A 144179-nucleotide genomic window follows, 5' to 3' on the forward strand; every position below is an offset into this window, starting at 1 on the left:
AGTTACGATCTACCACATTTATTAGTCATAAGTATTTCCACTTAATACAATTAATAAGTTGCTGTAGAGTACAGAATGTAAATGTTTTAGTATAACACAATATAGCAGATAGAATGTGTATGTTTTCAGCTGTCATATGTTTTTAATTACAATGTGCTGCACAAGTACAGTGTATTTGTACACATTAAATATGAATTTAATTAAGGCACACTACTGTAATCAATACAATTCCTAGCACCGTGTTTCCAGTTCCGCTGCAAAACAAGCATATTAATAGTTTCAGTACTTTAGTGTTTTAATGGTTATCTTGCCTGGTTATTGTTTAACTCCTGATAAAGTCAAATCTTCTACTGTTACTCATTTTACTCTGTCCTTTTGAAGCGATATTTAAAGGGTTTGTCTAGTACCTGTTCTGTACTAAAGTATGTCAACAATTATTATCTTCCAAAGATACTGTATATTTGTTTTTCCTAAAGGGGACCCAGTGTAAACTGGAAAATGTAGAGCTGCTATAATTTTAAATCCTCTGGGTTGATCTTCACTGTATACATTAACATTTTTCATTTCCTATAAGGCAACCTTATATTTTTTAATCAATCAATCTAAATACAGATTTGCAGTTTCTATGTCGATTATGTTTGCTAGAGGAAGGTTTTGGACAAACAAGACACTGCAAACCATTAACCATTTTTTTTGCCGAAAGTAAAGAATTAACCTTTCCTTGGATTACTGTAAGCCCCACAGAGAAAGTATGTTAATATTATATTTGATACCTTACTGTAAAGGATTCTTTACAGATATTATATTTCATTAGATAGATCCCCAGAAACTGTAATATAACAATAACTTCTAATGTTATTGGAATATATATATATATATATATATATATATATATATATATATATATATATATATATATATATATATATATATATATATACACACACACACACACACACACACACACACACACACACACACACACACACACACAGTGGCGTGTCCGAATCGCTTACCTCATAAAAGCACTGTAGGGCAGCCGGTCTTCGCTGGGGATTCCGTGCGGGTGCCACATTGGCTTCGTGCACCAGGGGTTGGGGGGTGGGTTCCGTCTTAGACCGCTTCTCTGCGGTGACCTCTACTGGCCAGGTGCAGAGTGTGCTTGGGGGAGGAGATTTGCTGGTCTTGTCTTTGTCCTCCAGAGGCCAGTAGCCTGCATTCAACTGTTCTCGAGTTCCTGGGTGTAAAAAAGACGCTGATTGGCCCGTGGGATCAGAGGACTCCCGCTGAGCCCCAGGTCTACAAGCTGTGTGGGGAATCGCCGCAGTGAAGGAGGACAAATAATAATAATAATTGGACATTCCGAATTGGAAGAAAATCTGGGGCAAAAAATGGGAGATTCTAAATTTATTAAAATTATATAAATATATATATATGAAATAACTTGTTAGTAATAGTAAGAAAAATATTATCTTTGTGTCACTTCCAGTAATATAGGTGCAGTTAGGAATAATAGCTAGGACTTATTGCACAACCAATTAACTAATATATCCAATTAAACTTTTTCTTTTTTTATTTGGCTTGCAAAAGATAGATTGCTGTGTTGTATATATGGAGATATTGACAGTGGAGGTATTGTATTGTTGGCTGGATGACAAACACTAAAGGTAATACAGTGATACGTTTTGATAACCCCTATCCACCAAACCCTATTCGTCAATTGTCGAACTAGCATTGACTGAATAAGTCATGTTCTGGACAGTAATTTAGGTTACCAGAGGCTGAACCCGAATACCTATTCAGCTCCGTTACAATTGTAGCCTTTCAAAAACATTCAGGTGGAACCTGAATGTCAACCACAGTTAAATTAGGGAGGTTTGCGATTATACATGAAGAACTCACCTGGTAAAGGCACAACTGCATAGTGTGCTGGTCCTACAGTCATGGGAAGGGAAGGTTAGTGTCCTGGCTGAGCCAAGATGCAGATCTCCACAGGGATTGTTGCATTGACTCTGGTGGACTATATGAGGAAGAAACTGGCAAGGATACCTGCAGGGCTGACTGGCCTTTGTTCTCCTGGGGCTGGGAGCTGATGAACAGCTCTTGTAGAGCTGGACTTAAACAGTCAATCAGCTCAGTCATGTGAGGGCAGGACACCCTGTGACTTGTAGTTCTCCGGAGATGTTGTGAGGAGTTGCTGTAGTGAGAGTACTTAATTGGACATAATAAATGAAGGTAATGGGGGTAAAATCTTAATTTAAAATACATACAGAAAAAATAAATACAGCTGCCATCAAGATTTGCTTCTCCCCAGAATATTATTTGTTTTTCTCCTGGTCTTCCACTATTACTACATTACAACTATGAAAATAAACTTCACAACTTAATACTCCAGCACCACAAAGCAGATATTTGACACAAAAACAGATATTCTTATTTCAATTAAAAAAAAAAAAAAAAAAAAAACAGAACTGGAATGCAATGCAAACAACTAATATTCAGCCTCAAATCTGGCTGTTGGAAGCTCTGCACACACCTAGGTACCCTATAGGTGGCTATAGCTTTGCTGATGAAGCACCAAAGTGCTTAAGAATGGTGGTTTCCATGCAATGAAAGATGCAAACTCCCAGTTACACTAAGCCAGTAATTTGCTGTTAGTGAATACGTACTGTGGCAAAGTGGGGTTTATTTTTGGCACTTTCAGGACCTTTTCACGGTCTGATTGTGCATAAAAGAAATACTTCCAGAACCAAGAAAATTGGATAAAGAGGATGGTGTCAGTATGTATATTTGTTTTCACAAACACTAAAGAAATCAAAACAAAACAGCCTCATTACTGAATGTTTTAAATTGTTTTATTTGAATAATAATTAAAAAAAACAAAAAAACAAAAAAACTAACATAACAATTAAAGAGTAGGGGCTTCCTATATTTTTATTTATTTACTTACCTTATGTTATTTGAGACTACTTACTTTTCATAATCACTTTTGTTTAGGGCTTCAACATTCAAACTAGTTTTGCCATACTGACAGTTTTTATTCCGTGGGTGCAAAAACTTTGAAAGTGCATCAGTTTCTTGTACTGAGCGTGTAGAATTAACACTCTGAGTTACAACTGTGGCTTTTTCTATAGCAATTTAAAGTTTTCACTTAGAGTACAGATAATCTTCATCCAACTTTAGTATGTCTTGTGGTCCTCAAAGACTTTTCCCACATTCCATTGGAATTCTTCTGATTAAAATGTCTTTAACCTAAGGCTTTGAAAGTGCATGTGCCAGAACACCCCTTCTCCGTTTTTATAACTAATACATTCCTGTTTATAGCAGTGTTTTTTCAGAAATGACAGAAGCATACATAAGCACTCCCATGTTGTTCCTGGTTCCCGAGGTGTTTTTTATTTATTTATTTATTAAGTAATGTAATATGGATTTGTTAAATTCTCAAAAGTTGCATAATTGTGGGGGCACAAAGAAAAGATGAAAATGTCAGTATGAATAGCTCAGTTCTATTAGAGAATAAGAGTCCTTACAGTACATTATAACTCAAGCAGAGTTTATGTTTTTTCATCAAAACAGTAAAACACAGCTGCACTGGATATAGGACGTCGGGTCAGGTTGGGTTTAGCCTGCTATTAGCACTAGTAGTATTCTCACTGGCTTCCTCTTTTTCTTGTGGTTCTTCCCTTGCATTTTTGTTTTGAAAAAGACTAAAAATGTAAACGGTGATGCTGATTCCTGGTATGAAATCAGTTTTCATGCCAACGGTCTAGCCGTCCTCAGTTTGATTAGTGTCGACATATGATGCGGTAAAATCTGTTAAAACTATGATTGGGAAAGTTTAAATTTGTTTGCATAAATATGTTAGGAACAAAATGTATGTTTCATTATAAAAGTCCAATTTACACCAGACTTCCAGAGTGAATAAGGTGGCATTGTCTGATATTCTAATAGAAGTGGATTAATAAAATGGTAGTTAGGCAGCATAACAATACCATAACTTAATACTATTACAGAATTCTCTCTTTAGCTTTGTAGAAGAAATGTACTACTAGTAGCTGCTTACAAGCCATTAAACATAGAGTATCATTACTTTACTGCAGTCAAAATAGTCAAACCCGGTAATGTGTTTGTCTTAACCCACAGACTTCCCTGCAGTGACTGTGGCACTTTGCCTCAGTATTCATATGTAAGACAGTGGTCAAAATAGGTTGGCAAACCTGCCTTTTACAAGTCTCTCTATATACCACATTAAAGCATAAAAACAAGCAAATAAACAAAAGATCTTCAACACAAGAAAAAAAGGAGCCAGTGATACTGCTGGTAATGCTGAAAGACGTAGGAATAATGGATTTGAAAGCATTGGTTAACCTAGCCATAGCAATTAATGGACAGAGGAAACAAAGTGTTGCTATCAAACTCTTGAGGCCTTTGCAGCCTTTAATGGGCCTTTAAATTCATCTAAAGGCCCACCCAACAGTGAAACAATAATGCGTTGGTTATATATCACTGAAGAGATCTAGGTGAATCCTTTCAATTAATGGAAATATAGTGACATCTACTGGTTATAATAAATATTTCTTTGTCCATTTGGAAGACTTGTAAGCAAAACAGCCATTGCTATTTTGTGTGCATTATTGGTTGGTCTTTTTTAGAAGTTTAACCCTGTAAAACAACAGATAATAGAAATCCTATTTTTTGTCGGACTACGGACAGGGTGAGCCGTCTCCTTTGCACAGCAGTATCGGTGCTGTGCTTTAGTGCGAGAGGTCACGGGTTTGAGCCCGCCCTCCCTCAGTGTGTGGATTGCCTCGCCCTGTGAAATGCGCCTGTCTGAGTTAACCTATTTCGCTACATTATATTGCCATTTTAGTCTTAAGGTTTTTATTATTCTTGAATGTTTATTTGTTTCTTTTGCATTTCTATAACTACTAACTACTTTAAAAGTATTCATATGTCAAAAAAAAACAAACAAAAAAAAGAACAATTGGAGTATGATTTATATATTGAAATATATGAAAAAATATTGGCATATATTCTATAATACATTTATAATACATTTTGTAATCTTCAATTGAAATATATTAATCAATATATTACATTATATTTCTCAATATATTAAAATATATTTTCATTCTTAATAGCTACCTCGCTCAAAGTTGTAAGTCTTATATTATTGTTACATCACTTTCCATCTGGTCCCCCTAAAACCTGTCCGGAGGCGCCCAGGAACCTGGGAACCCCTTAGACACCCAGGGAAGCCTGGAGACACTCAAGTTAAGAGACGGTATGATGACAGATTCAATACTAACCCATCATTTTCTTTTTGTGGCACCCTAAGCACAATTACTATTTGAAAGGGTTATACCAGGAATCTGGGGAACCATTCTCTGGTACGTAAAATCTTCATTTGTTTTCTGCTTTTGAATATAGGTAGGGGAATAACACATTGTATTGCCTACATACTCATTCAAATCACACAGTATTACAGCAGCTGCAGCAGCCTTTCTTCGCTTTGACAGAGTAAACCTTATTCACATGAAGAGGCCAATGGCAACTTTGCAAGAGCTACAGGCTTTTATGGGCAAGACCGGTCAAAGTGTACATGTGACAACAATAGACCAAGCACTCCACAAATCTGGACTGTATGGTAGAGTGGCAAGAAGGAAGCCATTACTCAAGAAAGCCCACCTTGAATTCCATTTGAAGTATGCAAAAAACACTCAGGCAATTCTGTGGCCATGTGGAAAAAAGTTTTGTGGTCTGACGAACCTAAAATTGAACTTTTTGGCCTAAATGCAAAGCGCTATGTTTGGCGCAAACCCAGCACAGCGCATCACCCAAAGAACACCATCCCTACTGTGAAGCATGGTGGTGGCAGCATCATGTTATGGGGATGTTTCTCATCGGCAGGGACTGGGGCACTTGTCAGGATAGAAGGGAAAATGAATGGAGCAAAGTACAGAGAAGTCCTTGAGGAAAACCTGCTGCCCTCTGCAAGAAAGCTAAAACTGGAACAGAAGTTCACCTTTTAGCATGACAACGACCCAAAGCACACAGCCAAAGCTACACTAGAGTGGCTAAGGAACAAAAAGGTAAATGTCCTTGAGTGGCCCAGTCAGAGCCCCGACCTAAATCCAATTTAAAATTTGTGGCATGACTTGAAGATTGCTGTCCATCAATGCTCCGCAAGGAACTTGACAGAGCTTGAACGGTTTTGTAAAGAAGAATGGTCAAATATTGCCAAATCTAGGTGTGCAAAGTTGGTAGAGACCTATCCCAACAGACTCACAGCTGGAATTGCTGCCAAGTATTACCTCAGGGGGGTAAAAAAAATAAATAAATTCCCCTTAACAGTGTGAGGTATGGTGTGTAGATAAGTGGGAAAAAAAATCCTCATTTAAATGCATGAAACTGAGGCACTGACACAACAAAATGTGAAAAAAGTTCAAGGGGGTGTAGACTTTCTATAGGCACTATATATATATATATATATATATATATATATATATATATATATATATATATATATATATATATATATATATAAATGTCTCCGCTCAGTTAGGGGTCAATACCATTCACGTGCCGTCGATATGGCTAAGACTAGACAATTTTTCAAAGCAAAATATTTTTAATTCAAATAAAAATTAATATAAATTAGCTGAAACAATATTCACATAAGTGATGATTGTAACTAACAGCATAACATCCAACTAATGACATTTGAAAAACAATTTGGTCAAGAGCAGTAAAACACATTATTAAACAACCAGGCATGAGGTATTTGCTTTATTACAGCAGCTTAGATTCACTCGTGTTCCAGTTCTCTGTGCATGGAAACCACATTTTCACAAAATTTCACCAGTAATCTTAAAAAACAGCACGTGTACTTTATGCACAGCTAATTTACATATCAACCCCCTCCTTTCCCATTCATTTGCATGACGCCAGGTGAAAAGCCTGGTTTACTCGAGTAAAATAAACTGAGCAAACGGAAAACACAAAAAACATTTTACACAAGACATTTTTCTCCTGGAAATGTAACAAGTTAAAAAAAGTAATAACTTGCACATAAACCTCATGAATGTTGGCACCTTGTCGACAGAAAGCTTGTCTCTTGTGTGACCACAGTATTTACAAGGTAACATGTGGGCACCAAAAGTCTCCATCTTGTGGCTATCAGTAAAAGCTGGTTGTGTGACCAGGCCTTAAAGTATGGTTCGGTATATAAGAAACAAAAACAACACAACATTAATAACAGCGTGATCATTCTATAAAACCTGTAAAGACACAGTCCCCTTGCAGGTGCTGAAAGGGTTAGTATATTTTCTAAATGTTTAAATTACATTAGTTGTATTTTACAAGTCACTAAACTGTAAACAAGGCTATGTTATGAAGGTTTGTGAGGCTTGTGATTAATACTATAAGTACCCAAAGCATAAAGCGAGGACTGGACAGGTCAAACTGGTCATTTAGGTCACCGAGAATAAAATAAAGATAAATATATCTGTAACTGACCATTAATTTATAACAATAAGAGAAAATAAACACAAAAAAACAACAACATAGCAAATAATGTAAATGTGCAGCAGATTAACCCTTTGTGTGAAATGCATATTACTTGTACAACTGGAGTGCAGCAGCTGAATTTGTCATCTAATACAACCTAATGTACATAGCTCAGCAAGTACTGTACCTGGTAATTAAGTCTCCCATTGGGCCTGTTTTAAACAACCTTAATTATGTTCATGCCATTAGCTTTTTAGTCTTTATCAACAAGGTGCATCATTAAATAATACTTGTCCTCATTAGTTTAGTTGTAGTTCCCCACCAGTTGTGAACAGTGCCTCTTTTGTTTGACATGTAAAACCAAGCTCATGAATAAAAATAATCTTAAAAAATGCACTAAAGCACTTACTGTGTGTAAAGTACATTCCAGTGTATAACAGTTGGAGAATAATATACAAATGCTGACTAGAGATAAGGCTTATGGTGGAAAAACTGTTTTCCCGAGGGCTGAAAAGTGACCGACAGTAGGCAATAATGTTTTAAAGGGAACAGTTTTCCACTATAAGTTGAAATCTGGAGTCAACATCTGTTTTATTGAACTCTAATTTAGTAAGGGGAAATTAGACCAGTTTCTTATGCACATGGAAACATGTTTTATGTTTCAAGGTAATGGATGGACATGTAAAACTCTGTGTGTGTTCTGATTTCTATGGGTACAGGGCTATGAAATGGTAGTTGGCTGCAGCACAGTGCACAAATAGGATTATAAATACAGATCCGAGTAATGGACAATAAAGTAATTTATTTTCTGTTGGATACAGGAGAGGTGGGTAATTAAAATGAGCATGTCCTTGAACAAGGGCACTGGAACTAGGGGTGCTGGGGGTGTGGCAGCACCACCTGGCTTTGCATGGCTTCCACCATATACAGGGGTTACAGTTTTGTTCAGTGGTTCAGTGGTTTTACCACTGTTCCCCAAAGACTGAGCAACAATGGTGAATCTCATTATACATTAGCTAATACTCAGTTAAGGTTAAGCTTGAAACATTTATGTTTTTCCTTCAATGCAAAGTGGTTTGAGGGTTGATTATATGAACTATACTGTGGTTTGCATCTGTAGATATATTTTATAGACTCTAAATTATTTAATAACTTAGTTGTCCAGCAGTACCACTCATAACCACCCCTAACTACCAGCTCTTCATGTAGCAAAATACAAATAGACACATGTTTAAGCTGTGAGTTGTTTGTTACTTTATGATTAACAGATTTCTGTACCCTTACAATTGTCTGCCTGTATTTTCATGCATGTTACCAGCTACACAATTGTTTGGCAATGAGTCAAAGTACAACTTGCATCATATTTTGTGTGAAAAAAAAAAAAAAAAAAACTATTTAAAAACGAGTTATAACTAACATGCTTTTGCCAGTAATTATGATCAAAATGTAATAACAAATAACCCGAGATGCTTTAATCGTTTTATTATCAGAATAGAGTTCAAATCGCACATTAATACACCTCTTTCCTATGTGTGTTTAAAAAAAAAATGCAACAGAATTGTACCGAGTTGACAGCCATTTTAAGTAGGCGCAACAGCAAGAAGACTGTAATGTTATAATGTGAAGCGGTCCCTGCAGACCGGGGGTCTACTTTTGCCCGGCAGTGTCACCACTGGCAGTATAGTAAGCACGAGTTCGTATCCAGGCTGGCTGCGCTTTAAATCCAGTCCAGCACCCAGTTCGTCACATGACGCTACTCATCATTAGTTTATTTCCGCGTTCACTGGGATCTTGCAGGACTCAATGAATCCGTAATCGCCGTGCCCTATCTGTTCATTGGCTTTTACGCACATTCCGGAACTGGGGGTAAATTGGGGTAGAGGCAGCATCAGTGCATTTTTTCTAAGTTCTAGATCCACGGTGCATTAGTAATATGCTCACAAGGGTGAAGTGTGCTGTTGCCAATTTTATGGGAGGCATCATGGCTGGCAGCGCCAGTGGTGATCATCTCAGCGGCTCCGAGCTGCCTCTGAAATACCCCTACACGAGACCCGATTTCCTTGGGCTGTGTCAGGACGAGATAGAGTGCTCCGCAGATCACATCGCCCGACCAATACTGATTCCGAAAGACACCGGGACACTGCCATGGGCCACGGGCTATGCAGAGTAAGTATTGCGTCCATGTTACTGCATCTCCTACTGTAACTGTATGTACCAAACGATTACTTGGCTCAACACCCGTGCAATAGGTAAACGTATGAAAGACTCGCTCATTTTAAAAAGGCCAGCCTCAGATATTAAATGAAACCCGTGTTATCAAACTAAGCAAATATTTGCAGGTGCAAAATGAAGATTAGCCTGTCATTGCGGCAAAGCTTCCATTAAAAAAAACAAACAAAAAACAATTTGCACTTCAGGCGAATGACATTCTAGATGTTTGATGAAATGACCATCAGAACCTTAGTGACAATGAGATGTCACCCATTTGTAATGTAGAATTGTCTCATTTACTGTAGTTAAAAAAACAAAACAAAAAACAAAAACTTAACAATTCAAACTGCCTTATTTTACTAGTGGGACCTTACAACAATGTATTTGGACGTTTGAGAGGTACCTTATGCCAGCGAGGGACCTCGCAACAGTGGTAAATGGGTTACATTTGAAATTGAATACAGGACCGGTGATTATTATTTTTGCAATGTTCACTCATAAATGAATGGCAGAACCGAGGGAATATTCTGATGAGGAATATGGTGTCATCCTGTACGTGTTTTAGCAGTAATCTGTTATGACATTTGAGTTGGATTAAGAGCCATCGTCATTCGTTTTTTTTTTTTTTTTTTTTTTTTTTTCACTGCAATGTCAGTTTAAGTATGTCATCACTTTTAAGTTCACTTCAGTTTTGCCAACCTGTAACCCATATTTCAATTTAAAATCCACACATGACTTAAACTGCGTGCATTCGTCGCTTTAATTTAATCTGGCTAAATATACTCTCCACTTGCAGGAGACTAGTACTGGTGATGTACATTATGAGGTGTATTTTCTCCGAAGTAGAGTGTGCTAGATAGATCGTGGTAAACCAAACGTAATCAGCTTTCCTGATTACAATATATAAAATAAGTACTGCAATACTGAGGCAATACGTCATTGTAGCTTTTGGTCAGATCTGAATAGTGCTACATTGTAAATGGCTAAAAAGAGAATATATATGGATTTGCACTGCAGACCCGTTTCAGATCATTGAGTAATCAAATTACAAGGGTTTTCTCTCCTTCCTGATCAAGAACAGCTCCCTCTAACATAATTGAGTGTTTTGATTGACTGATTTTGTTAATGCTCCCAACACCACTCCTGCTATTGACCCACAGGCATTAAGCTTTTTCTAAGCCTAAAACGTGCTTTTATCTAAATTACAGTGCATCTTTAAGAAAAAAAAGGGGCTATTCTGTACACAAAATGCACATGCCTATGCTAGACAGTGTTTTTTTTAGTCATATAGCCACCCAGAGAAAGTATGTTTGAGGCCTCTTTGTTTTCTGTGGAATATTGTCATTGTCAGGACAACTCTTTAAAACAATCTGTTAGAATTATATTTTAATTAGAATATGAAAACAGTTGATACACGGTAAGCATGCGTCACAGCATTTTGACTTGCTTGGTTTTGGTACTTGGCCTCCCCTTTCAGGGCCCTTGGTGCTGCCGTCAAATTATGATTGTTTGAGGTACTGCAGGTAGGGAGACAATTTGACAGTGAGGCAAAAATAGAGAAGAATTCAACTGAGAACATGTCACAGACTGTAAAGAGAGGTAGGGCTCCATTTCCTGGTACTGATTTAAAGTGGGGAATGTCTGCTTGACTTTTGGTGATGGTTGCAAAGATTGGAAATTTTATTTTCCAGCTATCTTAACAGTACAGAACACGACAAACGGATTAGCTACCTCATTTAGTAAACAACTGTCAACTCACTTGTTTTTTTTTTTTTGTTTCTACTTTGTTTTGAAATGCAGTTTGAAACAAATGCAGAAATACGTATTTTATATTATATATATATATTATATATATATATATATATATATATATATATATATATATATATATACAGGGAATTGTATTGAATATTTTCATTCTTCCCTTCATTTTTGATTGGAGATCATTTTCATCATTCATTTGTTTTACCAAGATTTAATGGGGGAAACAAAGAAGGCTGTTAGCTGTTATTGTCCCCACCCATTCTTAACGGGGGCTTTTACTTGAGCTTCAACTGAATCTGTCCTTTGCTGGATTGTGACAGCTCCTGGATCTTCATTCATCTTGAATGAAATGTCAGTAGTCTATGCCTAATGTTGAGTACTGTCAGTGCTCCTTATCCTAGATTACTAGTACTACTAAATGTTTAACAGTAATATACTAAACTGATGCATACACAGGGTTAAACATTGCTAATAGAAACCCAGCAAAGTTTTTATTTTTTTCTTCTATTTGGTGAACCACACAATTCCAGGAAATCAGCCCATTATGGTTAGTAATTGTTATGAGAGAGCTATGTTCTACTTAGCAATCAATAAAGAAAGAGCATCAGAACTTAATTTATTTAATTGGTCAACAAGGAAAAACACAATTGAGCAAAGTAACTTGTTTTCAGAGGTCTCTGTGGAAAACATGTTAACCCTTTAATCACCTTGCATGTAAAACTCTTTCATGTAGGGCTCTATCCACAAGTTTAGATGGTACATGGTACTGTATAGTTGTTCAACCATGTTTATTATAAAAAAACTGATTAAACATGGCACTTATATATTTTTTTATATACAGTATTTTAACATATGGGTCATTCCTTGTGAAATCAACAAAGAATTAGTCTTCAGAACTACCTTCACTTTTTTAATGATATTTGCTAAAAAGCAGCGGTATATTGATTATACGTGGTTTAGATCAATTGTATTCTACAGTGCTGCTGATACAGTAGCGAGGTATAGCATCAATCTATTATCCTTGTGTTTTGGTTCATACAATTGTGATGCTGTTCGCAAGTCAAAATATGTAAATCATCTACCATACAGCTTGCACACCTGCTGCCCCCGTGACACCTGCAGGGCTAGATTTTTTCGTCCAGAAGTTGGTAGCTGTCCTACATCCACTTTGATTGTAATGAAGCAATTGGCTTGGCTATGAGATCGGACGATGGCCACTTGCCATCTGGTTTCCTGAGCTGTTGTGGGAAATCGCAGTGGTCAGGGAACGTAACTGGACGTCGTAAACTGGGGAGAAAATAACTGGCCACTGTAAATAAAAGTATAGTTTAAATGTAGTAAATAGGATTGGGAGACGATGTTTATATTCCGAGTTAAAATATCCCAGTTAGCACTAATCATGGACTACTGAATGTGTGGCTGGTTTCAAAGTGCCCAGTTAGCACTAATCATGGACTACTGAATGTGTGGCTGGTTTCAAAGTGCCCAGTTAGCACTAATCATGGACTACTTGCCTAAGATAACATCCACGATTAGTGGTAATTGGGATCTATGAAATCAACCCCTAATGTTACCTAGGGCACACAGTAGGTTTGTCTCGCAATAAATAGGCTTTTAGAAAATTAAAAAAATAAATGAAGTTGAAACCCAGTAATATTATTTGTGTGCTTTTACATTGGGTAATAGAAAGTGGCAGCATTGTGAAAAGGCTTGGGGCTGAAGAAGTTAACACTCCTATACTGTACAACCTTTCTGTGTTTAAACAGATCTGCATTGGGTGTGGGTGCATGGAAATATCATCTTGTTGGTGTGTGTGGTATACAGAGTTGAGCGTTTTAACAAACTGATTTTAATTAGCTTGCAGTGTACTTCTAAGAGCATTTTTATGCAATGCTGAGTGTAGCAGGTTTTCCATTTGTGGCTTCATATTTGCAGAATATTGACATGCAGTAAATGGGTTAAATATCTTGTGAGATGGCACATAGAGTGAATCTACTTTGTTGTGATTCAGGGATGCTTTATTTTATACACTAGCACGCCCATGCTGAGAACCCCTTATATACACAGATTCTTATTTTCAGTTTTTCCTGAAAAATGTACTTATTTTACCAATAAAATCTGTTACTATTGGTAGATATATTTTTATAAATAATAATGACACATAGATTTTAGGGGCTGCCTGTTTAAATCCAAGCATTGTATTGGAATATACAATACACACAAGCATGCGCATGCCTGTGTATTTACTGTGGAATCATCATTCATAATACTGGTTAGCTTACACAATATTAGCAAATATTATTCAAATAGATTTGTATTATTATTATTATTATTAGTAGTAGTAGTAGTATTATTATTATTAGTATTATTATTATATTTTGTAATATTTAGTTGTATTCATACTAGCAAGTTAAATCTATTCTACACTAGCACATGCACTCTAGGTTCCTCTGGGTTAAATGGCCACACTAATATTAGTCAGGTCTGCATTTGGAGCATTAGAAGTAATTCCTTTTAAATGACTTTATACGGTGAGGCCATTTAATTCTCTATGATTGTCAGCTATGGGATGCGGAAGTGGGAGATATGCCTTTTCCTGCAGTATTGTACGTTTGGTGCATCGCCTTCAGTGAAAACTTGCAGTAATGATGTTTCTAACATATTTATGAATAAAATATCCTTCTTATCTAGCATCTTCACACTCCTGTTGCTGTTTAGCCTTGCTTTTACTAAGGTTTACTATGGAAAGCTTATGTATTCTTCAGTGTGATTTACTATACCTCTGTGCTTTACCATGCCTGTCTGTTTTCAGTAGGCTTTACTATTTGCTATTCTTACCATGGAAAAAGGGTAGCAACCAAGGCAGAGCTTCTTACACAGCTTCTAATGACACAGTAGTCTGAAGCCTTCATGAAGAGGGGCTCTTATTTCTGTTGCGCCTTCTAAGAGGGAAACCACACATTATCTGTTGTATAAAGGCCCACCTTATAATCAGGAGAACTGCGTAAAAAAAGACTTTGGCCTCAATGGCTGCTGTGCTGTTGAGCTGGCTTGACTATGTGTCATTATTTTCATACTTCCATATTGTATCTACTTATATCAAGACAATTGCTTATCCAACTTTTGATTTATTTTTATCCTTAAAAATAAATAATTCAATAAATAAATAAATAAATAATAAAAAGTCCTGTTTCAAGTGGTGAAACACCTCCATGCAGGATAGGGTTTCCTTATTCCTCAGCTATCATTTCCATTACCAAGCAAACACCTAAAAATTGAATGTTGCTATATTTATTCAGTCAGTTTACATTTCCAGCTGGTTATCGCACTGCATACAGCAGGATGCAGGTGGTCCGTGCACTTCATGCATACGCTGGAAATTGGTAACTGTTGCAGTATTTTCAGTGCTTGCATTTACTGTACTATACAGAAAGCCAAGAGAAAATGGGAGTTATCACATCACAAGGGGCTATCATGTACACACACTTTGAAATAAATAATTAAGAAGGTCCTCTGTTCTTGCATTTTCTTCGATGGGACATTAATTAATGAATATGTTGTGCTGCCTGTAGGGGAAGACCGGTGCAAGTTGTTAGCTGTTGGAACATTTTATTTAGATAAAAATGAATTTTTGTTCTTAGAGTACAACTCACAGAATGGGTTAAAGATTAAGTCAGATTCTGGTTAAATTCCTACTTAGACAGTAAGTTAATAAAGATCTTTCTGGTCACTTTGTCCTTGCTAAGACAAGGCTGACCTCCAAGATATTTGATATCCTTTGATATCCAGTTCTAACATGAAAGGCATTTGCCATTTAGGGTGGATCATTGTTTTTATGTCAAACATCTTTACAAACTAGAAATAAAACAGGTTTTCTTAGGAAATTACAGTTTATTTTATGAGGGTTATATAACTGGCTAATTCAAAGAGAAACTGGATTGAACAAGATGCTTTGAAGCTAGGGTTAAGACAAGTGGACAATCAACCAAGTGATGATCTGTGTCTTTTTTCTCTGATTGGTTTAAGGAAAAAACATGATGTCACTGAGAGACTGCATTTAAACTGAGAATACTGAAATGTTCTTTGTATTGCTCTGATCCGTGATTCAACCTGAATCTGCAAACAGACAGCGGGTTAACTGTCCCCAGAGCATCTAATAGGTGATTGTGATTCATGCAGGTTGCAGTCTGTTTGACTGGATTTGTACATAGTTCACATTTGAATGATGGCAATCTGTCCTCGGAGCTTTTAGAACTGCTTGGTCAGTCTTATGCAATAAGTCTCACCCCCACCCATGACTGATGTTCGGCAAAAGTGAAAGCTGCAAGAGAAACCAAGCTCTGTTATTAGATTTATCATTTCCCACTGCACTTAACACAGTACAAACCTGAAAGTGCAGCATCTGAAATATTCCTTCTTTTTAAAAGGGTAAAGGTAGACTCCTGCTAACTATAGTGTGGAAAACATCGATGCTTTCTTTAGTTAGTCCAAAGATGTGTCATCAACACAGAATAGTGGGAATGGTACAATATATTTACTATCTAGTGAACAAAGCAGTCATTTGTTAGAATGTATAGACTTTAGATTTTATAGACAAGTGTGTGTTAAGAATATTTAAACAGTGGTAGATCTATCACCATTTAGTCAAGTGAATTGCCCACCCCCAGGTCTTGTGTTGTCTCTCCGTCATTAGCAGTGTTTTGTTTGTTTGAACGAGTCCTGTTTTAATTAAACCCTGAGTAAGGATGTGTGTTTAAATAGCTTAATTTGTCTTGCAGAGTTATCAACGCAGGAAAAAGTTCACTGAATGAAGACCAGGCCTGCTGTGAAGTAGTCGTTTTGAAGAAGAACTCTGAGGTCCCGTCCACACCGAATAAGAATTCCAACGCAAAGCGAAGGTCTTCATTGCCGAATGGAGAAGGCTTGCAGCTGAAGGACAACGCAGTGAGTACAACCATAAAGTATCAATTCAGAGAGAGCAGGACAGTGAACTAGAAGCTGTCAACCCTGTTCCCCTGGTGAGCACCCTCTGAATTGGCACTTGGGCTACCTGTACTGGCCTAGTCAGTTGCAGAAATAACCTCGCCCTCAGGGTGGAGTTAGGTATTACACAGACAGTACAGCAGTCGGCTTTTGGAATTCATTTCACTGCCCTCCAGCACCCCCAAGTAGCTGTTTCTCTGTGAACTCAGGTGGACACATGCAGTGTTGGTCTTTGTCCAGTAGCCTGCCAAAATCAATGTCGAGCTCCTGGGGGTACACAGTTGGTTGCTTGGCAGTGGTGTTGGAGGACACCCACTGACCTTACAATCTCTTGAGCTGTTGGGGGGAGTTTGATTACAGCACGTAACTGGGCACTCTAAATTAGAGAGACAAACTTGTGTAAAAGAAGAATTGTGTCTTTTATACATATATATATATATATATATATATATATATATATATATTATATATATATATATATATATTTCCTATAGCATATTCTATGTTCAGCTTTCAAAAATGTTTCAAAATGTATGATTGCGTACAAATCGTAAAATGAGTTCCTATATTTAGAAATTACATAATGGAATGTTATTCAAAGACTGTAATATATAGAAATTGCAATGCTTCTGAGAGATGACACAGAAACATTTGTAGTTCATAAATAATGCATTTGCACAGTGACAGACTTTATCTGTTGCCACATCCCAACAGGGTAATCTCCAAGGTTGTCAGCAAATCTTTTAACAGGCTAGAATATTGTATATTAACAAAATATCGGATCACAATTACTGCTACAATGTATCTGAGGAAAATGTTTGAATGTTCAAAGTTCTGTGTGTTATAAATGCTTGAGTTCATTACAAACTATCTGAGGAAACTACAGCTGAGAAGTGAATAACAAGCCAAAAGAGCTGTCATATCCTTCCGAAGGAGACTTTGAAAGGGTCAACGTTCCTGCTCCTCTCCGAAATATTGGAAACATGCAGAAACTTTACAGATACTGTACCACAAACCCCCATTGATACCAAAGGCTAAAATCCAGTCCTATTTGAACATGACCTGTAAAACCTAGTTCATTCAATCTGAAGTGAAGACAAGACAGAAGGGGCCAGGTGGTTCTAGGCCTTTATGTCTGTCACCTCTGGAGGCCTGAGTTTGAAGGACCTGACAAGACAGGGTTGCGAGAGTAAGCTCTTCTGGTGCCTGACCGATCTGTGCCAAACTGCTAGCACAATTTCCCTTTCATGAATGTTAGATTTGCTTGTTATCACCTTATCCAAGATTCCAGTAGCATCTATATGTGAATTTAATCTTAACAGTACATCACATATTTACACCAAACCTTTAACCTTAACGTCACTATGTAGGATTGAAAAATTGCTATTGAGTCACCTGGCGGATATTACAGTATCTGTACCACAGATGCTATTCAAAGTGTGGATATTCCTGGAGCGTTTAGTCCCAGACCATTCGAGAACTTGCACTAAACTCAGAAGAACCATTCAAATAAATAAATAGAACAGAAAAGTGACCACAGAAACCGGATTTCCAACAAGTACCCAACATCTTATGTTTATTATGTGTGTACTTTACATTGGTAGGTTTGGGATCAATACAAAACCACAACACAACAAAAACAGACAGGCCTTTTTGTTGAAAACCATCTTAAGCAGCACTGTGGCTATTTGTATTGATGTACTGTTTCTACCCTCAGGATTTGGAAGGTCTTACTTTGCATTACTGGGCCCTCTTTGACGGGCACGCTGGATCAGGGGCGGCAGTGTTCGCCTCCAAAGTGTTACAGCAGAAGATAACGGAGCAGTTGCAGGACGTTCTGGATGTCCTTAAAAACACGGCTGTGCGTCCTCCCGCCTGCCACGGGGAGGACCCTGACACCACCACCCCGAACTCAAGGACTCTGACGAGGGCCGCCTCCCTGCGAGGAGCAGCTGGGGCTCCTGGTTCCCCCAGCACACCTCCAACCCGCTTCTTCACTGAGAAGAAAATCCAGCACGAGAGTCTTGTGGTTGGGGCAATCGAAAATGCTTTTAAAGAAATGGTAGGTACTCTTTCCTTTATAGGAAGTAATTGATCAACAGAGCTGTGGGTACAGACCTCTTAGTTTAGTTTATTCATTTTGTGGCTGCAGGGCCAGCACAGGTACATCTCAGTAGTGCAGGCATTAATACAAAGTGCTAATCAATAGTGTTTGGATGTGCAAGCAGCAGATTAAAAAGAACATTGCCCTCTGTTCAAAGTGCTCATTTATAGAGACAAACGGACCGTTCCCTGCTAAAAGGAAAGGATAAATAAAAGATTTGTGCCTGTCATGGAGCATGTCTTTCTTCCCAGAATTAATTAACTAAGATCCCATTATTGGAGTGGACTTAATTGTGATCTGAGGTACCAGCCTTCTTTAAACCACTTTTGAATAAAGTACTGCAAGCTTTTTCAAATGAAAAGTTGTTTTGAACAATTAATCGTACAGTACTTCAGACCTAAAATTAACACTCTATTTTACAGTTCTGGCTAATAACATTCAGTGTTGTTTTTAATAGGTTCCTAAAGGTTTGTTTCATATTTACGTCTCGTATTGCTGAATAAGTAATATTGTGTAAATGTTATCATTGAAATCAGTTGAAAAACAAGTGGGGTTAGATTTAGAGCATCAAGAATGAATTGTGTTAAAATGTTCTGCTCTGTACAACCACTAGATGGCGGGGCATCCCATAGTAATGTAGTGCTTGATTCCCTGGCCTCACACCGGAACTGCAATGGAATGGTGCTCTGCTGCATTCGGGAAATTATTTTAGACTGGAAAATCAGTGGCACAGAAATGTACTCTTAAGCATGCATGTATTTGGCTGGCAGGTTTACATTAAATGAAGACAAAGGATTTTAGTACACTCTGGTGAACTACCTCTTTTGAATAACTATACTATACTGTATAGTAGTGTATTCTTTTTAGTATCATTTATTGTGTGATTGGCTGTGCATTTTATGGTAAATATCCCAGAGTATGCCTTATTCTTATTTATCTGTCAGTTGTGTGTTTTCAATGTGTAGTTCTAGATGTTGTGTTTTTTTGTTTGTTTGTTTTTGTATGCAGGGTTGCTCATCAGTCAATGTTAAACAGATCCTCATGGTTTACTCTTTTAGGATTTACATTTTTTTTTTCACAGATTCCTTCTGCGACAATAAAGGGTAACCTCTACTGTGACTACAGTGGCTAAATGTATATGTTATATATACAGGAAGTATGTAATAGTATCACTACAACTACCTTTGGGGAGTATAAACAAAATAGTGAACAAGATGTTTTTTTTTTTTTTTTTTTTTTAATATAAAGGGCACAAGTGGCTAAAGTGCTGTGGAAGAGTGTTGTAAACACTAGAACCAGCCACACACTGGCAGTATTCAAACCAGTCCCTAAGGAAGAAAGTTATCTTCATTCTTTGGCAGTGCACCGCCAGTGCTTTGTTGTGATTTAAAATATCTCCCATCTGAACACTATGAATAAAATAAATAAATAAATAAAGGAAACCTATTTTGCTGTTGCGTAATCCTCCAATATAAATCTATATGTGCCTTTTGAAATAAAAACAATAAAAAGAAAACCCTTTGATTCAAGCAGAGTATTTTCTTTTTCAGTTTCAAGAGATTGATATTCTGTGAGCATTCCTCGCCTTATAAAAGATATATAATTACAGAAACACTGAAAGAGAAGCAGAACAGCCAACATGCTGTAGCCTCCTTGGAAAGTCCTGGGAGATTTCATCCCCAATTCAATTGCACGGTCACACTGGAGTTTACGGAACCACGTCTAACACTAGATCATTTCATCTGCTTCTCTCTGTCCTGACTGCTTGCTCATTTCTCTGTATCCCATTGAAATAAAGAGCTGAAATTGCCTTTTTAAACATGTTTTCTCGCACATGGAAATTAAACTCTGTGTCTGGCTATCACTAAAGAGCTGATTTTCTTTAACTCGTATATTTATTTATTTCTGCTTGTATTTCTTGTTCTTATAGGATGCCCAGATTGAACATGAAAAAAGCATATACTATATCTCTGGGGGCTGCACTGCGCTGGCTGTGGTCTTCCTACTGGGGAAACTTTACGTAGGAAATGCTGGTGACAGCAGGTGAGGGAGTGCTTGCATCTACAATGGGTAGCCCTGGTTCATGGGCGGCATGGTAACAGGTAATGAAGCTGGGATCGCTGTGTGCTGGGTGGATCTGCACGTGCGTTTTGTTAAGATCCTAATTTCATGCTGGACCCTGAGTCACAGCTTTAACTTAAGAAATGTTTCTTCAGAATAGGTATTGTTTTTAAATAATAAAATACTTCATCCATAAAGTCAAAACTGTTCATCACAAAAATAAACCTTGAAAAACACATTTGTTTACCTGGTCTGAAGTGTTGTGTTAAAAAGAAAAAACGCACCAATCAAGATATGTTTATGTTTCATTAAACTGTATTTTATAAAAAGTATAGGAACTTTTCACAAATACCATATAAAACAAATACAATAGAACCGTTTGCAGATTTTGAGACCATTATATAATTGTCTTTGATTGACACAGTATATTACTGTACTTAATCACGCATTAAATCTGTTTTTGTTGAAAGCCAATTTGGTGGTGGTGGGGGGGTCTGCTGAATGTTTAAAGTCACGTGCCAAAATACTTAAGTGATTCAGTATTCTCTCAATTAACTGTTCATGGAAATAATTGAATTTCCAGACATGGCTTTGTTACGCCATATGCAATTTTCCTAATCTTGTCCTGACAATGATGTGTTAAGCTTTTAGAGCAATAGCTGTGTTCTAGTATTAAATGTTTAAACTACATTTAATCGAATCACATTAGTTGTCGTACGGCTTGTTTTTCCCCTGTCACTTCAGCTTTCCCTGAGGGGACAGGGTGATCTGAATTGCAAATAAAGAGTAACACTTTCATTGTGTTTCCAGCAGATCCTATCCCCGTAACGTTGGTAACTATTGTGTACTCTACAGTCATCATCCCGCGACTATATTGAGAGCTTCTATAGGGTTAGTTTTTAAGGGTTGCTCCAGATCCCAGATCTAGTACCTTTTTGTGTGACAGGCGAGAATTGTACAGTTTGCAAAAGATGAACCAGGGGAAAAAAAAAAAAAACTATAAACATAACACTTCCATGAACTGAATGACAAAACATTACTAGTGTTCTTGAAACATATATGGGAGCTTCTGTAAATCAAGGTCAGTACGTTGGGTCTAGAAACGAACAAAAAAAGCCATCCATCTTCCTTAATTATAAGATCCAGTACACTCTTTGTTTACAGGTGAACCCCTGGTTATATTAAACATTCCCCATCTTGATGCAAAACATGCACAAGCTGGTTATTGGTGACCCCTAACTGCCTAATGACAAGTACAGTATTCTCGTTTGACTAAAACAGTTTTACAGAAGTGGTGTCTTGGTTTGGATTCGGTTGATTTAACAGTTCCTTGAAGAATAGTAGAATAGGTTTATTGTACTAGAATATTGAAGCAGTCATTTCAAAATGACTTCATCGTGTAATTGCAATTACAAAACCCAGCACATCATGTGATGTTTGTCTTTCTTTATCTTTAGGGCTATTATCATTCGAAATGGAGAAATAATCCCAATGTCATCAGAGTTTACCCCTGAGAGTGAAAGACAAAGGCTCCAGTTTTTGGTAAAATATTTTGGGTTCTATTTTCTAAGCATAATCTCCACTCTCTGTTTCTGTTTTTCATGAGGTGTGAAATTGATGTTACAAAATGAAAAACAAACCATGCATTGGATTGGATTGAATTTACTTTTGTTTTACTTTTTGTTGAATTAACAGGTTTTTCTTCTTTTAAAAGTTAGGAGTAAATGAATGCTCTAAACAGTTGCATTAAGCATAGGGTCTTTCAGAAGACTTCACAATGTGCTGTGTAAGGAACTGACCTATGTTAGCTGTTAATAACCCTAATGACCGGTGGATTTGTCACAAAGAGGGTGCATGTCTCATTTTACCATGTTGTTTTTTTTTTTTTTTTTTTTTTTTTTTTTACAGGATTCCAGGTATTTTACACCATATTTTGGATAACTGAAGAATTTCCCAGTAAATACATTTCCAGTATCCATAGCCACAAGTAGTAATATGAATGTGTGCATGTGAATTGAAGCATTTTGCATTGTATGTACGTCCGTATAGTATGTGACTGTAAGATAAATGGCTAAGAATACCTCACTTTAAGCAAATACTGTTTCAATCGAAATAATAATACATCATTTCAAACTACAGGTACTGGTACGGTAAGGTACCAGAGGTTTTGAATCTATCACTTAAGAAGTCTGCAAAAAAACAAATGCAGCCTTTTTTTATAGGAAAATGTCAATAAGTTAATCCGTGAGGTTGTGGTGGCGCTTCGAATGTGTAAAACATGAAATTAATTTTCCAGTTTCTCAATAAACCCTCAAATGCAATTTCAGCATTATTAGTTCATGTGCATCCACTTGTGGACCATCTGCTTAACCCTTATATACCCAGCAAATGCCGATTTTTTTTCTTAAGGCATGTCTCCATTTCCAGTGGGTTCAAGTTTTAGGGCTCAACTTTGATGACCGCTAATAAAAAGGAAGGCAATGTGCAAACTTGAGCATCTGCGTTGCGTCCTGCCATATCACCTGTGTTGTGAACCTGAAAAGAGCAAAAGCTGCACAAGAAACTGAATTCCCCTGTTAAAATGGAATACTTCTTACCTTTCAACGTTTCTTTGATTCTTTTGATAATAACATAAGAGTTATTTCTATTATAGTAAACATTGCTCCCTGTGGGGGCTTGTGTTGGGTACAGTGCAGAAACTGTTTCTGTACAATATGGAATTTTATGAATGTTGTTGTTGCAGTGAAAAATATAGATTTGCAGGAAACTTTCTTTTTTTTTTTTTTTTTTTTTAAGTGCACTTCATAATTAAGGCTATGATTTTGGCACGGTAATTTCTTAGTACATTTGACGGACGAGATGCGGCAAAAAAACAAGAATTCACGGAAAGGTCACCAAATAATGTAGTTTTAGCTATGTCAACATACACAAGCTTTTAAATAGTACACCAAAACCAATAATATAAAGACTATTGCTTTTGACTACTGACCAGTTTAAATGATACTTTAGAGTACAAAACTTACAGTACATACTTCAAACTCCGACATAATTTCTGGTCTAAGTCGGAATTGCGTCTTGTAGAATCTTGAGACGTCCGTCTTTTTTGGAAGGGTGTACAGCCTTAACCGATCATCAAACCTTTCGCCTGTCATTCTAAAATACCTCAAATACCTCCCACTGTCACATACCTGCATCTCTCAAAATAATGTTTGAAATACCTCCCACTGTCACATACCTGCATCTCTCAAAATAATGTTTGAAATACCTCCCACTGTCACATACCTGCATCTCTCAAAATAATGTTTGAAATTCTTCCTTTCAGGTTCTCTGTTGGTTGAGAGGACGGATGTACAAACGTCGCTTTTGATAATTTTTTTTAAACCTCTTGTATAAGAGATACAAACTAAAATGTAAATGCAGTCTGTATTTAAAGTATGAACAACAGCAGTGACCACTTTGCGCAGTAAAAAGGGCTGTGTCACGATACGTCCTTCGCACAGCAAATGGTGAAGCTGCACAGCTTAGCTGTCTGCGCCTGACGTATCGCATTCATCTGCAACAGAAGTGTGAACCAGGCTTTAGAGTTTTACAGGATTCTGAAACAAACGGCATTTTGTAAAGAAAGTTGGTAAACTTCTGTTATCGTATGCGTTTGTTCTGTCTACAGAAAACAGCTCTCTCACATGTGTTATGTGTTTTAGCTGTCACCCGGATATTTGGAACCTTCACGTCGAAAAAGGGGCAATAAAAGTGACCCAGAAGCAGTTAATTCCTGTAAATTTGCAGTTATTTCTTGTCTGTTCCAATTTTGTCCATACAAGGGTTGATTATAACAGTGTCCCTGGGTGTAAAGCCACCATCTACTGGCTTCATCTGTTTCTGTGTAAGTCTGCAAGGGGGTATATATGTGGTCATTCATCAGTGATTACTGCCTGTAGTTCTTTCAGGGAATTTGGGGGTGAAAAAGGGAGCGAGTGGGTTGTTTACAGCTATCCTCATGAGTGAAATAAACACAGCACGCCATGCTTGTTCATGGAGTATTCTGTTTATATAACAAGTTCAATCTATGGAAAGGAAAGTATGTTTAAACCTATTTTAAACAGCTGAATTCTGGGAATTACTTTCCTAACTGTAAATTAAACTCTACATCTGTTTAGCAACACAACATCATTTGAAATGGTTCAATTCAGGGGTGCCATTTTCTTAACAAATATATCGATCACAAGTGCTACGTATTGCAGGGGTTTTACTATTTGCCTACCCCTCCTGTGGGTTCAATGTATAATTGTGTATCCTTATGTTTCCACCAGGCATATATGCAACCTCACTTGTTAGGGAACGAGTTCACGCATTTAGAGTTCCCCAGAAGAGTCCAGAGGAAGGAGCTTGGGAAGAGGATGCTCTACAGGGCTTTCAACATGACAGGCTGGTGAGGACAAAACGGCTTTCCATTCCATAGCCAGGGGCTTCAAAAGGCCCATTTCAGTATTCTTCTTCTACCAAAAAAAGGCCAAGGAACGTATATATATATATATATATATATATATTTTTTTTTTTTTTTTTTTATTTTTTTTGCTTGCTGTTCTTTTGACATTCCCTTTGAAACTAGCCCACATGAAAAACAGAGCCGGCTTTTATATTTGATCTGGGCTTTGAACCTTTTATCCACTTTCTATAGTTTTGATAATTTGAAAACTTCTTAAACTTGTTTTTGTTCAACTTCTATCTATTTTTACTGTTTTACAGGCAGTCTTGTCAAATTGTCATCTTTTCAAGCTAGATTATCCTTTAAATTTCTGCTGCAGCGTTTTGATTAAATAGTTTCCTGTACTCCAATAAAGCCAGTTTATCCATCACTGTAAAACAGTAGTTTTAGGATATGCAGTAAAAGAAGCTAGTGAAATTCTTTGTCTAGAAGTAATTGGAATTGATACTAAGATTGCAAGTACACAACACAAACAACAATATACAAAACAATTAAAAACAAAGCATTGCTATCGTACTGTTGTCATATACACACATATTGCACAATAACACAAAGCAAATTAAATATCTACTTGCTGAAGCAGTTTTTATTTTAGTCAACTAGGTGTTCACCTGTGGCAGCAGTGCACTAGCAAAAGTCACAAGGCAGTGACATCAGCTCCCTAGCAACAAGCCTCCTATGTTGTTGTTGGGAATGGATTCTTTCAATGCAACGGGTTTGTGCATTCGAGAAAGAAGAGGAAGACTCGTTAAATTAATTGGAGACTGAAGTTGATGAGAAGCAATTGCCCTCCACTTTACGAATTAAAATGGTGTGCTGCTTTTTATACAAAAAATGAGAAAAAGCAGGTTGTGTAGAAGATTTATACTGGACCCTGACACCCGTGATAAAATGAGGGAATGGTTGTACAGTATTTATTTGTTAGCCTGTTTGTTTTTCTATGGGTCTCTCGCTATATCGTGGCCCTCGATATAGAAGAAAAAAAAAAACTTTTTAGTTTGAGAATCCTGTGGTTTTGTTTTATATCTAGGTCTGACACCATAACTTTTAAATCTCTTCCCCTCTTTCTGATCCTTGCGTGGGCATGGCAACAGCTAATTTTACAGATCAGTTGATTGGCAATTAATCGTTCCAGGGGCATAAGGGGATTCTTCCCGGGGAGATCTTTCTTAAAAAAAGATCATTATTAAGAAGAAAAAAAATGAAGGTCACAGTGACTTTCCCCTATAAAATGTTATTTTTATTCCTACTTTTGAAAATGTTAAAAATAAAAATTGTCGCTGTGTATTTTAACATGGGGGCAGGGAATTGAGAAAGAGAAAGGTCAAATGATTTTTTATATATCAACATATACTTTAATACCTGTGGTTGCAGTGCGATTAGGGCACGAGGCACAGCCACTGGCCTGTAATATATTTTAGTGTGATGAGGCTAATGAAATGCAGACCTGTGCAGCTGTATTAAGACAGTTGTGTAACTTGGAAACCTAGTTAGCTAATTGGAGAAAGCCAGATAAGTATAAATTGTATTTATTTATTTAGTTATTTTTTCCCCACTGTGAGTGTAAGGTGTCAGTGCCCTTGTAGTGCTCAGGTTTCTTTGCTTCATTGTGATGTATAGCCATGCATGTCAGACAATGAGCCTTCTGGACCACGGAAAGTTAAATCATCCAGAGGGGTTTTCTCCCACAATTGTTGCTCATTTATATTTACAAAATTATGAGCAGGTTCTGCCGGACAAATTGAAGCATAACCTTGTTTTTTTCGAATGAAATGTTGAAGAGTGTAAGATATTGTATTGGCAGCAGCTGTCTCGGTGCTTACCTATTCTCTCATTTGAACTGTTCCTTGCCTCCTGCCTGTGTAAATTGGATTGTGTTCAACTGCAGGGGAGTGGACAGGCACAGTGGGTGTAGTGCGGTCCTATGTTTTATTTGCATTGAAGAAAGCTTCAGTCCTGCGCTATAGATCAATAGAAATTAATTCATTGACTCAGAGGCAGGGCTTATTAGAGAGACCTCAGATATAATTCCTCAGAGACCCTCTTTAATAAACCAGTCCCATCTGATACTCTTCATTACCATTTACATTGATTCCTAAGGCATTAAAAAGAAAATGTTCCGGTCCCACTTTGTGCCAAAGAATTTTCCAGCCTGAGAAAATGCTGTCAAATTAAAAAAAAAAATTTAAAAAAATGCAGGTAAACAATTCAATTCAATAAATCTTTGTCTTTTTGTTTTGTTGTCGATTTGAATTACAAATAGCTCTGAAAGTAAGCCAGCTGTCCACAAATTATAGAAAAAAATAGATATTTTTGAAAACTGCCATTCATGCAATGTGACGTTTCACAAGGTTGATGTAATAATTTGTAGCACTGATAAATGAAATGGTGTGTTAACTTATAGAATATATTTTAGAAATATTTCATAATGCACTCAAATGGTGTAAAAAAATCAGCAGTGTGAGTAAGGTTATACTGAAATAATAATGTTGGTGCCATGGTAAATGCTGCAAATCTCTGGGGTCATTTGTGGGATAAAGAGTTGGTAGTGTTACAACAGACCATCAGCAGTTTTTTATTTTCATTTTCTGGTGACCTAATGACAGGGAGTTTCATTCATAAAAAGAAACTAGCTGAGCTGAAGACATTTCAATAGCCAAAATATGACATGCATATAGGCTAAAAAAAGAAATTGGGTGTTATATAGCTAATGCATTATAAGTATGTTTTTTTTTTTTTTTATATATATATAACTTGTTTGCTATTAATTTTTGCACCCGTCAAGCAAGTAGCTGCCTAAAACCAATACAGGCTTTGGCGCTTATATTTCGTTTTTCACTTTGGGGTATCCCAAAACATAATAAGATGATGCACAAAGTAGCCATAACAGACTTGTTGCTTGAACACTAATCTTGTGTTGATGCAAAATGGGCCTGTTGTGAAATTATGCCAGAGACTGGACTATGGTCAAACCAAGACTGCATAAAATACTGAGCAGGTTTGCCTCATATGAGAACTATTAAACAAATCTGCCAAGTGGATTTTCTTCTTCTATATTCTGTTTAGCTCAAGGCTTTACCATAATTTGTCGTCTCGATGATTAAGTGTGCTCGCTATTACAGAATGTCCGTGTACCGCAAAACCAGTTTAAAATTGTTTGGTTTAATTCTTTAACGTCGTGACCTAGTCAGTACCTGATTACTGCCTGTAATGTGTGTAAAGGTCTTCCAGTCCACAACAGCCATCTTCAATTCACCAGCTTGTTCGATACAGCAGTGGAATTTGGATGAGTCACCCATTTCATACAGTCTGTTTTGAAACCGTTTCTAAGCTGTGTTCTGTGTGACAGACTCCTGAGTTAGCACTGCCTGTTAGAGGCAATGCATTTCTGATTCAAGCTGGATATTTTCTCTAAAATGGAGGCTATACAGCAGGATTAGTGTTGTTAAATTGCGAGCTCTGTCTCGGGCCCTGTGATGGTGATAGATTGTTGTTTGCAATGTACAGGTTCTGCATGTTTTAAAGATTCCCAGCAAGCTGAAAAAACAGCAGGGGAGGAGTCCTGACCTGTACCGTACAGCACATCTCCTGACAGTGACGAATTACCCTGTCAGTGTGGAAAGCATACAAGGAGCTTATCCGGTACTGTAGAGTAACTCTGCTACAACCAGCACCAAAAGATTAGAGAGAAAGAGAATAATAAGATGATATTTGACCCCCAAGTTATTTTAATAAGTATACATGTACTGCTCAATTTGACAATACAGAGTATAAAAGAGCTTTTGAACAAAAATCACAGAAGGCTTAAGTATTTTATTTATTTACTGACTTTTATAAAGATAATCAGTAACCCAGTTTTTTTTTTGTTTGTTTGTTTAAATACTGTGTGTGCCAAAACCATTAAACCGAAACATTGTAATAGTTTACTAAGTTCACACAAGGAACGTTGCAACTGCTTTACATCAGGTTATCCCCAGCCTGCAACAGACAAAACACATGACCTTCCTAACAACAGCTGGCTGTTTCTGCTTGACGGTACATCTCAGTAAGCTCATTATACTGTACTTCACAGTCTACATGTGGGGTGACCTTGAGTTTCAACATCATCCAGAGACTACATCTGCCCCATGATCTTGGGTCAAGTTCTTAGAAATAACCTTTATAATTAAAAAATAAAAAAATAAATCAAAAACTGCCTTGCTGTTTTCTCTATTCATACCCATATACGTTTTTGTGCATCATATTGTAGTGTAGGAGCACCACAACACTATATTGAATATCTGGCTGAAGCTGGGAATGTGAAAAGCAATCGCATCAATCTAACAAGCTGCCTTTGCCTCTTCAGTTCTCTAGCCTAGTACATAAAGTGACGTGGACATAACAAATTTACCTTGAAAAGGCCAGACGTCGTTGAAACTAATCGTTCTGACAAAAGAAAACAGAAGATGAAAAGGATTTTCCAACCTGCTCCATATTATAAAGCAAACTTAGTTCTGGCAGTGCCCTTATTACACCTTCTGGAACGTTCCTGGGATCTTTGAATACCTGGTTTGTTCATTGTCTGCTATTTCATTTTCATGTTGGTTTGGCCCTTTCTTATTTCTCCCCACGGAAAACTGAATTTTACTGTTTTGGAATGATAGCTGTATCAAGTTGTAAAGATATAATTTAAAACCAGCCTCACTGTGTCCCGTGTTAGCTACTCTCAAAAGGTACCTGTCGGTGGTCATATTGATCCAGGATTGGTTTGTAAGATGACTCAGTTTGTTTGGTCAATGTCTATCTGTTTTTGCTTTCTCATTGCAAATCGCATGCTTGTGTTTTGTGCTCAGGTTTACTCTAACAGCTATTTCTTACTGTAGTCCAAAGTAAACATCTTGTGCAATGCAAGGATACTGTGAATAGGACACTGCAGTAAACATGTAGAATGAAATGACATGCGGCTGCCATGAATCAACCATGACCAAAAAAAAGAAAGAAGGTTGGCTCGCAATCATTCCATGTCAATTGAATCAGTGAAATTCAGTGTATTTGTCATGGCATTTACTAAGTCAGATATTTCAAATGTCACCTTCGACTAAGAAGCTATCGTCCTTTTTCTTTTCATACTGTTCATTGTTGGTAACAGCAATAATGTATGAATATTTAACACACTGTACACTTTTGTTGCGGTGCGTATAGCCGCCCTTGTAAAGAGGAGCATCTTAATCTGCTGTAAATGGTTTTTCAACAGCTCCTATTTTATAACCCATTACAGACTTCAGTGAATCAGCGCCTCATGTCCCAGAGATGATGGAGTGAATTTGCAGGGCAGTAAATACACTGCCCTTAACATTGACCTTTCATTGACCTCTCTTTTCTACAGGGCATATAAAACCATAGAGGAAGATGACCTGAAGTTTCCTTTAATTTATGGGGAGGGCAAGAAGGTGAGCTGTATCCACCTTGACAAAATGATTCCCATTGTGCCCCTCAGCCTGCCAGCTTGAAGGAAAAATGTGTCGCTCATATAACATATGTTGATCATTTGGGTGCGTCTTCAGGGATATCTGTTGTGGGTTAATATACTTTATATGGTGTGACTCCATCGGTAAACCCTCTCTCTACCTCGCACAAACACACATTGCCCAGAGTTCCAGCTTCACACACTGGTTGTAGAAAAGCTTGTTTTGCTTTCCATTAACAATGTTAATTGGGTCTTCAACATTAGTTTCCTGTCATTGAGATGAGGAATACAATTTGCAAAGGCTTTTAAAATGTGTGATACACATGCACATGATGATGATGTTATTATTATTATTATTATTATTATTATTATTATTATTATTATTATTATTATTATTAAATTATTTAGCAGAAGCTTTTATCCAGTTATTATCTGATTGATGCTTTAATGATATAACATGACCATATGTAAACCAGCTATCTGGGCTAATATTAAAATATGACTTTGGCTCATAATAAGCAGACTTGTGACCAATTTGGTCAAATTGCTTTTCCCTCACCTTTATGGTGTGACGGGTCTTTGGTAAGCTTCCCCTTGATAAAAAATGGATTAAAATGCACTATCTGCCACTATTAAGAGAAGATAGTGGTTTACTACGGTTGCAGAAGAATATAAGCCCAGTATATAAATAATGTCATGTTTTTTTTTATTTGCAGGCACGTGTCATGGCCACTATTGGTGTTACCAGAGGACTAGGGGACCATGATCTGAAGGTTCATGACTCTAACATCTACATCAAACCTTTCCTCTCCTGCTACCCCGAGGTATGTTTCTTTCTCATTTAAATGGTTCAGTGCATTGCTGAATGAATTATTCGTTATCAGTTCTGAGGAAAGCTGCAGGTGATGCTCAGAGTGATTGGCACCCACTTTGAAAAGTATAATTACACTAAGGTGCACTGTACAACTCTTCACTTAAACAGCAACATATTTCAGGGTTTTTTTTCTTTTTTTTTTTTATAAAAACTATACTTATAAATGACCAAACAGTCATTGGAGTTTCAAGAGTGAAACAGCCATTTCCAGTGAAATATAGTTGACGTGAACTGGAAAATCATGAGAGGGACACTCAAACAAACTTTTCATCTTAAGTCAGCTACTCACAGTAGAATGCTGTGCAACTCAATTGACCTACTTGTACCTCAGTCCTCCAAGCTATAAAAATGGGGCAGAAATAGGACTCTGATGAAAATTAAATGTTGCCTTGCTGTTTACTTATGCCTGGCCTATATAATTATTAATTCACTCAGGGCTAGATGGAGATGTATTTGACTTTCTGCTGTGCTTAAATATATCAAATGGACCTGATATTCTGTGAATGCCTTTATCTGGTTGTAGAGATATACAGTATATCATCACAGTCTGTGGCTAGGCCAAAGGTATCTCAAGTGAGATGGCCTAATCTCCTGTGAAGAGCTAAATGTGTTTGAAAGTAATTATGCGAGGCATAGTGGAAGAAACAGAGAATATAACACTAAACCCTTCTTGGTTTACTGTGCTATATCATGATAAAATAAAAGTAAACTGAGGCATAGCAATTCATATTGCATATTAACATAATTAAAACACACACACACACACACACACGGTAAAACCCTGTAACTGTGTTACTGCAAAATTACTTATTTTATGAAGATGTTTTAAATGGGCAAAAGGAATGTCCCCACTATAAATGTACCTATAGTGAAGGACAGATGCATGAAAGCCATACAGAGAATATTTAGATCAGATTTTAGATGGTTGACATTTTACAGTATGGGCTCATTCTGAAATCCAGCTGTCAGCATTCAGGGGATGTGCTTTTTCTGGGCTGTGCAAAAGGGGTGTAAAAGCAGTTACAAAGTAGCTGTCGGATCCTTGTTAATGTTGTTGCAAATAGCAGTAACAAGCAGAAATGGAATTGGCTGTTAAGGAGAATTTTCATGAAAATCATATTTGTTTCTTTTGTTTTAATTATTTATTTTTTGATTGGACCCTTCTTATACAACATTTATGAAGCATGGAGTTTAAATACAAATCCATCAGTGTGTCATGATATTTCACATTCCACATCCACATTCTGTTTTGATGTTCCGTGACACTGTGACACCAGTCAGTATGGATGTGGGATTATCTGAAAGTAAACTGGGTGGCAGAATACAGGACGTGAATAGTGTGTAATTCAATTACGGTAACTGCATGGAAAGGGCACAAAAGCCATTCACATCCAAAAACACTTATTTCACCAGAAGTAAGAGCAGGAATCTGTAGTTATGCAGTTATTACATTGTTATTAAATGGTTATATATGCATCATAATCTAAAGCGCTGCAGAAAACTGTATTGTTATGTACCATTGACTGCAAAGCTAACCTAAAGGTTCATAATTTGAAGTTGCATCTATAAATGTCTGCGTGAAATCAATCAAACAATCTATTTTATATAGCTCCTTTCATAGTGGACCACCAATAAGCACTTTACAAGATGCAGTAACAAGAAGAAAATCCATAATACTTTAAATACAGAGAAATGCATAATACATGAATCAATTTTACCATCTCTCTTTAGGTCAAAGTGTACAACCTTAAACAGCATGAGCATGGAGCAAATGATGTGCTGGTATTAGCCACAGATGGGCTATGGGACGTGTTGTCAAATGAAGAAGTGTCAGAAGCTGTTACAAATTTTCTGGCAAACTGTGACCCTGATGATCAACACAGGTACATGTGAGATTCTGCAATTCTGCATTAACACCAAAGGATTTTGCTCACACAATGTAAAATGTTTCCTAAGGTAGAGGTAACATTGTATACCTTCTCTTAGCTTTTGGCCCTGTGGCCAGTCATTTTCACAACAGCGACACCTGTTTTTTCTTTTTTTTTTGCTTGGTTTGATATGCACATTCATGGAGACAAGCAATCTTAATATTTTAAAATCTTGCTAAATTTAAAGTATTATTAAAATATACACTATTAAACTGGAACAGTATTTTTTACATTATATTTAAGAAGGATGTATTATAAAAATGTCTCCTCAATTAACTTTCCTAACCCAATTAGCCCATTGCCCCACCTATATCTAAACCAGGTTCAGATATACAGTACACGTATACAAATATGCACAGTAACAGTTGTGTGACTTGCTGGTTGGTAGTGTGCATAGTGGTAAATGATTTAAATTGCTTCTAGCAGAGTTGCTGTATTTTGTGGTGAAAGATTTCAATGGCACATTTTTTGCTGTGGCAGGTACACTCTGGCAGCTCAGGATCTCATCATGAGGGCTCGAGGAGTTCTGAAAGACCGAGGCTGGAGAATCTCCAATGACAGGCTTGGTTCAGGGGACGACATCTCTGTCTACATCATTCCCTTACTATATGGGAACAAACATCCCTAGCTATCGCCCAGTTTAAAAGGAGGCTCACTCAGGTTAACTGAGAAATGTTACCCTCTCGATGTCACCTCAGCTTCCTTACCTTTCCCCTCTCGTACGCATCACTTTGAAGGGGCTCTTGCTAACTAAACATGAGGAATCCTCCTTTTGTAGGCTACGCAATGACTTAAATGGTTGTATGTTAAGCTTCTCAACCTGAGAGCAATCCCAGGATTCCCCAGCTACCTTCTGAAATTCTGGATCACTTTAATAAGCCATAAGAAGCTGATCCAGCATTTTTAGATCCCCAGTTACTGATAAGGTAGCTTTTTGGTTGCCCACTAGCTTTGCACAGTTCTCTGATTTTAATTTTTCGATTTTGTAAGTTTACTTGTCATGGAAGGGATGTTGCAATAATTGTAGTAAGCCTGACCCCAAAGTTTGGATGACACAAATTGTGAGCCATGTGCAAAGAGTTTTTTTTTTTTTTCTCTTTTTTTGGTGGGGGTGTTAGAGGGGACAGTGAGGAGAAAAATTATTATTTTTTATTTTTTATGTATTTAAATATGTTTCAGAGAAATTATTTATTCAACCTTAATGCTTGATCTTTCCTTAGTGAATTACTGTATAAACTATATTGTATAAATAGAAATCACAGATGTATATTATTGAAAATGCTCATCTGTTTAAATATATTTAAAGTGTCAGGTATTTTATTATGTGTTGAACCAGTTATGTTCTAATGATCTAATTCAGATCGTGAATGGCATCTCAAGCTTGTATAAACACTATAAAGCAAACTTAAATAATAAAGTATAATTTGGCTTTCTTTGTAGGATTCCGTGCACCCAGGTCATAATGTGTGGTACTAGTGGGAGAAATGCCTAGAAATACTGATGAAGCAAATAGAAAATATTTTTGTTCCCTTAAATCTAATTTCCTCAGGAGACATGAGTAGGAACTTTTCATGCTTTGTTTTGATATGGTCACTTTTTATTTACAAATCCTCTTTTAAGTTGTTTTACCATTGTTCTGAGAAAATTGTTAGAAACAGGTCTGTTTTTACACTGTTAATGTGAGTGAATGCTATTGATGTGGAAGGGCAGTACATTGTGGCACTTTTGCTAAATGGTTCTGGAAAAGTAAAAGGCACAATAGTGGATAGCTGAGGAATCTAAATATCATGGTTTGTTTTCAGATCTGCAAACATTTTGATAAAACGATTGCTGTAAAATACAGCGTTAGTCTTTGTCCAAGCATTAGGCTAACATTGTTATTGATGCGATGCACAAATAGCACTCAGACCTAACTTAATTCATTGGTTTGCAATGTAACCTAAAGACATACATTTCCCTAGTGAAATATCGGGGCATTAAAAGTAAACTATGCACAGCATAGGAAACACTGGGGAATTTAAGAAGATGCCATTGAATATGTTTTTATTAAACACTGTATTATAAAACACAGGTATATATTTAAAAGCAACGTGCAATAATGTTATTTAAATGGATGTTATCAAACCAGTGCAAGCTGTATTCGTACATTTAACTAATTACAGATCATTTTTGGGTGCATTCCTTGATGTCTATATACAGTTAAGCTATCTATGTGTGTGTGTGTGTGTGTATATATATATACACACATATATATATATATATATATATATATATATATATATATATATATATATATATATATATATATATATATATATATATATATATTTTCGTGCAACGTACAATATGTTGATTATCAAGCAGTCAGGTGTGCAGGTGGTACAGTGTGCTTATTCATGGATTGTGGGCTGTTTTATAATTGCTGCTAGATCAGTTATAGATTTTGTTAAACATTTATACAACCCCCAAGAAAGGAAACAACATTATTTACACAAATACCTCAATAGTAGCAGCAGGGGTTGGAGGGTATAAATAATTTAATGCAAAACAAATTATTTTAATAAGACCCTGTCATTATATCAGCCTTTTGAAAAACGGAAGAAAACATATATAAGCAGAATTTTGAATTTGTAAATTTAAACAAATGAATGGCACATTCCACCACATGTTTTCATATTAAGGAGTTTATTGAAATGTTCTCCACCATGGCAGAATTGATCCATCCCAACCCTTTGTGTATAAGCTGCTATTGCTGTTTACCAAACAACAAATCAGTTTTGAAAAAGGACATCAGATTACAAACCGGGCTTTGCTTCATTTCTGTTTGATAAAAGTCAGAATAGAAATCCTCCAATTTCCCAGCACTTGATCATTCATGACTGTCCATATTTTTAAATAATGTCGAGCATTTTCCTGAATGAATGCTGTGTATACTAAGCAAGCCTAACTGAACTAGAAGGGTTTATATAAGAACACTCTTTCAAAGGATCAAATTTATTATGTAGTCAAGCTCATTGCCGATTGACACTAATTTAAAAGCATGTTGGTTTGTTTTGTCAGCTATAGACACATTTCCATTAGCAAGCTTAGAGGTCCTTTAACATTTACAGATCTAAAGCAGAGCAAACTCATACGGATGGTCCTCAAATGTTTGGACTTCATTAATCCAGAGGTTAAAATCCCATAGCAATCCCATTACCCTGCAAGCAGGTTCTGGAAGATAGTAGCATGTAACTACACAACAGCGTTGACTTCAGTGTGGGTTTACTTCAGTTTGAACAAATAAATTAAAAAGTGAGCAGCCCAAGTTATAAGCTGCAGTGGACATGCATTAGAAGGCCGCAAACCAATTTGCAATATGTGGGCACATCTGTCTGTGGGTGTGAGAAATCACAGAACATCCCCTAAACTTTTGGCAGCACATTTCATTGTACCGAGCGAGAGTTGCCCTTTATTGCGTATGACTGAGGACCAAAACTCAGTTTAAATGTAAATTATGGTGGAGCTGTTGTTAAAGATGCTTTAAATAAATATCATGAGGCAAATGCAAATCTTTGCTTTTGTTTCTTGTTATTTGGTACTTGCTGTAAGGGTAGCAGTGTCTCAGTGTTATCAACATTTTAGCCCAGCCCAATTTTTGTTTTTGTGATGTACAAGTTGTGCCCTAGAAATGACAGGTGCAAAGGTTTGAGAGTCTGCATACCTGTAGTATATGACTCTATTTATTTATTAATTTATTATATATACAATATTATAATGGTACACCCTTCCTGTGTAATCATTACCTGTTTTGACAATGCATTCACCTGTTGATTTTCATTACACTGTTAAGGAGCATTAAGCAATTGACAAATCATTGTGTTTTTTTTTTTTTTTTTTTCTTTATCTTAATGTAGTGCTGTGATGTACCTGAAAGGGGCTTCTAAACCCTCCATTGTGTCTTTCATTTTCTGCTTTTTCTAGACCCCACATTCAAACCAGTGGAAGGAAAAGGTACTTTCTAAGAACATATGGATGTATTTAGGTGTATTGTATGTAAAACCATTGAATGTAGAAGAGATTTTGGACCAATGTTTTACTGTATCCTTTGTAAATGTGAAATGTAACCCTTTTGTAACCAGAGAAAAACAATTAAGGCAAAGGGTAGGAAGACGAAAACAACATGTGTACCCAATGTGGTTTTTCAAAAATACAAAATTCTTCATTAGAACTGTGTTGTACATGTGTTTTCTGTAACTGCTTACTCTCTTTTTTTATCTTAACAACTCAATCGTGACTTTTAGTACTGATTTAGTTTAGCATTAGTCACTGAGCTGAAGCATTGGCTTTGTGGGGAGGCCCTGAGTGGTAGGATGTAGCCCAGGGGGTCCCCCTCTGTTACGACAAGAGGCCCAGCACAGCCAGACTTTCCGAGGCGAGGAGGGGAGGGTCGCTGGACTACAGAGGGATCAAATGTTTCAGAGGGGAGGGGGGAAAAAAACGCAGATCAAATGTGACTGTTCAGACTGGTTCTAAATAGAGGATCTACACTGAAAGGATCCACTGCTAAAATAAAAACATTAAATTCCAAATGAAAACTGTACTGTCAAAAAGAACTTTAAGAACAGTGGCTTCGTCTCATTAACTAGTTGCCAAATCCACAGTTTTCCTCTCCGTAAATCAAGTAAATTGTCAATATTAACATGGTTTAACTGTTAAGAAGAGGTGAGATGTCAATGTTAGTTAGCAATTTCATTTTAAATAAATAGGAGTTAAATAAGTCATTGAGAGATATCTTAAAAGAGATAACTTCAATTCAATTATTTAGGCCTTAGAATGAAGATTTAGTAATTTTCAACATATCTCAAAACAAGTTAAACATCTCTCTAAATGCACAGGAAGTTATTTTGAGCATTATATTCAACATGAACAGCAATCTAATTAATTTTAAGATATCTCAAAATAAGATTTTGGATATCTTACTATTATAAGATAGATTTAAATGCATTGCAGATATATACATATATCTGGAAAACTTTTTTTTAAATATGTCAGAATGTATTTAAGATGTTGCTGCTTGCACTTTGACGTTAAGACCTTGTTAAATCCGAACATAAACATGAAACTATATATATATATATATGATATTATATATCTATATATCATATATATATATTTATATATATATATATCATCAGTAACTAACTAACACATTATATATATATTATATTATATATATATAATATATATATAGATATATATATATTCTATATATATATATATTAAATGTGTTAGTTTGATGAAATTGAAGCTATAATCCCTGGGAAATGTATACCGACATATTCGCTTTGGTCTCCGATTATTATGGCTCACATTACGCGTAACCGATAATGGATACTAATGACAGTAGGAAGTCACAATGCCCGTGTTATTCCGCGGAATCGGATTTCGCAATTGGATAAACCAATGTGATAGTTATCTCGGTATACACAGTGTTGATGTAATCTTATTTCCCTAATTATGAATTGACGAATTTAGCCATACGTCATCTTGTTGTTATATTTGTTTATATACATAAAAACATTTATTAAAAAAAGAAGAAAAAAAAAGGATTTTCTTAATTCATTTTCTTACCTGATAAGGGTTAAATGGTACCGATGACGTGTTTAGAAACTGTAGACGCAGCGCCGCCAGTCAAGCCACGTAAACCTCCTAGGTGACAGATACTTTCCTCTCTATTTCATTTCAGAACTTCTTTCCAGTCATGATGCAGATCGATTACACATTATTCCTAATGTGCATTTCAACATTGATGATGCTGATGCAATTAAACATTAATGCGAACTTTGGAATGCTCATCCTGTTCGATTGTCAGCATTTAGCTGTAGAGAAGGACAGACAGGCCTAAACTGACGATCAAACCCCAATTTTGTTACGTACAGGTGTTGGTTTCAGTGAGCCCAGTCGTACTGTATGGGTCAAAGAAAGTGGTAGGGGTTGGTGGTACATAACTGTACTGAAGTAATTTACAGATGCAGGTTGGAAAGGGAATTTCTATATGACACGAGTGAAATGGGAAAGCCATGCATAAACCCAAAGGATATACAGCTGCGTGTCAGAGACCCCATCCCATTAATTCGTCGAGACATTTTATTAATTTAAAAAAAAAAACTGTTTTCTCCTCACTCTAAACTGCTTTTGATGAGACATCATGCTCGTCAACCCAAACACACACAACCCCACAACTTGTGCACGACTGCGTTCAGATTTTTGGTACACATGTGCTCTGCCGAAATAATATTGTAATTCAATCACCGCATTTACAAGGCAGCAAGATAGGATTTTAAAAGGGTTTGAATCATGTAACCCACATCTGCAAATCCGATTACCGGGAATCGGATTACGGAGAGAAATCCGATTCACAAATCAGATTGCAGAGTTTACGTGTCAGGATTTCCTAATCTGGTTATTCTGTAGTCGGATTTGAACAGAATTTGAAGGGCCATGTAAATGCACCAATGACGATAAACCAAGATCTAAGAGGACTGTCAAGGTCATCCAGTGCTTACAGGATATGTGTCACAATCAAGACCTCTGTAAGAAATTGTGCATAGAATACAGTGTGAATTTCCAATCACGAAAGTAGAAGCTGGTGTACAGTGTAATAGTGCACTTTTTTGCAGCCTGATGTTTTTCAAACAATATGCATTTAGGGCTTTTTTTTCTGAAGTATTTGGGAAAGCAACACCGAAGATGTTTGTATTGGACCCTCTGCTCCACATCACCTGGAGCACTTTCTATATTCAAACTCTCTTACTGATTACCAGACTGTACAAGGTAATGAGTAGCTGTCATGAAGGGAGCTTCACACCTATAATGAAAACAGCTACTGACATTTTTGCCTAAAGATGACACAAGTTGAGAATGTAGCATATAAATCAGATTTTAATTGGGATGTAACATTTAACAATCAATTGTTTATTGATCACCAGGGCTTTTAGGCACAATTTAAAATTGATCAATCAAATGTCCTGGTGTCCTATTTTGAGCCTCACTTATACTTTATATTATGCATTTTTACAGTTGTATTTGAAGTCTGCTTATATTTTGTTTGTTTCTCAATGATGAAGCTTTCTTATATTACTTTGTGCATGTATAATAATATGCACATGCATTTTTTTTTTTTTTTTTGTATTTGAAGGCTTTTGTAAGAGTCTTCACTTTTGTACAAGAGGTTTTCTGAATGCACGATTATTGTTGATGATTACCTGTCTGAAACTAGATTAGGATATTGGTTGCTGATTGAACCTCTATATTTAAAAATGTATCAGTTATCGAATTGTCTTTTTTTTCTTTTCTTCTGCCAACTGGTAACAGAATGCAGTCAGCTGATCAAACGTATGCATGCAAAACCTTGGCTATCATCCTCCTTGTGCTGTCTCTGTTTTTTGCTTTATGCTAACAGAGGTAAAAACTGTGAAAGGTTAAAATGGAAGCAGCTATCCTTCATGGGCAGAGTAATTTCGCTGTCTGGCAGCAGTCCAAATGCTCTCTGCAGTCAGTCGCTTACCATTCCAATCTGAGTGAAAGGAACTTTAATAAGAGTGTGAATAAAGTCCAGCCTGAGAAATGACTTTTCCATTCCAGCAATCACCGGCCTAACCTCTGTTGTAAATAGTCTCTCTGCACTATATAGATGGACTACCTGCACCTGGGGATCAGGGCAATCTGGGAGCAGAACAATTTAAACAGCTGGGCGCAATTGAAACAAGAATTAGCTGGGATGGGCTGAGGTATTTCATCTTGTATGTATTATGTAAAATGGAAAAAGCAATTCAGTAATCTTTAAGCATTTGAAAAATGCATAGTTTACATGCTGGTCTGTTCTGAGGTGTGCTTCCACCATGCAGCTGTGATAATAATCTTACCCTGCTCATCTTTCCACAAGGGGCTATAAAAAGAGAGCTCTAATTTATTGCCTTGGGTTTAATAGCGTGAAACAGATTTATTTTAGCAGAGCTGAAATGGGAATGTCACCCGAAAACCGATCATTTGCTAGATAGGCCCAGCATATCCCTGCTCTCATGTTTGTTAATTTATAACTGGACATCCTCCTTTGCTTTTTTATACACGGGAACATACAGCACAGCAGATAACAAGGAAAAGCAAAACACCTTTCAGTTATACATGACCATAACAGATGTAAACAAGTTTCTGATAATCGCTTATGTATTACACCAGGGTACCAAACACCCATCGATTGAAAAGAGAGACATTCAGTCATTTGATTTTGCTTATTGTGCCAAGCCAAGATACTTTTTTAGTGCTTGGAAAAACAAAAACAGGGTTGTCATTTTCAAATGTTTGCTTAGCTGGAAAACAAAAGTATAATTTGTATTATATTACAGGGAAAAAAAAACGGATACTTAATCACTATTAAAGGAAGTAGAGAAACTTTTAAGGATATCGTTTTGATAGTCATTTATAAATTATCTTATTCAGTGTGAACAAACATGAAAAATCATTTTTGCTACTGAATACATTCAAATAGTATTTGTTAAATTATGAAATATTTTTTAACAACTTCAGTAATCAATTTTCATATCTGACAAAACATCTGTAATAACATTGGCAACATGGCCACTACATGAAGTCAGGTCGACAGGATTTGTTACGAGGATGCAATGTGTGTCAGTTATTCTCTGGAATCAATTCTCAAGTGTTAAATCCTTCAATTCTTTCCGGTTAGTAGTTTGAAGCGGAGATCTTGTGCATGCTTGCTCCAGAAGCACCTGCCAACCTCTCTTGCCCATTGTGTGACTGAAACAGACCATTTATTGCCACTTGCTTTATGCATGTAAAGTAATCAATTTTCCTTGTGACAGTTACCTCTGATTATGTTGATTAATAATTGATCAGATTTCTACAGTAAGGTAAATGTCAAAGCTAGGGCATACCAGGCTATGCATTGCATTTGCAAAACAGTGAGCCTCTGTTAGCATGAAGGAACCTTGTGTAAGATAGCTATCTTTTCAACAACCTAGCAGCAAGATTGCTACACGTGTGCAAGCTTTCTCTCTTGTTACGGAACATAAAGTGGGCTGTGCATGAACCGATTATCCTGGAAAACCTTTGCTCAGTACCATGGCTTTATTATGCAGTGCTCATGTTTGGCTCTGTGCAGGAATTTAAAATGTTTGTAAACAGTGAAGGCCAATTTATTTCGCTTAAAATATCAGTGTCTGTTGCACTATAGTTACAAATGAATTATATTTGAAGTTATCTTCGCTAATACCCGATTCACCCTACCTACGTATTGCAGTTATCACATTGTATTTATCATACATGGTTTAAGTTGTGTGGCTAGGGTATTTCATTTAGTTATTTCATGTAGTGCTTAACAGTAGCACCTGCTATCCATTACTTGACAATTAAAAAACACTCTAGGACACAAGGCTTTTAAAACTATTCTGATAAACATGGTCCCTGTTTATATCTACCTCTTAAAATAATAGATTTAAATATTTCTAGTGAAGCAGCATATACAATGGGACATGCAGAAAATACATGCTCATTCAAACACATTTTCCATCCATTGTTAGCACTGCTTTGATGACAAAACTGCAGCCCTGACTAGACAGAAGCCTGAATGTAGGTTAATATAAATCAGTGACTAAATGACCAGTACCAGCAGGAATGAGTTTGTTAATAGCCTAAACAAATACAGCAGAGGCTGAAGCTTCCTGCTGCAGTACTGACTGCCAAGACTCCTCTTACTGGGATAAATGTTCTCTGGTCCAAGAGAAAAAGTGAGAATAGTAAATTCCTCTTACAGCTTCCATGTAGTCTCAATGCTTAAAGTGCTGCAATGCTGGGACAGCAAGAGACCTACCAGTAGGAGGAAATGGGATTGGAATTCATATCACAGTAAACATGATTTTTCAGTTCAGAACCACACCCATTTAATTCAATTTTAAAAGTTTCGTATTTAGCCAGATTGTCACATATACATTTCAGAGCCAGATGGACACATTCGAATGAATATGTCTGCCTAGCTTTTAGAGGTGTGATACGTGCTGTGTTTTTGTATCCCTACAATACTAGTACTGCTCGTCTTTTTTTTTTTTTTTTTGGTTATATTGGAAATCAGTTTATTGTGCATAAATGCAATATCATAAATTGAGTTATGTAACTCCTGTTCCTCCTGCAAAACATAGTAAAAAATACAAATCACACTTGTATTAAACTTTTAAATATTTATTTTAAAAAGCAGTATTCTTTCTGTATTTCTATTACAATCACATGAAGGGGGGTGGGGTGGTGTAATTGTACAAAGGTATTCTTTATACTGTTAGGAAACAAAACAATTTTGCTTGGCCAGCACCGAACCCTGTACTCAAAGAGTGTAAAATAAACAAAGGGATTCCCATTGTCACTGTCTTCGTTTGCAGCTCATCACCGGCACTGGCAAGGCAGTAGCTTGCGCAGTTATCTCCATAGCGGGCAATGTCACAACCCATCCAACAGCACAAACTACTACCTCAGCCAGTGTCGCGGTGGACAACAGCGCCTGTATTGAGCGAATTGAAAACCCTTCTGCGGTTCCTCTTGCCTCTTATCTTCCGCAGACATCCTTTCCAAGGTGTAGAAGTCACGGCAAAACCCCGCCCCGGTCCCTCAGCGCCGCTTCTCTCCTTACATGACTTGAAACCGGCATTGCAACCAAGCCTACATTTATTTCATACTGAAACCCGTGGAAACATCAGAAGACTGTGCTAAACATTCTAAAAACACATTTTGAAACGTTATTAGTATTAATCATAATATAACGATTAAACATTTAACACATATGAAAGGATAATTGTTCTTTTACATTAAGACGCAGTGTTAGGACTATGTTCGTCTGTGCTGCAGCTGTGCCTGGGTATTGCAAAACGAACCTTCCAATGCAGTCGGGTTTGCATTATTTTTAACCTCTGCTAGGTCATGTATTACATATTGAACTTTTGCAAAGGAACCAAAACAAACAAACAAAAAAAAAGATTTTAAACTAATTGAAACCTACTGTTAAATAATGCATTTCCCACCCAGGAAATTTCTAGAGGTTTATTTTCTATCCATTCATTTTGACCCAGTCATCAATGGACACGTGCATCTCTTGTCTGCAGTCCGGCGGGAAAGAAATAATATAGAAGCGATCGGGAAACAAACACACACACACACAATATTATATATATATATATATACACACACACATACACACACACCACAATTTAACATGAAATCGACTTTTCATGTTTTTTATAAATGCAACGGACCACATACGACTTTTTTTTCGCCCCAATCAAATCGTTATAATATTACATCTTTCTCAAACATGGCACTTTGAACACGAACAAGCTAGAAGAAATCCACCGTCAGCCCACGAAACGTGACAGCTTTTCATTTGTGAATTTATTTCATTCTTTAAATCCCTATAATGGTTTCAACTGCACTGCTCGTCAGTATACAAAGACATTAACATCCACGAATACAACTGCTTGAAATGCAGCAGCCAGGAGGAATAGACAAACATATATACTTTTTTTTCATAGCTGGTAAATCTTGCGGCCCTGCTGAGTCAAAGCTGCATTGACGGGTTGCCAAATCATGCAAGGCTCCTAAGATTTAACTCACGACTCCATTCGATTTCACATCCCCTGCAGATTTTTTATTATTTTTTGTTTTTATTTGATTTTAACAGCACTGAAATATTTTACAACCCTCGGTACCAACACTCTCCCTGGTGGTTTCAAAGGCTTTCTGGACCGGGAAGAGAAACAGTTCCTTGAAGACGTTGGTTAGATCTCCAGAAATTCCCTTTCAGTATCCCCGCGGAAGCCAGAGCGCTGCCTGCTCATCTCTTCCTCTCCGCAGCCCAGCTTCTCCTTCTGTCTCTCTCTGATCAAGCCTGGATAAAATTCGCGGGAACGTCAGCTTGGGCGTGCAGCACCACGTAACACACAGGGGCCTCTGGGAAACGGAGTTCTTCAGGAAAAGGACGCAGTCTGAACATCTCATAACACAGCACTTGACAATATCACTGTCAGAAAAGATGTCTCTTTGATTAACTTAATTAAGGACACACACACAAAATTAAGACATTTCATCCATACACCAAGTAATAGTGTGTAGCAGAAATACAGTTGCATTCATAAGACTCTACAAAAATTAGATTGCGACTTAATGACAAAACTTTTGAGTAGAATTGTCACCAATACACAGTAAAATAAACCTTCCTATCTTCTCATGTTATTGTGTTATCGTTTTTTTGGAGTTCAGTCAGGGTGACATCATCCTTAAACAAGTCAGATGGGCACGTGTCAAATGCACATGTGCAGAACCCAACATATATGGTGGTCTTCTCAGTGTTTCAAAAGTCTAGAAGCCAAATGTGCAATGAGCTAATGGCTTAATGTTGTAAAGCTTCATACATGTTCATGACCAAGTTCAATGATCAGGGGCCCGATCTTTATATTTTATGATAATTAGATTTTGAACTTTCACAAATAAATGTAGCTTTGAATATATCAGTGTTGTGCATGTGTTCTTGCAGCCAGGAGTATGTGTACACATATATATATTATATATATATATATATCATATATATATATATATATATATATATATATATATGGGCTTCAGTGAGTTACAAGAAAATAATTTCATCGAGGGTTTCTGTGACACCGTAAATTAGGAGACCGAAGGTCGAGTTTATAAACTGTCACAGAAACCCTACAAGGCGCAAGTAGATTTACATACTGGTTTTAAACTGAACATATTAATAATCTTGTACAGTATATAAAAACAACATATGTGGATTGTTGGAAAACATGGATCGAGAATTGATTAGCAGTTTGCTACGCATGTGGACTGGCAGAGCTATACTGGTGTTCTTTTCTGAAAAGAGACTAATATTGCAGATAGCAGACTGTTTGGTTCAAATTGCATGTACTGCTAACCATTGATAGAGACGCTGCGTCTACAAACTCTTACCCAACAATGACTGCAAGCTAACGAGATAACAATGCTGTGGACTAGAAGGGAACAGGTTCTAAAGACTTCAGAGAGATCAAAAGAGATAATCCCACTGGCATCAAAGGGGGTCGCAAGGAGATAACAAAAGGCAGATGTATGGACCTTTTGTCTCCAGGAGTGTGAAGAATGCACTGAGTTCAGAGGTTGTCACACTAGACTACACACACAGACACACACACAATAAATTAAATTACCTTGACCATTGGTTAAGTGTCAGAGAACGGGGAGGTGGACCATCTATACAGAAGGGTATTTAATGTCATGCAAACATTGTAATTTTGAGTATTCTGCTTGTCCTGTACCTGGGACCAGACTCCCTGCATATTTCAATAAACCTGGCAACTGATTGAAGAAAAGGACTCTGTGCATTTTCTTGAATCTACTTACTCACCATCTATTTTTTGTAAGTTACTTCATGGATGATTAAAGTACTTAAAGAAACTGGAAATATACAACATAAAGAACACACAAAAAGTTTTATAGAACTATCCCATTTATTTTACACACACAAGTACATCCCTTTTCAGGCTGGTTACAGTTGACATGGAATGTTACAGTAAGATCTTGCATACAATTGTTTTTTTGTTGTTGAAAAACTGCACAAAAGACCAGCCATTTTTTATCATTTATTTATTTAAGGTCAATAAAGTTCTAATACTTTATTTTTAATTACATCATTAACACTGTCACCACACACTGTACATTTACCCTCCCATCAGAAAAAAAAACCACTGTGCTTTACTGTAGCAGGTAATTCATTAAGTCCATCCAGTCAGTTTCAATTACTGTACTACACTGTACATAGATTTCAATTGATGTAGTTCAAACTTTTGTTAGGGTTGAGTCTCACAGATGCCCCGGGTTACTGTCTGTTACAGACACTTATACGTAATAAAGACCCCCTCAATTTACTGTCAGAAAAATCTTCTTTACTTCATAAAAATCCACTCTCTAGGGTTTCTGGTATTGGTCACGACTCTCCATTCTGCACTTTGGTTACTGGTGGCTGCATAAAGTCTTTAAAGGGACCAAGTGCTTCTTTCAATGCTGAACTGACCTCAGATGATGAGCAGGTGATACATTCAACCAGTGTTGGATACAGTGCAATTACCTGTGCCCAGGTATTGGCATCAACTGTTATGTAAAAGAAAACAGACAGAAAAACATTACGTTTTTTTAGTCTCATTACCTTTAATTGTAATGGATTTTTGAACCACACAAAGTGCCACCTAGTGGATAGATGTTGCAATAGTCACAAGGGTAAAAAAAGGTAAAGTAAATCTGAATTTGCTGCATGTCTTTTTTATGCTACAGTAACATGCTGTATTGTCTCAAAGCAAAATAAAACACACTTAAAACAGAAAATGACATGTTATGATCATCAAGAAGGGCCTCGCAACTTGCCTTGATGACAGCCTCGACAGGACAATTCTAGCATAGTGGATTGGTGCATTAGCGTCTCGAAAGTAGCCATCACAATTAGGGTACAATCGCAGCCCTGTCGGGTGGACTTGATCTGCAGCAATGCTCAAGCAAACTACAGGCATGCATCCTACCTCTTGAATAATCAAGGGAGCCAGGGTGCTGTATACCAGGAGAATATGCCCCACACCAGGGCTTTAACAAATCCAATAGACAGGTTCTAAGTGGCCACGCACTGCATCCACAGTAAGTACATGTAAAAATGATGCACTCTAATACTAGAAGTGGTTCTATAGATGAATGTGTGCATCTCCTTTCCATTTACTTTTACCATCATCCGTTTTGCAATTAAGTGATTCATTCAACTAAATGTAATTTTCTTACAACCCTCTTCAGTATTTATTGTTTTCACTTACCATTTTCAGGCTGAGTTTTCTTGAGTGAGTCCATTAGAGTACTGATTGCTTTTAAAACAAAGATTATTTCAGTCACCTGTTGCCTACAAGTAAAAAAACAAACGTTTTACATTATTGCAACTCATGGTCACTCTAAATACCTGTGAGGTATACACAGGCTTCATATAGTAAAATGCATTTTGCTTTTTGGTACTGTCGGATCTCACTTGAGGATTGAATTCTGAATATATACGATGGGAAACAACACAGCAAGGTCCAATACATCTTACACATATTTGGTAAAACTTAAATATATGTGATTCTAGCTTTTTAAAGACCGTCAACACAGACTTGAGAACTTTGAGTAACTGCAATATGAGCCACTAATAAATAATTGAACTCATCAAAAAGGCTAACTGACTGCTTCCAGAACTACGAATATGTAACTTAAAACTACACACTCTTCTACACCACACACTCTTCTAAAGAAATTATGATGAACAGCTGGAAACTACATGTATTTGTTTAATGTCCTAAACATTCAAACTTGATCAAGTCCTTGTTACCAATCAGAAAAGCCATCACTTTCTATAAATAACACATATTTGTGTATACGGCTGTATGTTAACAGCATTTAATTGTACATGGAAGAGACTTTGAAGAAATATTGAATTCTATATAAACTGATTTACACTTACTACTAAGTAATCACAAAGACTAACCTCTGTATCTGACATAGGTTAAATGTTTAATACTGAGCTAATGCTTAGACAAGTAAACTGTAAACTGTTAATAGCACATACAGGAAACTATCAATAGAAGCCCTAATAAAAACATACAAGGAACAAACAGACACTCTGCAAAAACTGCACTGGAAGTCTAATAGTACACACACACAAGCACCCATAGTGCATATATGTCTATATCTATTTTTCAGTGTGTGTATATATATATATATTTTGACTGGTTATTAATTTGTAACATAACTTAATTAAAAGAGTAATTGGAATAAAAAAAAAAACACACACACACACACACACACACATTTATGCTCCTCAAAATGAAGTTACTGAAATGTCTTTCACCTTGGGAGAGGACATCTGCCACTTAACCTCTCATCCTCCACATAGCGATGCAGCACGTCTTGTGATCTTTTTAAGAGCACTGACAGTGCCATTCGGGAGATATAACCTTCTTGAGGAGTCGTTACTTTGTTGCTGAAGGAGAACTGCAACAGAGTTTCAAAACACACTTTGGAAAATTCTTCTCTCATCCGGATATCAATTTCTGCTTCTGTAGAGATAAAATACAGAAAGTCTCATGGAGTTACTGCTGGTTATCCTGTGACTTGTATCTGTTATTTGAATCAATATAACTAATTCTGAACAATTTGTCAAATTCTATTAGTTTAAATGGAAAGCACAGAACTAAAGTTTATTAATGTGTCAAATGCTCAAACCCCTTCAAACAGTTTTTATGCTGTGTAACAATAACAGTTTATCAGAAACTACAATTTTATGGTGTTAAAAATGTCTTTAATTACTGTACATGATAAATGCATCACCCCCCAACAAGAATGAAGAAATCAAATTGAAGTTATGCATAGATACAGTCTATTAATCATGGACCTATTAAAACCCACATTTCAACAAAATGAACTACTGGTTTGTATGGCTAACCCCTAAATAACGTTAAACACCATTTGCTTTATATTGTGGATAATTACCTAGATTATGCCAAAAATATATCTGATTATTTGTTAACCCATTTCTTACCTACCTGTAAATGAAGACGACTGAGAGTGAATGGACCCTTTATTGAGCATCGCCATTATCTGGCCAACAAACTCCTTGGGAATAAAATTAGCAAAAGGCAAAATCTCCGTGCTGATGAGCTGCACAACCTGCAAAAAAAGATCAGAAAGTGGCAACAAAAAAATGTAAATCAAATAAAGTAAATCAGACTAATGAAGTAATGAAAGCATATTACCTCAACATCTACGCCTTCGTTTTTCTGAAATTCCTGAATGGACAGATTATCGGGTGGTGTGCTAAATGAAAAAATTCAATAATTGCACATTAATATTTAAATAAACAAATACATGCATAACTAATTACCTACATTTCACTGACAAGGCACGGGAACATCTGAACTACAAAATGATCTCCTGAAAATCAAAATATTAAATGCTCATTCCTCAAAACTAGGACTTTGAGTTAAGATGCTCTTGCCATCTGTGCAGTTTTTGAAATGACGCTGATGTGTTATGGATGTCTCTGATGTCTCTTTAAACTAGCCACAAAACAGAATTTCCAAAAATGTCATACAAAAAAAAAAAAAAAACAGTTGCATACTTCAGTAAGATGCAAATTTCCTGGTGGCATACCGCTTCTAAATAATGATCATAGTTTTAATACTATCGCTAATACTGGTATTGTTTTTAGTAAATACCTTTTTGTAAATAGGAAGTCCTCAAATGCACTGGCAAGTTCTGGCCACATGGTGTCGAATTTTCCAGATGAAGCATGCTGTCTCGCAACTGGTAGTCCGATAGACAGCACTTTTAACAGTGACGAAACCGCTAACTTCCACGTGCTTTCAGATGGGCAGGCATATTTCAAACTGAGTGGTATTCTCAAGGTCTGTAAAAAAAAATAAAAAATAACAAACATAAAAAACACATTGTGTTATACATTTTTGATGACTGGATCAATAATTTAAAAGTGTTTAAACAATAAACTGGTGCCGATAATTTCATTGCATAAACTGAAGATTGAAACAGCAATGTGCACCTAAAATGCTGAAAAACTTGCATATCTGTAATAATTTGTAATTACAAATCACATAGGAAAAATCAAGCAATCCCTGCAAGAATTTGTCAAAACGTCAGTACATCTTGCATACAAATGTCATTCCGTACTTAGACCATAACAGCAAATCTTAGTTATTTGTTATTTATAATAAGGAAACACATCACATGTTTTAAGGGTCTCTCATTAAAACAGAACTATTTTCGCACAGTGCACCGGAACTGCATGAGATAACATTTCTTTTTATAATAAGACAGCAACACAGAATGTATTAACTCATACTATGTATAGAAAGATAAAGAGTACAGGTGTTAGCAAAATCAAGTGTGCATGTCTGTGTAAGGCATTTAAATTGTTACATGACCATGTAAGATTACTGCCTCTCAATCCTTCATGAGGGGTGGCACTGAATTGCAGTAGTTTTTTTCGCCAGTGGCTGTTACGACTTCCTTGAAAAACATTAATTTCTGCATTCTTGGATATAGAAGTACCAGTATCACGTTCTGTTAGGTCTGCTGTCTTGGCCATTGTCACAAAACAAACTTGTAACAGAGAGATTCAGAATTTATAAATCTCATGTAGGGATTTTGATTTTTTTTTGGTTCTGTGGATTTTTCTGCACAGACACACTCTTAACAAATAAAACATCAAACTTATATTGTTATATTCAGTGCTCACTCGTTACAATGCAGGCCTTTAAAAAAGATGCACAGAACAATACAAAACAGTGGTCATATCATTCATTGGAGCAGATTACTGTATTTGTAGCTGCACACTGCTAAATCTAACAAACTGACAGATAATCACATAAAACAGTGATTCTTTCATTAGGACAACACAACAACCAGGTCAGCAAGACAACAGCCTTAAAAAAAAAATCCTTAGAGGGTAAGGGCTGCTTTTTGTTCAAAGATTGCTGCTGACTGCAACTGAAAATGTGTGGGGTTACAAAGAGAAATCAGCAGTGAATAATACAAAAAAATATTCTTTGCACCCTGGAGACAGACAATTCACCGTACAGTCCTATGTGTTACATAGCAGTCTGTCTTGGAGGGAATGGATTGTAACGTGGTGGTCTTGTGATGACTCTGTTTCAGGAATACATTCTGACCAACAGGCTGAAATCTTGTTCTTGTGAAAACTCACTCATTATACTGAGTTTTGTACACTATAGCATTTTATATTTTGGTTTGTCATATTAATGATTTATGTAAACAACACATGTAACAACTATCAAAAGTTGCTGGTATCATCTAAAACACAGATATGTACAATAGGAAAACTAGTTAAGATTATAAAGTTGTACAAACAATTTTTATGTTGGGGGGAGGAGAGAGCAAAAAAAAAAAAAAAAAGGAAATAAAGAGAAATATCATACCTTTATAATCTTTTTAAGTACTTTCTCACTGACCACAGCTTTATGACATGCAGTCTTCTGATATAAATCCGCAACCACTTCTAATGACTTTTCAGCAAACGGAACATAGTTCAGGGCTACCCACTCTGCCTGCAAAGATAATGACACAATTGCAAAGCAATGAAACTTGCAGAATCAAAAATGAAAACAAATCGTCACAGTTTAGCAATGCTTCTTAAAGAGTAAGTAGCGGGATTCCGAAGAATACAGCGTTACACAACCCCACGTGCTGCTACAAATGTTTAGATAATGTACCTGTAATGTTTCATTGTTAACATCCAACAACTTCTTACACTTGTAACTTAAGTCTGTTTCAAAGCTCTTTTCAAAATGGCCAATCTAGTTTACTATATTTTTCGGAACCCCGCTACTTCCTCTTCAGTGCTTTTATAGAATTGCATGCGTGATTGCAAATGAGAGAAATTAAAGGGAACAATCACAGGTGAGATGAAGCTAGTAGCTGGATTGGGTTAATGCTCACAAAGAAATTTGCAAAAGAAGGACCATGTAAGTAAAAGTAAAAAGATACCTACCATGCTGTTAAATTTGTAATTTATTAAGCTAAAATAATTTCAAGGTTTAACTCACCGGTGCAAATAGTTGGATCTAGTGCGAGTCCATTGTGTAGTACAGCAAACAATAAAAAAAGATTATAAACAATTAAAGGACTTGCTTTGAAATTATGTAAGGAGATTTACTTGATTGCCTCATGCTTTGAAATGTATGATTCATCAGTTATAATATCTATCACATTCAAGACATGTCTTTTTTTACAGGGTATAGTTTGTATCCCACCAGAGTGGCACAGATCATCACTGCTACTAACATTTCAGCACCTTAATGTGCAGCCTGGCAAAACATTCAATGCCAACTGCATTTTGGATGGCAACATCTTTAATTACATTTTGTTTTGACCCTTTCATACACATTATATATATATATAAAAAGCCCACAAATGTTTTTATTTCAACTGTTGGATATTTCTAAATGTACTTTATAGGGAGTCACGGGTTAAAATAAATATTAGTTAAATAAGCAGTATGAAAATGCTTGAGTGTCTGTGCAGGCTATGTTGAAATATGGATAGGTAAGTCAGCGCTTTACAAGGACATCTCACTTTGGCTGTGTGCCGAGAACATCTTACAATTATTTGTTTCCTTTTGAGATGAATATATGTTCTGCTGCACGCACACACTATTTTGTCGTTTGTGCGTTACTATAGAAGCTGTACTTTGTGAATACGTGTCAGAGAAGGATCAATAGAATGCCTGTGTGGTGTTGCCTCTCCAGAATTCTGGAGAGAAGAAATCAACTCTCAGAGAATCTTTATTTAAAATTTGGTCCCTACAGCAGTTACTCAGGCCAAGTTAGAATAAAGGATACAAAAGTAGATCATCAGACGTAATGTGAAAACTGAACAACTAGGGAAAACCTGGCCGCCAATTGCTTTTACTCATGCTGGTTTCTACTGAAATAACAAGGGGCCAAGTTTGCCCTAATTGTGTCTTCGTTAACTAAGCCATTTTTAAGGGCTGATAATTCTGTTTCTATAGGGCTTGGACCCTTTTGTAGATATCACATATTTCGATGGCTGCTCCCTGTATTCTTTTTCTAGAAGTATTTGTACATGCAAAATGTTTTTGGACAGATTCTGTTTAGCAAGAGAAAAAAAAAAAAAAACACTACTCATAGAAAATGTACAAAAACATGATCACATGGTTATAACTGACCCCCTTTCGACATGGTTATATAGAGCACCGCAAATATACGGACAGCTAAAATGAAGGCCGAAAACTTTTTGAAAAACCTTTCAGCTGCATCGACCACAGTGTTAGCACTGATATGCAAGAAGCTAACAGGAAACACGGGGGTCCTTGGCTGTATGGTGTTAGATTTCTGCTATAAGCTATTCAAGATGATATGATATACCCTTGCTCTTTTATTGATAAAAGGTGTTGCAGCCATATCGTCGGGATGTATAAGTTTGACTTATATAGCCGATATATATATATATATATATATATATATATATATATATATATATATATATATATATATATACACACACACACACACACACACACACACACACACACACACACACACACATAACATAGAAAACTAACATGGTCCCAGAGAATGTTTTACAGCCTGTAATTAAAGGAGCGACAACCAAGGTTTTAAAATCACTTTTCTACATTAGCATTAGTATTTTATATACTACACGATATTTTCGTATTTTTCCTTTTTTCATTTCAATTATTAGGTATATAGATATTTTTCAAGCAGCACATTGTAGATTAAGTAGATTAAGTTTAAACAGATACTTATTGGTTCAGTATCTGTGCCACAGGACGTCTCCATGGAAAAGTTGGCATAAAAAATATCAGTTTAAATCTGCTCTAAACTAAAGCAATAAACAAACAACATCACAATAATACAGGGACTGATAATTTTGCTAAAGGTAAGCATATTCTAAAGTCTGGGTTATCATTCCTTTAAGAGGATAAAGACACATGAAAATGGAACAGGAAGGAGCTCAGAATCATTTGGACAGTCATTACTTTGTAAAACGTGATTATGTACATTGCTATTAAGAAAATAAACAGATACAACGCTTTCCTTTAACGCACGCCCCACACAAGAAGCAACACGGAGAACCTCACCTGGTTGTACTTTGCGTTTGCGACGTGTTTTGTTTCTAGTTTTCCATATTGCGGAGGTTTACAAGAGAATTCCACAAACAACAAAAGCTGGTGAAAGATGGCCGGGTACATGACCTGCATGTTTTCTGGTCCAACACAGATTGCCTGTAACAATAATTATATAATAAATAGAATGCATATTAACAAAATACTGGCACAGCATTATCTGGAGGACTAGAATAGCACTTAAACAAAACCATGATTAGCGAAAACAACTCAAGAACCGTGCGATTAACCCTTTAAACCCTTATTAAGGACGTGCCTGTGTAATGGTGTCTTGGTACCACCTACAAATCCATAATAGTAATTAAATGCTCAGTGTCTTGGTACATCCTGGCTGGTAAAACCTAAATGGGTGCAATTAAAAGTAAAAATAAACAAACAACAATAAAGCTTCACTTTACTAGGGGTGACACTAATAATAACGCAAGAAGCAAATCAGGAATTATAATATGATGTAGTGGGTATAACCTGATAAATAACTGACCGCAGCATCAGGGAATGGTCCAACTGCAATGTGAGGGCACTTAACCAGCCTGCTGCTGAAAGTATTCATGCTATTATGTATCAAAAGTTCACTACTACTTTTTGGAAAACACAATGGACTTATGGTAGAATATTTAAAATACAAATGTCAACAATGAACTGCTTTTAATATATTTTAATGGGGACTGCCTTTTCTCCCTCTACAGTCTGTATGTCTCCATACTGTTTCTACTGTCTGATGCTGCCTTGTTGAGAAAATAGGTAATTAATTGTTATATACTGCTAGGCATCTGCTACTGTTAAAGTTCCAGAGATGATGTATACCTGTAGCGCTTTAACTAGTGCACTGTTATACAGAGTCTAAATTAGAAAAAGAGAAAATGGGAGTTGAAAATAAATCACATGCTTTCTTTTCTTTCCTTCGTATTTTCTGTTCTCCAGATCTGTAGTGGCAATCTGTTTTGAAGAACAGCCTTTTGTCTTTGCTCTTTAGAACTTTTTAAAACCGTGGTCTCGTATGTCTGGGGGGGGTTAAACTGGAAGCTAAACGTTACAAGGAAGATTAGTCATACCTTCTGCAAGACATCTAAAGATGTCAAAACGGCTTCCTGAAGACTTGTCAATACTGCTTCCGTATAAGACGGCAGAATGAAAGGAGAAGCATCGGAACTGATGGGAACAGAGACTGCACCGTGCAGTATGACTCCTAGTTTTTTCAGATCGTCCATGCTGAACCCTGTTTTGATGTGCTGGTAGAGTGCTGGAAATATCTGAATGAGGGCGGTAAGAAAAGGCTGGCTGGGTATAAATGCCAGTTTCTCAGAACTGGTTGGTGGTTTTGTACTATCAGTCCCTATCCTGTACCAGGCGTTCCAAGCAGACCACCAAAGGGCAGAATCTTCAATCTCATCAGGAGGCGGGATCTGTTCAGCTCCATTGTATCTTGACAGCCTTTCCCCAAGTGAATCTGTTCTTTCAAGTGGTCTGCCTGGGCCAGAGGCAGTCACTGGATCGATAAGGATAGGCAAGTTCACGGCTGAGAGCGCGTCTGGTTTCTCAGAGTCTTTCACTGGAGTCACTATTTGTAAAATTTCCTGGAAACTCTTCAGAGCTGCCAGCGACACTTCGTTGTTCTTGCTGAGCGCTGCTGATTGAATATGATCCAAAAGAACCTCCCAGGCTTTGAAGAAGTCACCTGAAAGGGAAGAAAAATAGTCTTCATCAGATAGGGAGTAAACTAACCTCCTGTTTATTGCTCTTATCTATGCTGGGTTAAAACTACGTACTTAAATGTCTTTTGAACGAAGAGGATAAAAAGCATTTAAACTCAGTAAAACCAAACAAACAGTCTTAAAGGAAAAGAAAAACAACAACTATATAAAACATTAACTAGAATTGATGTAATAATAAACAAACCCTTACCTCCCTCTACTTTATATAAGGCTGTGCATGTACTGTATTATTATAATTATTTTTTAGCAGTATGTCACGCTACATTATCTGTTGGTTTCACAAAACTTGATCGGTACTAATCTATGCTTACCTTACCTAACACATTATCATGCATTTAAAACTGAAATCTTACTACTCCAGAAAAAGTTACAGGAGGAATTTACATAGGCTTTTGTATAATAAAAAAATAAATAATAATAATAATAATAATAATAATAAGTAAAATGAACAATGCGTTTCCTTTTCTGCAAATTACAGTAGTTATTTATAACCAAAAGTTTTACTATTAGTGATGCGTAGTGACGTTATATGGTGATAATAAAAATCCTGTATGATATAAGAACATTATATAATGTACAATTTCAATAAGTGGCTTTAGTTTGTGAGATATCTTGAGTTCAAACCAATACACCTTGTTACCATTGTGAACGTGTACACCGTTGCACACAAGTTATACTGTAAAACCATCAGACGTATATTTAGAGCATTTCCATATAGCAGAGCCCACCTAAGGACTGCAGTAAATATCTCCTGGTGTTAAAGATTCTGGCGACCCCAGCCAAAGTTAGGACCCAGGTCTCTGCCCACTGTTTCTCAGCGGTGTCTCTTGAATGATGGATGAGGATGTTGCCTCCTCCTGATTCAATCTTCTCCTTGTCCGCTGTAGTTGATGATTTTCTAACACTATCCAACAGATGGAACAAAACCTGCAGAAATTTTTATTTTTTTTTAGAAAAAGACACTGTATAAAAAGGCTACGATTTCCAGGAGAGTGAAGTTGAGGATTCTTTAAAAAAAGGGTCAAATCAGTACTAATTTAGCTTTATGTAACTACAGTGTGATAAACAATATGCAATTGAGATTTTACTGCCTGTGCTGTATATATGTTAGTCTTAAAGTCTTGCTGAAAATTATACAAATCTACCTGTGATAAAAATTATATATTTGCATACTTAAATATATATTTATGGAATGGTTCAGAAACAGTGGCCTAAACCTCACCTTTCACCTAATGTTAAAACTAAGACCACAGACCGCTCTGGTTCTGAACAAAAACAAACTACCAAAAACTAGGATTTCATGAAAAAAAAAAGTTGTTTGATGGTTGAAAAATGTTTGATGGTTAAACATTTTTTTTTTTTTTTTTACTTGACTTTACAAACGGCATCAGACCACCCATATATAAACTGTCAACATATCCCAGTAAAAGCGAAGAGATTACTAAAAAAAAACACAACCAGTTTATCTGTTAAAAGATAAATGTAACTGCCATACTGCTGCAAAGCTTGTTGCAGAACATTACAAAGAAATACAGTGTCAGTACCTTCCAGACAACAGTCTGCCAGGTAGCCTGCTGCAGTAAGGTTCCATGAGCGCTGATGGTAGAGAAGAGGGTCTGTCCTGCACTCTTTCTCACAGCAGGACGTGGATCCACACACAGCTTACCCAGCGTGGCATAGAGACACAACCAGAGGCAGTCAAAGGGTGGCGCAGGGTGAAATGGACGGTTCAGAGGAACGCCTTTGTCTTTTGCCTGCTTCTCCAAAATTGCCTCCTCTTTATCTAGCTCCTTTTCAATAGTTTCTCCTCTTTGGAAAAAGTGATCAGAGATGTTCCACTGTAAAAAAAAAAAAAAAAAAAAAAAAAAAAAAAAACACCCCCTTGGTTTTCTACAGATAAAAATGAAAGTGTGTTTTGGGTTTTAACACTTTGAACATTGATAGCAATGAATGGGTTATCATAACATTAACAATATGGCCATGTGTAGATGACTGAACCAAAAATCTTTTTGAAAGGTCCTAAGGGATCAATAAAAGCTCTTAAGCATGTATTGGCAGCTTCCAGGACCAATTTTCAAGAGGCAGCCATCTTGGTACAGCAACACTCCTCAACATCCCTGTTCATTTCTCACCCACAAAATATTATTTCTCGTACTGAGCAGAGAATATTGTGCTTAACAGCTTGGTTGCTCATGTCCGTGGTGACTTCGAAGAACCAGTGTCACAAAGCAACAATTTTACATCATTGTGTCAAGGTTTACCAGTGAATTTTGAATCTCAGTGACGTGCAATGACTGTGAAACCCTTTACGCAGAAATTACCACAGAAATAAAATGGAAATGGACATCAATGACAATTTCATTATTAAAGTAAAAAAATATAATGTTCTTTATGATGCCAGTGTCAGAGGTTATAAAAGACAATAAAAAGAAAGATGCCATATGTTAAGAAATAACAGAACAATTGAAAATTGATGGTCTGTCTAACTCTCTTTATTTCACCATAATATTAGTCAAAGTGACGGGGATCGCCACACACTGGTTTCATATTTTGCTACTTTATACTGCCCCTATGTATATAATATATATCTATACGATTGTATACATATAATATCTATATATATATATTATATATATATTATATATTACTAATTCTCATATGTACAAATAAATGTAAAAATTTACATGTTAAGCCAGATCACATATAAACATTCACTGTTAAATGTCATTTTTTTTTAGTGTGTGGTGTACCCAGACTATTTCTTTGTTTTATTTATTTTATTTTGTCTCCACAAAAGGAGACAAAGGCAGACAGTATTTTCTTTTCATGACTAGCTACAGTTGTGTTATGTTTTTATGTACTCATGCTATATTTGTGTCGTTAGCTTTGCTTCTGGTGTGCATAGCCCTTAAGTCTAGGTCAGTGGCATTAAAGCCCCCCTTTAAATTTCATTAAAGCTGTTTTTTAATGAGGTTTGGACAGAACTGTGATGCTATACATTTGTTACAATCGTTCCATAATTGAGTTAATCCAGTCAATCTCCATTTAACTCAACCTGGAATTCAGAGCGAACATTACTAATAATTAATATCGAGTCAATCCTTTCTGGTTAAATCCGAGTCTGCAGATAACATGTACTGGTAAATATTACTTATAACATACGAAAGCATGCTTCTTAGTGTGTTAATGTAATGATACTGCAGGTACTACTCACCAAAAGACCTATTGAAGTCAGGCTAATATTCAGTTCTTGATTTTGAAGTCCAAAGCTGCCAGCAACATCCACCACAATCTGTAGACACGTGCAAGGCATAGTTGGCAGGAAATCTGTCACAACTAACTGCAGGCACTGGAATGCTGTTCGAATTAACGATTCACTGAAAGGATACAAATTAAAACATCTCGATGGTAACTTTTTTTGTTTTTCTACATGTTCCACTTTTATGTATGTACATATTGAATGAATTATAGACTGGAACTGTAGTTCACATTCTTAGATGTGTAATATTTTTTATAAAATTATAATGTTATCATTATTTATGCTCAACAGCAGTTTAGTTTATTTATTGTAAAATAAAATATTTTAGTTGTTAATTGCCTATTGTAAAATAAGTATTTTAGTGATTGATGACTGGTCTTTCTTTAGAAAAATGCAACTGTATGTTCATGTTAGACAAAAAAAGTTGCGGTCTCAGTCAACCAGGTTATATTGTGCTTATATAAGCAGATATTTGTAAAGGAACTGGGGATATACAACATTTTTTTATTAATCTATTTTAATGACCTTGGGGTTCCTCAGATATCAATATCAATTGATTCTGTTGTGATATTAACTGTTTCAATACTTACCCTTGATCATTTCGGATTGCTCCAATGACACCAAGAACAAGGGGCCAGCCAGGGCCCAAACTGTCACCCTGGCTCTGTAAAATCTGCAGGACACACTCCAGCTGCTTCTGTCGGATATCAGCATGGACAATGTTGGACAGTTCCTTCAGTGGGTTCAGCAACAGCAACTGCAGCCTCTGAAGGAACAACAACATTGATGAATTCTACTTGTCAAACAGTGTTGCTTCCTGGTTACCGAGCAAGTGGGGGAGATCTGGAACTAGGCCCTAGGCCAATTACATTAGTGGGTTTAACAGCCTGGTTGGTTTCCAGCAGTTATCGACAGTTTTTTGACTGCTGCTAAATGTAACAAAACATTTGTTCTTCAAAAGTAAAACCTGTATTAAGTCACCTAAACTAAGTGGTTATCTGTTCTGGTTACAGCCAGAACAGATAACCACGGAACTTAGAATAAGCTGCCGCAAAGTCCTTTTGGACACCCGTTACTCGAAATTCTTGTTTCACTGTATGCCCAAAAGAAGCAGACAAAGGTTAACATTTTTCCATGAATTCCTACAGTCATTATGAAATAAATAATGAACTGCTTATAATATCTATTGGCTAAGAATGAAATTCTTCTTTCTGTTTAATTAATGTGCATTCAACAAGAGAACAAAAGCACAATTCTTCTCTTCACAACTCAGCGAACACTTTGAAAAGAATTCTAACCATCAACAAATTCTTTCACAACAATGAAAATGCACTTTCAAAGAAGTTCAATCTGCTGATTTTCAGACTCTCCAGATCCTGAAAAGTTATCTAATAAATGGGTTTTCGTTAAAAAAATAAATAAAGCATCTTTGGGTGCATAATACAGTATAAAGAGAATGGCATCTCTGATGAAACAGTTTGCAAACATGAATGCACATGTGAAAATGATCACTGTTGTCAATGACAACAACACTGGTATTGGAACTTGACTGAAAGAAACATAGAAAAACAGCTCTGTACCAACTGAAAGATCAGCATCTCAAATACTGTGGTATGCACCACTGATGTGGCCAGAGGATCACTCAATCAAAATGTCCTTTCTCTATACACCATAAACGTAAAAATCAAATGAACTCACTATGACAGGCATACTAGGTCACAAGTCAAAATAAAGGGTGCTGTTGGATTTTCCCTGAGGAGTTTCCAAACACTGAAAAAATGGTTTATGATATGAACAGTTGTGTCAGGGTTAGCAGCAGAATGATAACAATATAAAAGTTCCTCAAAGGGACGCCTACATACTGTACAAATACTATTAAAATAATTCAGTGCTGGGAAATACCTGACTGTTATATAAACACTATTTTGTATTCTGTGGCCAAATAGAAGCAGCATATTTATATAACTGGATTAAAATATAAAACCGTAAAATCCACCACATTGAATTATTTAAATTATAATTATGGTTGATATCCTACCATGGGTATTAATGTTGAATATACTGACATTTATATCTCCAGCTAGCAGTGTAGACATACTATACCTGGTTCTGTGATAGTGCTGGGTCATGTTTGTATACCAGGCCTGACTTTATTAGAGCTGTCACTGCTTCAGCTCCCCACTCTCTCATTCTAGAGTTTGGATGCTGGCAAACCTAAAAGAAAAAAAAAACAAAAAAACAGTGCTACTGATTTAATGTGTATAAGACTGTTTTGACAATTTATGCTATCAGCGCAAGTGCTTTTTTTGAAAACGAGAAAAACATTTAAAGTTTCTGATGAGCATTGATTGTACGAAGAGTCAGTTCTAGTGCTGGTGGAATAAATGCAGCTCGGAAAAGTTTCACACCTTGACACATGAAACTTTAGTTTTACGGCTATTATTTTAAGCCTTTTTATTTGTGAGAACTCAAAATGACATGTACTTGCACTTATGTTACAACTGCCTCTTATTATAGCTTACATTCTTCAATCAAGTTTAAACACAATTGGAGAAATAGTTCTCTAGATACACATAAAACTATTTAGACATATGTACAAGCGCTTCCACTATATCCAATTCACATCCCCAGCAGTAGATACAAATGGATTTGTGGAAATAGTTATGCTATTGAGAGGTTAAAACAAAACTTGTTATTACATCTTTAAATGTCTTTCCCAGCACCACAACAGGTAAATCAGATATGTTGGTCACTGAGACTTCCAGTCAACAAACATGCGGCAAATGTGGGTGCCAGGCTCCAGGGGCTTAAATAAATTATATATATATTTTTTTCCCACCCAATGTTCTCCCAATTTGGAATGACCAATCGCTTTTTTCCCCTCACGGCTCAGGAGACCCGAAGATTCAGCGGGTGTCCTCCGATACAGTGCAAACCTGTACTGTATGACTCACCCTGCACACCACGCAGCTGTGCTTCTACCAGGTGAGCCACTCGGGGACCCCAAGGGCACAATATATTTTGATATCAGAAAACGATTCTTATTATATTTATATCATATTGGGTATAAGTGTCATTTTGCAATTATTTTTGTGGAAGAAAAACTGTTATTGTTACAAAATAATAAGCAACTCCGAATGTTATAGCAAGCTATGCATTTTGGCATAAAAGCTTAAAAAAATCTGACTTGATGTAATACACGTTAGCAGACGGTTTCACAGACCCTGATGAGCACTAATCTTATAACACCTTGCCTAAGAAACAAGATTAGCGCTTATTGTTGTCTGCTAAACCAGCCGTACGTCCTGTAAGAAAAGTAATGGGAGACAACAAGCAGTGCTAAATTCCATGAACTTACCTTCTGCATAAGACAAGTGGGTGCAAAAGGAAGGGAAACAGAAAAACACAACATGAAAACTGAAACAAGTTACAAACACTGAGATCTTACAAAACATACACTACGAAATGCAATTATCATAGCTTGGGACAGTGAGAAAACACTGAAAACAATACTGATTACAGGAGTTTATTTATAGTAATATTACAAAGGTAGGGCGTTGACAGCAATACTGAATATATAGTTTATTTACAATAGCATCTCAAAGGTAGTGCTTTGACATCATGGTCAGAAAACAAGCGCTATCTATGATTAGCTTGGCTTACATTAAAAAAAGAACCACGAGTGCAGCCTGCCTCATTTGGCCACCCAAAAAAAAAACCATAAAAAAAACAACAAACAAAAACCCAGCCCGCGTTATACAAATACCCCAAAAAATAAATAAATAAAACTTAAAATACCAACATTCAAGAAGGATGCTTTGTACTCTCCATGCATTATTTGCAACAAAAAAAGCATTAACTGTGTAACTGTTAAGGAGCTTGAAAGCCATATACACATATGTTTCTAATGGAAATTATGTATTTACCTCCAGGAGGTGGCCTGTCAGAGGTCTCCACAGAATTTCAATTCTGTCCATATTAACCAGTCCTGTCTCAAGCAATTTAGCAACAGCAAAGAGAGAAGGCTCCTAAATAAAACCAGACAGGCATATATTTCATTACAGGCATGATTTAATTATAATTTCTTTAAGTTTCTGATAATAAACATGAGAAAAAAGCATGACAAAATGTCCTATAAAAACATATGTATTAGTTATATAATGTCCTATATATTATGTCCTAAAAAAAGGCAATTTAATTAAGTAAGAACGTTATCACTGACAACTAGCCTTACTAAATGCTTCACTTGATTTTGACAGAAAGTGGTCTGCTAGGATTTTAGCTAGGTCTATCAGTTGCTTAACTGGGGGGGAGATAAATAAATATAACCTCCTTATCTTATGAACTCAAGAGCCACATAATAAGTATAATTGCTTCACAGCAACAGAGACTTTTTATTTTTATTTTTTAAGATAAGATAAATACATTGTCAGCCAATTTAAGATTTTTGGTGCTATAAAGATGCTGGATTAAGTTTTTATGACAGCTGCAAAATGGTAAAATAAAATGAGGGTCTCAATAGCTCAGTAACCTTTATTTGTTACCTACTGCTCCAGTTGTCCCTTCCACTCCAAATTGTTGTTATAACCCTGTTCTTAACTGTTTAATTGATTCAAATCTCCATCTGGGTCCTAAAGTAGTTCATTAATTCATTACTGCTATTGGATCTGGTTTGGAATGACACTCCAGGACCAGAATTGGGTATTCAAATAAGAGACGAAATAAAAAAAGAACAGTACCTTGTTATTCCCATAAGCCATATCCATAGCTTCCATAGACAAGGAACATAAAGCATTTATCAGGTGATGCAGGGACACATCATCAAGGTGTCTGTGAAATGGAAATATTCAATTACAACATTACATTACAAAAAAGGAACACTTGCAATTAAAAGAATACAGAAAAAATATCTTACTGTGAGCTCTCAAACAGTCTGGAAAGAATATTGGCAATTACTGGCAAATCTGTCATCACTGCTGTTGTCAAAACCTAGAACAAAAAAGTAATGCAACATATAGTACATGCCCCAACATGGCTGTAAATCAAAAATGCGAGACATCACATGACAAAAAAGTAGATCATCGTGACCTACATCTGGCATACATAGAAGTAAAAATGTAAATGTGACGTACATATATATGTATTAGTCTCAGATTGTGATTCTCTCAGTAATTGTGATAAAGAATATCCGAACCAAGTTTCAACACACAGTGGCATACCAGATTCTGACTATCACTTGCGGTCAAGACTGTCCTAACCAGGTTTGCCAGTAGACCCGGTGCGTACTGGAGACAGGCGATTATTTGAGACCCGGCAATTATCTGAAGTTTTACAGTATATACATTTACAGTATAGACAGAAAGAACTATAGATATGAAGAGCTATAAAATGCTGAAGCATGACAATAACAAGGAATAAACAGTGAAAATCAAAAGCACAATAACAGGTTCTTACTGTGCTTGGCCCCTCAACAGCTCTTCCTGGTTTTAAGGCACCTCCACTGCCAGGTTTCAGCCCCAGAATCCACACAAGGTGCTGAACAAAAAAGGGCGTCATTATGATTTAACTACATGAATGCAGTTCGCCCGAAAAGGGGCATGCTCTTGTTCTGTCATTGTTCAAATCATAATGACCGCAATGATAATACATTTTACCTGAAGAGTTGCCAAAACCAGCTGCCAGGATGTCCCAAGAACATCTCCGTGGCAATGGGCTAAATTCAGCAATGTCCGCATACACTGAATGTTTTTTGCAGTAAGCTAATGAAAAGAAAAACATATCTTAAAATGACATACTGATTTAAAAAACAAACAAACAAACGCACACACACACAACGGCAACATTCACTGTAAAGCAGCACAAGTTACACAGTCAAACCACACTAATACACAAACACATATCTGTTTTTAAATTGTTTGAGAGTCACGACTGAGGCTAGGCAATAATTACAATTAGAATCTATTACAAGACAACGGAAAAACAATAGTGTTAAAATAATACATAACTGTTGCAATTTTAAGAAGCCTTATAATTACTTTAAAACATGACATGAAGCTTTACAGTAGTGAGACCAAGACAATACTATACCAAATGAAGCATGGTGATGAAATGGCCTTACCACAACTGTGCCCTGGGGCTGGACAGTAAGGGGTTGCCCAACCGCCACCACCTGCTGGTGAGACTCACTGGAAGGGCTGATTATCTGAACATTCTGCCCCTGGATAGAGTACGCTACAAAATGGAAAACAAAATGGACCACTTTTACCTAGGTTTCCCCTCATGATTTATTTATCTATTAATGTTCTGCTCATTTTTTTTAATTTACTTATTAGAGTAAATACTGACTGAAAGAGAAGAACCAATTATTTTATTCAGCTTTTGTTTGTTAATCAGTTAAAAATGTCCATGTGATATACGGCCAGTAAATGTGGCAAAACATGTAAGTGTGACATAAGAACAGACATGCAAAGAAGCAGTTTCTGATGCTAACAATAACTGGTATTAAAGAAAGTCATGACAAATATACAAACTAGATAAACAAATGAGACATAAGGACAATTGGAAAGCGGTTCTTTCTCAGCGTAACATACCTACCGACATATAGGAGTGTTTACTATCTAAGTTGCCAGGGATATACACCATTGTAAGTGATAACAATACAATGTACATTGTTTAAATCTCCAGGTTTGGAAGTCAGAAAATGCAATAATGTGATAAAACCTAATGAATGTTTATTTGTTTGTCTTTAACTACTGTATGCTCGCCTTGGCACAAACTTTTACATAGACATCTCTATCCTACATAGTAGGCTGAGACACTATAACCCAAGTCTTATCATTCATGTCGTACACATAGGGCTTGATTCTCCAAAAATACTGAACACATTGCAAGTGCAAAGATTACTTTAGAGCTTGTACTTTTTATATTTTAATGGCAAGAAAGTGAGGAAATTCAAGAACACCTTTCAGTACAGTACATGCATTAAAAACGGTGCCCCTGAATACTGATAGGCAGCATGCATGCATGCTGCACAAGATCATTTATCTATCAGTCCTTAAAATGTAGTACACATTTTAGTGTAATACTTTCCAAAGTATATGGCTGCTGTTTCTTTTTCCATGCTGCTGGGCATACGTCCCTTACATACTGTAAATAAACAATCCATTACCGGTATAGGTTGCCATAGGGACAGCCAGAAACTTCCCACAGATATAGTCAGGCACTGTGCATTCATGAAAGAAAACAAAACAAACTTGTTTACAGCTTTTGGTTCTTTTTGAAGGGATCTGCAGATACCACATGGCTGCATTAGTTCCATTTTGAATGTCCTCTGCAAGCATAATGAACAATGTTTTTATTGTCTACTAGAAACCAAGAGTAGCTTCAAGGTATGCAACAATTATTCTAGTTCCCAAAATTACCAAAATATAGACTGACATGTGACCTTATTGATATAAGCACAGACTGGATCTTTCTTCTTTTTTTTGGTATTTACTGACCCAAGTTTAATGTATAAGCTTACCCATCAAATCGTTATATAAAATATGTTTTTGCAGTTTCCCAAGAACACCTGTTTATTCGATAGTTGTTCAAACAGACATATGCCACTGTTCTTGCTGTGCTTTGCGACATTTACCAAAGTGGCATTATTTCATCTTCTAAGTCAGACCTGCCATGAACATTTTAAAAAATAAGAGATGCAGCACTTTTCGTACACTCTTCACCTAGCCCTTCTATTAAAACAATACCAAATACTTGTATGTATTGACCCAGTTTCACACAACAGGAACAGATCTATTAGGCAAGAACTCAAGTCTACTGCACGCTTTTAAATCACTGGAGAATCAAGCCCAGAGTACATAGTAAACGGAGTTATTGTAAAACATATCCAAACAAGGTTTTGTGAGATACAGCACCAAACTTAATCCCCACGGTAATTAACACATTAAGCTCCCCTGTCAGGAGATTAAATAAATAATGAAATACACATCTTAAAAAAACAAACAAAAAAAAAACAATTAAAACAATTCACAGTACTTACAACATCAGTTGTCAAGGGAATACACTTCCCACTGAAGGACATTTTGTAAATCCAAATAACAGACTTACACTTGTTTGTAAGGGTGGAAGCTGAGCTGCTTAGTACAGTCAGGGCATAATGTGGTGGTAAGGAAGCTTTGCAGATAGCTGTAATGAAGGCATCTCTAGGAGTGACGAGGCTGAGTCTTCCACAGAGTGAGGCCATGGTCAATTCTGCTTTAAGTATGTTCTCAGTGGCCGTTTCATCGGTGCTGAATTAAAACATGTCTTAAGGTTAGGACAACGGCTTAACATTATACTTCCCAGAATTACCAATTATATTTTACTCTTTGAATACAGAATATAATACTTCCAACTATTAAAAAAATCATACAATTAAGACATAATAGAATAATAGTAGAGTATGTAATAACACCAGGGTTTGAAACTTGCAATAGCACTGCACCGAGACCTGGGTTTCAGAACTTCCCTTAATTATTTGGATATATTATTGAAATGACCAGTTGCCGGAACAGTCAGGTCCCTGGTAAAACCTGCTCCAAAATGATCACACTAATGTCAGCATGAATAAGTCTCACCTGAGTCTGTGTATTTCCTAACAGGGTCTGATTTATCAGCAATCACAGAGGAGCAATGTATTTATCAAACTTCTAGCTCGCAAGGATTTAAATAATATGCTTAACTGAAGGTAGTTCTGAAATCTTAGTGCAAGGCTAGTTCGAGTTTGAACTCCTGTAACACTAAAATAAACTTTGAGAAAGACTTCTAGTCATTTGTTAAATAACTCTGTAGTGTATATAAACATATTTAGTTTGACCAAACTAATACAATTTACAGTACAAAAACATATTTTTTTATTATTGCTATAAGTTACTGCAGATGCATTGTTATTAATTAAATCATTATACAATGTATATTACATTAAACTGGGGATCCCAGATTCCCAACATTTATCTAAATGCAAAATGTATATTGTGAGTATTGCCTGGTACATTTTGGAACAGAAGACAGCAACAGAAAAAAAAAAAAAAAAAAAAAAAAAAAAAAAGAAATATTCAAATAAAAAAGTCTAAACCTGCTTTGTTAAATATAATATTTGAAAAACAAGATCAAGGAGTTAAAAAAACAAAACAAAAAAACAATACATTTAAATGAAATAATTTGACTGTTAAACACACCTGGCATCCAGAAGTAAAGACAAAGCCGCAAGAAGGCCACACCAGCAAGCATTAACCATTTCTACCCATATCGCCCTTGTGTCTGTAAAACAGGAAAACAAAACATTCTATCTGCAATGTAATGTTGGAGGGAAACAGTATTGGAATGCCGTACTTCCAATGTTCACATTATTAAAACACAGCAAAAAAGTGTACAAAAATAACACCAAAGGGCATTAACGAGCACGACACCAGGATCACAACCTACTTTATTTTTTATTCTGCTATATACATATACCCACGCACACACAGTGCCCTCCAAAAGTACTGGGGCAGTGAGGTCTAACCTGTAATTTGTATTTGTGATCATGAGATTAATATGAATAATAAGTACAATAATATATGTTTTATTTTTGGGTAATTCCATGCATACATTTGATCATATTAGAACAAAAACATACTTTGTATTCAACCCACTTATTTCATGTGACCATAAGTATTGGGACACTTTCACTTTAAGTAAATTTCAGGGTGTAAAGTCAGTATTTGGTTGCATATCCCTTTGAGGCAATAATTGCATGAAGTCTGCAACCCACTGAGCTCACCAAACTCTTTGTGTATTCATTTGAGATGCTTTGCCAAGCCTTTGCTGCAGCCATTTTGAGTTCTTGTCTATTCTTGGGGAGTTCTGACTTAATTTTTAAGCATGGAAGTATTTTCTTCTACATATGCAGACAAAATGTTTCTGCAAACTTCAGAATTCATTCTGTTGCTGCCATCATTAGTTACATCATCAATAAAGACGAGTGAGCCAGTTCCAGAGGCAGCCATGCAGGCCCATGCCATGACATTACCTCCACCATGCTTCACAGATGAGGTGGTGTTCTTTGGAATATCTGCAGTTCCTTTCTTTCTCCACACTTTGACCTTTCCATCAGTTTGGTAAAGGTTTATCTTGGTCTCATCTGTCCATAAAACTTTGTTCTAAAACTCTCTTGGCTCATCTTTGTACTTCCGAGCAAATTCTAATCTGGATTTCCTATTCTTGGTGCTGATAAGAGGTTTACATCTTGAAATAACATCTACATCTAAAAATCAAACATTTAGAAGTTGTACTTGTCAGTCATGTCCCCCCCCCCCCCCCCCCCCACAATAGAAATGATTCTTATTACAGTTGATAGTGAAAATCCCAGTTTAGAATACCGTCTTAATACTTTTGGAAGGCACTGTATCACACACACACACACACACACACACACACACGAAAGTGTAGTCCTTGCGAAACAAAAGACTAAACCTCCCAGAAGATCACAGGCTGAAAAGCCTTAATTTCTTGAATTGTTTTATTATTAATTATCCCATGCACCTGGCTATTATTGTAAATTAGAACCAGGTGCAAGGTATTTAAAGAAAGCAGGCAGTCTATTCTGGGCTGCTGCTGGTGTGTGTAGGAGCCTTACTGTGCTGGTGTGTGTACAGCCGTAATTATACAAGAAAGGTAGTGTAAAACCTTGCTGCGCTGTACTGTGTGTGAACAAGTAAACGGCTTAGCCGTCCAGCGATAGTTTAGGTTCCTCACGTGTGTAGTCAGTGCTCCAAAAACTGAGTTTGGTTTTGTTTTCGTTTTTGTTTTATTTTTGTACTATTACAAGTGTGCATAAGCGCTGAAAACTCAAGTTCTGTGTCTGGGCCTGATTTTAAAGGGGCAAATAAACACCCGTGAGTGACGGCCTGTTTACAAAACAACATGTAACAATATCTTATAGTGTGAATAAAGTTTGATGCAATCTTGGCAGTGTAACTGTTTGGTTTCTAGAAAGAAGCAGTGGCCAAGAAATTGCAAGGGGTGAATTGCTGAAAAATGCAAACCAACCAGAATATCAGGGTTTCTGATAAAGCCGCCTGCACAAACAGCTACAATATGGAATAATGTAGTAAACAAGACAATAAGGAATTACATTTTTGTGTAGCACTGAATATGACTGTGGGACACTGCAGGTTTCATTTTATTATTTAAAATTGTTATTTTCATTTCAGTCAGTTGCTGTCAAGCAGCATGCGGTAGAGGTCTGCTGGTCGAGGCAAAGGAATACACCCTGAATGTGGTATATAAATCATTAATTAAAACCACATACCAGGCTCCTTATCACTTTGCTCAGAAGTCTGTTTCTGTACCATGGCTGGATCTGGTCTGGTTTGGGGGGCACTTTGACCCAGCTCCTTTTCTAACATTGATGTAATGCCTCGGACAAGGTCCAGCAGGCAGCTGAAGGCCACAGACATGGCATAGCCTTCAGGGATTGATGGAGGTTCCACCTTGTCAAGCATCTCCAAACTAGAAAACAGAGAAACAAAAAAATAAATTTAAAAAAAAACAGCATGAACTCACATGAGAACAAACTGGCCTGCAAATGATAACTACCTTTGCTCTTGACCAGCACTCTCAAACATAATTTTGTTCTGAAGGACTGCCTATATCATGTTTTGGAGCATGCCTTTGAATTTAGATTAAAAAAAGGCACAGTAATAAGGCTCAGCTTATAAAGAAAGTAGGTCATGGTTGGTATTAATGTTGGTAAAAATCCCTCATACTTTAAGAAAATTTAGGGCACAGTGGAAACCCGACTACTTGAAACCATCGAGTTATTGGGACTCTACCAGCAGTGCTGTATACTCACTAAGTTGCTTTAGCACTTCCTTGCACAGTAACTGTCATTATCGGTATCCAGGTTCCCCTGTACTCAAAGGCAGCTTGTGGAGTCACTCCTCCGCTCACCCCAGCTGCTCCCGGACCACTCTGTGCTGTAGCTGGGCCACCTGTGCCAGCAGCACCTACACAGCACAAAACGTTTTATTATTTCTATTTTTATTTTTTTGACGTTTCAGTTTCAAGTTTGATTGCTGAAATATTAAGTTTTAGCATTCTACAGAACCGTGAATACTAAAATCCATTTTGGCACAGATGTAGGGTAAAAGCATTAAGTCATCCACGGAATAACTTTAAAAAAAAACAGTAAAGAGAATTAAGAGCTAATAATAGGCTAAAATCTAAATGCTGCCTTTAGACATGAATACACAAAAGCTACCACATTTAACAAAGAGATCAACAGTGTTATTTGCAGTACACATGTATAAATACCTGCTGGTGTGTTTACAATGGCTGGGTTTCCAACACTGGGGACAATAAATAGGGACTGTATGAAGGATCCCAGGGCATTGACAATGTCTCTGAAGACCTTAGTTGAATGTTGCTTCATATCATAAGACTGACAAAACGACCTGGGGAAAAAAGAAAAGTAGATTTAAAAAAAATGCTAGAATTATAATAAATTAATTTAAAAATGCTGAATGTTATAAAATCATAGTTTTGTTTTTGTAGCTGGAACACAGAATGTGATGCCTTCGAGACATATAACCATGACATCTCATTCGCCTAACGTGCAGTACTTATTTTGCTACTTTACTTTTCATTTTCAGTTGGTAAAGCACATTTATTCTGCCAATGTAGAATACTTTTCTCTCCCCATTCAATTCCTGAGTTACAGGTGACACAGAAGTGTAAAGCCCTTGTACATCGGGTACCATCAACGTTCACTTTTATGGTAGTAGTTCTTTTGTTCATACCATGGGTCTCTGGGGTCATTTTAATGACCTGAACAGAGTCAGAAACTAAAAGAATATTAGGCTGGTTTTAATAAAATCCACCACTGTTTACAAAGTTAAAATAGACCTGATGAAAGATACTGCAAAAGGGCTTTACCGTAACAAATGAGGCTGTACGCAGAGTCTGTGTATAGATTCAACTGCAACAGCTCTAAGCCACTGGGGTTTATCACCATCCAGAAATTTAACCAGCAAGGACAAAAAAATCTCACACTCGGTAACCTGCAAGAAACAGACCAGTAAGATATTAGGAATGTCCACCTGTTTCACGGAAAAGGTGATCATGACTTACAGTGGGCACGCATGTACAGCCTGATGGACGGCTCCTCTTTATACGCTCATACTGTGATACAGTTTGTGCCAAAGCATGTCCTGAAACCACTCATTGTTTTCTGTGACTATTTGTCCCACCTTTCTTTTTACCCTTTTGATAAAAAAACTTTAAAAAATCTTTTTGATTTTACTTTGCTTGTTTCCTTAGAAATGTGTCATGATTGCAATGAATTGTGGGATTGCTGTCCTGAGCTTGACAAAGAAAGGTAGGGCTAAGGAAAGAGTGTGTTGATGATGAATCTGTTGTGTTTAGTAGTTGTGTGACATTTGCACTGTCAATTAATGGCCTTTGTACTGTAGTAAAAATACTAACAACCTGGGCGAAAGGAAAATTCACTTCCAAGCGCCATTTAAATCACTCAATGCAGAAATTAAATGCCATCGATTGATATTCAATTTTAAAGGTGCTAGACATAGTTAGTTAAAACTTGTGGTTGGTAGTGAAAATCCCCAAACTTTATTTTACTAACAGCCGCAATATAATACACTTGTCTGGAATCGCAATCACCACAAGACATAATGCAAAATAAACTCAGGAAAAACTGAGTCACAAATAAAATAGCATTTTGTATTAGCAATTACCTATAAGGCTTATATTTCTTACCTTTAATAAATATTTCATAACAAAATGAGGCTCTACAGAACTATATATAACATGGCATATTATGTGTACGGTACAAACAATTTAAACAGTTTCTGTAGCCTAATCGGTAGCGTACTGTAACTAAGGAATTGTAATTATACTTACCAAAAGGCTATAGAAGTGCTTGATTAGAACCGACACCACTCGGAGCAAGCGCATGCAAATTGGAAAATAAGGCTTTTCAACTGGAGCTGGGGAAGAGGTGGCATTGCCCTGCCGGAACTTGATATTCGGAGAGAAGAGTTTAATTACCAATGGACAAACTCTCTCCTTCAGAAGAAAACTGAACTCCTGGTGCTGAAGGGGAAACAGAAAACAGCATTAAACCAGATTAAAATGCAAATCAATGCCAAACACATTCAATGCTGGATTGAGAAAAAAAAATAAAAGCACAGAGATAAATCTAGAATTGCATCGACCTTATAAGTAAAATAATTATCTGAGAATATGCCTCGGTCATATATTAGATATTATGCCCATTAAGTTTTATAATGAATCCTTTGAAGATCTTACTTGTAAAAATACTTGGGGAAAATCGTTCAAAACAGATTCCAGAAGTTCAAGGCCAAACGTCCGAGTCATTTCAGTCATGCCTGCGAGCCAATAAGGGGCGTCGGCATTGACTAACTGGCAAAGGTCCTGTTAAAACCAAAAAAGAACAAAAACAAACGAACTTTATACAGGATTCAAGAGTAACACACACGTTTATATTGAAGCCTTCCAGTCTTTACCAACAGCATTAGGTCAGCAGCCCACCTAAGCTAATTGTTGACATCAAATCAAAACAAATATTACTGCTAGTTCAGTCAGTTTCTCACACCACTATAAACTGATCTGAGAGAAGAAAGAGCTCCCTCTAACTGTTTCATTTAAAAACATCCCGCCTAGGTTCCATGCACATTTTTTGCTTTCGGTCAAGAAGCAGAGCGATTGAAGAAAGTCTCCCAAACTGGTTAATATGACTAAATCCAATACAGTAACCTTAAAGCTGGTAAACACACTGGCCAGTTAAAAAATAAATAAAAGAAAGTCTTTACTCAATGACAACAATATCACATTCCCATTTGAATAAAATGTAACCCTTATTGAAACAGGTTTGACAGTACGCCTTGACCGATTCTGCAAACATGTATTGTTTCTAACAAATGCAGTTATTTACCTGAAAAAGCATGTAGGCATCTTTAGCACAGGGTCTGAGGGTACTGCTTGATCTTCTGTTACTGCTGCCTTGAACTGCTGGTGGTTGCTCTATACTACCTGAAGGAGAGCATGATTCAAACCCTTAGCAGTTACAATGGGTGGCTCGCTGGCCCCAACCTTGTTAAGACATGGGAAGGGTATTACTGCTGAAATTCTTTCTTGACCTCTAAGATTCTTTCACCTTTAAAACATCCGGCCTGCTCAAAAATGTTTTAGGTCTGCTTTTACTGATTCAATTTTACATGATCATAATAATAATAATAATAATAATAATAATAATAATAATAATAATAATAATAATAATAATAATAATGAGGTGTTCTTTGTATGTCGTTAAGCATTTTGAAGTTTGCTTGAGCGAGTCATAACTTAGTCGTATGCTGTATATAAAATTTTCTTTACTTTCCAATTAGGCAGCTAAGCTACAAGGACTGCTAATCTGATAAATACTGTTTGCTTTTTTTAATTTAGTTTCTTTGTCCCTGCTGTAGGTAATTTCAGATGATGCTTATGCTAACCCTTTAGGAATTTTTTAATTCCTTTGAATTTAGATGTGACAACAATTGAATTCTGAAGTGAAATGTGATATTTATTATTCACATTGCCTAGGTAATTAACCAGTTGTGAAATAAACATACCCCCTGCATAAATTTGTAGAAACTCAAAATCAGTAGAATATTTTGTAAGATCTAAAAAACTTAACTCATAAATCCTACAATTGCATTACACAAGGCCTGTGAATATAGTAAGTGAATAAATACGAAATCTGACCTTTGTGACGTTCATCTTCAGCAACCATTCTTTCAAACACCACTGTTACCACCTGCCTCACAGTTGCTGCAGCTGTGTTGTTGGTAATGTTGTCTTTTGTGAAGTGCAGTCTAAAGCACACCACAATCGCCTGGAAGAGATATGTTTTACCTTACAGTCGCGACACAATCTACACCTTAACAATCTAAGAACAAAAACTGCCTGGCCACTTTATTATTAGGAACTGTCCTTAATATTGTGCTGGGCGGCCATTTGCCCCGATCCCAGGTTTGAAACAGGTTTGATGATGAATACATTGTTCATGAATGCAGCATTTTCATTTAAACCGTTATTTTACCAGAAGATTGAGAACAGATTCTCATTTACAACGACGATCTGGTCAAGAGGCAAACACCACAGCAGCACAAAGCAAACAAATACAACATAGAAAAAAAAACATTAATAAAGTGACCAGCCAGTGTACACATACACACACTGTAAAACATACAGAGAAATGTAAAGAAAACTTCAAAATAAAGTTTGGTGCAAACGTCTACAACCACTTTTGTCTTTCATAGAGCAAGATGACACTGTTGCACTGGATTGGGATAAAGCAAACCTTACATGAAACAGTTAGGATGCATGATTTGCACAAAACCAGTCAAATGTGAAAATCTACATGCTCAAATATATGTACAGTAGAACCTTAGTTGGGAATGTAGGTTGTTTGTAAGTCTGAAATGCTTGTAACTCTGAAAATGAGTTTTCAATGGTTTTAATAAAGTGTACACCTGCTATCTACACCATCAATCTGAAGAATAATAAAAGGATACAGCACAGAAATGCAATACTCATATTGTTATGCTTTAAAGTTTTTACTATAAATGGAAAAAGGCTAAATTGAAGTTCCCATTGAAATCGTAACTGTAGTAAAAATTTAATGTGCAGGAAAACCTTCGCTAACGTGCCTGTTTTTAAACAAAATGCATTTGTGAGTTTGCTCAGTCATTCAACCTCCTTTGGCTTGAAAAAAAACCTGCTTTGTTTAAAACTAAAATGTTCCCAGTAAAACTGCCCATACTTGTTTTGAAATCTGCCTCACCTGTCTAATAGATTTGTTGGTACAGTAATTATGTAGGAGCGCCTATATGGTTGCACTACATGCATAGTTGAGGTATTGCATACTTCTGGTTGAAAATCGGGGTTCGGTAGACTGGTCAGTTCATAAGTTTGGTGTTCGTAATTCTAGGGTTCTACTGTACTGGATATTTCTGCTATCACATTCAGGTACCTGACTAATCTGGTTATATGACATGTTCTACTGAAGCCATACACGCCAGTTTCTTTCAAGATACTGGCTTTCAGTTTGTCAACATTCCAAACTTAGCTCACTCAATTCAAAAACATGGTGAACTTGGTGAACAAAAAAATAGGATAACAGCTGGGACACTTAGTTTTGTCAGGTTTGCAAATGTCAATGGCACGCTCACGGCAAAACAGCAATTTATAGCATCATGGGATTAAACATTTGTTTAAGCAGATAAGTTTACACTTAAACAATGGTTGGAAAACTGCCAGGAAAGTCCATGGAGGTCATGTACTACTTGAGCTTGGAGAAGTTAACCATATGGGGAAGCTAAAATTTAAGGAGGTGTGAGCAATAAATGTAATGTGTTTATCACTGGTGCAGCTAATTTCTGTCACCTTGAGAACACCTATAAAGACTTCTTCTCAAAACTTGTATTTAACCAGCTTTTTTTTTGTTGTATGTATACTCTTACTAACCCAAACTTCGGTAATTTGAACAGATCTATAATATAAATAGATATCATAATGAAATGCATTCATAAAGATACTGTAGAAACGTATTTTAAATATCTTAAATTCCATAGTACTCTAAGTATGTAAAACATTACAGCTGTCTCTATTTAAAGGTTAATCGCGATCTTTGATGAAATACCAAAAACATAAAATAAAATACTGGACAAGGCATTTTTAGTATGACATAGCAGAAGTCTGAACAAATTAACAATCTGAACAGGGTCTGATCCCAAGTGGTTCACATTAGCATGTCTAAATATTGTGCATATCAGTGTATTGTAGTTAGTAAGATTAAAACAGGCTTTATTTTTTAAAAACATGGTATCCGTCAAGCAGTGTTTCTGTACCTTGGAGAGCGCTTCATCGTGTGCGACTGTGTTTGTTGTTAAAAGTACCAGCACTGTCTGAAGCAGCTTGAGTTCCTCAAGCCCGTTCTCCATCAGCTGCCACAGCATGTTGATAATATTCCCAGCTGCAGCCTGCAACACAGTTTTACAGCATTTCACCATTTCGCTTGGGTAGGAAAGAAGTCCAATTGAAGACCCTTTCTCTTGCCTATCGCTCCATTCCTCATACTGCCCCTTCCTATCGCCAATCCCTCATATCTCCTTATATTCCTTCTAGCCCTCTCCGCTCATACTGTCCGACTTGCTATACCTCCTCTTCACTCTCCTTCCTCCCATGCTCGCTCTTCCCCTTTCCCCCTGTGGGAGTTTGTTTCTGCCTTTTGTTTATGAGTTGACGACAGTACTGCAGAGAGGATGTAACTCCAGGACTTCCTGTCTTTCTCAACTGGTGCCCAATAGCTTCTTATACTACCTTATAACATGGTTTGGGAGATATCTGTGTCCTGAGTACCGACGACTTAAGTTTTTTTTAAGTCTGTTTGGGATACAGCAGGGTGATGTTGCGACTTGTTTTTTTGTTGTCGCGTGTAAGTTTTCAGGACAGAAATGAAGCTGCTGTTTGCTGTTTTAAAGTGGGTATCTGAAAGTAGGTTTATAAATTAGGTCCAACTGTGGGAGAATGCTGCTTGCTCATGTACACTAGAAAACACGACAGCTCCAAAAAGGACAGAAGGAGAGGTATGGTTTCCAACTGGAGCATGAAACAATGGGCTTAATATTTGCTACTACAATGTTTTCTTACAAATAAATAAAAAAACGTAACCAGAATAACTTGTCGTTCAGCTATGAAAGGAAAATGCCTTGCTTGTTCCCAACATAGTGCAAAATCTTTGTTTTCATTGTCAAACACAAACGCACTGCATTCGTACACCCCTGAGTTGTGTAATACAGGGCAGCAATGGACCACAGCAAAAGATTCTATTACAGAGTTTGAACCAGGGATTTGTTTGGTAATGTGTTAGGATTATCTGAGGATATTTTTCAGATGTTCTGTGCCACTTTGGTGCAGCAGGATATTTAAAACTTCTTTCACAATATAATGCTTTCTATTTTTATACCTTTTTTATGATCCTCAAAGTGGTATTAAACTTGAATATATTGAGCAATTATGTGACCAATCAAAAAAATCTACCATGAGAAACCCTACATTAAAATGCTATCACTTTAAGATACACTACAGCATTAATGAGAACGAGACTACTTGTGTACAACATTTATGCGTACATGGAAAAACTGAATAAATAACACGCACACATCCACTACAGCTGATCTTGATATTTGGCACATGCATATTTTTGACAATGGTTTAAAGTATATTGATGAATACAGTTTGAATGCTACATTATACCCTGCACTCTAGGAATTACAGATAACACTGAGGAACTTTCATTACACAAAACATTCAGAAAAACAGAAGTTAGGACTGGTTTTATCATTTGTTTTTACCTCAGAAACGACTTCATGTGTCATGAGCCGCTGAATAGCTGCCAGGCAAAGTTGGGTTATCTTCGGTTCCTTCGTTCCACAGCCCATTAAAAAGGGCTGAACCACCTCTGAGCTGTTTTCTTTCAGTGCTGAGAAGAACGAACACAAAGAAAAGCGTTTAAGAGTATGAACAAGAAGAGTGTGATTATTTAATCAATCACTGATAAAGCAGTGCCCAATACAAATGAATAGACAGCAGAGCCAAATCAAATGGGATAATAGTTTACTGAATTACTGGAGTTGTTCTTTAATGGTTTCAATAAAGAAAATGCAGGTTGTTTTTCTTGTCATTTTACTAACCTATATCAAGGACAAGGCTACGCTACTCACTGTGTTACTTCATTGTCTAGAAAAGATTATATGACTTTTTCAGCAATAATTCAAATACTTTAGTTTAATTACATAATTAAATATCTCTCTCTCTCTCTCTCTCTCTCTCTCTATATATATATATTAGAGTTAAAATGATGAAACTGGAAAGAAAATGGAGATCACTGGAAAAACACTCGGAACTTACATCAAGCCCCCTCCACACACACACACACACACACACACACACACACACACATTAAATAGAGGCTACAGTATTTGCATTGGAAAATCACTCAACATCTGTGGCATATTTGTTCCATTTTACCTGCAAGGACTCTTCAAAGAAGGTACGAGCCAAAACGTTTGTCTATTTATACGTTTTACATTAGAATGTATGATTGAGTGCTTTTGATGTTATGGATCAATGATTCTTTACACTATACATTCCTGAACTACAGTAAGAAACCCAATTATTTTAACAAGAATCCTATGTGCATTTCTCATTACTACTGCCAATGAAACACGATTTCATAGACAGCTAGCAAACCACCATCCTTACCTGCCAAGATGCCTGTGTTTCCTGCAGCTATTGTTTTGATTTTCACAATGCCTGATTCAGCTGCCTGTGAATGAGAACAAATGTATACTGTCAGAAGATATATCTATACATATCACTTGGTGTTCAATTAGGTCAACATTTGTACAAGCAGGTAGAGTACGCAGAATACCTTTTTAGAATGGTTAAAATTCTAATGAGGTATACTCCACATACAGTACTTTGCATTTACCATAGTTTGTAATATGCGTTCCTATACCTCTCTGGGAGTTACAATGCTTACCTATGCTTTCACTATGATTTATTGCACTGTGTTATGCTTTTACTATGGTAAACTTGTATAAGGGCTGTACTGTGCATTAATGGGTATAGTAGTGGGAATTAATACATTCAGAACTACTGGCTGAGGGTCATGTGTTGCCTATCTTATAGCCTCAACATTACCTTTTGCTTACAAATTGTTATTTGATATCCTCAATTAGATTTCCATCCCGTCTTTAAAAAAAATACATGAAATGATCAGGAAGCCAGTTTCCAACCAGCATCAATGCTTTTCAGTAGTAAGTTATAGAAATATAGCCAATTCCCTTACTAATATAACTGCATTTGTTCATTTATTACCACATTTTTGTGACATCATTGCTTTTGAAGGCAACAGTAATACAACTGACAAAAAGGAACATTTAAATGATCCTGACTTATCCTTATACTTTGATTTGTTTCAATAACCATGCTGCATCACAATTTGAACAGTTTTATGGAAAGATGTAACTGACATGTACCGCATGAATAAAAACAGCCAGTAATCTCCTTATACAGCTCCCCAGATTCAGATGATCTTGTGCTAAAATGTCCTTTCAAGTCACGTCACATTTGGATAGCTTTGAGCTTCCACTCCCAGTTCAGCTTTATATCTCGAACAAGCATGAAAGCCTCTTAAAAAGAGGCTGGTTTATATATTTTACATTTCTGGGCCAGTTATCTCCAGGTTGCCGGTGAAGGTTTTCCCCCCCAATAATTAGTGTTCAAAATCTCTTCATTACAGAAATGTCTTTAATTACCTTAAAACAACTTTAACCAGTTCAGCTGCCCACTGATTTCAGGACAAACTCAATTTACTTCAAGAAGGTTATAATAAATTGGCTACAACAGCCACATTCTGTAGTTTGCTATTCTGTTATTTAATGTACTCTGTATGCAGTTGCAATACCTACAGAACCGAAAAATTGAATGGCCAAATATTTATCCTATGTTAATTTGCTGCATAAATTACCAAGAGATAATGGTACTAACAAACTGCAACAGGGTTGAATGGTACGCACAACTGTGTCAGCACAGAAACAGGCAGTGTTTCTGAGGGATTCTCTCTTTAACAGACTGACAGTCAACTAAACAGTGAAGTCTTTCAAAAACTGCAAGAAGATAAATTGGTTCTACATGAATCCATGTCGCCCCTTAGCTGGGGGATGAGCCAGGAAATGAGAAAACTTACAAAGTAACTTATCAATGCTTCACAGCAACACAAGCAGATATATAACGACGGCCACGGAAATCAATTTGCAATCAATTTTACTTCAAGCAATTCAAACTTGAAACACTTGGAAGTTTAAAGGGTCAAGATTAAATTTAAGATTTTTTTTCGAAGATGCTTTGAGACCCAGAATTCCCTGCACTGCAGACAATTTCTTAGGGCATTACAAGAAATCAAGAAGGGTTCAAGGAGTTAGGAAGCTTGTGTACCAGCTGCTGAACACACGTTTAGGTCAGGTAAACAATGAATGTTGATCTATGCAAGAATATGTAACTGTAAACAGTGTTCAATTAATCCTATGCCGATATATAACTGAACAGGCGTACTGTGGATATCTGGTTTCCTTTACTGTTATTGAAAGAAAATATATCCAAATAAAGGACACTCAACAACTGGACCGGAGAGGTTGAGAAACTGGAATGAGATGAATACAGTAAAAAGACATTGCTACTGGAGCCTGAGGTAATAATAAAACAAGCTGTTTATTATGAAACCTTCAACTTAATCAGTACATTCATTACAGAGATTGGATATGCCTGGTTTACCTTTTCCCTTGGTATTTAAAGATGTGCTTAATATACATGGTTGCTAATTTTTATTTTCCCAATTAATTTCTATCATGAGATGTGTGTTCTAAACTTCAGCTGCGTGTTACTTATTTTTTTCTAAAATTTATGACTGACTGATTATGTTTTACTGTACAAGATGTTATAATCATGTTGCAATAGTGGAGTCATTCAGGTATGGGTGTGTGGACATGTCTCTAGCTGAAGGGATCCATGAAAAAATGAAAACATGAATGCTTTCCGGTCTCTAAATCTAGTGGTTTGAGGAGATATTTCACAGAAATGACCCTCTAGATTATTCTATGCTCCCCAACATTCTGTATGGTGGTACCACAATACTACTGATAGCTGTCATCCAGTGTCCTACATAGTGTTGGAATACCTGCTAGGCCTTACCATGTTACCTACTGAGAAACATGAAAACATAAGCGAACAACAAGCTGTTTTCAACCCCTTCTCAAGCTGCTGCCAGGAACTAAAAGACACTCCAAGTTTAATTACTTTCCTACTGTAGTATGGGAACAGAAAAGACAATAAAGCAGGGTATATTTTTTCTACCTTAATCAAATTTGCAAATCAATCAAATCTAAATAAAAAGTAGGGAGACAGTGTTTACAAACTACACTTACTATAAATGCAAACATCAACATTTTGACAGCCACAAGTTCTGTTTGTACTGTATGACATTACTTCTGCACTGCTGGCAATATTCTACAAAACTTGATTTAGAAATAATCTTTTTCTATAAATTGTTTGGAAATCCTCTTACAAGGTTTTATAAATCCTCACATGCCATTTTAACCTTTGTGGACAGTGTTGCAGACACAGTGACACTGCAGGGAAATATGCAGACTGGCAAGTCTTGAAAGTAAATTAAGAAAGAAAATGGTTGCCTGTTGCTAAACTACTTAGCCTATTTGTAAATGGAATGTCATTCCTATTAGAATGGAAGGAACATTGAAAAAGATCCTTTAAGTTTTGTTTAATTTTAAAAGACATTGCAAATACACTTCAAGGCTAAAGAACAGTTTGAATTACACTGTAGTAGGTACATACCTGTTGAGAGGTGACAAATGGCTTCAAATAAAATGTAAGCACTAGGATGCAGGCCAAACACACGACAGAAAAAGCAGGGCGTACTAGAAAATATTTCTGTAGCTGTGGCCAGACAGTGGTGTTACTGTACCAGCAGTGACTGACACTTGCAGTATTTCAGCAGCTGTATTGTAGATTCCTTTTTGGCTGCATATCACAGCCAACAAATGAGACACATGACAATCTATTTCTCGATTTGTATAAGCCTACAGTAGCAACAGGTTTTCTGCACTTCATTTAGATGCTATTATGTGGATGCATTTAAAAACACAGAATAATAATTGTACAGTACTCCTAATGTACTGCAAATGGAGAAAATGATTAGGAAAACCCAGTGTTTTTACAGAAAATATAAAATATTGGATGAGATTTCAAAGACTATATCTCAGAAACCACTTGTCTGATTTCAAGGTTGATAGCATTAAAGTAAATACTGGATAATTCTCAAATACCAGCACTGTGGGGAGGAGTCCTGAATAAAACGCAACAATGTTTGATTGTATTCTTATTGCAGTAATACAATACACATTTCTGAGCACAGTTGCGTTGTTTGAATTCAATATCAGCAAGAGACTAACCACAGTTAAGTCAAAACGTGTAAGCGCCACAGCAGGGCACTTCGCCAAAAGCCCGAGTTCGGCAACGGTCCATTTATATATATATATATATATATATATATATATATATATATATATATATATATATATATAATAAATGTAGTCATAACACCGTGATACATTGAGTACTTCGTTTTGTTTTTTTTATCTGCCAATTAAAAACTGGTGCCATTGAATTCGACTGCGCCTCTTCCTTTTTGTTTTGGCTGTCATGTCAAGTAGTTGTGGACCAAGCCTGTCCCCCAAGCCTGACACATTTAAGTAACTCATCACATGCGAAGCTCAGTCTTACCAACTATGCAACAATCCCCCCCTTCCCGTTACGACTCCCCAGTAACACAACATAGCAAAACTGCAACCATGGCATAAGAGATTACCTCTTTCACAGGAGGAAATTTTTTCTTGCACTCCATAGAGAGAGACCGCAAATCAGTCTGCATATTGTCTACTAATTTCTTCACCGCTTCTGGGGTACTGGTCGACATTTTTTCCCTCCTGTTTCCGTAAGCTTATGTGTAAATCAAAGGTCAAAATAAAATAATCGGACTCCTACACAGCACGATCTGGCCTATAGGTTAGCCTTCTGTATACAAAAAATAATTAAAAAAATAAATAAATAATGAGTGGACTACTATAAGCGTCCACAGGCTGTGCCACTTTCTTCTTTGCAATCCTCTGTCAATCCCCAAATCGGCAGTGGTGATGGCACGCACACACTTGTTTTATTGTTGTTCTAAAATTCCAGTTCTTATTGCATTCATTGTATTCAACACCCAGGCAGATGTCCAGTTTAGGGTTTAATATCTGTATATTTCAGCCGGAGCTTTCACGGATCCTGTCTTCACCATTTGCTGCACCGTTCCGATCCCACAATGCCTGAGTGCACACTGACACGTCACTCATACTTCCGTAAACAGAGCCCAGATCTCATTAGAATCGCCACAGCGCCCTCTGTGGTTGCTCAGGCAAACATACGGCCACTAAACTTGTTTAATTTCTGAATTTATTAGAATGCAGCCTAGTGGCTCTATACACCACGTACACCATTATTGAACAGCTACATAAATCAAGTAATGTATTTTCATTTAGGTATGAATATTATACAAAAATGAAGGATAATCCATTACATAATCTATTATCTGTATTAAAAAAAAAAAAAAAAAAACGTTATTTCTACAGTGTTTTGGAGACAGACTAGGTCCAAATACATGTTCTAAGTGGGTACATTATTGGAAATGTTGTAAAAATAAATAAATAATAATAATAATAATAATAATAATAATAATACAGTCAGTCAGTCCTTTGCCTAAAAGATTTGATATGTATCTTACTGTTTTGGCAGGATGTCATAATTCTCCCTTTTTGACAAAAATGTCTATGTTTTTTCAAACATTTACATGAAAACCATGCAAGTTATACATAGGACGCTTTTTGTCTTACCTCTTATATCATATATCAACATTTTCATTGATAGAATAAACATCTTAATAATTACGCATGTGCTCCAACACAGGACTTATTGTATAATTCAATTGTAGCTTTATCTCAAATTACAGAATGTTACCATTACAACATTCATTGCTATTGAATGTTTCACTCTAGACCCGTAAACAGATAAAAGAGGGTCAGCTGGGGAAGTGAGCAGTGACACAGAGTTTTATATTTCTAAAGTATTATTGAAGACACTGCTGAGTCAGCACACACACACAGCATTGGGACATTTGTATTGTTTCAAACCATTGGCAAGGTTGTTTGAGATTTTAATTCTGATTTGAGTCAAGTTTCTGACCATTACTATTGCATACTCTTGCAATATAATATATGCAATTGTGCAACAGTGAATTTTATTTATTTATTTACTTCCTTTTTTAACAGTACTGGTAGCAATTAATAAAGGATTTTAGATTATTGGTTCTTGTTGAGATTATTATGGTAAATTCATACCGTAGTTTTCTAATGTACGTGGTGAAATTGATTTCACAATTACTTTGCAATTAATAGGGCTACTGTAAGGCACAAAATATAATTCTAGAGGGTCTCTCACAGTTCAGCTTAGTTCCAGTTATAGCTAAACTGAGTGGTTTCATGACCCATAAGACTTTGGTAATGTGACGTTGATTTATTTGATGTGCACCAAGTACTACGCTTGTCATATCGCTCCTCGCTATACTGTGGATTCGGATATATCGTGGTCCTGGAGTTGGTTTCCCATTTTTATTGTCTAACTGCGTATGCCTTAGGTGCAATATACATAGGCACTTAGAATTACTGTTTGTTTTATTTTGTACTGCACATCACAAACAACAATATACAATACAATTAAAAACAACGCATTAATATCTTACTGTTATCATATACACAGGTATTGCACAATAGCACAAAGCAAATTAAATATCTACTTGCTGAAGCGGTTTTTATTTTAGCCAGCGAGGTGTTCATGCCTGGTAGCAATGCACTAGCAAAAGCTGAAAGGCAGTGACATCAGCTCCGTAGCAACAAGAAGCCTGCTATGTTGTTGTGTATGGGGTCCTTTCAGCGCGGGTTTGTGCTTTTGAAAAAGGAGAGGAAATTAGTTGGAGACTGGAGTTGATGAAAAGCAAGTACTCTCCGCAGTACGAATTAAAACGGTGTGCTGCTTTTTATACGAAAAATGAGAAAAAGCAGGTTGTGTAGAGGATTTATACTGGATCCTGACGTCCTCGATAAAACGAGGGAGTGGTTGTACATTATTTGTTATCAGTTTGTTTTTCTATGTGTCTCTCGTTATATCGCGGCCCTCGATATATATACTGGTCCTCGACACCCGCGATATATGGAGTGGGTGGTGTATTTACAGTAGGTGATTTCTAATTTTAAAACGCATGTGTAAAAAACACATACAGTAAGCTGTGAATTGAGTCTTACAACATTCAAAAATCGACATTGTATTATTTTCCCTTCCCTCTGTGCTCATCACTTAAGTGTTATTGGCATTAATCTAAAAATCTTTGTACATGTGGACCTATTCATTTTAGATCTCTCTTTGTTAATGATTGCATAATTGAAAGTTTGAATAAACTAAAGTTATCCCCAATCCCAATAACAATCATATAGTATATATTTATTTAAAAAAAAAAAAAAACAACTTTTGAATTTGTAGGAAAACACTTGTGGGATTAATATAGGATTAGTTAAATTACACCCCCACTGTTTAGATTATTAAAATAGATCCCTGTGTGTGTTAGACCTGAATTCAGGTTAAACTGAATGCTGCCACAGCAGCACTTTAAGAAATTCCTGTCAGGTTTTAGAACAGCACACAGCACTTTGACAGCTTTGCTAAGGGTCACTAAAAATATACTTTCCAGTGGAGATAACAAGTGCATGATGTTTCTCACCCTCCTGGGAAAATCAAAGCTGCTTTTTGACAGTTACAACTTGAAAGTATGTACTGACCATTTTGAAATGTGACTTTGTAACAAAGCACACAGGAAAACTCAAGTGCAGAACAAGAGACTTGTTAGGAAAACTCTGATTACCATAATGGCAGTACATATTTAAAAATTCTGTGAGAAAGCAAGTGGAGTTACATTGTACAGCATTTACGTGACTGACTGGAAATGACTGGAGTATGTGTGAAAGAAAGCAGAGCTGTCACAAAGGAAGTGGAGATAATGATAAGGAGGACTCGGGGGGGGGGGGGGGGGGGGGGGGGGGGGGGGAATCAGAAGGCGGTCAGCTTCACCTACTGTCCCATTATATTTATAGTCAACTTCAGTTAAGTTGGTCATCATAGAGGTGTGTACACAAGGTGTGGAATGTGTTCCAGAAAACTTGAAACTTAATGCAATCTTTTATTTGTCTTATTCTAAGGTGTTTACAAACTCTGTAAACCAAATGTCTTCTTCTTTCTACTAAATGTCACCTATCCATTCATGATTTATAAATGGAATGCAGAGCTGAATGAACAGTTAAATGTCTATTTTCATAATTTCTTCACAAACAAATACACATTTCTGCACTGTAGTATAGAAAACAGCAAATCAGCAGAGAAGGATATTTCATTGGATACTATATCTAGACTAACAGCTCCAAATACAATGTCCAGTAGCTTTCAGATTATTGATTCAACTATTTGACTTTTTTTTTTGTAATGGAAACAGTTACAAAAGGGTATATCATAAGGTCAGAAATCACAGATGAAGGCCTTGCATATCTTTATTTAACTTGTATAAATAAACATGCACATTTCAAATGTAAACCCAAGTGAACTCAAGTGCAGACAAAAACATGAACCCCTGTAATATGGGAGGTTAGAATTAACTTTACAAAAAAAAAAAAAAAGTTTTGAACAATTCCAAATCAAAAAGCAACCTTAAAATACCAGGAACAAAACAGCATCCAGAAGAGTTACTGAGCAAAGCCATACCCCCTAGATCTCACGCAATCCTGGTCTCACACATCGCTATCAGCAACACTAAGATAAATAAAATAATTTACCATATGTGCACTCACAGAGTGAACCTTTATATACAATATTCATAGCTTATTATATGTTTATTTCATTTTTCCTATTTAAGACCACCATCTCTTTATCCTGCGAGTGGGTATTTAGGCATTTACTTAGGTATTAGATATTAGATATTAGTAGCGTACCCCAGCATTAGCAGATCTACTATGAAAGGTAGTCAAAAATAAAAAATACATTCCTAGAACTACATCCTATGGAAGGCATCAATCAAAACTCCACACTTTTATTTATTTATTATTGGCATCCTAGCCCCTTTTACTGATCAGTGCTAAATTCGAGGCTTAAAACTTACTTGATATGTATCAGTTTATTAGACTGTCATGCAGATGTTATTTTAACTATGCACATCTTCTGAGATTATAGTAAGGCTATGGTGATTTTCTTCTGGATAACAAAATCAAATCAGAAGAACTACTACATCACCAACATGTATAACCTCAAAACTAAAAAAAATCTTCTGGCAAGTATTTGTGCAAGATGAGTGCCAATATATAGATAATATACAGTTGGATTTTTTGTTTTGAAGCAAAGCTTTAAGCACAACAAAATCGCATTGAACTAGGGCAAATATCCATTTGGTGTTGTGCGTTTTAGGTGTTAATGGCAAATGCAATAAATCTGCATACTTAACAGAGCATGAATGAGGGACCAGGTAACAAAGAGGCATTATTACACAGAGATCTAAAACCCAGAATCAGTCTATCAGCAGCTTTTAAAATGATCACAACTATTATAAAAAAAGATTCATGAAACTTGTCACTGTACTTCAAAGTAGTAGAAATGTCTGATCACACACATTTACTCTGCAATTTAAAGGCAGGTTTTTTTTTAAAGCAGTAAACACTAATGTAAAGACTCTCTGAGAAGTCATAAAACAATTGCTGAACTTGTGGCACTAATATATTGGGGATAATAGTGCAATATCCGCGAAAGTCCAGCAGGTTCACCAACATTATGAAAACTCAGTTTCAGTGCTCATCTTAAGTATTTACAAAGCAGTAATTAAAATGCATATGCAAACATATGTATGTAGTACCTCTGAGTAATAATAATAAAAAAAAAGTCATATCTCACAAATCTCCAACATTCTTTAAATTTGAAAATAGGGGAATGCGCTATATATCTGCAAGTATCCGATTCTCTTACATCATCAGCATTCAGCACTGCAGTGCAGCTATTAAACACATTCCCATTCTAAATTAAAGCTAAACAACAGTGACTCAATCTGCATGGAGGTTTTTTGTTTATGGCTTCAGATAGTCCTTTTAGTTAGTGTGCATACAGTTTTCATTTTCTACATCATGCTCATCATTGTCATTTTCATTCAAGTCTTCATCGCTCTCTGCTGGAGCCCCTGCAGCTGCTGAAGCCCCTTTCTCAGCTTCCCGGTCAAGTGCAAAATAACCAGTTCCACTGATTGTGTCTTGTCTCTGGTAGAAGAGTACATACGCAGCCTTGGACTGAAATGAAAATAACATTCATTTCATTTAGCAATTTGATACAGAACCAATACAGGACTTGTATGCAAAGTTATGTTTAATTTTAATTACAGCATCATTTGGGTCCAAAAAACTGTGCCAGATTATACAGTGTTCTGGATTATAGAGGTACTGTATAATCTAATACTGTACCTAAGAAAAAGGTATAACAGACAAACTATCTGGACATGTTAAATACCACTATTATAGTACAGTAGAAGTACTGTCCAGGTTTACCCTATAATTCAAGGATTGTATTATTTTTAATTTAAAGAAGAATTCTAGTGTCACTGTACCATACCTGAGTGTATTTATGCACTTTATTATAAACATAGAAAAGAATAATCACACAACTTGATGCTGGACTGCACAATCAAATTTACATTAACGTTCGGCAGACAAAACATGCCAGATTCCAGAACAGCCAGGTTCTGGACTGTAGATGGTATCACACCATTCACAAATGTGGCAGAATTACCGGTATACAGAATAATAGTTTGTACAGGGGATAGATTAGACAGGTTTTATTGTACCTTAGTACAAGCCCTATTGTAACCATGGCAGTATTTAGTTCTGCCACATTTAAAATGAACTAATTCCACACTTCCATTTGCTATATTTAGATATGACCTGGCATAGCTTTGGTAAGGTTTATGGAATTAATTCATTAGCTATAATATGGTCTACAACATAGAGGCTCCTTACCACTATTTGCTCCTCAGATGCAATTGAAACGCTGCTGTCATCGAAGTAGTACCACTTATCATCATCTTTGCTCTTAGCAAAGGCAGTATCTAAAACACAAGACAAGAACGAAAGCTTTCTGAGTAACTAAACCACTGAAGCTTTAGAATAAAAAAATTAATAAAAATGAATCTCTTTCATGCCTCTCAATTTTTTTAGAATTTCAACTATGACATAGGGAGGAGTAAAATTATTTGTTACTATTTGTCAAAAAAGGCCACAAGATAAAAGTATTTCTTACAGTGTCCTCCACCCATTCCTCCATAGTGGTTAGATACAGCAATCAGATCATATCGACAGGGGCCGGCATTGGGGTTGATCAGGAACTCTGACATGTCCAAATCACTAGGCGAAAAGATACACTTAAGAAAAATAACCACTTTTATACAACATTTTCACCAATACAGATGAAATTGGAAACCAAATAATCCACCTATTATAATAATATGCTTGATCACTATGCATATTAAATAATCTTATTAAATTGTGACTAGTTTCCTACAGATTTTTTAAAAATCCATAACTACTAAACTCAATAATGTTGAATTTAGAAATACAAAAAACTCAAATCCAATGACAAACGTTTCATCGTCATTGAAACATTTGTCATTGAATTTGCACTTAGTTTCATAGCAGTCGTAGTCTGTTAAATACCTTATAGGAAAATCCACCAAGGTATCCAACTTGTCCCTCATATATCTGCTGTAGGAAAAGCGTTTCACATGTACCACAAGAACTGGGGGCAGCGACCACAGATCTAGCTTCTTAGTGGCTTGCTGGTGTTGTTTACAGTTCGGACAGTACCTTTTAAAAATAAAAATACAAAAAAAAAAAAAAGGAACTTCAGTTATTTAGCAAGTCCCCATTTATTGATTAATTTAGTCATATTCAACTTACATTTTAACACATGAATCTGTAAGCACATACTGAACTCACCATGGATCCTCTATTCCAAGTTTTTCCTTTGTAGTGAAAAGCTCAATACAATCTTTTAATTTGACAAAGACCTTTTTTTGAGGTTTATATTCCATGCTTTCGTGCTTCTCAAAATCCTTTAAAAGAAAATAATAAAACATTTAAAATCAAAGTTTCAATACAGCTTGCACTTCATCAAACGTTTTAAATATACTCTTAAATCCATAATACACCCTTATCTTGTTATGGTGTTTGCAATTACTCAAACAATGAGTCTTTGTTACTGTGCTTTCACCTGAGTTCAAAAGGGGGTCTTCAGTTCTAGTTGCCTGATATAGACGTGTGTAATGTAGGCTAGATCAGCCAAAGTGTCTTCATAGAAGTAAGAGCCAGAGCCATCTATTGATCTGCCACAATCAACTTTCATTTTTATTTTATTTTTTCGGGCAATGCACAACTTCTGAACTCAGTCCAAAGCACTTTATCACACAGACTTTAATAAAAGTCTTTGTAAAACAAACCACTCAGAACGACTGCAAACATCACAGAAAAAGTTAAGTGGACAGTAAATTTTCAAACTAAGCTAATTGCTCCTTTTTATCCACAGCGTTTTCTTTTTTTCATTTTGATGCAGATGAAAAACAAATAATAAAATGGATCACTAACATGTCAATGAAGGATAAAGAGTAAAACACATGTTGCAATTAGCAGCCACATTGAGCACAAATGAATGGAAAAGAAAATGCTTTGCAATTTATGTAAACTTGAATATTATAAATGATAATTACCAAAGATGGATTGTGATTTCAGTAGAACTAGAATTTAATTTTCAGCACAACATAAGAGTTATACAAAAATCAAATGAATATGAAGTTATGCTAAAGACAGATAGAAATGCTTTACATAAATGTAGTGTTCAGTTAATGTACTGGTATCTGCAATATAGCACAGTAGAAATTATACTGCCTGGCCCCTTTACTAGGATCTGTATCTAATACTGGGTTGAGTTATCACCTGCCATGATCACCTATGGCACAAGTTGGCATAGACTCCACAAGTTACTGAATGGTGTCCTGACAGATGTTAAGTCATTAATAGTTTTATACAGTGCTGCTTCGCTACAGGGCTCTTGGTTATAACGTGCCTCCAGCATGTCTCCCCAATTCCCTATACTAGTGATTCATGCAATATTTCTACAGTAAATACAGTTCCAGTGTTCAAACTACAAACAACTTCTCAGTCTAATTTCCGTTTCTGTCTCTCCCTTTTGATACAGTATCTGAACTGAAGAAAAGGTGCAATGGCACTTTATAACACAGATATCTTATTCAGCATTTGTTTTATAAATAAATATTAGACCTATTACGTGGTTATATAATGTATTTACTTTTTTGCTGCAAGAGGAGCTGCGGCTTTCTCCAGGAGACGAGACGCTTCAGTCCCGCTCGGGCAGTTGAACCTGAGCCCATTCCCTCTTCACCCCTCCCGACTCGCTCTCCTCCTCGCACTTTGCTGTCTGTCACTTCGAACTGAACTCCCGACCGCCACTTAGCCAGGCTATTTATAGTTATAACTGCTAATTAAAATGATCCACAAGTGGGATGTTACCATTTTCTTCTTTTTTTGTAAAAAATATAGCACAGATTACAAGGTGCTTTATGCATGGTTAATTCACGGTAAGTAACATTTTTTGCTTTACTATATCTGCATTATAAAGAGGGAGTTAATTTATTTTGTATTTTAGTCAGATGTGTGTTGTTATGTGTCCCGCGGCGCCCCCCATTTATAATGCTCTTCGGTTACAACACTCATATTGTGGGTGTCCCGAGACTCACGTTATAGCGAGGGAGCACTGTATTTCATGCAACTTGAGCAGAGAGATAGGCAGTGGGATCACATAACACATCAAATGATCAGCCTAATATGAATCTAATTCAGGGCAATACCAAATAGAATTGGGCAGACAGGTCATAATAAAGTGCAAAGACAAACAGGCATTGTTGAACAATACTGATGTCCCAATCCTTAAGCAAACTGTTCAACATCATGAGTTCAATAAAGTCAAGTGACAGTAACTTGACCAATCAGATGTGTGTAACTTTCTATTGAGGTAACAACAGATGTGGATTTCAGTAAAGGGAGTTAAATAGCTTTATATGAAGTAAAATAAAATTAAACATTTCATTTAAAAAAAAAAAAAAAAACTACCCATATAAATGGAACTGGTCAAAGGCAAGGACTGTGCCGCAAAACAAATTCAGCTTCAGAATATATGAGGTTGCAATTCTATGTATTTCATGCCAGTCTTTTCCTGACCAGATGCTGGGGTGCACCTGGTCATGGCTTAGAAATACATTACATTAAACTTAGTGTTTTCAGGTTTACCTATACATTTATGAGGCTATAGTATTAGATATATGGTATTTATTGAATTATAGTGGTTGGGGAGAGGGGATATACCAGTACATTTACAGTATTTGAAGGTTTACCTCAGCTGCACTGTCATCAAAATATCTTTTCTTCAGTCCTGGTTCCCAGTCCAAAGACAGATAGGATCTCTCTTTATAAAAACAAAACATGTATTTACTATTGTTAAACCATACATTGTTGAATAATCTATTTTACTGTGGGAAATTAATCGCTTAGATGGCCAATTTAACAGATATTGTTTTAAGGCTTGTAACTAGTTCTAAGAGAGGTACATTTTTGTCTATATGGAAAACAGTGTATATCTGCCACTACTATATGTATTATAAAGGAACTTGGGACCTTATTTCAGGCGATTGCAGCTTGAAAACAAGTTACTATCGCAAATGCTTATTTCTTCTAAAGTATTAAAATGTATATCTCTCTTTTTTAAAATCCTTTAAAAAACAAAAACAAAAAAAACAACCCACCAGTCTACTAGTTCTCTTTTTGTCCAATGTTCTACTAAGTCAAATTACATCTTTTAAAAGTGCAAATCTTTGATTACAGATTACTATGATTGTAGATTACTGGTACTGCTGTTTTTATTAATTGTATTTACTATACTGATAAAATGATCGCAACATGCCTTCAAGATACCTGACTCACCGTCTAGCCTGTGTTGTCTGTCATCAAACCGTATTTGCCCGGTCTCTTCTTTCATGTAATTGAAGTCTGTGTTTCCCAAGTTGTTAAACTGGAATGTAAAGAGTCGCTTTTTGTGTCCCACAAGCTGCTGTTGCCCTTTGCTCTTTTGATCGGCACCAATCCCATTCTCCAGGTCATTGTCTCCTCCCACAGACCCCTCTGATTGGCTGTTATCATTTTCTGAAGGAAGCTCCTGATCCTGACTAGATTCGTCATCCTGTTCGTCCGTCTCCATTTCACCTACAACACAAATTAAAATGTCATGTGAATTTCTTTTTTTTTTCTTTACAACAAATTAGCATTCCACCCCAACCATGGAAGTATAGTGCTCCACCTTTATAACGCTGTAGTTGAGAGCCATAGCTAAGAGACCATGCTGTTTGTGTTCCGCCTTATAACGAGAATACTAGTGTTAGCGCAATGGCATTTTGGGGCAAATGGGAGTCATGACCGTACTGCCTTACAACCTGTTCTGCAGTATAAAGAGTCACCTTATAAAGGGGGAGAACTTTATGTAAAATTTAAAATAGTTTCTTACCACTTATTATCATAATGCATGCCACTAAAATTATCAATTTACATATTCATATACACATATATATATTTTTTTTTAATATTTAACTGAAGTTCAAAGGCCAGCCCTGCAGGAATCCACAAGTGCTTTGTGAAGCAAAGCAACACTAAGTTAAAGTAAGGTATTGCTTTTATTATGGAAATATCTGTTAAAGTCTATATGTATATATGTTTGATATTACAATTGTGTTATTATATTATTCTGTGTTTTGGAAAACTTCGATATTATCAATATCGATATCAAAATACGTGCATGATATCGATGTACAATTTTTATATCGTTGCCCACCCCTAATTATTTCATTAATTAAAAACTACATCTACTATACTAAGTGAGTAGCTGACAGGGACTGGGATTAACCCAATTCACTGTACAAAAAATCTATAACAGGTAAAATAACAATGGGAGAAATGTAATTTTCTTTTTTTTCTTTTTAATTACATTAATGCTCTCAGACTTTTGCTGATTTTGATCCATTTTAGTATCTGCTTGAGGAGTTTCTTAACAGTATTGTTGTATTAAATGTTTCTTCATATTGAGTTTAGAAGAAATGAGATGATTTACACATTTATGAAAACGTAGATTTAATTTACTATTTTTAATACACTTCTATAATCTTGGGGCTTAGACTTTAGATATTGCTTCTATAAACATGTACCTAATATCTGAATGGTTAATGTACGTAATAAGAAAATAAAATAAGACTGCTTGGAGGTAAAGAAAATAAGTCAAGAAGTGAATAAATACAAAAACACACACTTGTAGACTTACTTAGGGACCCTTCCTCGTGTACTCCGTTAGAGCCGTTGCCATTAATACTGCGCTCTTTGCAACAGCGTGGGGTTTCTTCTACCTCATCATTTTCAGTTGTTGTCTGAACATATCGACTGTGACAAAATAAAATATAGCTGTTCAAATTAAATCTTAACTGCCATTCTGATAAGAGACTGCTGGAAAAATCCATATAAAACATCAATTCTATTTACTCATTACATTAATCTTTGTATTACCATACATCCCCCATGACAATTGTAAATGAAATATGAGTAATCATTATCAATTAAAAAAATAGGCCACCATGACCTACGTCCAACATATACTGTTTATGCGTGCGTAAAAATACATGTACAGGTTCCTCCATATATCCCCCAACTGTGATTCAATAACCTATGTTGTGTAACTTCCAAGTTTTATCACAATTGGACAAGTGGTTCTCTTCAACTTTTTACGACATTTCCAGAGGTCACTTACCACATTCTCAACAGTAACATATTATAGAACTTGTCTTCACTTATGACTCTTGGCACAGTGATCAAAAATGGTTGACCAAACAAAGGGGAGCCACTGTGGTCGTACCCAGATTGCCTGTATTTCTCCCGTTGATACACAGGGATGATAACATGATCCGTGTCTTCTGACCTATTAATAGCCATTTCAAATCTGAAAAAGAAAGACAGAGTTTTAATGAAAATAATCTTAATAATAATCTTAATAATAATAATAATAATAATAATAATAATAATAATAATAATAATAATAATAATAATAATAATAATTATTATAATTATAATGTAAAATACATTTTTACCCAAAACTTTAATCAAACTGAAGTTGACAAATGGCTACTGCCTTTATCTGCATTAAAACACTGGTATTCGCCTGTAAGTTTGTCCATTAGAATATGAAAAAGCCAGGTCATTACATGGATTAGTGTACCACTTATTGCAATAATTTAAACAGGAGGATATTAATGTGCTACCGAGATTTATAAAACCTAATTTTTCATGGACTCCATTTCACTGTTTTATTGCACGCAGCAATGTTAAGTGGGCACAGAAATCACCCGTGGGGAGAAAACTATGCATCAACCAACAACTACGACAGTCTATCAATAAGTGTAGTTTTACCTCAAACTAATTTATTTTACACGTCCCACAAAACAAAGAAAGAAATCAAGTCATACTCACACATAAATGTCGTCCCGTTCCATGATGCTACTTAAGTTTTCATCGGTTGCAAATATTCTGTGAAATCTATGGTTGTATATATCTGTTACAATCATCTAGAATAAAATATAAAGGTTACTTAAAAATGCTATTGTTTCTTATTCAACCTTTCACTTAATTGTAAAATGCCAAACCCTTACCCTGTCTGCAGGTACTCCGCTTAAGGTTGAGAGGGCTGCACACAGATCTGATAGATACCCAACCTTAGGAACAACTAGCTTGTACTGCAAGAAAGAAAATATTAGTTACACTGTTTTTTTTTTTTCTTTCATCGCTTTAAGGATACAACTTGCTGTTATACAGTGAACTTGCTTGAGAAGGTGGTTATAGCTCACAAAATAATGCTGTACTTCCATTGGATATATGTATCTCATATGTGCAGTTTTGAAAGAAGCACATGGTTAAAGCATAAACAATTTTTTTTTATTGTTAACTATGCATTTCTGGTAGACCCCTCATGTTTGTGTACACACATGCACAGCCCCTAATGAGACCTGATTAGCTGCCACAAGTAAGAGCTGCTTGCTTTTCCTTCCTAGAATCCTACTGGAAAATAACTTTGAAGTACATAGTATATTCATTACCTCAAACCAAGGCCAAACACAAACTGAATTGGAGGGAGGGGTACTAAAGTGGATGAAGCAATGCTGTTTGAACATCTTTTTTAAAACACCTATGGATATGGTGCAAGCCATGAGGTATAATAGCCAATTTAAAAGCACTGGATCCCCATATAGCTGCAGAGAAAAGTGTGTACAAGATGCTGTAACAAATAAAGGAAAGCACAGATTTCACATATTTATCTGCGATTCTGACCAGATATGTTGAATACTTAATTGCTCTGAAAAGTCCCGTCAAACTGCCCAAACTAACATTTTGGGCAGTTTTGCACTTGCCAAATTATTTCATGTGGAGAGTAAAATTGTTTCCACCCCTTCAGTGCCTTCCTTCAACCCACTAACAAACCAGCTTCTTCCCTTAATGACTGACATACTTTACAGCCAGTAACACTGATCTAAGAAGTGACTCAATAACAGACAAAGTAAAGTGTGTAAACAGAGAGCTTTCTTTACCTTGGTATGGTACCAGGTATAACTTTTTAAAATGAAAATACAGGTTTTCTATAACATGTGCTTCTTCTTTCAAAACTGCATGCGAGACCTGCAGAGTGAAAGGAAATACATGACAGATAATCTGCAACTTAAACCACTCCAGAGATACAGACAAGACATTTGGAATCACTGAAATATAGAGTAATACACAAGCTAGGCTGAATCCAAACAGACAGCAGTAGTCGTTCATATCTTCTGTGAATTTCCTCTGGTCCCAATTACAATATGGTGCACAGTAATTAAGCAAAGTGGATGTATCATACAGTAAAAATAAATAAAGTTGTTTACTTGTAACAACACAAAGAATAGGAGCTCTTACCTGCATTGGTTTTGTAAGTGGATCCAAGCGGACCAGGTACACTTCCAATGTGCGCTCTTTCTTCATTGGTAATGGAATAGTTAGATAACAGAATGGGTCAAATGTCACTGAAACCTTACAGCACACAGGGCAGACTACGGTTGATTTGAAGAGGCCATGAAAAATATCTACAATGATAGAGTCATTCCGTTTTAGATGGATCTCCCAAGCTTCTTCTGCAACAACCTGTTAATTAAAAATCAGATCATTAGTATGTACACTATTGGTCAAAAGTTTTAGAACACTCCCATTTTTCCAGTTTTTATTGAAATTTAAGCAGTTCAAGTCCAGTGAATAATCTGAAATGGTACAAAGGAAAGCAGTAAACTGCCAGAGGTTAAAAAAAAAAGTTTAGGTTACCAAAAACTGAAAAATAATGTACATTTCAGAGTTATACAAAAAGGCCTTTTTCAGGAAACAAGTAATGGGTTAACAACTTACAGCTGTTCTGGAGCAATGGAAGTAAATTAAGCCTTGAAAGTTGATGCTAACAATTCCTACAGGTGTCCTAACTTTTGTCGATTACTTACAAACCCTCTGTCTGTATAAAAGCAGTGTTGGAACAGACTGTGTTACTACACCCTCTTAAGCATTATTTGGACAGTATTGTACTGCAGGAAGTAGTATATTGCTATCATAATGGCAAGAAAAAGGCAATTAACAAAGGAAGACAGACAGACCATTATAACCCTTAAAAGTGTAGGTCTTTCCTTTAGAGAAATTGCAAAGAAAGCCAAGGTGTCAGTGAGTACAGTTTCCTACACCATCAAAAGGCACTTGGAAACTGGAGGAAACTCTGACAGAAAGAGGTCTGGCAGACCCAAAGCCACAACAGAATCAGAAGACAAGTTTCTGAGAGTCAACAGCTTGCGTGATAGGCGGCTACTACTCACAGGACAACAGCTTCAAGCACAGCTTAACACTGGTCGAAGTAAGCAAGTCTCATTTTCAACTGTGAAGAGACTTCGAGCTGCAGGTTTGACAGGTCAAGTGGCAGTACGAAAGATGGCAAAATAAGAAAAAGAGGCTTGCCTGGGCCATGAAGCACCGCCAGTGGACTACTGAAGACTGGAAGAAGGTCTTATGGACTGATGAATCAAAATTTGAAATCTTCGGTTCATCACACAGGGTTTTTGTACACCGTCGAGTAGGCGAAAGGACGGTTCCTTGGTGTGTGACACCAACCGTCAAACATGGAGGAGGAAGCGTGATGGTCTGGGGCTCTTTTGCTGGATCCAGAGTCAGCGACTTGCACAGAGTGAGTGGCACCCTGAACCAAAATGGCTACCACAGCATTTTGCAGCGCCATGCAATACCCTCTGGTATACATCTAGTTTGTCAGGGGTTCATCCTACAGCAAGATAATGACCCAAAACATATCTCCAGGCTATGTCAGAACTACTTTAGAAGAAAAGAACAAGACGGTAGGCTTCAAATCATGGAAACCCCATCGAGCTGGTTTGGGATGAACTGGATAGAAGGGTAAAAGCAAAGCAACCTACAAGTGCAACACATTTGTGGGAACTTCGGCAACGGTGTTGGGAAGAACTTTCCGAACAATATTTGATTTCCATTGTAGAAAGAATGCCACGAGTGTGTTCGGCAAAAGGTGGCTACTCTGATAAGTCAAAAATTTAGATTAAATTTTGTCAAACAATAGATTCCATGATTTATTTTTTATTTCCAATTGTTTATGTGTTCTATGCTTTAATTTCAGAGTACATTGAGACATTAAACTGTGTAAATTTCAATTTAAACGGGAAAAATGGAGGTGTTCTAAAACTTTTGACCGGTAGTGTATGTATATAGGTGTATACAGTATATGTGCACATACATAGAAGCTAAATGTCGGAGTTGCTACCTTATCTGGCCTCCCCTCTGTGTCTTTAAGCTGAATGTATGGCTTCTTTCTTATTCTGTTTAGATCTTCATGTAATCCATCAAGGAGGAAAGCCAAGAGTTCTTGAGAGTCCTGTTGTTGGTAGCCAGAAAACTGGGGTGCAAATCTGCCAACTTGCGTCTGTGGGTCGAAAAAGAATAGATGAATTACAGAGAAGGCACTAGCTAAAGTGGTTCAGGAGTTCTTGCAAGTACAACACAACATTTTCATTTGCGTCACTGTCATTTTTTCTACGTTTGCATTAACATCTATGTCCACCAGTCTGTAACAGGTACACATTATTAAACTAGAAGGGCAGTCATGTCTGCAGCAAGTATCACAAAGACATCCTGAATACTTTGAAAAGATCTGACCTGGCCCCTTTTCAGTGCTCGTTTTCATTCCATTGGCACCACTCCCCCAACTGTAGGCCCATAACTTAAAAAGTGTGTTGAGAGCTAATACTTTGTGATTCTTTGTAAAAACACTTCCAGGTACTCCTGGATGTGAAAAGAATCCGAGATGGTGAGGTGTGGAAGGTTCCATAATTGAGTCAACTTGGTATGGAATGGCCCATAAAGGACACTCCATAAACATATTTATTCCACAAATAAGGACAGCTGGATAACCAATGGAGCCCCAGAGGGTATAATGTGGAACAGTAACTGATAGAATAAAAGATTGATTTAAAAAAAAAAAAAAAAAGCGCTCTATAGTGTTAATTACATAAAACATTATTCAATGCTAGATCTTGTGGTGTAAACATCTTTAGATATAGAAGTTAATAATATTACTAAAGTTTCTTTACCTTATCCTAAGTGACTAATACCCATGCAATAATACACTGCAAAAAAGCAATGGAAATCATTTACAATCCACTAACCTACAGGTCTAAGTGTAAAAAAGTTATTTCAGAATAGTGCACGTCATGCACGACCCTGTAGACATGAAGACAATGACTGCTCACTGAAAAACACTTGTCATGAAAACATTTTTTTTTTTTTTTCTGTGATACTAACCTTAAATGCCCTTGGAGTAATATAGTTGAATTTTCCTGACCATATTTGCTTAATAAGGTCTGCATAGGCTTTTGCTATTTCACCTCGCATCCCTAAAGGATTGTCCATGTTCAGCTCTTCCTGGTATTTATCATTTAAGAAGTACTCCGTTAGTGGCGGTGTATTACTTAAACACTTGGGGGGGGGGGGGGGGGGGGGAAGAAAAAAATTTAATTATATGAAAACTACAACATACAGATACAAATCTGAAGTGTTCGACACATCTCTACAATGTATAATATAGGCCTATATACTTCTGTTATGGACATGATACTATAACTTTAATTAGATGCAGTACCCTAGCACAGCTGGTAGAGCACAGAACTATCTCCTATAAAACATAATTAACCTCCAAGGTGGTTTGCAAGCATTGGATTTTAAACAATGTCAGAGAAAATACAACTCTGTCCCACAGTTGTAGCAAAGCAGGAACAGCACATCACGTGTTCACAGGAAAAGGGCTATCTGCCTTTTCAGCAAAGAATAGCCACAATGGAGATGAGTTTTACAGTTTTCTACACAATATAGACTCTTCAAAGCCAATATGAGGTATTGAAAATCTTATGGATGACACCTCTAACTTGTATCATCAGTACACATGACGAAGAACATGGTTGTTGAAAGAAGTGAATTATGGTAACAGGGAAAAGTGTGGAACCTGAAAACAAGAGCAAGTTGTGCAGATGAAATAGTAGAGCATGCATTTGGCTATTTATGCTGTGGTCCCTGCAACAAAACTGCAATTTTGATCATTCCTTATTGATGAGAATTCTTTACACAATCCACTCTGGTATATAATAAGCTCAGTGTAATTCTATACACAAACACACACACACACATACATACATTATATATATATACACACACACACACACGTGTGTAAGCAAGACGGCACGACAGGGTGTGGGATATTAGAGTTCTTTTTATTAAATATCCTTCCACCTCTGCCTGAACTTAGAAAAAAAAGTCCCTTCAAACATAAAAAAACCCCAAAAATGCATTAATTACAAAATTAAATTCAGATGTTGAATTGAACATTGCCATTGACAAAGCAGTTTTGATTTGTTACACTTCTTGTAATTCTTGGTTTATTCATTACATTTTAAAGTAAAATATTACTGCCCATTTTCATCATGACACAGCACAAATGAGTCTGTCTTTAAATCACGCAGCACAAATAAGACTACCTTTAAATCATGCAGGCCCTTCCTGACCTGCAATAGTGTCAGGTGAGAGTGTGTTTTTTATTGTTTTTTTTTTTTTAAATCCTCCTTTGTTATCCGAGGTAGTAACAGGGGGTATCCATACCAGATTTCACAGTGGCAAGAAAGACATTATTTGCATGAAATACCCGGTTACTTATCAAAACTGACTTTATAATTTACAGCTTGGTAACGTGGAGAACTACTGGGTCAGTGTTAAGAAACAATTAAAGACAATGCAGGGCACAGCAGAAGACATGATACCATCGTACCTGGACACATTTAAAAAAGGTATGGCAGGAACTCTCTAAATGAATTTATAAATGTTCAGCATCAGATCACACAGCTGCACAGAGGGTGGGTTCAGTGGCAGCGGGCAGGCAGCTAGACTGAAGAACGGACTGCGGGAGCAACGGCAACAAAACATCTTTTAACCCCAAAGTCTCTTTTAAGAGGGACCCAAATCTTTTGTGAAAAGCTGAAGGGTTTAACAGATATTTTTTAAACTATTTATTTTCAAATTGGGATAGGGAAACATCATAGTTAAGGGTGAAGGAACAGAGTGATCAGAATGGCGAGTTTTTAATTTACTTAAATACTTTTGCTTTTTTTCACTACTTTAATTTATCACTGGTGTCCGGTTCAGATTCATTCAATATCTCATGTACACTTCGGTTTCCCAAAAGTTCAATATTTATATAAATCTCGTCGGTCATGTTTATTGCGATTAATTCCAATATGTCTGTCGGTTTTCTTTTTAAATTCTAGTGGTATGGATATCTGCTAGTGATTTGCCTGTTTTTGAAAAAAAGTGCTGACCCAAAGTGATATGCTGTAATATGTGACCTGTTTTGACCAATCAGGATAGAGTATTTAAAATATCCATCTATATGTATATATCACACACATGTCATAAGGTCAAACATCCAGCAACCTACCTGTACAGCTGAGTTCATGAAACAAGTGTTCCCCAAGTTACACAAGCCACACAGGCCGGGCTGCTCATTGTGTCTTCCTTGCTCTTGATAATCATAGTTGTTATAAGACGAGTATGATGGGGTACAGTAGTTTGAGTTTTTTACACTGAAAAGAGAAAGAGATTCAAATTCACTACAGGAAGCGTTGAATAAAAACAACGTAATACAGCACTGCAGGTGTAAGAATTTTGTTTTGTAAACAGTGTGAATGCTCAACATTTAACAACAACCTGCATTTTTATAAACAGGACTTTACAATGATGCACTGTGGGAAACAATTATAATACTTATTCATTATACAGAATATTCCAGCTAAGAGGACAAAACAAAAACACATCTGTACCAAATTCACCACATTAAAAAAAAAAAAACCTAGATGATTATACCAGACCTCCAAAACACTGCAAAGATCTGTACCATTGATCTACTGGAGCCGTTTCACAGCCCACTGTGCTCTCCTTTCTCCCTTTTAATTCTAAACATTCTGACTTGAGGCACCACCAGCCGCACAAGAGCATTTCATTTCAGTCTCATTACATCCTGTTACAATCCCAGAGTCCCAGCTGAGAAAACTCCACTAGGCTAAATCAAGAGTGCTTCAGTCACAGGTGAGAGTGCAGCGATTCCAAGGCCTGTATGACATCACTATGCTGATGCATTAAAGACTATTTATAGCCGCACTGCTAAAGCAGCATAATCTAGCAAGCACTGCCATGCAGAGAAGAGCTGGAGCAGGAATAAGAAAGTCACAAAAGATACCGGCAAACAGCTTTAAAAACAGAGGGAGACTCTGTGCCTTTTTAGGAATTGCAATACATGCATTTCAGTATAGTTGTAATGCTTGGTATTTTAAATGACACTTGTAGTTTGGTACTGTCTGTTTTCCAGAGCAGCTTTGCACAGGCAACAAAATGCTTGTTTGTATCCAGCCCAAAATAAAACTCTCTCATTCAAAATAATAACAGTAGCAGCAGCAAGATGTTTTACAGTGGTCCTGTAAACAAGCACAAGGAGGTCACAGACCGCATTAACATGCAGTACTAGAAAAATGAGTAGAACACAGTGCTGAACATGACAGATTCTGCTAGTTCTGACTTCCTCTTATTGCTGCATGCTTTGCAACACTTCTCACACAAAGATTTAATTGGAGCATTTTTTTTTTTTTTAACCACACATGTCTATTCAAAGTGAGGAACAACACTACTTATAATAGTGGATTCAACCTTTTTGCATTATTTGAACAATTTGAACTTTGCAGCTCTTAACAGAAATGCTCAATACAGTTGATAAAAAGACCAAAATAAACAAAGCAACCAATCAACCAAATTCTCCCAAACAAATATTAACCCTAGGATTTGTTTGGAACTGTATTGCCTCTTTCCATAGTACTACTTCTAATAACAAAATCAACCTTTTTGCATTATATGCTGAGGAATGGCGTATCAATATTAAATAGATGACTGTGTGGAGTGGATGTATGCAAGGGATGGGCAGTAAGCCTGTAGTCATTTCACAGCAGTATTAATATTATTCATCAACTCTATTACACGATTCTAAATGTATTAATACATGAATATTGTTTTTTACCTGGCTCTATAAGCAACACATTATGTATTTGAAGTTGCATATGAACTATGATCGTAACAGCAGTGAACAGGTTCTTGCTCTTATGTAATACTTCTTAGTATTTTGCACACAAAACGACTTCTGTGCTTACTTACAGCATGCTCTTCCACCAGGTTAGAATTATTGCTTGTTCTCCAAACTAGAACCAAGCAAGTTTATCTTACTCACAAAACATTATCTATTACTGTATCATAGCACTTGAGGACAACGGATGGCTTTTTAGCGTGAACTACACTGCAAATGAAAGGATTTGTTCTTGTTATTGCACGCTACAGTTGTTGAAAAACAAAGTCAAATGCCTGTCCAGAAAGTTTAACTGGGTTCTGTGAATATTCCAAGTACAATAAAGGGGCAGTGGCAGGTGCATCAAGAACAGGCAACATCTAACGAATGTGTGATGGTGTGTGTTCTAAGACTTGTACAGTATATGTGATTCAGAATGGCACAATCTGATAGCAGACCAGACCCACCAGCAGCTTCTTGCTGTAAGGAATCATCGGGTAAATGGAAGGGGCTAAACCCTTAACAAATGCTTAAACAGTTGAATCAAAAACTATATTTACAAACAAGCACACATTATATGTAAACATAACAAGTTATTCCAGGAGTATTTTTTATTTTTTTTCCCCCACGCAAACACGAAGCCGCGGCAGTTTATTAGGATGATGTCCTGATAATAACAATTAAAGTGACTGCAGCCAACAACACAATTCCATAAGCCATGCTGTCAGATAGCTTTACACTTCCTTTCTTATGAAGACTTCTGGAAATATTTGCTCATCTACAATCAATTACATTCAGAGATAAAGATTTCTCTATTTCTATATAATATATATATATATATATATATATATATATATATATATATATATATATATATATATCTATATATATCTAAGCAATGTAATACTGATGTTATAACACGTTTTAACTGGCAACCGAGTTTAAACTAACCGAGGCGCCCATGGGACTTTTTTTTTTTTTTTTTAATGTAGTGACTTGCTTTGAACATACTTGACAGACACACATCACAGTCAATCGGGATGCGTGGATGTGCTTCTTGCTTTCATCTCATTTCTATGAATGTCCTGGATAAAATAGTGTCCTGGAAATCTTCTCACAGATAGAGCCAAATGTCATATCAGAGAGTAAGATTGAAAGATTTCCAGCTTTAACATGCACTAGAGTATGGTAATGGTAACATATTAGTTTCTGCATATTTTGGAAATCATGCAACAATATGAAGCTTGGGACTAGCACACCAACAATGCTAATGCACAGCATTTTCAAGCTGAAACATACAGACAGATGCTTACTTTCTGTTGTTGAAGCCGTTATAATTGTTTGATAGAGATGAAGGTGAGATCTTTGGCAAAGCTGAAAAATGTGAAGCACCTGGTGACCTTAAAAATAATAAGATCATTAAATTATAACAAAAAAATACATACACAATTAGCACTGTCAAAATTGTGACGAGAAGTTCATTATGTTGAATAATGCTACTACACACATATACTGTGTGATATATATATATATATATATATATATATATATATATATATATATATATATATATATATATATATATATATATATATATATATATATATATATATATTTTTTTTTTTTTTTTTTTTCTGGGGATGGTGTTTCCAAAAATTTCTTGACTGACTGCTAAATATTGTTAATATAATGTGTATGTATGTGTATAGTCACCAAATTTGTATTATTTTTCGGCTGCAAAAATTATAAACATGTAAATGTAAATTTTAAATAAACGTTTAATCAAGTTACTGTTCAAAAGTTATTCTTAAGTGCAATGAGTTTCACTTTATTAATCAGTTATAGGATCTTGATACATTGTAAACCATTATAACTGAATGCTGTATGTGAAAAGCAAGGTCAAATTATCAGTATAAACAGAAAAATAAATATAAAATTATTATACTATGAAAATAATTTTCTGTCTTTAAGACTGCTAAAATGTATAAAAGTTAGTACAATTTGAACTGTTTGCAGCTTTTAACAGACATGCTCAATACAGTTTATAAAATGACTTTGCTAGGCAAGCAATGAAAAAAGGGGAAAAAAGAACCAAAAAAAACCAACCAAACAAATTCATCCCCACAATTATTAACCCTAGGATTTGTTTTGAACTGTATTGTCTGTTTCCTTCTCTCTCTCTCTCTCTCTCTCTCTCTCTCTCTCTCTCTATATCTCTCTCTATATATATATCTATAAAACTTAATTGCACACAGTTATCATAGTTTTTGTAATTTGCCAGAAGAGATTCGGCACCACGACTAAAATGTAATCCTGGGGTAAGTCTCAACAGCTCTTCATTGAACTTTATTTGTTACACATTTTGCTGGCAGGTACTGTATGTTTATGCACATTGTAAGACAAGCTATTTACTGCCTCATTTCTGTTATAACATAGCAGTTCAGTAAAGCCACAATCACACTCACTTGGGTGTAGAAGAGCCTCTTGGCCACGTTCCATCGTCATTTTTTTGCTCTATTACAAGAACCTGCAAGGAAAATCACCAATTTATATATATCTTCCCCCCCCTCAAACAGCATCGTACTAGATGAGAATACCTAAACACACACACACACACACACAAAAAAAAAATATCACAAAGCTATTTATGCCAAAGTATCAGTAGCACCATTTTCTCATTGAAGTTATAAAGCTTGAAATAAAATTGCAGGGATTTAATTCAAGGGCCCTTGGGTATTCTTAAGTTGTTTATATATTGTTTTTTATATTTTTCTCTTTAAAAGGGTGCTAATGACACTTTTGGAGTAAAATGCTTTGTAATCTTTACCAATGTAGAGCAGATACATTTCAATGGATGGGATCTCTTGTTTGCAGAGCACAAAAAAATCTAACTTGGTTAGAATTGCAATATAACTAGTCATGGAGATCTGAGTTAGTCTACAGACTCTGCTGTAAAGAGACATACACCACTAAACGTGCTGGTGCAATACGCTCTGTATGCAAAGCTTTTCAGTTACGCAGCGACGCGAGAATGGAGAGACAGAAAGCATCAGCTGCTTGCCCATAGTGTCAATAAGCACAGGCCTAGATTCTCAAACATACATACACAATTTTTTTTTTTTTTCAGAAAGGAAAAAATACCCAATAAGGTTACAGAATCAGAAATAAAGATACCAGGCATTTAACTGATCGCTGTGTAACCAACCTGGCATTAAATAGCTCTGCAGCTAGCCCACAGTATCAAACACACTGTGCCTTTTGTGAGAATTATTAAACATGTCATGAATTGCACTTTCTCCAATTTATATAACTTTTTTGTATTATTTATTTATTTTATTGCTGCCAGTGGTTTTCTATAACAAAGTATTAAAAATAACCAATTCCCAAATTATGGCTGTTTTATCACAAATGTGAAAAAAGAAAGTAGGACTTTAAGCATTCATTTTACAGTTTATTATTTCCAGGAGAAATGTACAAAATAGACATTAGTATTATTGTGAGGGTTAAAATGTTTAGACGGATCTCATAACACATGCCCTTCAATATCCTGGCATCCTCTCGAGCAAAAGCAATGTAGTTAGTAAAAAAACTAGAACAATGCAAGTGGTAGTTAAAAACTGTATTATTTTAGCATATTAAGCTAATCGTGATCTCAACTGCCATGCAAATTTGAATCTTCATTCATTTTGCTCTGTAAAATGACACAAAGTTAGTTGACCTTTATTCACAATCATAGAAGATAGTAACATTCATAGCAGAAAAGTTGCTCTGTGTCATGTATTAAATGCATTAAAAATTACACTGGAAATTTGACGATCTCTATTAATAAACTTAGTAATCTTCATAGCAGAGGAAATGTAGGAAGAACTGAAGTTAATACACGACACAATCTGCTATCCAATAATTAAAGCTAATTTTAATGTTACACCCTTTAAATTTGATATAAACTATCTGACACACGCCATCTGATACAAAGACATTTCAGGTGGCTGTATCAAATCAATCTCATACATGAACAAAAATCTATTCATGCTTTAAATGTAGGAATGAACAGCTTGAGGTTTGGACGTCTTTTACAGTTTGACAAGTTGGTATAAGAGTCATAACTACTCAAAAACAATACTTCTTTTATCTTAATCAAAAACCAATACAAAACAGATTATTCACAATAAACTTATAACAGAAATGTGTATATACTACTACAAATATTATTATTATTATTATTATTATTATTATTATTATTATTATTATATTATTAATTATAAGCAAGTAGACATACAAAACCTTTTCTGCAGACACTGCGTTGTACCATACCTGCCCTTGGTAAAGACCAGCATCCTGTACGGTGCTGTCAGGTTTGTTCAAAGGTTCAAATGTGCTGCTCATGTACTTGTTCCACAATCTAGTCTCCTTTTCATCAGGAATAGTAAAACATTTTCTCATCTCCTTTTCAATGGTGTCTAAAAACAAAATAAAAAGGAGGTAAAATATGCTGCACCTAGTAAATTGAATGGGAGACTGGCAATGAAAAAGCAGGTGTTATAGGAAGTGGTGTTGTTGGTACTTTGATAACATTACTCTCCCTTTCGTGCCAGGCATCAACCAATGCCTCTGTAATTACAAGTATAAACAGGGTCCTTCTGTATTCATTACCTTTGGGCATAGGCACAATTTTTCAACAAGACGACAATACAGTTAAACCTTTTCTCCTGTCAAAATTCCAATACAGGTGAAAACACATTTTCCCTACCATGGCTAATTTAACCAACAAAGGTTCTCCCTTCCTTATCTCTTCAGTTGGGACATTATCCTTTTCTAATATCATTATTTCTGAAAATGTGATTTAATATCCTAAAAATATATATCTGAAGCTACTTACCACAGTACAGTAAAGGGAAAGCATGGCTGCACCTTTCTGAATGGTTAAGTTATGTTGCTGAAAAAGAGGTGCGATACTGTGACCTTTCAACGTTGTTGCTCAACCTGATTTTTTCCTTTCTAAAGAAGTCCATGTACAGCATATTTAATTCAGTTAAGCATAACAAATACCTTGTTAAAAAAAATAGGCTATAAAATGGACACGGCAAAGAAAAATCAGCGACTAAATTTCTCTTTAAAAAATGACTTCCTAGTTCTTAAATTTAACCTAGGAGCTAGATGAGAGACCAAAGACTGATTGGCAACGTTCTGGTCAGGACTGAGATGCGATCACAGACCTATAAAGAGGCTCCAGTGAAGTATTGCAAACTTACAAGACAACGATGGAAAATGGTGTTTTTACTCCATACCTATTGTGTCTGCTTTGCTAAATCGTCTAGTTACAACATTGTCCATGTTTCCATCCTCACACAGCTTCAGTTCTGTGAGATACACCTCTACTTTGCAGTGCTTTACAAACATACCCTGTTCAACCACCTGAAAACAAGAGAATGAAAGACAAGTTTAACAATAATGCATTTTAAAAGGACAAAACAAAAAAAGAGACAAATGATCAATAGTTTTTCTCCCATAACAAAACGGCGCACTAGTTTTGTCGTTACAATATCACTCAAGTCTTGTTAGGGAATGTAGTCTTGCTAGTGGATTTTCCAGAGGAAAAACAAACCTGTTTTATGAAACATGACAGCTTGTGCCAAAACATCTAAGGATTATCTCAACACACAAAACAACCAATAAATAAATAAAAGAAAACAACACCTTGTTAATAACATAACAAAACAGAAACTTACAAAAAAATATATATTTTGAAAAAGCCCTGGACCCTATTAACTAAGATTTAACTCGAGTGATTGAAGAATGTTTCTTCAAAGTCTGATATTAAGAATTCAATACACTTTGATGTTGAGGGAAGTGTTAAAAAGACTTAGAAGTAAACACTATTTAAACACACAAGTTTGAGCTTTGTGAATAGGATCGACTGCTGCATTTTAAATGCACTACAAGGTATCATTAAAAAAGTGCACACACAGCACACCAAAACAATACAGTTCTTAAAACAATTCCTATACTGAAGAAAATAACTTAATACAATCGCTTAATTTTATACAGTGTAAAGATACCAAATCAGATAAGGAACCTACTCGTAAATAAGGCAGACCAAGCTGGTTTTAAAAAACTTCTTTCCAGACATAAGATTAATAATTTGTTTTTGTTACCCTTTGGGCCCAATAGTATTCCCTTGAAATGTAAAGCAAGGGATTCTTATTTTAGCAGCTCTATTAAGAGCTGTGGGTTGCCTTGCTGCTCAACCCTTGCCTGTACTAGAGGCCTCTACTTTTTACTACAACAATACAGTCCAAACAGGCTTTATTATTAAACTGTTTTAATGTCCACCCCACTATGCATAGATGGTATAATGTAGAAAAGCGTTTTCTGTACATACGTTACCTACCACTGTCCCTCATTCTAGTTTGACCTCAGCTCCTGTACCTCCCACAAAACAAGGACATGAAAAACGACCATTGGAGAAATCAAACCAGCACCGATAAAAGAGAAGTAAAACAAACTGTATTGAGGGTTATTCTTGTTTCAAATATCAAAAAGTATAAAAAAAAAAACAGAGAATACATTGAAAATAAACCTGCGTTGTATCTTGTAGATTATTCCAGCAGCCTTTCTGTCATTTAGATTACTCTGAAAATAGCAACATGCTTGCTATTTGATACTACTGACATACATGGTAAAAAGGGAGGATCAAACAGGTAATGAAGTCCACCATATAGCATAACACTCAGAAACTCTAGAGCCAGTATAAATTAACCACAAACTTAAACTGACTCAGTTTTGTTACAATAATAAGGTTAAAATTCAGCTTATTTAACTGTTATATAGCATGCAGAGCTTATGATTTGTTTTAAACTTAAACTCCATTATAAACTCACTCTCACATAAAAATGCTCTTCTTGACATTTTTTATTGCTTTCAAATAATAGTTTTCATAAGGAAAACAAAAAAGAACTAAGCGGCAATGGAAAGCCATTATCTGGTAAGTTTTGACTAAATGGCTAACCCATGAAGAAAGGTTTTAATTATTCATTCACTGTTTCTATGATGTTTAAAGTAAGATACATTTTTGCTGGTCAAGAGGTAAGATATTTTATATATAACAGGTACTGCAATTTTCAAAAAAGAGCTTCTTTCGTTTCCAGGAGTAGATTTTGTGGTCATTATCAGATAAGCACTTAAAATAATCAATTCAGAAAATGATTCTTGCTGAATGACTGAAGAAACTCTTTCCAGAGAATACCCATTATGACTGAAGATGGGATTTATATAGGTAATGTCAAAGCAGGATGTTATTTTACTAAGCTACCAAGACCCAGTAAGCACCAAGAATAAAATGTTCCAGATCTCAAAACTTTTTTTTTTTCCAAAACTTATAATAGGGCCAAGAAAATTGAACAATAAATGACTGATCATTGAAATTGGGAAGATATGCTACCTTCAGAACAATAGCAGTATGACTGTCCTGGTAACAGCAACAGCACTGATTTTCTCCACTATTGGGGACCACATAGCCTCTTTGGTAACACAACTGATGTTGGCTGAGGCTTTTCCAAATAACTAAATTTCATGCTGAGAGACCTCAGCCATAAGGACTCTGAGCTCTTCCTCAGAAAACTTTCCTTTTCTTTTCCACGCACCAAGAGGACTTTGCTGCCCTTGCTCTGACACATTTGTTTGTTTTGATTTTCGTGCTCCACAAATCTTATCACTTCTGGGCTGCAAGATGCACAGGTGGCGCTCACTGCGACCCTCATTATCATGATTGCTGCTCATTATTTGTGAGTGTTGAGTGAGTTGCATTGCTCTTAAGCTGACATACATTGCAGTGCAAAATAATTACCTGGCTGCTAGGCAATTTGGATTTTGCAGCTGCAACTGTTCACACTACGTCTATCCTTACATCATGTGGAACATACAGTTGCATTATTTATTGCTCCTAGGCCACTAGTGTTCTAAAGAACACAGGTTGAGAACATAATTTAAATACTGTACTTTCTAAGCAAATGGATGTTACATTACCTTTCGTGCTACTGGCTCTTGGTTCTCTGTCAGCCCATACCAACTGACCAGCTTATTCCAACCCTCAGTAGGTACCAAGATATAGTCCAACTCATCAATGAGGTGTTCCTTGAGAGACAGGGAGTCGCCATCTGTACAGAACAACAGGAAAGGTCATTTCATTGTAGTAGGGTTAACATGATATACAATTCACACCAGTGCTGGGATATCTGAATATCTGAAAGAATATTTTTTGACATGTACAGTGGCTTGCGAAAGTATTCACCCCCCTTGGAATTTTTCCTATTTTGTTGCCTTACAACCTGGAATTAAAATTTATTTTTTGGGGGTTTGTATCATTTGATTTAAAAAACATGCCTACCACTTTGAAGATGCTAAATATTTTTTATTGTGAAACAAACAAGAAATAAGACAAAAAAACTGAAAACTTGAGCGTGCATAACTATTCACCCCCCCAAAGTCAATACTTTGTAGAGCCACCTTTTGCAGCAATTACAGCTGCAAGTCTCTTGGGGTATGTATCTATAAGCTTGGCACATCTAGCCACTGGGATTTTTGCCCATTCGTCAAGGCAAAAATGCTCCAGCTCCTTCAAGTTGGATGGGTTCCGCTGGTGTACAGCAATCTTTAAGTCATACCACAGATTCTCAGTTGGATTGAGGTCTGGGCTTTGACTAGGCCATTCCAAGACATTTAAATGTTTCCCCTTAAACCACTCGAGTGTTTCTTTAGCAGTATGCTTAGGGTCATTGTCCTGCTGGAAGGTGAACCTCCGTCCCAGTCTCAAATCTCTGGAAGACTGAAACAGGTTTCCCTCAAGAATTTCCCTGTATTTAGCGCCATCCATTATTCCTTCAATTCTGACCAGTTTCCCAGTCCTTGCCGATGAAAAACATCCCCACAGCATGATGCTGCCACCACCATGCTTCACTGTGGGGGTGGTGTTCTCGGTTTGCGCCTGACATAGCTTTTTCCTTGATGGCCAAAAAGCTCAATTTTAGTCTCATCTGACCAGAGTACTTTCTTCCATATGTTTGGGGAGTCTCCCACATGCCTTTTGGCGAACACCAAACGTGTTTGCTTATTTTTTTCTTTAAGCAATGGCTTTTTTCTGGCCACTCTTCCGTAAAGCCCAGCTCTGTGGAGTGTACGGCTTAAAGTGGTCCTATGGACAGATACTCCAATCTCCGCTGTGGAGCTTTGCAGCTCCTTCAGGGTTATCTTTGGTCTCTTTGTTGCCTCTCTGATTAATGCCTTCCTTGTCTGGTCCGTGAGTTTTGGTGGGCGGCCCTCTCTTGCCAGGTTTGTTGTGGTGCCATATTCTTTCCATTTTTTAATAATGGCTTTAATGGTGCTCCGTGGGATGTTCAAAGTTTCGGATATTTTTTTATAACCCAACCCTGATCTGTACTTCTCCACAACTTTGTCCCTGACCTGTTTGGAGAGCTCCTTGGTCTTCATGGTGCCACTTGCTTGGTGGTGCCCCTTGCTTAGTGGTGTTGCAGACTCTGGGGCCTTTCAGAACAGGTGTATATATACTGAGATCATCTGACAGATCATGTGACACTTAGATTGCATACAGGTGGACTTTATTTAACTAATTATGTGACTTCTGAAGGTAATTGGTTGCACCAGATTTTATTTAGAGGCTTAATAGCAAAGGGGGTAAATACATATGCACGCACCACTTTTCCGTTACTTATTTTTTAGAATTTTTTTAAACAAGTTATTTTTTTCATTTCACTTCACCAATTTGGAGTATTTTGTGTATGTCCATTACATGAAATCTAAATAAAAATCAATTTTTATTCCAGTTTGTAAGGCAACAAAATAGGAAAAATGCCAAGGGGGGGGTCAATACTTTTGCAAGCCACTGTATTTGGTTACAAAAATCAGACGTTCGTATTCGCTATAAAATACCTTGTACTTATTTACCACCTCACCAGAATTTGTGTGACAGTTTAAACAAATGGCAAATGAAAAAGAGCTCTGTGTAATATGTGAGATTAATTTATATATATTTTATCAAGGCTCGAAGTTAATGCATTTTTGATAACATGTTGCTGCACAAAACTCTTAATTTGCTACTAGATTTTTTAAGCAGTAGCATTTTTCTGATGCTGCAGTACATGATCGACCCCGAGTGAACACGTACATACTTAGTATTAGTTTTTTGTTTCAACACATACATTATAAAGGTAGTATCTTTCATAAAGCGGGAAACCATTACTTCCCGATAGATGACTGTGGTTTGTACTGCCCCATGTAGATACGTGCGAGGCTCACAATGCAAATTGTATTGGACAGTGGAGCACAAATACCTACAGTACTACAGAACAATATGGACACAATTTAAAAGGACAAAGTTTATTTTATTGACCTAAAGTAAAATTAAAAAACTGTTAAAAAAAAAATTACAATTATATAAGATTACAGGCAATGACCGAACAGGATATTAAGTTTACTCAGTGTCTATAAAATGGCAATTTATTTTGTTATAATATTAACCCTGGTTTCATTCATGCTAAAAATTAACACATAATAAAGCGATTATTATTTTTATCAAAATTCCGAGTACAAAAAAAAAAAAAAAAAAACACAAGCAAATAGCTAGATATGACATTACCATGATCCAAGTAATGTCTTCCTTGTTTTATCAGTACAAATCTTGAGGTGCATTAATGAATGTATCTATGTTTTCTTTTTATAATAGATAATATTATTGTTTAACTAGTGAAATCTACACATACACGCAGCTAACTAATGTCACTGTTTAATAAAACAAACCCACCATATATTTCAAATCTTGGTTGATATCCCTTTTTCTGTTATTCTTAGTGAAAAGGCAGGGTGTGAGTGTACATATTTATGAACAAACCAGACAGTATAACATGTTGCATGAATCTTTTAAATGTAGGGGTACTGTGGTGGAAATAGCTTTCATTTTTAAAAACAGCTCTTTTTAAAAAAACATTTAAGTCTTTATGGGTGTGTGATTTGTTAGTTACCAAAATCTCAGTTAACAAATGAAGGCATAAGACATTTCGTACTACTTAATTTGCACAGATGAAACACAACCTGATTAACTGTACTGATAGCATACCACAGAAACTATATTTTAAATGTGCTTTAAATTGAATTATAATCAAATACTTATATCAGAATCACCAGTTAATTGAATCAACTAGCCTAAATATTTAATCACATATCTCATTCCTATTGCTAACTACAAAATACAAAACATACTGGTGTATTGTGTGGATTGCTTATACCGTTGCAGAGCGTCACATTTTATGCCATCTCTGACCACCTCGCAAGTTAGTTCAGAGACGGCACTGAACCTTCTTAACTCCTGTGTGAAAGGCTATGCCAGCAATGAAGTGCTATAGTGGGCGTCAACATCCCATGTGACTGTACATTGGAATTCTTGGTGTTTTTGTTGTTGGTGTTACAGGGTTTCATTTTTTTTCAAATACAATGGCTGATCAAGAATGAGGTAGTAATTGGAGTCTGGAATAAGTTAAGAAATCGTTAACTTTACGAGCTGACGAGGAGATGAATTCACAAATAGAAGGGACCGTGCATGATGCTGTAATTTATGGGCGAATCGCTGTTGCCAGGAAAACATTGGCCGGCTGGTTTAAAATTTGTACTTATCATCCCTGTGGCTGTGTGAAAGGGTTGAGACTGTATTATACCGGCATAGACTGCGCAAATTCGAGCGGTGTTAATGGATATTTTAAATAATTTTTTTAACTTCTCTGAGTCGGCGTATTTGTGTGTGAAAGTGGCTTAAGAGGTTTTCACTTGTGTAAATTGTTGTTTTGTGTCTTTTTTAAATCATTACTTCCTGCTATTGAGAACGTGAGTTTTTGACACTCACAGACGAAGTCAGCAAATATTAGTATGTATGACTTGTGATGTGGTTACATTCATTTGAAAGTCTTTGCCAAGTCAACACATGAATATAGCTGTGTCATGTTCAGGGACTATCACAAAATATCAAAAGTTACACCTTCAATGGGTATTCTGTTCAATTATGGATACAGAGGCTTCCAAAGAACAAATAGGCTATAGTAATACAAAGCAAAAAAGCTAACAAAAAATACTAAGGAGCATGTATTATGATGTCAAGTTAAAAACAACTTTAAAAAAACAACCTACATGTAACCTACTTCAAAGTTCTTAGTTTCACTCACTGTTTCAAACGAATCTTTAATTTAGATCTGGTCAAGCCCTGTTAAAATGATGCCACACCTTTGTGCAGCAGTGTTGGATTTTGATTTGTAAAGTTAATTTGATATGACTATACATGTCTAGTTCATTCAAATAAATAGGGTTGCTCATAGTGAACTAAGAGAACCTACTTTTACCAAACAGAAGAGCTTAGAACATGGACACATTGTTCTAATCATACCTTAACTGAATGTGCTGGTTCAATAATAAACTGGAATAAAAGAATGATAAAAACTTACCTTTGAGGAGTCCAGAATTGTCAATGGGACCTGGATACACATTCTGGTCTCCCATCTGGTATTTGTCCCAGTTGTCAAAACCAACATATTTTTTCCACTGTTTGAACCAGCGGCTATCAGCCAAATACCTGTAATACACAAATAAATAAATACATAATTTAAACAAGAACAATATTTACATTAAGAGACTTATTGAGATTACCCATTTTACTGTAGAAGAGGGATGTCTAAGGCGAACTTTAGCCAAGACAGAGGGAATTAAGTCAGGCTATACATTATTATCTGGTATTTGGGCCATGGCTGAATACCCTTATTCAACAGTTAACTACCATCATGATGACTAAAATAACCCCTGAAGAAAGCCTGCATTTTACTCATCAGCTGATTCAGAAATCAACACTGATTGTCATAGAAATTTAAAAAAAAAAAAAAAAAAAAAAAAATGTTTTTCAAAAGAAACCGAAACTGTCCAATGTACTGTCCACCCAGTTACAAACTAGCACCCCGTTTGTATAGGGCAAAAGGCCCTTTCCAGTTAAAATTCCACAGCTTTACAAAAACTGTGAGTAGGTCAATAACGCAAAGTTAAACATTATCACTTCAATTACTGGAACCAACGAGGGGAAGGGACTGGCTTTAGTCTACAGTACAATACCTTCAGAGTGTTCAGTTCTGAGATTTAGTAAACGTATTTCAAATGGTCATTTGAAAGAAAAACGCGACATACTGTATGGGCCAATGACAAGGGTAAAAAAATAAAATAAAAAAAAAAAGCTGTTGAAAGACAGAAAAAATATATTTAAAAAAACTCGATTAAAGTGAATTTTGTGTTACCTATCTAAACAGTACTTCAATTCCTTAATCAAAACATAAAAGTTCGCAGACTTGAAACCCCAAATTCGTGCACATAAGAATATAAAACCGCACAGAAATGATGTCACTGTATACTGTTGGTGGTGTCCTGTGTTTGATGAGAAAATACAATTACAGTAGCAATGACTGTACTGTTGCACCTGGCATCTCGTTCTTTGACCACAGACGCATTAACTTGGAAGCAGGAAGTACTATTGCAGTACTTTTACAGTAGCCATGGTTTGCTTTACTACCCTACTGTGTTTACCATCATCAGAGCGCGATCTGATATTGAAGTTAAGATTTGACAGGTGTTTTCATCCACATTCCTCTCCAGTCCTGAAGTCAACTTGCAGCTATAACTAGACTTCAATTATTGTAAAACGTCTGTCCATAACACGTGCCCAAAACAATTGAAAACATTTATTCTTCGTAAAACAATCAAATACAATATAATTCTTAAAATATTAAATGACTAATCTTTTGCAGTTTGAAGTGTTGCACTGAAACCAGCCCCTTCTGGGCTAGCTGGTCTCAGGAATGTCTCACTGAACACTGGAACACCGCGGTCCGGCTATCTGCTTACTCCGGTATCAATTCGTGACACACCCCAAGACAGCTTCATTTTAACCCGCACCAATCTCAAATCATCCGTCACCAGCTTACCAGGTCTCTCCCTTCCGTAGCTGTGTTTTTAACAGAGCCGCGATCTCCGCTCGTTGAGTTTCCAGATCAGCCGGTCCTCCCTCCGCCATCTTCCCCAATCAGGGCCCGCAGCATTGTGGGAACGGCGCGTCACTAACTTTGCGTAGAGATTCCGGAAAGCTACTCTGGGAGGCAAGAGAAGCTCTGGGACTCAGGAGACGTGCAAGAGGGAAACTCACGCCACCCAGTGTAAGAAAAACTAACTAATGTGCTGTCAAGCGAGCTTATTGCTTACAGTGTGAGGCACTGTTGGCGTTATAAAAATGCAACACTGTAGCTCCGTTAACAGACACACAGTTGCATGTTTAAATCAGAATTACACTCAAGGTTTAAGGTTTCCAGTTGCCTGCCATATATGTAATTAGAAACAGAAGATGCTGAACCCGTTAGTTAAAGCGTCTTAAACAGACTTATCAAAAGTAAAAAAAAAAAAAAAAAATAGTGTAAGTCATTGCCTAAGATCCACCTAAAATCACTGCAAAAAAGAAAATGACATTCAGTGTGATGCTGTATGCTCTTTAAGAACAAAACTATTACATAATTTATCAGGCAACTTAATTTGTCTATAAATGAATGCCACACTTCTAGGTGTGTCCACAATGCTTATATATATATATATAATATATCTATATATTATATATATATATTATATATATATATATATATATATATGTATTTGTATATATAACGTAAAAACATTTTACGAATTGTGTGCTGTAATTGACAACGAATTATGTGTTTTTTGATTCAATTCTGTAGCTGCATGCTGTTTCTTCTAGGTAACTATCTAAATAAACCAATGGTAGCTTTCCTTTTGGTCATATGACTTTTTTCTTTTTTTTTTATTTTACATCCATTATGTGGCACAACAAGGAAGTTTGAAGGCTTACTTTTTGAGTGTTGTATTTGATGTTGCCACATAGTTTTTTTCTAGTTATTTCATCAAAAAAATGTATTCATAATTATTGGTAAGTAAAGGATTATTTTCATACCTAGAACTTACTATTTTATTAGTTTTACTATGAAAAATGAATGAAAATTGGTATGTATCCAGAAAGTAACATTGTGCAATCATGATATTGGGAGATATCAGACTTACTGTTGATATATAGGAATATTTTTTATTTGGAATAATATATACTATTATATTATTATGTATTTTTTATGTTCATAAAATGAATACATCAATGTTTTATGGAAAAGGGAAGAAAAAGACAGCTTAGCAGTTCTTGATGAAAGTGAAGATGAGCTAGGTATCAGTGATGAGGATGAGGAAGATTATGTTCCTGCCAATGGAAATAGTGAAAGCAACAGTGAGGATGAGTATGATGAGGAAGATATAGATCTAAATAACACAGGTATTATGAAAATTTGTGGATTTTCAGCTATAATTTATCATACATTGTTTGTCATTTTTTTTATCTATATAGTTTTTTTTTATTATCAGAGACTTTAGATTAATGTCAGTAAATACTGCTTTTCAATATTTTATATAAAATATTGTATATTGTGACTTTTTCACCGGTTCCCGCAGGCTTGGGTCCCCCCATGGGGCACCTTCAGCACTAAAGCATAGAACTGATATCGCTGTACAAAAGAGCAGTGGCCCCTTTGCTGGGAGTGTATCAGGCTTATGCATCACCACAACCCAGGCCCAGTGAACACTACAATATTCTAAGTGTTCCACAGGAGCATATTGAAAGCCATCCAGATGAACAGGGCACTTCAAATGAAAGAATGTGCAATAAATTATTTTTGTTGGTTCCTCAATTGCACAGTGTTACTTAATGTACCCATATATAACTTCCCAAAATATATTTCACAAAAATATTTTTTGTTTTGTGCTATATGGACATATTTAAGTAATAAGTTCAAAGAAAACATTTTTTCCTCTGCATTTTCATAATGCATGCAATACAGGGATATATACAGTGGCTATCAAAAGTATTCACCCCCTTAGAATTTTCCACATTTTATTCTGTACAACATGGAATCAAAATTGATTTATTTAGGAGTTTTTGCCACTGATCAACACAAAAAAGTCCATAATGTCAAAGTGAAAAATAAAATCTACAAATGGTTCTAAATAAATTCCAAATGTAAAACAGAAAATAATTGATTGCATAAGTATTTACCCCCTTTGCTATGAGACACCTAAATAAGCTCTGGTGCAACCAGTTGTCTTTAGAAGTCACATAATTATACTGAACAAAAATATAAATGCAACATGTAAAGTGTTGGTCCCATGTTTCATGAGCTGAAATAAAAGATCCCAGAAATTTTCCATATGCACAAAAAGCTTATTTCTCTCAAATTTTGTGCACAAATTTGTTTACATCCCTGTTAGTGAGCATTTCTCCTTTGCCAAGATAATCCATCCACTTGACAGGTGTGGCATGTCAAGAAGCTGATTAAACAGCATGATCATTATACAGGTGCACCTTATGCTGGGGACAATAAAAGGCCACTCTAAAATGTGCAGTTTTGTCACACAACACAATGCCACAGATGTCTCAAGTTTTGAGGGAGCGTGCAATTGGCATGCTGACTGCAGCAATGCCCACCAGGGCTGTTGCCAAAGAATTGAATGTTCATTTCTCTACCATAAGCCGCCTCCAACATCGTTTTAAAGAATTTGGCAGTATGTCCAACCAGCCTCACAACCATAGACCACGTGTAACCATGCCAGCCCAGGACCTCCACATCCGGCTTCTTCACCTGTGGGATCGTCTGAGACCAGCCACTCGGACAGCTGATGAAACTGTGGGTTTGCACAACCGAAGAATTTCTACACAAACTGTCAGAAACCGCCTCAGGGAAGCTCATCTGCATGATTGTCGTCCTCACCAGGGTCTTGACCTGACTGCAGTTCGGCGTCGTAACAGACTTCAGTGGGCAAATGCTCATCTTCGATGAACACTGGCATGCTGCAGAAGTGTGCTCTTCACGGATGAATCCTGGTTTCAACTGTACTGGGCAGATGGCAGACAACGTGTATGGCGTCGTGTGGGCGAGCGGTTTGCTGATGTCAACGTTGTGAACAGAGTGCCTTATGGTGGCGGTGGGGTTATGGTATGGGCAGGCATAAGCTACGGACAATGAACACAATTGCATTTTATCGATGGCAATTTGAATGCACAGAGATACTGTGACGAGATCCTGAGGCCCATTGTCATGCCATTCATCCGCCCCCATCACCTCATGTTTCAGCATGATAATGGATGACCCCATGTCGCAAGGATCTGTACACAATTCCTGGAATCTGAAAATATCCCAGTTCTTCCATGGCCTGCGTACTCACCAGACATGTCACCCATTGAGCATGTTTGAGATGCTCTGGATCGATGTGTATGACAGCATGTTCCAGTTTCCGCCAAAATCCAGCAACTTCGCTTAGCCATTGAAGAGGAGTGGGACAACATTCCACAGGCCACAATCAACAGCCTGATCAACTCTATGTGAAGGAGATGTGTTGCGCTGCATGAGGCAAATGGTGGTCACACCAGATACTGACTGGTTTTCTGATCCACACCCCTACCTTAGGGCTTAATGAATTTATTTCAATTGACTGATTTCCTTCTATGAACTGCATCTCAGTAAAATCTTTGAAATTGTTGCATGTTGAGTTTATGTTTTTGTTCAGTGTAGTTGATTGGAGTCCACCTGTGTGCAATTAAGGTGTATCACATGATTTCAGGTTAAATACACCTGTCTCTTGGAGGTCTCACAGTTGGTTGGTACATTTCCTAACAAAAACTACATCATGAAGACGAAGGAACACTTAAAGCAAATCCGGAATAAGGTTCTTCAAAAGCACCAATGAGGGGTAGGATATAAAAACATTTCCAAGGCACTGAATATCAGTTGGAGCACAGTAAAGTACATTATTAAGAAAAGAAATATATATATATATATATATATATATATATATATATATATATATATATATATATATACACAATGTCACAATGTTAAATTCCCAGGCCATGGATTAGAAATGAGGTTTCCCTCTGTTATTGCACTTCATGCTTCTAACATTCATAACTGTTTTCCATTTCTCTGGTATTTCTTCAGTCGTAATCATGTGAGAATGTGGCCATTGAACTCTACCAGATCCACTTACTATATGTATATTAACAAAGAGGGTTACAAAAATAGTAAATAAATAAATGAATAAATAAATAAATAAATAACTAAATAAGAACATCTGCAAAAGATAGCTGATGTTTTTGGCATTTTATAGTGTTAGCATTAAATAATTGAACACAGTTTTCATAGTTTTTGTTATTTGGGTCTGTTTAAAAGCCACTATCAATCATCATAATAAAAATGTATTCCTAGAGAGAATGGTCTTTACAGTGCAGTGTCTTTTTTACAGTATTTAGTGATAGTGGTAGCTATAGAGTCCATGGTCATGAACATACTGCAGTAAAAACCAAAGTAAGAAAAGAGGTACGGTTGATACTGAAAAGCTGGACCATTTCACAAGGAGATGAGCATCACAGATATGATTGCAACCTCTTTGAGTGCTCGTTCAGTAACATGGCCTATATCTATTTTCTCTGTTGAGTTTTTTTTTTTTTTTTTTTTTTTTTAATTTATGGAAGAAGATCATTTCAATGCTCGGGTCATTACAGCACAATTCTGCACATAAAATATCTCACCATTATCACTGATCTGTCCCATCCTGCATCCTTATTCTATCCACCACTGTGGTCTGCTCCAACGTTTGTTTTCATGTCACCCATAATAATCAGGACATTATGTCTCTATCTTTTGAATCACACTTTACTGCTGGTCATAAAATGTGTACATGTTCTTTTTCTGCTTTATGTATTGATACACACACAGCTTTATTATTACTTTGACGGCAAGTGCCAGGGTTATTTATAATAGCTACTGTGTTTTCTTACTGTGCAACTCCCTTCTAAAGCCTATGGATTCAGGATCTACAATACTGTGAAAAAGTACATATCCAAGATTTAAAGCACAGGGTTATAACAGGGTTTTTTTTTTAGTAGGCCCAAACATTTGATTGGTATTTATGAGGCATAAGGGGATGGGGGAGTGTGTGTGGGGTGGGGGTAACAGGGGGGGGGGGGGGGGGGGGGGGGGGGGGGGGTGGTGGGGGTGGGGACAGGGGGTATCCCCCATGTCACCCTGTACTTTATACTGCTGAAGCCAATGACATTCACCACAGCACTGAAATAATATTTAAAAGAATACCCTCCAAATGTGCATAATATTACATTGTTTTGTATCCGTTTATAATATGCCATGATAAATATTCATATCCGCCATTGATTACTGTTTCTGCACTCATAGATATTGGCATGTTTAATAATGTTAACAACACATTTTACCTTTGGGGCAATCTGTGATCAAACCTGGGTAAGTTGACATATCTGTAATTTTGAAATGCCCAAAAATCAGACAGTTGATAGATACTGTCAACCTACAGACACTGTTTCAATATTTTGTATACACAGTATATGGAAGTTGTTGAAAAAACATAATGAAGGGCCATCTACTGTACTGACTGTACAACACAAGACCACTGTACAGGTACTAGAAATAGTTTTTTTTAGTCAGTGGAACGATAAGAATGATCAACTGTTACCGAAACTGGAACGCCAATCACTACTGTATCTCAAGATATTATGAGATTTAAAGAGTTTTATTTTAATAAAAATCACTACAGTTATGTCCTCAACAGACCACAGGCATGTTCAGTGTGAAGAGGTGCAGCGCCTCAGTTTGGCTCTTGGGGGTGACATTGTACAGCATTTGACTTCTTTAGCTGCCATTAATTCGCAGATTCCCTTAGGATCTATTTCACACTCTTTGTAATGTTTACTCTGGTATAATGTTCCGTGGGATGATAAGAAAGCAACACGGGTTGATAATCCTGTATTTAAAATGTGATTACAGTAAAGCTTGGCACTGCGCTGAATGAGTTTAGCTGTCCACTGGGTATTCTTACAGTTACAACGAAAGGGAAATGTTTAATAATACCATTTCCAACAATACTCGCTACAGTATCTTGTCCATATGTGGAATAAATCAAATAAAAAAAACAAAAAAAAAAAAAACAATGTGGGCTGCTGAAAAAAATATAATAAAATATTTACACTGCTTCCATAATGAATATTTCTAGGTTATTTTAGCGTATTATATTTTGTATTTACCTTGAGTGAGTGTTATATCAACATGGTATAGAAATGTAATTAATTATGTGTTACTATTTAGCAATGCGCTTTTTGTTTTTGTTTACCCAAACACTGTAGCTGTTTCGGCACCTTGGTGTTTACTAGAGTTACAATTCATCTGCATGATGCCTGCTGTCTAATCTCTATGATACGCTTGACAGAGGAAACAGTGGAAGGTCTAGCAGCAGTACAGTGGTACAATACTATCTATTAATTGGACTGTAGCGCACATCACAGTGTGCTGCCAGATGCTGGAAGCTGCAATGAAGTGCACGAGGACTGGAAGGCTTAGTCTCATGTGAAACTCGGAGGAGAAAGGACTGTCTCCACCAGCCACAGACTACAGTAGGATTTACTTAAAACACATGTTACTTGCAATAGTCACCTGACATACTGCGAGGGTCCACATTTGTCGCTAAATTTCCAGCAGTGCGTATATGCTGACCGCCTGGAGGTAAATTTACCCGTCCAATTATATTTCTCTGGGGAAGAAGGTGGGAAAAGGAAATCCTGAAATGTGAAAACCAAACAAGTCAGAGGTAAAATGAGCTAGGTAATTTATACAGGAACCTCTTTAATCAGTTCCAGAGCTTCAGAAGAACACTTGACTCCTAGAATCTGGAAGGGCTGCTGCGGGACTTTCTTTTCTACTGCAAACTGTAATTGGTTCCGAACCTGGATAAAGCGGTGTGGATTGAATTGAGACCTCGTTAGATTTGGGTTGTGAAACAGCTGTATCTGCAGCTCTTACATCTGGCTGGGAAGATTGTGAAGACTTGGCTTTAAGAATGCAAAGGGATTAAGAATGGTCTTTTTGTAACCTGAAGGAGGTTGATAGGTGTATTAAGGAAGCGGAGCAGCAGGTAGGTAGTAAAAGTTATTGAAGCCTGGAATTTACAGTTTATTGACAAGCGGCTATTTATTTATTTAATCTATCTATGCCTTTACATTACCTCTGACTATACCTGGCTAAATGCAAATAGCTAAGCGGCTGACATTCGTTTAAGAACATTGCGCAATTAAAATATATCCTGAGATGTGAAAATAACTAATATGTGATTAACTCGAAATACAATTAAATTAGGAACTTGGCACTAATTTATAGTGGAATATTGTAGCCTACCGGTAACAATAAAAAAAAAAAAAAAAAAAAAAAAAAAAAAAAAAAAAGCAAAAAAAAAAAAAAACAAACAAAACAAAAAAAAAAAAAAAAAAAAAAAACAAACAAAAACAACGATAATAAATTATATAAAGTTCTGGTGCGCAAATACGTTAGTTTAGTGGTGTAGTGTGCGAAAGCCCTAACACTTTACAGAGCCATCTGATTAAGGCCTGGCTAGCTTTAATTTTAGACACCACTGAAATCAATTCCAGTTTGTAACTGTATTGGAATCTGGATGACAGGACCGGATCAATGCTGTGTGTCAAATTGCTTCTTTTAATTCTTCTCAATCTGTCTATTTTAGTAGTATTATTTAATCCCACATCAGATGAGAATTAAAGCCTAGTCATCACAGGCTCGGCATAAAATAGGTACATCTAACTTTATAAAACGGCTACAGTAACTGACTTCTGTGATGTGCAGTACACGTACAGTTCAAACGAACCAGGTAGTGCATATCAAAATATTCATTATGTTTATCTTCATTTATTATCATTGTTATCTGTTTACCAGTACCTCATCAAGCAGAACCAGTTCAGTACAGATATTCTGGTGATATTTTTATTATTCAGTTGTTTGGTGCTACATCTCAATTTGTATTTTAAATTAATATTGGCAAACACCTGTCGGGCTGTGAAAACGCAGAGGCACACTATCTGAACTGACATGTCCTCAATGCCCAGGAACAGGATTACTTGCAGCTTGGATCTGTAGAATCATTAGGAGGATGGCACCATTTTGCACATTTTAAGCTCCTTGCATGTACAAAGTTGAGTTCAACATGCACAAAACAACACTTACATTCTGTCGCATCCTGTAACAAAACCCACAAACGAAAAAATAAACCTAACAAACCCGAAACAGTTATACAGTAAAAAAGAAGTGAGCTGTCAAATTTTTTTTTTCATTACCGAAACATGAATATGTTTTTATTTTGATCCTCCCTAATTTGTCTAATTAGACTTGTATGCGGTTAATTATGTTTTTAAATTAAAACCTGGAATTACTTCAAACACTGAACTTTTAATTTTAAAAAGATTAAAAAACAAAATAAAAAAATAACCATATAATGAAACTGAAGTAGCCTACTGTGTTACAAGAAGTACTTTACAATTCTATTCTATTTATTTATTTATTAAATTTTTAATTTTTTTTGTTTTTATAAAAGCATGTTTTTGCTAGAACTAATTGCAATACCTTGACAAGCTGCAGATATGGTCTGGGGATATGTATCAGAGCCCACAGCTGTCAATGTGACAATGTGTGACATGCTTATTTATAAACCAAGGTTATTCAACAGATTATGATTTCATCTATAGGCTTAATTTGTAGTCATAATCTGTTTTAAAGACAAATGTACAAATATATGATAAAAAGTTGTGATGCCTATTTAATTATTGGTCAAAAATCTTGTATTTTATAGATCTGTTGACTATTATCAAAACAACCAGTTTTGAAACCTCCTATGTTTTTTTCTTTTTTCTTTTTTTACTTGGAATACTGGTGACTAAACATATTATTATAAGTTTAACAAGAGACAAGTGAAGCTTGTTTTCTTTGTTTGTTTGATTTTGTTCAGTTGCTTTAACAAAGTTTGCCAATTTAAGAAAGGGTCTACAGTACCTAGCTATAATTGTTAACATAATGTAACTATGGTGTTGACATTATAATTTACATGGGGGTTTAGCACAGGGCTTGTGGCCATATTTACAAAGCACTCACCACCGTGCAATTTTTAAACAGATTGGAGTGACGTGACGTGACTGCATTATTGAATGCTAACATGTTTTAACGGCTACGTATTTGGAGATCAATATTAGTCCTTAAAGCTTCTACGTGTCAAGCATTGTAGGCTTTGCGAGAGCCACCATTCCTATCCCTTTATAATTCTCAAACAGACTTTTCTTAAATATTTACTTAGGTCTTATTCAAAGAAAATATGTACCAGTGTGAGAAATGAGTGAGGTATAACAAAACTGGGTTTCAAATGTCTAAACAACGGCAGCACTTGTCTGCTGCTGTAAAATGGTTTTGATTTTTAGTTATTTTTTACTGTGTTTTTATTGTGTTTAGTGATGTTAATAAGGAGGCCAACCAACCTCCCCTGGGGGAAACACCTGTATTTACCAATGTGTGCACTGACACTGTAGATCATTAAAAGAGATCCCCAAGTCTTTGATTGCCAATATTTTACCAACATTTAGATAGATTCTATGGAACACAGTCATAAAACAGCACAAGTGAAACATAATCACCATGATCTTCCTTGAAATCTGGTAATATTTTAATTAGGAGCCTCTATCAGTCATTTCTTGTGGCAGAACTCATCATAATCAATTAAGTGAACTGTATATTCAAACCAATGTTGCATTACAATTATACTTGTGAACTACCAATTAGTTATGCATTTCTTCCGTTTATTTTGAGCTAAAGTCATAATAACTATCATTTATATATATATAAATCAGCATTAAGAAAGCAGTGTAGAACATCACCTGGGTGAGCTTGTTTGTGATAATGCAGTCCACTCTTCCTTTATGATCAGTGGTGTCGTATAGCCTTACTCACAAAGATGGATTACTGGAAATAACAAGGAAACCATTACAAAATGCCATTGGTTTCATGAACGGTTTCATGAGTATGAACCCGTATTGTCCTAATAAGAATAGAATTCCTCACAAAGACTGTTTTTGAATTGCCTGCTTTTTTTTTTAATTAAATAAAGATCTATACCCTTTCTAGACTATTTCTTGCTTTGTTTGGATAGCCTGGAAAGGTTGGAGAGCAATTGTATAATTAATCAAAACAGACTTTAAAAAAAAACAAAACAAAAAAAAAAAACAATGACTAATGAGTTAAAGCTTTGTGAATCTGGGTCGTAATGTGCTGTAATAGCCTTATTAGCATATATAAATCATATGGTTCATTCATATATAATTGAGAGTAATAATGCAGAAAACTGACAACTAAACTGTAACATTCTACACAAATAATCTAACCACAGAAGGATCAAGTATCAGAATAATTATTACTATTATATTCCATTCAGTTTCACCAGACAATTGAAAGACTGTAATCTATGTGATGTGTTGTTATTATTATTATTATTATTATTATTATTATTATTATTAATTATTATTTATTTTTTGGATTTTTTTTTCTTTTTTTTTAAAGCGCTTGAGGATGATTAAATCTTGTGAATATAAAGGAAATCGAGAAATGCATTTTTTCTGTTTTCACTGTATGAAATGCAGGATGCTCACATATGTGTGAATGCGAAGGTGATGCAGTTCTTGAAGGAGATTAAATCAAACCAAACACACTGTGCCCAGAAGTAAAGAAGGAGATTTTTACAGGTCGGAATCTCTCATATCTGAGTTTGAAAATGTTAACAGATTCTCCTGTGGGCTCTTTTTAACAAATAGAAAATGACATAGGTGAATTTTTCCATCATAGGATTTGTATATAGCAAATGAAAAGATATTTGTTTTTTTTCCCCAGCAACTAAGGATAGTGGGGTTTTATTTTTCAGGAAAACAATATAGAAAAATCACAATTGCATAGATTTTTAGTTACAACATAATGTAATTGGGCGTACATTCTGTGCTAACAGACGCGTTATTGGCATTATTACTGGTCCCCCACGTGCTAGAAATATTTGGTTCTTTTACCTTGATTCAAGTTATGCAAATACAATACAATACTAAGATAAACTACATATCCTGGTATCTTTGCATTTGAACTTCACCATAAGAAGTTATTACAGTGGGTATGTGGAAGAAGCATCAACATTTCATCTACCAAGTTTCTAAATGTTTTTATGTATTTAAACATTCTTCTACCTTATAAGCCCATGTTGAAAATATTAGCCCTTTTCCAAGGGCAGAAAGCAGCAGCACACAAATTAAATACACATTAACAAGACAACGGTCTCAACATCTATACAAACATTAAAACACAAACATGCCAGATCTAAACATTCCATCAACATTTAATTAAAATCTACAGTACTGGCTCAAGATGTGCTAACCTATGCAGTACTTGCCTTGATGAAAAAGTGTTCCAGTACAGGACAGTATATCAATAATTCCATTTGGAAAATGTCTGTTTTGCTTTCTGTTCTGAGCTATAAAATAGCTTGAAGATGAAATAATAATATTACAGTTGGTAACAACATTTTAGAATCTATATTAAGATAATAAATAATTTTAGTATTTCAAAAAAATGGTTCTTTGTCATTTATACTGGAGATGACGAGTGAGGTTGTAATGTTATATAAAGCTTATATTGTTTTATATGCCACTGGCATTTTGTTTCCTTTTTGCAATGTCAAGTTGACGCTATAATAAACATCCTTACTCACTCATTCACTTAAAGCTTACACGGAAGGACATAATGGTGGTAATTAATAATCATAGATAAAAGCAAAACGTTGATGCAGTTCCATAGCAATGCAACACATTAAACAACACAGTGCTGAAGAGCTCACCATAGAGGTGTCAGTATTAAACTGAGTTCAGGCTGAATTCTATCACAACATTACAACTCACCCAGATCCAGGTTAGTAGGACTGGCTTGAGGTAGAATTCTATTAAAGCAGTTTAACAGGCTGAGACCCTGAGTAGAGCTAAGATTAAGTTTAGGGGAATTCTATTAGAATGGCATAACTCACTTATATACAGGGCAATGTTCAGTAGGATTTCATCACAGTTCTGTAATTGTTTCAGAGCCAAGGGTACTAAAGATTGAATTCCATCATAGTGTCACCGTTCTTGGACACATATTAAAGCAACTCCAATAAAATGTAATATTTAAGATATCACACATCATAAGAATGTACCAATAATTAAATGTGAATTGCATAAAAAAGGTGTTTACAGCAACATTTCCATGGACAGCTAACTTGAGTCTACTGGGGTGCACTTCAATTGGTCTGATTTCTCCTAGAACTTGAGTTGATGGACACCCTGAGTTGGTGAAAAAAGAAGTCATTTCCATGGTTTTCCAAGTTACCGGAGTATCACAAGAATTGGGCAAGAAATACTTGCGAGTTAAAGGTGAAGAAATGCATTCACTACAGATGGTATTATTGTCAATGATTTAAAAGATAAATCCATCTAGATATTCTCTCACGTTTGTTTCACGCAGTACCTATACCTCTGGCAGACTGGTATTCAGAACAAGGAAAGAAGCGCTGGAGCAGTCTGCAGCGAATGCACATCTTGACCTTTACCTCGTAAGGAAATAGTGTGTCAGACATCAAAGTGGATATGAGAATGGCAGTGAAGAAGCCAATTTGCTTGAAAACATTCAACGTAGACCGGACATTTCCATCGAAGGATTCAATCTGGAATTGCTGTGGTGCGATCAGAAACCCAGATGCACTGTAAACTGTGCGTGCTGCTGTAGTAAGACAGTTGTTTTTTTTTGTTAAGCATTTTTCATGTTCTCTTTTTTTTTTTTTTTTAAGACACAGCCAAAACTGTTTATGCCAGACTTGTTAGAAAGTCTGTAATAAAATGGTTGATTGTCATTGTCGAAACGCTGTAGATATTACTAAAGACACCCACCATGCAGGTATCGCAAAGTCCAGAAACAAAGCAAAACATTAAAATAAATGAGTTCTGCACCATATAAAACAGAGTTGATTTTACCAGTGCTTTCTATTCTAACTAATTAGAAGGCCTTCTTTGTTGTTCTCCAAGTTGCTGCAGTGACATTGTAGATGCTAGTAAAACGAGTTACTGTAAGTGAGATACTGTTTTAATAGGCAGATTTCATTAAATAAACATTTATTTGAATCTTTTTAGAATTAAAACTATAAATGTAAAATTGCATTGCGTTTTTCTTCGTGACCGTGCTAAGTGAAAAACGACAATTCAAAAAACATCAAAATCCCCTAAGGTAGCAAATCCGCCGAATTTAATGCCAGCCAAAATGTCCCGTTATATGGTATGTTCCTGCCCCCTACAATATTTTGGATTGACACTTAGTGTTGTAATTTCCTCCTAGCCTGAATTCAGACATTAGAATTCAGGCCAGCCCGAGAAGTGAAATCGGACCAGAGAATTCAGACTCCTGCCTGAATTGGGTGCCAACTCGAATAATTTAAAAACATGGACAGGGACCTTTGGGGAGAACTCGAGCATGTTTCCGAGTTCTGTGGTTCATGGAAACGTGGTGTTATTCTTTTACATATTTTAAGGGGTTGGTAAAAACAAACTGTTCACAAACCATGTTTGCTTTTGTGTATGATGTAACTGAACTGAAGAACAGCGCCATGTTTTTTAGTATTGAGTTATTATTTAGGTTATTGGAAATACTCATGACACAACATCATCCACCTCAGGAATATTGACACCTGAAAGTTTCCAGACCACATAAAGATTTCTGAGCACTACTCATGGAATATTGAGGAACATGTTTGTATTCGTAAGCAACAAAAACTAGTGCTGCATAAAATCACAAAACAAAATAACAGAAAAAAACGTATTTAATAGCAATAGAACCTTCATAGAGAGGCTTTACGATCTGTTAAAGCCCTTGTCATAATGTTTAATGGCACGAGGTGGGCCTTACCAGACTGTAAAGCCCTCTTCTACAGGTTCTATTGCTTAAATAAGTCTTGTTCAACAATAATTAAAATGACACAAGTCATTGTTGTATAAACATTAAAACACTGTTTAGTCAATTTCTGAGTGAAAATCAGGGCCAGAAATATTCCCTGTACTTCTATTGTTGGCCCCACCCATTTTCAATAATGCCACATGAGTATGAGTTTCCATACGAATATTGGTCTCCAAGTATTCGCATTGTGGTGTTAATAAATCTCACTGCTTCTAAATCTGTTTGTACATGGAGCTAGCGTTTAAATCACCTGCAATTTCCCATGTAGGGTGCATTTTACCCTGCATAAAGATAGAAGTCTGAAGTATCTCTGGATAAATTATAGATATTACTAAAGTTAAACAAAACAAAAAAAATAATACAAATATAAAAAAGAATACAGCTTTTGAAAGGAACAAAGGTATGACAAATTACATTTCACCAACAATGTTAGCAATGCAGCACTCACTGTCTAATACCAGTGGCCATATGCATAGCCCCGAGTGTGCGTGAATCAAGAACCTTTCTCTCTCAGCTTTCTCTGTTGATAAATCACATACTTTTGGCTGAAATGCATGTACATGCTTTATTGTAAAATGTGTGTACACACATTTGTTAAATATGGGCCAAGGTTTTGAACATTGAGTCCTTTTGCATTGATAATATATTAATAATATATGGGATATCACTGTACTTGTGGAACCAATTTCTCATTTACAGTTTTGCAGGTATTTGAAGTTTGAATGATTATCTGGGATATAATATATTTAGTGAGCAAGGAGTCTGATGGGTTTGTTCAAAAACAACACAAAGCTTAGTTATCACCTCATTGGGCCCTTTCCTCAAATTCTGGCAACAAATGTTCATTCAATGGCTGAATGAAACTCCTTGTAATGAAAAGACAATTGTTAATATGTTATGACTTTTAATAATGAAAACAAATCAGGGGTTGTTTTTTACATCCCTGGGAAATAAATTCAGTAATAATTTAACAATATATCTAAATACATATTAGATATTACAAACTTTCTCTCATTAAATAAAACAAATACCTATTTAATGTAAGTATACATTCATGTCTCCCATGCCACCCACACTGAATTTCCTTCTAGCAAAGTTTTCTTTCTTTCTTTTTTTTTTAGTAAAAAGGTTCAAACCCTAACTCAGCACTGGGACCTCAGCGTACTTATAGATGTTTTCCAATGTGATGGGTGCCAGCAGCATATAAAAATCTAAGCTGAAAATTGTTTGAGCGCATCGGAGGTGCACAGACAGACTGGATGCCTCATGCCTGTTAGAATTTCAGTGGAGTTGTTTATATTTTGCTGCAAGGTATAACCTTGTCTTTTCCAGTAGAAAAAGACTGAAATCTCCAAGTTGTATAACACACACACAAATAAAATGCATACAACAATCAGTAAACCCCTTCTCTTGTCAAAATGAAAACAAAAATGACCAAGAAAAAAACAAAAAAAAAAACAGAGTTCCGGAACTCTTATTCAAAATAGATTTCAATTCTAGCCCCTCAGAAAGCACCTTCATTTATTTGTCAATCCTGACACATCAGTAAGCCCCTTGTTTGTCATTGTCTGTCTTGTTCTCAACATTATCTGTGCCTTTTTTTTTCCAGTATAGCTGGCAACTGTACACCACGGACACTAAAGGACATGATATAAAATGAACAAAAAAAAACCCATTTGAACTCACTATGAGCCTTCTCAACCTCTGATCCCACGACCAAGCTAATTGTCTCTTTACACCCAAAATCTGCACAGCAAATCCCATGGGGGACAAAAGACAGTCAGACAAGTATCTGCTTGAGCTCACTAGGCACCTGGCCAGTTGGGTCCACTGTAGTCCGGTGAGGAGTCACAGTTGATTTTTCCTCCCTAATCCACAGGAGAGCAATAGCTAATGCAATGTCCTTGTGGGATCTCCAGTGAAGAGCAGCATCTTTAGAACCTGTAGCTGACTGTTTGATTCACTCTGCACACCACATGCTTGTGTCTTTACCAGGTGATGCACTGGGGACTCACCATGGTGCTTTTTGAGTCTCTACAATTGAAATTGGTTCTGAATCTCCTTATTTAATTTTATACAGAACGATAATGTGCATAGCAAAGAAAACAGTACATTTTAATAAAATAAGAGAATTCTAAATAGGTTAATCAGATTAAAGTATCACAAAGAGTTTACAGGTGCTGCCATTCAAAATACTGCTATAGGGCCTTTTGAATGACATTGTATTGTATTGCAGTGCTGTACATAATGCAGTGCATTCAAAATGAAACATACCTACACAGTATGAACCCCCTTTCCTGCATAATGTGCAGTACCTCATTCCTCCAGCATTATCTAACTGAATACTTTCTATTGAATGATTGATAAATCCCTTCCAATGAAACAATTGTAAACAAACTATTGTTTGCTCATTTTACCAACCTATGCAGAGTGACTATTCATATTAGCTTTTACTAACTGGAACTAAATTAAATAGATCCTGAAATAAAAGATTCCTGTAATTAGTATAATTATTCTCAGTAGCTGCTTTAGAAATATTTCTCAATATAGCACATGCAAATGAAAGCTAACAGAGAGAATATTTTACCAAAACCTTTACTTTTACGTTTTATCATTGACTTTGGCCAGACACTTACTATGGTATTTGACATCACTCAGTTCATGGTTATGCTTTTATTAGCTCTGCAAAGCCACCCACTGAGATATCCCTGGGTGGCTATTGCTATTGTGTTATTCCGAACCAAAATTGGAAGGTTTTGTCACAGCAAAAACACAGCCTTGTATTTATAACATTGTTTAACACTCAAGCATACAGTAGTACTAAAAATAATTGTAGTTATAAAACATAATTTAAACAAGACACTTTTGTTTTTCGTGATGTAGCTTCAGTTTGCAAAAAAAGACTGCACCGCACATTGTCATCTTTCATCTAATCATAAAAAAAAAATAAAAAAAAATAAAAATTGTCCTGTCTTGTTGCTGCATTAGTTTTCAATTACCCAATAATTACCTACAGGGGGTCTATCGCCTTGTCCAATTGGTCACTGAACTGCTGGATTATAATTTATGCTGTTCTATTTTGTTTATATGATAAGTACTGTTACATTCTGGTGATTGCTTTTTTTAAACCAAGCTTTGCATCTGCTAATCAATGCAGCAAAGTCCATAATTTACTCAGTTCTGTAGCTGGATTGTATTGAATGCGAGAAGAGATTCAATGAGATCTTGAAACTTTAATAAATTATGAATACTTGTTTCTTCTTGTGTCTATTGGATCATGCCATTTATCCATAACTTAAAACAATCAATGAAAAATGAGCCAGACGTTTCCATGGGGAGTCAATTCTGTGCGATAATTATAATACAAAATACTTTAATAATAGAATTTTAAGTTAAACACATTGCACTTCTCTTTAGCATGGATGGAGAGAGAGACGGGCAATGGAAAACAATGTGAATAGATTGTACAGTGGATGGGAAATGAAAAGTGTGGGTCTGAGGTTAAATATTGTTACATGTGCAGTTTATAAATGTTTTCTTTTTGCGTTTTTATTAAAACATCCTTGTGAAAGTGTGCATGTGTATGTATGTGTGTATGTGTTTGTTAATTGTTCACGTGTGGAATGTGGGGGTGTTTATTGATTAATTGTTACGTCACTAATATATAAGGGAGAAAGGTGCACTGTTTGAAGAGAGTGTTTGGAGAGGGTTGTGAGTCGTGTTATTGTTTGTTTTGACATAAATAAATAAAATACAGCTATAAACTTACCATTTTGCCTCCTGGTCTGTCACATTTGGCGTCGGAAGCGGGAGAGAACAAGCCCAACAGATCAGGAGGTGAATAGGTTTAAAAAAAAAAAAAAACTGCAAAAATGGGGATTTGGACAGCGGCAGCCACAACAACCACCACAGCAGCCACAATGGCGGCACCCGCAGCAAGAGAGGGAGGAGCCCTGGGACGTCTGGTGTGGCCTGGAAGAGCACCACTGGTGGGGATGTCCAGAAATTCCCTCAGACTGATGGGCCCGCTGTGCCATGCAGCAGAGGTGAGGAGCGGGAGAACTGCCGTGGCCGAGCTGGAACAAGGGGGTGAGGAGCTGCTGCTCCATGTGGTCAGTTGGGAGGAGTTGATGCTGCTGTTTGGCATGCCAGAATGGAAGGAGCCATCACTGCTGTCCCATGAGCCAGAGGGGGAGGAGCCATCGCTGTCATCCTGAGAGTCAGAGAGGGATGAGCTATTGCTGCCGCCCCGAGAGCCAGTGGGGGAGGAGCCATTTCTACCATCCGATAAGCCAGAGAGGGAAGAACCATTATTGCTGCCTCCAGGGCCAAAGGAGGTGGAGTTGCAGGTTCATCCCAGTGATAAAGAGAGAAAGGATCGATGCTGTAAATCTCCCTCCCGATCAGAAAGGGCATTGTGTAAAGATAGTGGTACTCTGGCCCCTAGAAGAACTGCCTTGATGGTAGGTGGAAACCGGAAGGTGACCATATTAGGGAGAGCGCGTAGTTGCACGTACCTGGAATGACTCAATTGCGATCAGCTGTGGGACGGCCCTCTATTGGAGAAACCATGGCGATGAGTTGATTGCAGGGAGGAGGTCATGGGTACAAAGGGAGCAGCTATGTCAGTACGCCGCTTTTTGCACGGAACAAACATGACGGCCGGAGCCTGTAGTTTGTTGTTTTTGTTACGTGTGTTTTATTCTGTGTTGCAGAGGAGAATTGATCGCCCCGGAGCTGTCGCTACCAAGCCAGCAAGCACCCCAGAGCATTTCACTGCACAGCACCACGTCTTTCACCACAGTCCCCGGAACGGAGCATGCACTATTTCATGCATGGAGGACGTGGGACCGACCATCGGACTATTGTTTTAATAATTATTATTTTTGGGTCTTCAAGCCTGCTGTGTACCCCCCCAATACCATTGCTGGTAAAGGGGTGGATTCTTTTTGTTATTTATTATTAAAATACACAGACTGTTTTTGGGAGAAATACTGCGTGGACATTACTTTCATTCACTGCACCACTTACACCTGACGACAATCCCCCTGAAATTTTTTGGGGGGAGAAGAACAGGAACTGGCAGCTTTTCCACCACCGCTGCCGGAGGTACCAGCAACCTTTCCACTATCGCGGCTGGAGGAACCGGCAGCACCACCAGCCCCACCACCGCTGCTGGAGGAACCTGCAGCAAGAAGGGACAATGGACATTCCCTCCAACCCACCCGAATTTTGGTATGTAGGGGAAGGTGGCCATTTAAGACCATTTTGTGCATTGCACAATGGGGGAGCTGTGTGACAGTGTGTGTGTGTGTGTGTGTGTGTGTGTGTGTGTGTGTGTGTGTGTTAATTATTTACATGTGGAATGTGGGGGTGTTTACTGATTAATTGTCACGTCACCAATATATAAGTGAGGAATGCGCACTGTTTGAAAAGAGTGTTGTGAGTCGTGTTATTGTTTGTTTTAATAGAAATAAATAAAATAACGCTATAAACGTACCATTTTGCCTCCAGGTCTGTCACAGTCCTGCATGCATATCATTTTCTGCAGAAATGCACATGTCAATGCCATTATTTTGTGCTAACAGGCAATGGTAGCACAGGGCCACTACAGTGGAATAAGTCATAGTACAATGGTACCACAGTGTTAACCTTTTTTTTAGATTTCTAAACACCAATGGCATCACAATGGAATTCACTAATACACACTGGCAATTGCTGTATCAGTGAGCTATCATAGCAGGACAACTGTGCAAAATTTGTTTCAAATCCATTAGACTGGTATAACAGTATCCGAATGGAAAACTGTTTTTGCCTTTGTAAGAATCTACTTTATCACCAGCCCAGGATGACCTCTAAACACAGTTGCTTGACAACTGTTTTTAGGGTCACTGCTGAAGAAAGTACTGTATTGCAATCTATGATAAGCAACGTCCAACATAAAGCCTTCATTTCCTGTGTAGCTCTAATCCTATATTCAGCTATGCTAAGCACAACAAATATAAGTTTTTTAGATATACATCTCCTGGTAACTTCTACCCTGAGATCACAATTCCTATTACTTTTAGTAGCAAGGATAGTCTGCAAGTAAAAAAAAAAAAAGTTCTGGTATTGGTTTTGTAAATCTGGACTTTACAATTTCAGAGTTCACCAAACAACATTCCCAGCCGTCTTTCTGCCAGTGGCAATTCAATTCTCCCGGATCATCTCCCACTTTGTGTAGGACTTGGAATTTGAGTATTTACTGCAATCTGTGGCAAATCCCATGGCTGGATTTTGAGTGATTTCATTTGCTATTCTTCACATTTCTGCTGACAAATTGTTCTGAGATGGCCTTGGTTCAGATAACAGCCATTTAAAGGAGCTGGCTTAATTGGTGTGCATGTTTTATATTGTCAGGTCCTGTCAGGTCCTGTACTTAAAGGCAAACTGGGAAGAGGTACAGATTGTGTATAGAAGAAATCTGTCTACTTTTTCTCTACTTGTGCTTTTTCTCGGCTGACTAGGCGAGGGTTTTAAGAAAGTTGCCACATGTAAGATTATTGTAATTCATGTTCGCTAATGGCACAATTACCATAAGCCAAACCTAATTAGAGCAAATAATCTTGCTAGATTTTTCGTTTACACCTTTCTCTATGAATGTGTGAACTCAATTTTCTATATAATCCAGTCTCTGCTGTATCCTTTTAATTCTGATGAGCCGAAGGGGGCTGACTCTTAATATCAATAAAGACCTTGTAATCATCTTATAACATAGGATTATAAATTATTGGCCTCATTATAATGTGATCTGGGCTCTAGCTGGACTTGATTTGCTCTGCTTATCCCCTGCACAAAACTGGCACAACTTTCATGATTGTGTCTCCTTCACGAAAGGACATACTTTTGATTTGCTGACTATTGTTAGCATGCTATTGATAGTTCTTCCACCAGAATGTCAGTGCAGTGTGGAAGAATGTATTAGTGGCAGTTAGTGACATGCACAGGTTCCATTATTAGGTCAGTGAGTCAGTGTCATTGTGACTACCGGAACAGATTTATTCTTAATAAAATCACTAATATCAGTCAGTATACTTTAAGTGTTACACACGTTTATTACTAATATAGCAGGATATTTGAAAAAATCTTATAAAAACATTAAAAGGCTGGTGTTTCAGCTGATGTTTCACAAACACACATAAAAAACAGCAGCTCAAAAATACATATATAATTGACTTGTTTACCCACTTTGAGGAATTCCATGGACCATGTGTTAAAGAAACAGAAGATGATATAATGTAATGCATTCCATCCTCAACCTCCTTGCATAGTTTGTTTGTCTGGGCCCATTCCAAAATGCCTGTCTGGTATGCTTTTACAAATGAATGATAGAGTCTTCCTTGTTGTAAGTTTATTTCATTTGTTGCTTTATCTTTTACACTGGCTCTCAAAAGTACTCACCCTCATTGGACTTTTCAACATTTTATTGTGTTACAACATGGAATCAAAATGGATTCAATTAGGAGTTTTTGCCACTGCTCAACACAAAAAAGTCCATAATGTCAAAGTGAAAAATGAAATCTACAAATTGTTGTAAATTAATTACAAATATAAAACAGAAAATAATTGATTGCATAAGTATTCACCCTCTTTGCTATGACACACCTAAATAAGCTCTGATGCAACCAATTGTTTTTAGAAGTCACATACTTAGTTGAATGGAGTCCACCTGTGTGCAATTAAGGTGTTTCACATGATTTCAGGTTAAATACACCTGTCTCTGGGAGGTCCCACAGTTGATTAGTACATTTCCTAAAAAAAAACTACATCATGAAGACGAAGGAACAGTCAAAGCAAATCTGGAATAAGGTTCTTCAAAAGCACCAATCAGGAGTAGGATATAAAAACATTTCCAAGGCATTGACCATCCCCCGGAGCACAGTGAAGTCCATTATTAAGAAATGGAGAGAATATGGCTGTGAATCTGTCTAGAATAGGCCGTCCTCAAAAACTGAGTATCCGGGCGAGAAGGGCACTAGTCAGGGAGGCCGCCAAGAGGCCTATGGCAACTCTAAAGGAGTTACAGTCTTCCCTGGCTGAGCTGGGAGACACTGTGCATATGGCAACAATAGCCGGGTGCTTCACAAAACTGGCCTTTTATTGGAGAGTGGCAAAAAGAAAGCCATTGTTGAAAAAAACTCACATCAAATCTCAGCTAGAGTTTGCCAAAAGGCAAGTGGGAGACTCTGAGACCAAGTGGAAGAAGATTCTATGATGAGATTCTGATGATGAGATTCTGATGAGATAAAAATAGAGCTTTTTGGCTTCAATGCTAAGCACTATGTTTGGCGCAAGCCTAACATCGCACGTCATCCTGAGAACACCATCCCTACCGTGAAGCATGGTGGTGGCAGCATCATGCTATGGGGATGCTTCTCTGCATCAGGGCCTGGAAAGCTCGTGAAGATAGACGGCAAAATGGATGTAGCAAAGTACAGAGAAATCCTGGAGGAAAACCTGCTGAAGTCTGCAAGAGACCTGGGACTTGGGAGAAGATTCATCTACCAACAGGACAATGACCCCAAACATACAGCCAAAGCAACACTGGAGTAGCTTAAAAACAAAAAGGTCAATGTCCTGGAGTGGACCAGTCAAAGCCCGGACCTCAATCTAATTGAGAATATGTGGAAAGAGTTGAAAATTGCTGTTCACCAAAGGTCCCCATCCAACTTGACTGAGCTTGAGCAATTCTGCAAAGAAGAATGGGCAAATATTGCAGTGTCCAGATGTGCAAAGCTGGTAGAGACTTATCCAAATAGACTCATGGCTGTAATTGCTGCCAAAGGTGCCTCTATCAAATATTGACTCAAGGGGGTGAATACTAATGCAATCAATTATTTTCTGTTTTGTATTTGTAATTCATTTAGAACAATTTGTAGCTTTTATTGTTCACATTATGATCTTTTTGTGTTGATCAGTGGCAAAAACTCCTATTTAAATCCATTTTGATTCCATATTGTAACACAATAAAATGTGGAAAAGTCCAAGGGGGGTGAATACTTTTGAGAGCCACTGTATGATGGGGAGGAGAGGGGTCTGAAAAAATTATTTGAATATTCTTGAAAATGTTAAACCACCCCTTGCACTTTTCATCACAACAAAGTGAGGGGTAAATTTGGGCTTTCAGAACTCAGAAAGAACAAATGTAGTGTCTTTTAAGTTCCCGCATAGATAATAAAAGAACTAATGTTTTAGCATTTAATGTGTGCTGTTTATAGAATTAGTAAATTATTAAAAAAAATTGTACTGTTGTGACCAAGACAGAATGATTCTTGGTGATAAATCTCCCCCCTGAGCTGTGAGGTTGGCGCTGTGTAAATAGAACAGAGTGCCCTGGACTGGATGGCCAAAAAATTAATTCCCAAGGTTAGGCTGAAGTCGGCCATCTAGAAAGGGGGTGGAGCTAAGGTACACTAAATCATTGACCTGCAAGGAAAACAATGTGGCAGCCGCGGATTGGAGGCGCGCTTACAATCATTAACCAAGGGGGCATGATTGCCGGTATATAAGGGGACGTAGCTAGGTGATCTGTTCCTTTTTTTATGATTAATGCTGAACCGGATGGAGAACCTGTATTGTTATCTTGCTTTGTTTGTTTTGTCATTTCTGTAATACTTGCTTGTTGTTATTAGATGGCTAACACGATCCAGAGCTTTCTCTACAGTCCAGCACAAAACCTGGACAACACTGCATTTGAGTCACGATTAACTGTATTTGCACCATGAGCACTACAGCACTTACTACTGACTTGAGATTGTGTTTGTGTTTATTGTTGGCGATTATATATCATGACTTTTATTTTGGGCCTGAACCCGTGGCTTAAACAGAACAATACACCACACTGTGTATTGCCTCTTATCACTTATTATTTAGTGTTGTCATCAGACTGTGGATTACAAATAAATAAACCATCATTTCACCAGTACTTTGTTGTTTGTCCTTGTCTTGAGCACTGCATCACCCCAACACCTGCGCACTGCAAACCACTTTGCCACAATCGTATAGAAAAATGTTAAGCATGAACAGCCCATCCACTTTGCTTCTGGAATGGAGAGGCTTGTAAATGCACATTGCATGATGAAGACAAGTTTACTGATTGTGGAATGAAAATACACAAAATATGTTTTTAAGCATTTAAATTCTGCTCTGTGACAATGAAATGTAGCAACATGTTCATTGCAATCCCCTGTCTACTTTTTAGAGAG

General features: G+C 36.4%; 3 protein-coding genes across 16 annotated transcripts; 1 reads left to right on the forward strand and 2 right to left on the reverse strand.

The window, feature by feature from the left end:
- Positions 1-9255: 9255 nt before the first annotated feature.
- LOC121318102 (protein phosphatase 1H-like) lies at positions 9256-35583 on the forward strand. The gene is made up of 10 exons (XM_041254395.1): positions 9256-9675; positions 16263-16428; positions 18185-18529; positions 20502-20614; positions 22090-22174; positions 24943-25061; positions 30484-30547; positions 31281-31388; positions 33170-33321; positions 33847-35583. The coding sequence occupies exons 1-10, from the start codon at positions 9443-9445 to the stop codon at positions 33992-33994; spliced, it is 1533 nt and encodes a 510-aa protein (XP_041110329.1). The 5' UTR covers positions 9256-9442; the 3' UTR covers positions 33995-35583.
- An 11491-nt stretch (positions 35584-47074) lies between these two features.
- On the reverse strand, positions 47075-85209 carry LOC121318103 (protein MON2 homolog). 7 transcript variants are annotated; one of them, XM_041254397.1, is made up of 37 exons: positions 84702-85209; positions 80519-80582; positions 79609-79736; positions 78103-78234; positions 75956-76085; positions 75144-75241; positions 74498-74623; positions 74090-74281; positions 73106-73230; positions 72485-72624; positions 72024-72177; positions 71481-71680; positions 69367-69448; positions 68258-68439; positions 67317-67370; positions 66267-66379; positions 65803-65907; positions 65603-65683; positions 65064-65137; positions 64888-64978; positions 64075-64176; positions 63507-63509; positions 62252-62362; positions 60739-60914; positions 60104-60266; positions 58434-58727; positions 57618-57816; positions 56230-56852; positions 55133-55276; positions 53055-53072; positions 52428-52556; positions 50691-50881; positions 50229-50289; positions 50019-50142; positions 49325-49532; positions 48261-48343; positions 47075-47556 (listed from the first exon to the last, which is right to left on the reverse strand). In XM_041254397.1, exons 1-37 carry the CDS (start codon positions 84807-84809, stop codon positions 47393-47395), a joined length of 5172 nt encoding a protein of 1723 aa, XP_041110331.1. In that variant the 5' UTR covers positions 84810-85209; the 3' UTR covers positions 47075-47392. The 7 variants fall into 7 exon arrangements, with proteins under 7 accessions (XP_041110331.1, XP_041110335.1, XP_041110332.1 ...); XM_041254401.1 differs by lacking the exon at positions 67317-67370; XM_041254398.1 differs by lacking the exon at positions 63507-63509.
- Positions 85210-88503: 3294 nt separating this feature from the next.
- LOC121318104 (ubiquitin carboxyl-terminal hydrolase 15-like) lies at positions 88504-119996 on the reverse strand. 8 transcript variants are annotated; one of them, XM_041254406.1, is made up of 22 exons: positions 119899-119996; positions 118381-118508; positions 113906-114036; positions 111283-111295; positions 110165-110340; positions 108346-108407; positions 107194-107280; positions 104213-104357; positions 102034-102207; positions 100997-101155; positions 99097-99321; positions 97806-97889; positions 97627-97721; positions 96911-97099; positions 96431-96546; positions 95047-95325; positions 94461-94531; positions 91993-92108; positions 91711-91860; positions 91298-91401; positions 91018-91106; positions 88504-90294 (listed from the first exon to the last, which is right to left on the reverse strand). In XM_041254406.1, the coding sequence occupies exons 1-22, from the start codon at positions 119985-119987 to the stop codon at positions 90100-90102; spliced, it is 2877 nt and encodes a 958-aa protein (XP_041110340.1). In that variant the 5' UTR covers positions 119988-119996; the 3' UTR covers positions 88504-90099. The 8 variants fall into 8 exon arrangements, with proteins under 8 accessions (XP_041110340.1, XP_041110339.1, XP_041110338.1 ...); XM_041254405.1 differs by having other exon boundaries at positions 110195-110340; positions 111169-111295; XM_041254404.1 differs by having other exon boundaries at positions 111169-111295.
- Between the last annotated feature and the right edge of the window lie 24183 nt (positions 119997-144179).

Source organism: Polyodon spathula, chromosome 7 (genome assembly GCF_017654505.1).
Source record: "Polyodon spathula isolate WHYD16114869_AA chromosome 7, ASM1765450v1, whole genome shotgun sequence".
Classification (NCBI taxonomy): domain Eukaryota; kingdom Metazoa; phylum Chordata; class Actinopteri; order Acipenseriformes; family Polyodontidae; genus Polyodon; species Polyodon spathula.

Bases quoted from the DNA above. Each gene is read 5' to 3' on its own strand.
- LOC121318102 (XM_041254395.1), top strand. From the start codon at position 9,443: ATGCTCACAAGGGTGAAGTGTGCTGTTGCCAATTTTATGGGAGGCATC. The intron at 18,530-20,501 runs GTAGGTACTCTT...TTGTTCTTATAG, and splicing joins AAAATGCTTTTAAAGAAATG to GATGCCCAGATTGAACATGA. The intron at 30,548-31,280 runs GTGAGCTGTATC...TTTTATTTGCAG, and splicing joins TTTATGGGGAGGGCAAGAAG to GCACGTGTCATGGCCACTAT.
- LOC121318103 (XM_041254397.1), bottom strand. From the start codon at position 84,809: ATGTCGACCAGTACCCCAGAAGCGGTGAAGAAATTAGTAGACAATATG. The intron at 69,449-71,480 runs GTATGTGGTTTT...CCTGTTTTACAG, and splicing joins GCAAAGTGATAAGGAGCCTG to ACACAAGGGCGATATGGGTA. The intron at 65,684-65,802 runs GTAAAATGTATT...TTTTTTGTTCAG, and splicing joins TGGTTTTGGCAACTCTTCAG to CACCTTGTGTGGATTCTGGG.
- LOC121318104 (XM_041254404.1), bottom strand. From the start codon at position 119,987: ATGGCGGAGGGAGGACCGGCTGATCTGGAAACTCAACGAGCGGAGATC. The intron at 111,296-113,905 runs GTAATGTAACAT...TCTTGTTTTCAG, and splicing joins AAGAGCCAGTAGCACGAAAG to GTGGTTGAACAGGGTATGTT. The intron at 104,358-107,193 runs GTAAGCATCTGT...TTCTCTTTTCAG, and splicing joins AACGGCTTCAACAACAGAAA to TGTAAAAAACTCAAACTACT.